General features: G+C 47.0%; 1 protein-coding gene and 1 long non-coding RNA gene across 4 annotated transcripts in view; one reads left to right on the top strand and one right to left on the bottom strand.

The window, feature by feature from the left end:
• The window catches only part of LOC128898047 (uncharacterized), a 54,696-nt gene extending 14,883 nt beyond the window's left edge, over positions 1-39,813 (bottom strand). The window contains exons 1-2 of the long non-coding RNA XR_008462676.1: positions 39,676-39,813; positions 14,862-14,916 (exon numbers count right to left, since the gene is read on the bottom strand). This is a non-coding gene — a long non-coding RNA (uncharacterized LOC128898047). The remainder of the gene's footprint in view (positions 1-14,861; positions 14,917-39,675) is intronic.
• Positions 39,814-66,023: 26,210 nt separating this feature from the next.
• On the top strand, positions 66,024-136,285 carry SV2B (synaptic vesicle glycoprotein 2B). 3 transcript variants are annotated; one of them, XM_054168993.1, is made up of 14 exons: positions 66,024-66,240; positions 72,219-72,391; positions 108,957-109,836; positions 118,692-118,872; positions 119,480-119,631; positions 121,549-121,682; positions 122,426-122,515; positions 125,020-125,130; positions 126,567-126,655; positions 127,420-127,584; positions 129,998-130,131; positions 131,753-131,953; positions 133,490-133,649; positions 134,191-136,285. In XM_054168993.1, the coding sequence occupies exons 3-14, from the start codon at positions 109,326-109,328 to the stop codon at positions 134,372-134,374; spliced, it is 2,112 nt and encodes a 703-aa protein (XP_054024968.1). In that variant the 5' UTR covers positions 66,024-66,240; positions 72,219-72,391; positions 108,957-109,325; the 3' UTR covers positions 134,375-136,285. The 3 variants fall into 3 exon arrangements, with proteins under 3 accessions (XP_054024968.1, XP_054024969.1, XP_054024967.1); XM_054168994.1 differs by lacking the exon at positions 66,024-66,240 and having other exon boundaries at positions 72,136-72,391; positions 108,960-109,836; XM_054168992.1 differs by lacking the exon at positions 66,024-66,240 and having other exon boundaries at positions 72,136-72,391.
• The last annotated feature ends 6,925 nt before the right edge of the window (positions 136,286-143,210 follow it).

Genomic DNA, 143,210 nt, shown 5'->3' with positions numbered 1-143,210 from the left:
GAAGTTATGAGAATGGAAAAATCCCTTTGGTCAGGTAATTTGGGCTCCTAAGGCCACTTTCCTTAGAATGGAAAGATTACCACTGATCACATTGCATCTGAGCTACAAAACATAACACGTGCTGAGACATGCCCTCTGAGCTACACTTTTGTAGAAGACTCAGGGTAATGTGGGGTTTTTTATTGGTTTGGTGGATTCCACTCTTTGTAGAATTTCTCACTGTAAGCCCAAGATAGCCTCATCCTAGATGCACAACACTGAGCTCTCCTGCAATGCTGTCTCACAGCAAAACATCCATCATCTGCCTGTTGCACTGAGAAATAAGTTTAGTGCCACAGCCTGGGACTCAGATGTGTCCACTTTCTGCTTAAGCAAGTGACATTTTGCCACATTTGATCAGTCCTGAAAGGTAAAAGTAAAAATCTTTCAACCTTCTTGGTTTTTAAATGATAATGATCCAAATCCACTCCCTTCCTAAACTGCTTGGAGAGGAGAAGATAAACACCAGAAGAGAGCGTGAGAGCAATCTGGACTGTGGTCTGCAGAAGAATGTCTCAGGACTCCTCTTTCTCACCATCTCAGGGACACTGTCAGCAAGAAGCTGTTCCCACACTACATCATCTTGTCTGACTGCAAGCAGCAGCCCAGCACCAAGTCAGCTCAGCAGATGATGATTTGTACTGCATGGACAGAGCAAGAGAGGAATGAACACTGGGGATGTGCAGAGGCAGCATCTCACAACACTCTTCGCCCAGCAAGAGTGCTTGCTCTGCTTGGTACAGCTGCTGCATTAATATCAAACCCACCCCATGAAAGAGATCCTTTATGTCCTTTTCTCCCCCAAAATATAAAGCTGGAAACCCAGTGGCTTTTTTTAATTCCCCTTTGAAAGGGTCCCACCACCAACTCCAGCTTAGTTCTCGTGCTTCATGTCAAAACCTAGCTTCAGTCGGTCCTGGCCACCTGAACTTACTCCACGTTGGCATCCACAATGTTTAACTTCCACAGCAAGCATCTGTCCTACCTCCCAGGCACACAGTGTTCTTGGGGAAGTGTTGCTGCTCCAAGGCAATGTGAGGCAGAGTCAAGGACACAAAGCAAAGTACCCTAAGGCAGACAAAAAACCCTTACCACTTCTTTGATGGGGAATTTTCCAGCCCTTTCTGGACTGTAGCCACTAAATATAAGCCTGTGCCTTCATGGGGCAAGAAGGGGAACAGGAGCAAGCAGAGGAAGCTTTCTCAAACAAATGGCACCAGATGTATCACGGCTTAAATGGAAAGGATGCACATCCTGCTTGTTGACATTCAGACAAGGATCACCTGGTAGGATTGAGAAAGGCACTCACCATGTTCAGAAGGCATCCAAACACAGTAAAGCAATACAGGGACATGCCAAGACAAACATGACCAGAGCAGCTTAAGGAGCATACCTTGCAAAAGCACAGCCTTCATTAACTTGCCATCTTTTTGCTCAGTTTGAGGACCCAATTCTGTTCAACATCCAGTGAGAGTCGCTTGCCTTTGCTTCATGTGAAGCCTTTCCCCACTTCTGACTTACCATCCTCCTAAAAGTACCACCAGGAAAAGGTGTGAAGGCTGACCTTGGATCCTTGAGTGTTACAGGTCCCGACAGCAGCTCTCTTTCAGCAGCACAAACTCCCAACTCCTCCACGAAAAAAGGCAGTTCCCAGAAAGCTCATTCCAATTCAATCACCCTCCTGCATTTGCATAAGAGGCCTTTGTCACTCCTAATTCACCTACCAAGTCAAGAACTGCTGGCAATGCTCAACCAGCTGTGCTTTGCTTGGTTAGATATTATAACACTGAGGCATCTAAAACTGGCCTCTTGGGCACTCTGTGCCAGCCAGCTCACAAACTATGCAGCCTGTGACCCAAGACTACTGGGTCCTGGAAGACATTACAACCTCTGCCAATGCTCTGCATTACTCCTCAGGAAATGCCAGGCTCGTTTGCCAGAATGATAAAGTCCAGAGAATTCCTCCAAATCTGGATGTGAATCTGAAAGCTTAACAGACATAATAAATGGTGCATTATCTGCATTACTGAGCAGCTCTTGCACAAACAAATACAGCTAAATTAGACTGCAATCTGCACAGCCCCCTTCATGTGAATGGCAGCTCTAACTTCAGCGGGGCTGCTGCTCCCAGAAGTCAAGGCAAGAGGGGGTCCTCTCTCCTATATTATGATGTAAACTATGGGTGAATTCAATTCCACCCACACAAAGCTCTCACATAATCCCTGCTGCAGCTTGCTTCTGGCTCATGGGTTGAATATTCATCTGCACACAGCTTCAAAAGATGTACTCTTTTCAACATCACTGTCAGGGACTTCTTTACTATGAGGAATGTACTGGGAATTGAAAGAAGGTGGGGTTTGGTTTGCATTTCCTTGTAATATAACAGCAAGATTTATGGCCCCTGCAATTAAAAAATAAGTATCTAGTCCAAGAGCATAGCTTAAACCTTAAAAGGACTAAGCAGAGAGAGAGACCTGGAAGATTACTCCTTACCATCATCTGCAACACCAGTATTTCTTTCAGGCCTAGGGCTCTAGGTAGCAACAGTGCATCAGGGCTGTGTTCTTGCCTGGACAAGTTTATTTGCTGTGTTTTTAGTAACATACAGACCACAAGTCATAGAAAGCCACAGCTGCACAGAAGCTAAGCATAAAGTCTACCAGCAGTCAGCAAAGAACATTGACTTTTCCAACACTACCCAAAAGTGTCAGCAAACATCATGCTGCGTTACTGTTTGTGTCTTAATCTGCACTCCATCTACCTGTCTGCAAGAGGACTTCTCACTTAGCATCAATTATCACATAAAAAAAAGAGTCAATGCACAAGGTTCCCATTTGTAGATGTTGTCCTCATACTCTCTACTGGATCTGATTTTAAAAGTTGTTCAAAAAGCCCCAATACTGTACATTAAAATGGTAAAGTCACTGAATTAAACCAGCAAGTTCCCAACAAACTCTTCAATCTCGAGATGTCAAATGCCTTGCTCACCACTTTCCCCAGGGCTCAGGAAGAAGCTGGGAGAGATGGTGAGCAGCAGAAGCTGCAGAGCACAGCAGCACTTCTGCAAAGGAGGAAGATCCTGCAATTGCTGGACTCCTCCTCCCTCTTCACAGAAGTCCAATTCAGCTCTGTAAATACATCAGCTGAACGCAAGGCCAAACACTTCTGTGATTTCACTGAGGAGGGGACAGGGTACAGCATAAATCAGCTTGTTCTTAGGAGGTCACAACGGTAAATGCCACTCCAGAGCCCCCAAGTGAATGGCACTTTAACTATCCCATGGTGCAATACAAACCTAAGTTTAGGAGAGGCTAGAGATGCAATTGAGTCACAGGGATATGAACAAGCAGCTCTGTAGTTCTTACATTAATCCTTTTTTCCTTTGCTTTATGCATCTCCACGTGAAACACCAACCTGTAGACTGGCAAAGATAACCAACATGTGCAGCACGTGGAGGAAGGGGCAGGCTTCAGAGATGCCTTTAAGTATATGATGTTTAATTAAAAATTACACACAAAGCAAAATTAGTTAGACCAAGGTCAGCTGATATAAAGGGATTGCAATCTCAACAGATTTTTCTTGTGCTGGTTTGCACACTTTGTTTCGTTGTGCAAATACGTGGAGGTCATGACTGAGCCAGCACTCAACTAAAAATTGTTCCAAGTCACTAAATGTATCCCAGGTTCTTGTAATTCCCCATGCAAATAAAGAACAGCAAATGTTTATCCCTCTTTCCCCCCCCCAGCATTACTGGTTCACAGTCCTGTAGCTGTGGCAACCACGCCATGCCAAGCAGCTCAGTGCCTTTCAGGAAGATTAACTTCTTAAACAGGCATAAACAGCAAAAGTTCAGCTCCAGCCAGCTGAGGTGAGCGGCAGACGCACAACTCGTGGACTGGAGCACAGCACAAGAGATCAGGGGATGACCTCTTGATAGAGATCATCTCCTCACCTAGAACTCCCCTCACAGCAGGGTCAGCTCTGCGTGTTTTTGGGTTACCTGAGGTTCGGTTTGTTCGCAGAACGCTAAACAAATTACTAGAAATCAAAAGAAACGAGGAAGAAAAATGGTGGTAGATCCTCCAAGAGACTGCAAAATCCACGACTCCCACACATGCTGGATACAACTAAAGACACAGAATAAACCCCATAAACTTAGCCTTATAACACACACCAGTTTAACAAGTGCTAACCTAGTTTAATTCAAATTGTACAACCAACTTCCTCCTTCCTTTCCTTCCTCTCCCACGACTGGGAGAAGAGATGAAATGCAAGTTAATGCTGCAGTAGGCAAACATTCATAGTGACTGAAACCACACAACCATCTATTCTCCTTTCCCTTCCCCTCATTTTTATTTTAAGAAAACCCACATCATCCCTCAAGAAGTGTTCCAGCACAACCCTTTTTCCTCCTCTGCTAGACTGTGCATAGACCCAATTCAGGATTAAAGGCAACTCAACACATACCTTATCTCAAGCCACAAATATCCACGATTAAGAGATGCTAAGGCAAGCAGCTGACAGCACCAGCCCCAAAACAAACCCCCATGAAATTCTTCTGTATCATCCAAAACTAAGAGATGCTGAGAGAATCAGCTAACAGTCAAGAAAAACAACCTGTGAAGTTCTTCCATGTCATCCATGGAGTGAGCAGCGAGCTCATGGCACAGGGGTAACAGCGAAGAGCTGAACCAGAGTGCACAGCAACTCGATGGAGACTTACTCGTGCATATTTTTCAGGGACCTGCCCAACACTTCAGATTTCACAAGCAAAACCTTGTGTTCTGTAACTCAGCTCTACTCCATTTCACTTCATTCAAAGTGTGACCCACGTTAGGAGCCTGATCAAATTCCTTGCTTTATCCATGCTTGAATTAAAGCCTTGGCTCGGCAAGGGAAAGCAGACCAAGTTACATGAGCTTTTCTTTTCACAGAGGATGCCAGCACTGCAGGTAACACCATCAAGGCCCAGAGAGCCTCAGTTTGGTTACAAACAAAAGGATTTCAGCTTTTGGTGAAGCAGCTGGTATTTCTGCATCTCTTGTTCAACACTTGTGCTTTAATCTACAGATAAGGTATCAAGCTTCTTGAACAATCCTGGCTACTCTGATCTGGGAAGTGGGAATTTCTTCTAATAACTAATCACATCATGCTCAAGTGGATGATTTTCAGCTGTTTAGTACTGATGAATGCCAATCAAGTTTTGAGACACTTACAGGTCAGAGGTAATTCACCTGCATCACAACAGCAGCAGTTGCCATTACAGGGTGACTTCTGGAAGGAGCACATCTGGCCACAAATAGACACACAAAAAACTTCCCACAAGCTCTCCTAGAAAAGCATCTTCTCACTCTTTCCCTGCCACAGGCAGGACCAAAACTTGTGCTTTGTAGTCTTCTCTCACACACATGTCCATCCCTAACCCCAGTCCATGTCCAGCTGCTGCCCTTGAACTCTTCTCCAGCTCCAAGGATCCTCATGTCTACCAGGAGAAGAGCAGCAGCTAAGGCTCACCCAACCCCTCTCTGGGGAAGCAAGTCAGAAGTCAAATGCTTTCCCTAAAGGGCAACTGCCAGACCTCTGTGCAGGGCCTGTGGGATGACAAGGGAGAAACTGGATAAAGTGCTTTGTTTGCTGCCAGGAGCCAATGCTGTACCTCACTGGTGTGGGTAAGAGAGTCAAGATGTCCATGGGCAGCCCTTGAAGAGGACAAGGGGATATAACAACCCCTATTAGCTTCAAAGAGGAGCTATGGAGGAGCTAATAGAAACATAATAGTTTGGGTTGAAAGTCATCTTTAAAGACCGCTTAGTCCAAAGTCCCTGTCATGAGCAGGGACATCTCTCACTGGGTCAGGTTGCTCCAAGTCCCATCCACCCTGACCTTGAACACTTGTGGAGGAAAAAGGCCCAGAACTGCTTGATCCTTGAATGACAAACCCACAGCAGTATGAGGAAAGAACTCATGGCTTAGGTCAAATGGGAGGAGTGAGCAAACAAGGAGATAACTAGGTCAGGGAGAACCTGTCTGACTCAGCCAAGTGTTTGCCCAGCAGGAACTGGAAGTCTCCAGATTGAGGAGCATGCACACACACATGCAGTATTTTTTGCAAACATACAGCACTTTTAAAGTGTTCCAATGCCTCATAAATACTAACTAAGCAACAGGCCCCACAAACCAGATGCATAAGAACAAGACATCGCTATCTCACTTAATATTTAACAGTTTGATAAGTCAGGGAGCAGAAACTACTTTAAAGAAGTCCCACACTCACACTTTTCCTGTGTCAAAGAACCCAGGCTGTGTCCTAGGGGCAGACTGCACAGTGCTTGCTAAAAGAGGCCAGTGTTCAGGGTTTGAATTCAGCCTCCTGTTTCAGTGCACGACCCAATGCCTCGCACACCGCAAGCGATCCCACGCCAGACGTCTCCCGTTCCTTGATCACCAGCCAAGCCCCACGCAGAGGTAACCTTACCAAAGTGACTCTGGTCTGGGGTTGCAAATTGTGATTTTGTGCTTGAATGGTCTTATCTGCCTTCTAGAGCATTAAATTTAGCCGTACAAAGCGTCTGCAGCAATTGTATCTGCCCATTTTAGCTCTGCAGATTATCTTCAGCAATTGCATCTTGAAGTCAATGTTTCACAACAAAAAAAACTCCTTTTTAATTGCTTTTATTAGGGCAACAACACTTGCCAAGTTTTAACAGACTGTTTCTCAGCTGCCTAATTTCAAATGCACCTTTACAGAGAGCTTAAAAAGAGGCAAACAGTCATCACAGCAAGTAAGTGGGATGTGATGCTTAACATCAAGGTTTACTGGAATACACTTTACAGCCCCAGATGAGGGTCAAGAATCACTAATTTATTCTGCAACACAGGGCACTTCAGGAAAGAAAATGAGGAAACATAGCCAGAACTTGGAAATATGTATACTCCTGGTTAATACAAGGCTACTAGGAAAAAGCAGATGGAAGTCACAACTTATTTTATTCAGAAGAAAAGCCAAAGTCTCCAAGAACCAAACTGAACTTGTTCTATGCAGTGGCAGATAAATACAGCAACATTACTCCTTCAACATGAATAAAACATGCTGTATACAGAGCATTTATATATATATATATATATATTTAAGCCCCTGAAACCCTGCCAAGTCATAAGCTTTTTATGGGAACATTGAAATGGATGTTGATCAGAGCCATACCCAGGAGTTTTAAATCTTACCACCATTTAGAGGCAAGGGCTTCCCCCCCGCAACCCAGTCCCTTATACCTCTGACCATTTGCAAAGCCTGATTAGCCACAAGCTCAGTCTATGAGGATACTGAATTCTCTCAGATTATGAGCTCAAACTGAAGACTTGAAAGCACCAAACACTTCTCCACCCCCTAAAATTTTTTACATTTTGCATATGAAAAACAGCAGCCTGGTAAACAAGCTTGGGGAGCCAGAGGTCTCCTCATTACCAAGAACACTGTATTCTCTTTGCCATCCCTCCTCATGTTCAGCAGCATCTGCTTTTTCCAAGTCCTAAGCTCTGTCTTTTGAAAAGTTAAGACTGATTCATAAAAACACAATTAATTTGGAAGTACAAGCCCCCTGGCAGCCAGACAAGTGCTTGATCGTTTTTTGTTGTTGCATCTAATGTGACAGAGTCTCAGCTGAGCTGGAAGGCTCCATAAAAAACCAAGGGGCTTCTTCCTTTCTAATTAACACAGCAATGAAATTTAAGAGCCTGGCAGGGAAACTTCTCTCTAGCACTAGGTTTTTGGAATTACTCATCTGCTCTCACACTCTACAAGGCTTTTCACAACATGCTACCCAGGACAGTCCCTTTTCCAGTTTAAAGGCTTTGTTTTTCAAGCTGGTATCTGTATCAGGCCAACTAGGGTGCCAAAGATACTGCATCAGAAAAACCTGTGTGGTATCTGCCATCCTTAACAGGGACTCACCCTACAGGCCTCCCATCTGTGTCCTGCAACTTTAATATCTGCACTCACTGCAGTATTCATAGATACACAGGATGGTTTAGCTTGGAAGGGACCTCAAGGATCATCTAGTTCCAATCCCCCTGCCATGGGCATGGACACCTTCCACTAGACCAGGTCACAGAAGTCTTCATCCAACCTGGCGTTGAACATGCCCAGGGAGGTCATGAATGTCCCCTCTCTGGGCAATGGTTCCACTGTCTCACTACCCTCACTCTAAAGAATTTCCTCCTAACCTCCAGTCTAAATCTCCCCTCCTCAAGTTTCAACCCATTCCCTATCACTACAAGCCCTTGTCAAAAGTCCCTTCCTTACTTTCTTGTAGGCTCCCTTCAGGTACTGGAAGACTGACATAAGGTCTCCCCAGAGCCTTCTCCAGGCTAAACAGCCCAAACTTTCTCAGCCTGTCCTCACAGAGGAGGTTCTCCAGCCCTCTGATGATCTTCATGGCCATCCTCTGGACCTGCTCCAGCAGTTCCCTGTCCCTCTTATGCCGGAGGCACCAGAACTGGACACAGTACTCCAGATGTAGTCTCACCAGAGCAGATTAGAGGGACAGAATCACCTCCCTCATCCTAATGGTCACACTGCTTCTGATACAGCCCAGCTTAAGGTTTCCTTCTGGACTGCAAGCGCTCATTGCCAGCTCATGTTGAGATCTGCATCAACTGACACCTCCAAGTCCTTCTCTTCAAGACCACTGCCAAGCCACTCCTCGCCCAGCTTATATTGGTGCTTGGGCCTGCCTGGACCCAGGTGTAGGACCTTGCACTTGGCCTTGTTGGACTCTGTGAGAACACACCCAGTCTATCAGTGACACAAATTTTAAAAGCTATTAAGTGCACAATGCCTTCAATTTCATAGGGAAATAGACAAAAAGTACATGGTCCACCTCTAAGTGGGTTTGCCTTTCAGGCCACTGGGCTGGGAACTGTTGTGCTCTGTGTAGCATCCTGATCTGTTTGTTTAAATAAAGACAAATATTAATTTTACATTTATAGGCATTGCTTTATAAGAGGTCTCCAATCCTACTGGGATAAAGAGCTTACACTAAACAAAACTGTTTGTTTACACTACCAGTACATCTAATAGGAGACACTTAGAATCCCACATGTTCAAAGCAGGACAAAATGACAGCCCAGATTTCTGCAAAGGGCTGTTGTCTCTTGTTACCAAGAGGCCAAATCACAAGGGCTGAAGAGTTCAAGATAAGAAGCTGGTCTGCAGAACCTCTGAGCCCACCAAGGCTATCACATGCCCACCAAACAAAAAGAAAACCAAGAATCACCTCATGCTTTGGCAGCAGTAAAAGGCCTAGAAGATGGGGGAGAAATAAGGAAGGGAAAAATCAGCCCAAACCCAGACATACATATGCTCCTGGTTAACGTGAAGCTACTAGGAAAAAGCAGATGTGAAGTAACACCTTGGTTCCTTCAGGGCAAAAGCAAAGGACTCTAACAGCTGCTCAAGCTCACTCTGGGCAAGGAGAAACGCTGAAATAAGAGTTTAAGGACAGCAAGACTATGACCTCAAGCCTTTCATATGTTATTTATGTTGGCTGTCCCACCACTCCCTCAAGGAAAGGCCAAACCAAAGAAATTCATTCTGTTACTCTTACTGCTCATTCGTATCTACAAACACACAGAAGTCAAAGGTTTAGTAACTGTCGAGAGCTCAGCGCTCAGATGAAAGTTGGTTTCTGTTAGACACACTTGACTGCCCTATACAGAAATTAGGAGGAAGCCTGGGGATTTCTATGTTTCAGAAAGCCTTGAAATTAATTTTAAGATTAAGGTAGGCTGGAAGAATTAACCATCTGGTCTACAAAGCCTTGTGTCTGTTTCTACTATTGATAGCTACTCAACAAAATCTCTCATGGCATGGCAGGCACTTGAATGGGAACAGGAAAAGAGGTCACCTCCAGCGTGGTCTCTCCAGAGAGACCCAAAGTAGTTGAACTTGCAAAGATACTACAGCTGTAACCCAACAGCCCTAACACAGAGATACTGCAACTTTCCATCTCAGAAAATCTTGTTCAGTAAAGCTGAAAATGGGGTTTAATGCTACCTTAAAATAGCCACTCACACATGCACATAGTGGGGCAGGTACCCAGGTGGGAAAGCAAAGAGCAGCAATCTGCGCTCTCAAAGATGTTTTAAAAGATAACATGCTTCTACAAAGATGTTTCTCTGTATCCAGGCCCTGCATTTTGCCTCCAACTGATTTTGCACCCTGAAACTCTGCTTGCAGAAGAGCTAGAAGGGCAAAGCTCTCCTCCACAGTCGAGGCACTTCTGCTCTAGGACCACAAATAAAAACTGCACAAGGAAGATACTCAAGATCGTGGCTCCTTCGTGAAATCCCCTCAGCACGCTTTGTGTGCCCTCTTGCCCGGCGGTTGCACCATCTGAAAAAGCATTTCCCCAGACCGTACATGAAAGCAGCAAGTCCATTTTGAAGGGGAAAGAAGGAGAAAAGGCAGCACTCAAAACTCCAAGGATTATTTACAAATAAACTGAAGCCCTATAAACTTGGCTATGGAAGAAAGATAATCTTCTGTAGCATATGCCAAGTGGGTCAGACAGAGGAAGAACCTCAGCAATCTTCAAAGCAGATGGGGAAGTGAGTAAGTGCCCATGTGAGCAAAGAGGAAACAAGCTTCTGTGCATTTTAGCTCATTTCAGAGCTTCAGTTTTCTAGACACCATCGAAAAATGGCAGATCTTTAACTGACACAAGCAGAAGAGCTCATTTCTCTAACAAGTATTAGGAGAGCTGCAGAGTAATTACTTAAGACTATTGATTGATAAAGACCTCAGCAGACTGAGGGCCTTGATTCACTCGGTAGTAGGGAGGCAGGTAACGTGGAAGAAAGGTGCTCAGAGGCAGAGACAGGGAGAAGTGTTCTTTGCTTTGTAGCTATGAAAAATATCTCTTAGGATTCTTTATCATTGGTGCTTCAATAGCACTGCTCTAAATATTTATGTAGCTGCAAAGGAGGCTCTACTCTAGAGATAATTGTACCTAATTAAAACATTCTTTAAAATAACACAAGCTGGCAACTAAGTTTTTTCACTCTTTTTGAAGTTAAAAAAACCCAAACCACAACACCACCACAAAATGCATCAGTCCACAGAATGAACATACACTGCATTTCCAGGGAGGTGAAGTCGACCTCTTGGTCCTTTCTCAGGCTTTGCATCGCTCGACAAGATCTGGGCCAAGACCATTTCCATACGCAGGGATGCATCTCCATCTCAGGCTAACCTCATCATCCAAGTGGTGAAACCTAAAACCAGCTAATCTCTCCCAGGGTTATGCTTGTGGAACTGGGAATCCCTCCATCTGCCTCAGCAAAATAAAAAGATCACTGGCTGCAAAATAAACAGCACATTAACCACAGAACAATAGCCTCTCCAGTCAGAGTGCTTCATGCCACCCACCAAGGGCTAACGATTGTCTGTCGGAGCCTTTCCCCCTAAAAAAATAAAAATAGAGGGGGAAAAAAACCTAAACACCCTCCTTTGAAGAAAGAGCTTGTGCAAACAGACAATATGCAACTTCTTTTGGACCCGTACCAAGGAAGGACTCCCTTCCTCTCCAAATTTCTGGGAGTTTTGCAAGCTTTCTGCAGTCAGAAGCAGCAGACCCTGAAGGAACAGAGAAGTAAGTTTATCCGTGTGGCTTTTAACACAGAACATTTACACTGAGCTGGGAGCAGTGGAAGGAGGAGTGCTTGGTGCTCTAGTTTGCTAGGGAGACAGAGCCAAGGACATGCTGAGGAGATGCTTGTCTTCCAAAGAAAATATTGCTAAGAGAAACAGGCATCCTTCCACCACTTATTTTGGGAGGCTGCTGATGAGCTGCATCAACTATTCCACTGGTGTCACCATGAGTGGTTTTTGCCCCAAGACTACTGCTGGAAGAGCCAGAGGTGCAAAACTTGTAAGAAAGCTCCACAGGAACAAGCATTGAGGGGGCTGCAAAACACCAACCCCTTCTAGATACACAAATCTTCACTTCATGCAAGCTCAAGCGATTCAGGGTGGGCTGTCTGCAGCATGGACATAACAGAAATAGGTGTATGAAGTCTTTGCTTGTCCTGTGTGTGTTTAACAATATATAAACAAATTTGCTAAGATGAGAAGTATGAAGGAGTGGGAAGAGGCTGTGTTACCAATAAAGGGAGAGCCTTTCAAAATGCAATCACTCGATCCTTTTTTCCCTGTTACCAGTTCCCATCAAAAACCCCCAAAGTTAGCTACTTTGTTTTAACTTTCAACCACGACAACTGTTCCTTTTAGCAAAGGCATCACCATTTTCACAGCAGCTTTAAGTGTTTTAAGATGAAAATTGAGGACTCCCCCCATAGTCCCCTCCCCATCAAAAAGTTAAACCTTGAAAACTTGCATTGGCTGTAGTCAGACCTTTTCTCTGCAAGTCAACATCAACTCATATCAGCTTCAATAGAATCTCCACAGAAAGGCTTTCACTTTTTTTTTCCCCTTTTATGTGGCACGTGCATTTGACCTGGGTCAACGCTGCAATGTGGAGAGCTGAAAAGGGATCACCTGATGATTCAAAAAACACCCTCCCTCCAAACTAGATTGCAGGAATTACAGCCAAGCACCCCAACTGCAAACACAGTAAGAGGCTTCTGGAACAGCACACGTTCTGTGTCAGCAGAGCAGTGTTAGTACAAAACTCCATTCAAATAAAGGAGTAATGACCCTTCAGAAAGGGTAGGGCTTTGTCAGGCTTCCACCACACCAAACAACAGCCATCTCAGAGAGTCACACTGCTGTAAAGAAAAAAATTATTAAATCAAAAGGAGGAAAACAGTGTCAGCCCTGTACACATTTCATTGTTGAATAATGACAGTGTTTACCTTCCCAGCACAACACATTACTGCTCTGGATCCAGCTTTAAAGCAGAGTACAGGACGGAATTAATTATGTCCTTTCCTCTTAACTACCCTTCCCTGGGTTATTTATTAGCTAGGTCTGCAGATATTCATAGATGTGTCTAATATACAAAGTTAAAAGGATTTGAAACTGCTGCCTAAACAGCTCCCTGCTTTGCAGAGTCCTCTCCACTCTCTGGACAGGCAGCAGCCTCAATAAGCACAACCTCAGGCTGCAAGTTAGTCAACTCCTTAAGCTACAGAGCAGCTGAGGAGACAGGGGGGAACCACAAGCACATTGTAACTGGCAAGCATGTCCCATGAGCACCACATTGCCGGATCCCAAGCCACAAGCTGTCCCTGATATGTATCATAGATGGCTCTGCCAAGGTTTTTTCCTCTGAGCTAGTGAAATAGAAAGTCAGCTTTGTCTTACAGTTCACTCCTGCTTGAGATTTACCAAACCTGAATTCCATCAAAACTAGGATGTTCATCTTCAGTTGAGCACCCAACAGCCTGAAGGCTGTCAGTCAGTCCTGTGCATTTGTGGCAAAGACAAAAGCCACACTAGAGGATACCTTGAGTTCAGCACCTTGGCAAAGGAATGGTAGATAAATTCAGACAGGCTTCTAAACAGAAAATTAAAGGGAACCCAAAACCCTCTCTGGGTTCCCTTTATTTTGCTAAAATGAGGTTTTAAGGCTGAAGACTTATTCACTCTTCTGGAATCCTCCTCAAAAGCACACTGGAAACAATTTCTGGTTTAAGAGTGGATAAATTTTATTTCACTAAGGTCCATCAACCCAAAGGGCAGAGGCCAGAAGCTTCCATGCTGACCATCCACTGGAAGGAGATTGAAAGGGAGAGTGTGGGTACTGCTATGGACCCAGCAGCAGAATAAGAGAGAAAAGAAAAGCCTTTTAGAGACACTACAAAAAACAGCAACACTTTTATCTTTGTCAGCATAGATGTCAAGACACTAACTCCTGTGTGAACACTGCAGTCGCTGGTTGGCCTCATCCAGGATTACAGCAACTCCAGTTAACGCATCAAATTAGCTGTGTATCTGGGGACGAACTTGTTGCCTTGCATGAGAGGTCAAATCTTCTCTCCATCACAGAGAAAGGAAATGACAAAACACTTTAGTACAGCAGCAGCACGTTTAGGTTTTCCACTCATCACCCAAGACACTGCTGGGCTGGACCTGGGCTCACAAGAACACCGCTGTGAGATGCAGCAGCACAGGAACGGAGTTTGCAAAGGTGTTTGTAAGTAGACAAGATCATGTGCTTGCAATCAATACCAAGAAACTGCATTTACCACTGATCAACTTCAATTTAGCATTTTAAGAGCTGCAGATGAGGTTCAGAAGATGTAAGGGTGAGGGTGGGTGTGTGTTAAAGTTGTTCAGGTTTTCTCATACAGGCTAAAAAATACATAAAACACTCAAGCTTAGGATTTGTCCTCCATATCAGAAACTCCTATCTAGAACCTCAGAGAGAGCAGAGAAAGGAAGGGAGAAAGGATCACTCTGCCTACAGAAGTGGATGTCCTAAGGCTTCATTTTCCTAACAAAATGACACTGTGACACCAACAAGTTGGTTCCCCCCCCAGAAAGCAAATACAGAGAGTACATTGGGGGAAAAGTTGTGTAAATGGGTGAGATTATGCAGCAACATGCAGATGAAAGCTGGATTTCATTGTTATGCACCACGTCCACTTCATTTGATTAATTAATGAGGTCCTTATGTCATACTTGAGGCACTGCCCCTGCTTCTTGTTTACTACGTCTTTCTAGCCCTAACCACAACACCCGCAGCACAGCTGGCTGGCAGCTCACAGTTACAACACAACATGCAGAAGAAGATAGGGGAAGTGATTTGAAGAAGAAACACACCCCCAAAAAATAAATATATATTATAACTTGCTTCACTTACCTAAGCAAAGTTGTCATTAGAAAGTATTCCAGTACTAAAATCCAAGGAAAAAGGCCTGAAAGACACAGAAAAAGGCAATAATGTTATTACGTAGCAAAATACTCTTTTTTTTCCTTGGGAACAGGAAATTCAGTGAGTAAAAGGAAAAATAAGTCCATTCACACCATCAGTTGGATCTCAGATAGTCATTTGTAACAAGAAGGTGCTCCTCAGGCAGCAAATGTATCAGAAACAAGAGGGCAGATTTTCCACTGCTGCTGCCAGTAGTACAGCAGTGCAATTCCTCAAATGTCAATCACGTTGCACTGCAATAAAACCAGTGTTATCCAGCAGACAAGTCAGGCCTAAAGCAATTAGCTAAGCTGCCCCATTTAGGTTTTCAGTCATTTGTCCCTCCCGTCAAGCTGGATTATCAGTAAATCCAGACCAAGTTGTGGGGTGGGGAGAGAGGAAGAGTCACTCACTCCAGCAAGGATGAAGATGGCAGAAACCAAAAGCATTCTGACTTCAAAAAAACCCAACCAGATAACCAAACCAGCCCAGGCTTAAGTGCAAGCCTGTGAGGCAGCAGAAGATGGATCAATATTAAGAAAGCCCTGACATACAAGACTTCACTATGGGCATAACAAAAACCCCAAGCACAGTGGAAGTAAGTCTCTGGCAGAAACATCATGTGGCAGTGACAGGTCTTACCTAAATCACCACTACCAAAACCCAACACTTGTAACAGGCCTCATGACTGCAGACTGAAAAGAACACCAACCAACAAATAACAATCAACAAAAAGCCACCCAAACTAACTGAATATGGATGATGGCAAGCCTCTAAATAAAAGAGGGAGCTGACTGCCGTTTAGGAGGAAGAAGCCATTGCTTGTTCCAAGATTAAAAACTTATAATTCTGGCTCCAGCTGAAGCACTATCATTCACTAATCTGGTACAATTTAGTCAGGCTGATCCCCTGCTCAGACAGACAGGCCATTATCAAAAGTTCCTCTATTCATTTTGCTTCCTGTTAGCCCAGTGAAAGCCCCTTTTATACGCTCCTCGAGAGGCTGTTAAAACCAGGGAAGACTTTCCGATAGAGAAGATAAGGCAGTTGGGATTTATTCATGAGAGGAGGAAGGGAAGTTGGACAGGCTGGTTACAACTGCTCCAAAGCTGAAAAGTAGAGGTTTGGAGAGGGAGGGAGAAGATGATGGATTTCTTCTTAATAAGCACTATTGTCAGAACCAGGCATTGCTGCTCCTGACACTCGGTTACGGAACGGAGATTCGTGCTCTGAAGTTGGCATCGCCAGATGCATGCAATTGGGCAACTCAGAAATACTGTTGTTAGAGCCAGGCATTACCACTCCTGAGACTCAGCTACAAAATCAAGACTTTACAGTTGGCATCACCAGATGCATGCAATACAAGCATTCAAACCTACATGGATAAAGCAGAATGGAACAGTTTAGGAGGCTGAGCCAATGAAAAAAACAGGAATACCCAAGACCTAAAGGACAAACTACCCAGAGTGAGAAGGAAGACACTGCCTAAAAATGCTCTCCAGATGAAGACAGTTCATGTGCAATCTTCAGGGTCAGATGCTGTTGCTGCTGACATGAGCAGACTTCAATGCAGTAGGATGGTGATTTCCACATTACTCAACATGTGTCAGCAATTCTGACCAGTTGCTTTGCAGATTCTCAGAGCTAACCAAGCAAAACCCCACCACTGAGAGGCCAGTATAGTATTTGGCAGATGCAGAGCTGCCTGGAAACTCCATCAGGACTCTGAAAAACATTCCCCCTATTAATGTTCAAACAATCTGGTACAGTTAAAATAGTTTGTAAAATGTAACAAGATGGAAATACAAACAAAAGCCACACCTCTCAAGCTTGCAAAGGTCGACCCAAAGCAAAGCTTTACCAGAATTTAGGGCTAACAATGACGGTGGCAGGGGTAAACCCTGCCTCTTCCTTCCCCTCTCTCAGACTATTCTTCTCTAAACAAAGCAGGAAAAAACAAACAAGAATCGAAGCACCCACAACAGCAAACAGCACACAGTTTTAAAAGAGGGAAACCAACTCAGCATCACTCCAAACGATTGTTACATGTTTGTCCTCCTCTGACAAAAGCTAAGTGAGATCAATAAAAGCAAAACCAACAAGTTCCCCAACACACTACTAGACAGGAAAATTTAAAACAGAAGGTGATGAGATTTTAAACAGGCTCCACTCTGAATCAGACAGGGATTGAGTGCAAATCTCAACCAGGTAATGGCCAAACCGAGAACGGTATCAAGATGCGAGAGAGAGGGTCCACAGGGTCAGCACATGGATGAAGTATCAAAGACAGAATAGAATTAACCAGGTTGGAAAAGTCCTTCGAGATCATCCAGTTCAACCTACCAGCCAACACCAGCTAATCAACTAAACCATGGCACCAGGTGCCTCATCCAGTTTCTTCTTAAACATCTCCAGGGATGGTGACTCCACCACCTCCCTGGGCAGCTCATCCCAATGGCCAATCTTTCCTTCTGTGAAGAATTTCTTCCTCACATCCAGCCTAAACCTCCCCTGGTGCAGCTTGAGACTGTGTCCTCTTGTTCTGGTGCTGGTTGCCTGGAAGAAGAGACCAACCCCCACCTGGCTACAACCTCCCTTCAGGGAGTTGTAGAGAGCAATTAGGTCTCCCCTGAGCCTCCTCTTCTCCAGGCTAAGCAACCCCAGCTCCCTCAGCCTCTCCTCATAGGGCTTGTACATAAGGCTCCCAAATTATCTCTTGCTTTGCACAATACCAGTATGCAATCAAAAAGAAGAGAGCTACAGCAAAATGCAGAGCTTCTTTTAATCCATTTTCTCCTTCAGTTTATTGCTAACTCTATACAAAACTTCAGCACAAGCTGTACAGACATGCTAGTTTGCTCAGTCATCACATAATTTCTTCTCAGTGATCAAGAGGAGAATTAGGGAAGCAGGAGACAGTTGCTTTCTATTCTGCCACCAGCCTGCATCTCTTCAGACACAGCACTTAAGGCAAAGCTCAGCTGGCACTCACTCTCCCTGCTTTGTGCAGCAGTGGAAATCTCGCCTGTCGCAATCTGACTTCAGTCATAAACTCCAGCAGCGCACTTGGCAATGGTTCAGGTTTAGTGGGCATTTCAGGAAAAGGTGCCAAGCTTCAGATAGTCACCCAGTAAACAAGGGTAATGCTGCTCACCAATCTCCATACATGCTTTGCAGCTCAAGATCTGAAGAGCCAACATCCTGTTATAAATCAATGTCCGATTGCTGCTGTGTGTTTAGCACTGTTAACACAGAGACGTTTATCCAAGTGCAAAGGGTGTTCCCTAGAGTGGGAATGTGGTCATGGGATGACAACATACAGCCTGCTTCTTCTGCACATTCTGGAAGATTGTTGGATCTCCTCTGTCTCCAAACACCTCTTGTCACACCAATATTGAAGTAAAAATGGGTGAAAGAAGGGCATCCAAACCTTTCCATTTGTTTTCAAGCCTGCGGAACCCACACTGGCAAGTTACAGCTGATGAACCCCTGATACTCGCTGCAAGGAAATGAGGAGACATGGACTGCATGTGCCTTGGTCAAGTCTTCTCAGCTTCATTATGACAACTGGACTGAGTCTGACCAGCTTTCCCTTCCAAGGTGACAAACTACAAGAAAACCACAACAGCAGGCAGTGCCTGCTGTTACAGAGCTGGATGCAACCAACTCTGTTCACTTCAAATAGGACTTTAGACACGTGACGGTTCCAGAAGAGTCAAAACCAGAAGAGGCTTACTGGGCCCTTACATTTTCACTGCCTGATTCTGCAAATTCAAAGTTGGTTGTTGTGATGATGCTGGAGTTTAAGGTTAGAATAGAACAGAATTAACCAGGTTGGAAAAGACCTTTGAGATCATCAAGTCCAACCTATCACCCAACACCATCTATTCAACTAAACCATGGCACCAAGCACCCCATCCAGGCTCTTCCTAAACACCTCCACTGATGGCGACTTCACCACATCCCTGGGCAGCACGTTCCAATGGCCAATCTCTCTTTCTGTGAAGAACTTCCTCCTCACCTCCAGCCTAAACTTCCCCTGGCACAGCTTTGAGACTGTGTCCTCTTCTCTTGTTCTGTTGGTGGTTGCCTGGGAGAAGAGACCAACCCCCACCTTGTGTGTTTGGGTGTTTTGGTTTTGTTTGGGGTTTTTTTCATCTGTTTTTATAAGCCCACAACCCAGAAGTTCCCACTGCTAAAGACCATGGTCTGGTTTTCCCCCACTTCTCCTTCACATGCATACACACATGCCTAGTTTCTACCCTGTTAGAAGTTAGACTTGGAATAGCTGGGACTGCCAGCAATGGAAGATTTCAATAGTAGTTTCTTTGTCACTTCAAGAATCTGTTTCACCACACAAGCCTGGATGTCCAGATTTCTGCATACATTGTGAGGGGCACATGACATGGATATCTACCAGTGGCTGGAGCTCAACAGGATCCTGAGCAGTTCTGTGGTAACCACCTTTAGACTGTTAAAGGAGGTTTCAGCAGAGCTCAGAGATGAAAGTTGGCAAAGAAAACCAAAATCCAGAAAGCAAACCCCCACCAATGCAACTCAGAACTTGCAGGCTCACGATGCATGGAAAGAGGATGGGATTTTCCATCTCATCCTCTGAGGAAAGCTGCAGCATATGCTTAGTGGTGCCAGAAAGGTTAGAGGGCTGCCAGAGCATGCACAGGAGAAGGCTTGTGTGCAAACAGAAGAAACAGCTTCCACTGAATTCTTGCAGCCAATTAAGCAACAATTCTCCACTGAAAATCCAGCATTGCCCAGCTGCTTGGCTAATCCTCAACCTCTGCTTCTTGAGCTGGCTTTCAATTTTTAAGACTTCCAGTTCTCTTCAGAAGCAAAAGACAAATGAAAGCCAATTCACTACACATCCTGGTAAAAGGCAAATAAAAGCCCTGCAAAACCCATCAGTACTCAGAACTGACTATACACTAATGAGCTTTCCCCAGGAAGTCTGCACACAGCAATACATGTGAGCAGCCGTGGTAAATTCACCCAAATCACCTATCTGCAGGTCTGGCCTCCAGCCTGAACTGGACTTCAAGCTGAAAGAGGACCGAACCTGGAAGACAACTATGAATTTTGTCTGGTCTGCACCCCTCTGTTAAGCTACCCAGTGATGTGAAGCAGATGCATTGTGAATGTGCTGCTTCCTCTCATGAGAAGGGGAGAGAAAAGGAAAAAGTCAGAAACAGCACTTATCTGGGAAAAAAAGCAAATATTTTAAAGTATACACTGCTACTGTTTGCAGAAAGGCTTGGAAGAGGGATACATATGGAATTCCTTCAAATGCATGTCTTCAGTTTTTAGAGTCAACCTGACAAATGAGCTTAGTTAGCACTGCTCAAACAAAGCTGAGGGTCCCATCCCCCCATTGTGTTCCTAAGTAAGCAAGCCCAAGTTTCTGGCATAGACCCTGGTGTGTGAGATTTTAGCATTCCCCTTTCCATAAACAGTCATACATCAAGCTCTAAAAATTTGCTTCACAGAAACATTTGCACTAGTAAAACTCCATTATTCTAATGTTTGTATGACACATGCAGGAGGGGGGGCATAAAAAGGTTATGGTGAGCTCATTTAAGACTTTAAACAAGGACTTGATAAAAAGGTTTTGAATTATTCACTCTCAGCTCCACTATTAAATCAGGCTTCCAAAGGAGCCTTTAAACAATAGCACAGAAGAGGCTTTATTTATAACAAAAGGCAGTGTTGCAGCTATCACTGTCTGGCTGCACAAAGTCATTCATAATTACAGTTGGAAAAGCACCCAAGCACAGCATCATGTGTGGGTTCACAACCCTGCCAGACCTTCTGGACACTCTGACTATTTACTCTAATGTTCCTTCCTAGAGAGGCAGCACCATTTATGTCTAAAGACCTTAAGTACTGCTTTTTACGCCTAGAAAGATCAAGTTCCTCAAGTACAGCAGAAGTTGAGAGAAGTCTAGGCACAAACCCAGGCTAGGTGCAGAGTGGGTTGAGAGCAGCTCTGAAGAAAGAGACTTGGGTGCACTGATTGATGAGAAACTCACCATGAGCTGGCAGTGCCCTCATGCAGCACAGAAGGCAGCTGAGTGCTGGGCTGCAGCCAGAGGAGTGTGGCCAGCAGGGCAAGAGAGGGGATTCTGCCCCTTGACTCTGCTCTGCTGAGACTCCACCTCCAATACTGCCTCCAGTTCTGGTGTCCCCAGCATAGAAAGGACACCCAGCTGTTAGAGTGAGTCCAGAGGAGGACCACAAAAGATGATCCAAGGGCTGGAACATCTCTGCTATGAGGATAGGCTGAGGGTGTTCAGCCTGGAGAAGAGAAGACTCCAGGGGCTTAGAGCTTTGAGCTGCCTGCCAGTACCTGAAGGTGCCTAGAGATAGGACAAGGGAGAATGGCTTGAAGCTGAGGGAGAGCAGGGTTAGACTGGATCTAAGGATGACGTTCTTCAGTACAAGAGTGGTGAGACAATGGAACAGGCTGCCCAGGTTGCTGTGGCTGCCTCCTCCCTGGAGGTGTTCAAGACCAGGTTGGATGAGGTCTTGAGCAGCTGAGTCTCGTTGAGAGGCATCCCTGCCCATGGTGGGGAGGTTGGAGTAGATGATCTCTGAGGTCCCTTCCAACCCAAGTCATTCTATGGTACTAAGCAGGCCTGGGACAATCTTATTTTCATACCATTCCACACAAGCACACAAATATTTTGGTATGTTCACCAAAGCTTCAGAGTCAAACTCAACTGAAAGACATCACCATGCATCTTTCAGACATACATTTTCACTTTTCATGCACAGCACAGCAATTTTTTTGCATCCCTGCTCCTGGTACACATTCCAATTTCCCCCACCCCCCCAAACATCAGAGCCCACTTGGAATGGAAGGTGAAAAGCAGGGAACTTCAAAGAGGTAACAGGAGTGGGGCTCCACTTCTCTGGTACATGCATCCTCTCACTACCTGCCTCCTTTCTCCCCATCACAGGCTGTTCTTGGTAGTTCAGCTCAATGAACATGAGCCAAACTTTCCTCTCAAAGTTAATACTCCAAGAGCATTTCAGCTATGAGCATCACCCACAGAAACATTCCCCTTTGCATATCATCCTTTCTCCTGCATCAGTTTGTTCCCAAATAAACTCAAACCTGAAACAGTGAAAACAAACAAACAGGAGATCCTTCTACTGCATCCAGCCATGGTCCCAGATCAAGAGCAGGATGAGTCAGTCCCCCCCAGCATAGCTGGTTTCAGGCATTTCTGACACTATTACTTTAATGACAGCATTTTGTTTCCTTCAGGCACACCAATGAGAGTGCTCAAGTTAAGTATTAATGTGGTGTTTTAACACTCTCCCTGTGTGGAGGGGACACCAGGTGTCACCTAACCAACTCATGGGTGAACACAAACCTACTCCCTTCACCACACAAACAAGAAAAGGGGTTTTGCATCACATGAACTAAGGAGAGGTTTGGGGGTGAGACACGAGAACCAAAACTACCACACTACCACATCAAGCTCCAGGACAACAGTGGGAGCCTCCCCTGACCAGAATCAGCAGCACACCAATGTAAGACCACCAAAATAAACACAAAAAACCCACCCCAAACAAACCCATCCACACCACACTGAAGGCAGGTATCTTGCCACCTCAGAAGAAATGGGGGTTCAGGTAGGTTTGTTTTGCTGTTAGGAAGCTAAACTGCAGCAGTAGTGCCACCAGCAACACCACCTGAAATCTTTCTTCTCTTTTATGCCTTTAATTTGGGGCATAGTGGCTGGAATGCAGCCTGCTAGAGAAGGATCTGGGGCACTGGTGGACAGCTGAACAGGAGCCAGCAATGTGCCAGCTGGCCAAGAAGGCCAAGGGCATCCTGACCTGGATCAAAACCAGTGTGGCCAGCAGGAGTAGGGCAGTGATGGTGCTTCTGCACTCAGCCCTGGGGAGGCCACAGCTTGAATACTGGGTTCAATTCTGGGCATCACAGGGACTGGACATGAGGAATATCCTTTTCACTGAGAGTGGTGAGAGGTTGGAACAGGCTGTCCTGGGAGGTGCTAGAGTCCCCATCCCTGGAGGCGTTCAAGAAGCTGTAGATGTGGTGCTTCAGGACATGGTTTAGTGGTCATGGTAGCTGGGTTACAGTTGGACTCAAAGGTTATTTTCCAGCCTTAGTGATTCTACAATTGTGAATTCAAGCTTGCTGCTGTACTTCCATTCAAACCAACAGCTTCATCTGCATGTTCTTACACATCTATTTGAAGGCCTGGTTCTCCCAACCATGGGTAAGACTAAACACCTGCATCACTGCAAATATAATCATGGCAAAATACCATGGCTATTTGTAGACTTCCTGTTCATCAAATAGTATTAGTGTACCTTTGCCTTGAGCAATTATTTGCAGTGCTGGAAATCCTGAAGAGACACTGGAAGACACAGCAGAAACAAGCCCTCCTCCATTAGGCAACATATTTGTATTAGCTTTTGGAATGACTCAAAGGGGAAGACAAAATCATTAGAATAATTCCCTTTTAAATCTGTCCAATGAAAAGGAGAGGGGGGGGGGAATTAATTCAGTGAAAAGTCTGCATTAGCTTACACCAATGGAGACAGGGAGGCATTTTACACTTCAACTGACTTAACAGCTCAAATTCAACTTCAGGCTCCAATGCAGGCTTTAAGTCAAATTCCTAAGCAGAGTAAAACCCTTATTAGCCTGTCTTCACTGTAATTTTAATCTCAGTTAATTGTATGTAATTTATGTTAAGAATAACCCACTTTCATATTTTCTTTTCAGAACTGGATATATTGCATGCAGAGTGATTCCCTGGCTAGCACAGTTAAGGTTTCCCCTGGAGAATTTTTTTTTCCCCCCCTGCAAAAGGATCCCTGAATGCTTTAGAAACATGCAAAAGTATTTTCATAAATGCATCATATGCAGTTGCATTAACTCACTTAATTTATCCCTAAGCCAGCAAAACCTGGCCATGCAGTCTCCCTGTAAACCAATGCTATGCACTAGAAAGATTTTTGATCCCTTTAAAAACACTTCTCTTTCACTCCATGCAAACAAAGAGTGGGGGAAGAGGGGAAAATGACCGATGTGTTTACCTTTAAACAGGAACAAAAGCATCCCAACCCCTCCCCTTTCCACTGTCCCCAACTGATGATTCACATCGCAAGCAGAAACGCAGAAAGAAAACACCCAGGTCAAGACAACATCTCCATTTCGAGTTCCACAAATGTGACAGAACTCCTGGCAATTTCTCCAGCTTACATGAAAAAGATTTTGAAGCACTGCCTGAAGTTTACAAAGTTTGCTTTAGAGCCAAGATTGTCAACGCTGCTGGCACACGACACTCACCCATGTCAGCACAAGCAGTATGTACATCCTGTAGCCAAAGTAAAGCTCTGAAGCCCAGGTTACTATCTCTGCCCATCATGAAACGTTCATGACGTATGTCCTGCATCTTTTGCATAATTTCTAAGGTATTGGGGTTTTGGTTGGGATTTTATTTCTTCTTGGGTTTTTTTTTAAACTGAAATGCCCACTCAGTAAATAGCTACTGCGATCTCAAGCTCAAAAAAACCCCAAATTAATTATCAGGGTGGTTTCCTAGCCTCGTTTCTACACTTGCTGTTGCAGTTTCATGATGTTTCCCTAGCTCCCACTGCTCTTTAAGAGGTGGTTTCACCTAAAAGCAGTTCAACTCTTACCATCCATCTCGAAGCCCAAAGAGAAATGCACCTTTTCAATTAGAGCTTACACCCTGCCAGAGCTTATTTGTATAACCTGACTAGGAGAGATGGGAAACAGTTACGCATTTGCTAAGCAAGGGGCTGTGATTTGAGAGTTAAATGCAAGCAAGATGCACAGACCAGGAGTAAAGCGTGGACCCTGCCAAGAGCCCAAGAACAGGTCCATCCTGTGTTGGGTCTCACAGCCTGGTACAAGAACACCAGATATTTTACTGACTTACACCAAAACCACAGAATTGTCAGGATTGGAAGGGACCTCAAGGATCATCCAGTTCCAACACCCCTGCCACAGGCAGGGACACTTTCCACTAGATCAGGTTGCCCAGAGCCACATCCAGCCTGGCCTTAACAACCTCCAGGGATGAGGCTTCTACCACTTCCCTGGGCAACCTGTGCCAGTGCCTCACCCCCCTCACGGGGATGAACTTCTTCCTTAACGTCTAATCTAAATCTCCCCTCCTCTAATTTGGATCCATTCCCCCTAGTCCTATCACTCCCTGACACCCTAAGAAGTCCCTCTCCAGCTTTCTTGCAGCCCCCTTCAGATACCGGAAGGCCACAATTAGGTCTCCTCAGAGCCTTCTCTTCTCCAGACTGAACAGCCCCAACTCTCTCAGCCTGTCTCCACAGGAGAGCAGCTCCAGCCCTCTGCTCGTCCTCGTGGCCCTTCTCTGGACACGTTCCAGCGCGTCCAGCTCTTTCTTGTAATAGGGGCTCCAGAACACACAGCAAAAAGAAGAATGCCACATTTTAACCTCTGGCTTCTCCTCCATTCTGCGTGGCGTCCGCGTGCCAAAGCTAAGGAGCTCCCAGGACTCAGCAGCACGTAAGGCCCCGCGCTGCGCCGCGCTTCCAGCGGGCAGCTGTGGGAGGCAAGTGGAGCGGAGAGGACCCGGACAGATGTTTCCATTCACAAACACTGCCAAGGAGCTGGGAATGCCGAGTTCACTACCTTGGTGTTATTTACATTTCACAACATCCAGCAATAACCACGCCACAAGCAGTTTAAAAAAGGAAAATACAGCACAGCAGGGGAACATTTCACCACCACCCTCATTAAAGGGGGGGCGGGGGGGGTGTCAAAAATGAAAAGCTTTTTTTATTCCAGTTCTGGAAACTCTTCCTTGTTTTGCCTGCTGCCATCCCAACAGGACAGCAGCATCCCGAGCCTCACAGAACGGCCTTGAGCTAAATCACAGAATGGTAGGGGTTGGGTGGGACCTCTGGAGACTGTGTCCAACCCCCCTGCCAAAGCAGGATCACCTAGGACAGGTCACACAGGAACACAACCAGGTGGGTTTGGAAAATCTCCAGAGAAGGAGACTCCACAACCTCTCTGGGCAGCCTGCTTCCAGTGCTCTGCCACCCTCACCATCTCATGCCAAGGTGGAACCTCCTGTGTTCCAGCTCGTACCTGATGCTCCTTCTCCTGTCGCTGGGCACCACTAGAAAGGGACTGGGGACCTTCACCTTGGCACCTGCCCATCAGATATTTATAGACTCCTGCCATTGCCACCTTGCAAGGAAAGTGCTTATCTGGGGTATCAAGGATGGTGAACCATGCAGTCCCTGAACCACCTGGACTTCCCTTCTCCTGAATAAACTGATTTTTATCAAGCACAGACTATGGTTTCTCCTTTAGCAACTGTACCACAAACCAAACACTCCGAAGACCAAATCTGGTGCTCTTGGCACACACAAAAAAAGTACCCTTATAAATGACTGGGAGGGTGTGTTTCAGAGGCATTCATCCAAAGCTCAGCCCTGAGACCCAACAGGTTTCAGAATTAGCTTCCAGATCCAGTCTGGCAACTCAAACCCCAAGAGCTGTCCCATCCACCTGAACACTGGAGCATTATATAGACAGACCACGTGTGACAATCCACTCTGCCTGTCCTGAGGTGCTCCCTGCAGCAAGATATGGCGAAGGGTGATGGGAAAAACTTTCACACCAGCTTTATGATCCACAGAGTCCTTTTTGAGCCCCCAGCAGAAGTAAAGAGCAGAGGGGGCTGGGGGGAGTCAGTATAACACATTTCAATTGAAGTCACTACTTGCTCAAGCTTTTGAAGAGGTTCTGTACTTCAAATGTTTAAGTTACACACTCTGTATCGAGTTTCTTTTCAAGAGTGGAGCTGGTGAACATTGCCCAGACAGGGAAACTTTACTGCTAGTGAGTGCAGGGCTCCCCTCCCACCACCACAGGACACCTTCCTTCCCGAAGTAAACCAGACACTAATGCTATTTATGGATCCCCTTGCAGAACCAGACAGGCCTCCTCGCCACTATTCATCAATGTGCAAAGAGCTTTTATTTCATGGCAGAGAGAACAGATTGAAAATAAAGATGGGGGGGGGAGAGGCCTGAAGTTCTGCCTTACTTTCTTCAAAGAAATACCTAGTTGGAAAAATCAATGAGGAACAGCAGTAGCTGCAAATGAAGGCTGATGCCAGGAGACTGGATTTTACTTTTCTTCTCAAAAGGCAATTTAAGATTAGCTTCTAAAAGGTTATTAGAGAAAGCCAAAGACCCGTGGAAAAGGCTAGCTGAGGTACCAAGGGACAAAGCTCCAGAGCATCAGCTCCATCACTCCCCCACACCCAGCAGAAAGCCAGGGAACATAACCATGAAGTCTTCCTTACTTCACAGAGGGGAAAAAAAAAAAAAAAGGCTAGATCAGGGTTTCCACAGACAAAATAGCTGGACAGCATTCACCAGCACTACTTTTAAACATTAACACTGCAGAGTCCACTGACTTGCCCTGGGTTCAGGGGGAAGCACGGCTTTGTTCTGACAAACATTTTCATAGAAGCACCTTTGCATTTAAAACACCCAACTGTAAGAGCATCTGCTATTCAGATACAGCACCCAGAAGCAGGTAATTTGATATGCAGCAAGTTTTACAAAGCTCTGAAAGAGCCCAAGGGCATTTGGAAGGGTACCTGCAAGTTGAGAATAAGTCTATTCTTAGATTATCTCCCTTTGGTGTTTCCTATAATCTTGTTGGTTTTTTTTTCCCTCCCCACCTCCCACTCCTTTGAAAAAGTTGTTTGGTTATTAGGTACAAAAAAAGCCCCAAAAAATAATGGGAGAACCTGTTCTGCAAGGTATGTGAACAAAGCAGTATCTCCCCAAAAAAGAAAAGTTCATTCAAAAGTATGTAAATAGTAAGGCTGGCAACACAAACAATAAAACCACAGGAAACACAAGAAATTAAGAATAGATCAAGACCTGCTCCATTTCCTGGCTGCTCAATATAGAAGCACCTCTCGGCGCTGGACATATCAGAAGATTCATTTTCTGAAGGACACATATGGGAGTTGACACAGATAACTTAGGCAAACAAAGCTGTGTGTCTGTTCTAAGCCTGCCTGTGCTTTGTACTGGGCAAAGACACTGACCACCAACCAAGGCGGTGACACCAAGACTGGCACACCGTGGCCGCAGCCCTCGCCCTCCTGCCCCTCGCCGGGCAGCAGCGCGGCCGCAGCCCTGGCCCTCCTGCCCCTCGCCGGGCAGCAGCAGCCCTCGCCCTCCTGCCCCTCGCCGGGCAGCAGCAGCCCTCGCCCTCCTGCCCCTCGCCGGGCAGCAGCAGCCCTCGCCCTCCTGCCCCTCGCCGGGCAGCAGCAGCCCTCGCCCTCCTGCCCCTCGCCGGGCAGCAGCGCGGCCGCAGCCCTCGCCCTCCTGCCCCTCGCCGGGCAGCAGCGCGGCCGCAGCCCTCGCCCTCCTGCCCCTCGCAGGGCAGCAGCGCAGCCGCGGCCCTCACCCTCCTGCCCCTCGCAGGGCAGCAGCGCGGCCGCAGCCCTCGCCCTCCTGCCCCTCGCCGGGCAGCAGCGCGGCCGCAGCCCTCGCCCTCCTGCCCCTCGCCGGGCAGCAGCGCGGCCGCGGCCCTCGCCCTCCTGCCCCTCGCAGGGCAGCAGCGCTGCCGCAGCCTGCACCAAGCAATTGCTAACTTCAAAGAGAAATTCACAGAGTTAACTCCAGTACCTCCCAGCACACTTACTGCCCAGGACACAACAATGCTCTTGAATGAGGAAGAGGTTGCTAATTCTGAAGCTGAGCAAGGAGCAGAGGTGACAACTAGTTCCCAGCATGCAGGGTGGTCCATGCCACAGACACTCCACAACTCTCCCTGGCTGGAAGGCACACATTCAGAGCTCATCAGTGCATTCCCCAGCTCGGGCGTATTCCCAAACATCCCATTGCTGCTGGGCTCTTGTCTAGCAGCATCCCAACAGTACTTTCCCTCTTCTCCATCATAGGAACTGTTGAGGTTTTTTTTATATCCCTGTGAACTGGTCAGAAGCAATATGGTCCCACCTAGATAAACTTTCACATCTCTTCTGCAGGAGGTCAAAATGCTGCTCTGCTTCAGCATCACAGCCACAGCTCTCGCTCCTCAACATGTACCAAACACTAAACCACGTCTCCTCCTTCATCCAGTGGCTCACATCCAGCATTATCTAAAGAGTCAAAACAAAAATCTCACAAAGAAAGTTTATTCCCTTCCAGGCAAGCACTAAGTGATGCAGCATTCCCCAATGACAAAATGTAACAAGACTTCTCTGAAGCATGCTTCCTCCGAGTGTCCCACGTTTCTTCTGGCACTGAAAGAGCACAAACCCAAGACAAATACACACAGGTGAGGGCTTTCTTTGCACAAAAAAAATACGCAAAAATATGTTACTCTCTTTTTAATTTCTACCAAGCAGCACTGATGAGACCAACTTCTTGCTAAAAATTGGCAAAGACTTGATAAATTTGATCCTGGAAAGGGGAAAAAAGAATAATGCTCTTCTATGCAAAGCATTAAAACACTTTAAAGGTTCAGAATCACCAAGGTTGGAAGAGACCTCAAAGATCACCAAGTCCAACCTGTCACCACAGACCTCATGACCAAACCATGGCACCAAGTGCCATGTTCAATCCCCTCTTGAACACCTCCAGGGATGGTGACTCCACCACCTCCCTGGGCAGCTCATTCCAATGGCTAACAACTCTCTCAGTGAAGAATTTTCTCCTCATCTCCAGCCTAAACTTCCCCTGGCGCAGCTTGAGACTGTGTCCTCTTGTTCTGGTGCTGATTGCCTGGGAGAAGAGACCAGCCCCCACCTGGCTACAACCTCCCTTCAGGCAGTTGTAGAGAGCAATAAGGTCTCCCCTGAGCCTCCTCTTCTCTGATGTTTAGGCATTGCAAATGCTCAATCTTTTCATACAGTGCAACTGGTCACTAACTACACACCATTTATCTGCCATCTCATAGTATTAGCTGGCATAGCAAAGGGGATGTGTCATGCCAGCAGCCCACTGAAGGCTGAAAAAGCACACTCATGTTTTCTGGCTTCAGGAAGATGTCTAAGTTTTCAAGGACTTTCTTGCCACAAGTCTTCCATCTTCCTCAAGCAGTTCTGAGTTTTCATTTCAAGACTTACTCTCCACTTACTGAAGTGCTTCCCTTTTAGACGCCTGCTGCAAGCTGTTGCTGGGATAGGATCTCTTATTAGTCTCAAGCAACCCTGTGACTTCTGAACTTTGAGATTATAAAGCAAGAAAGTTACTGAGCACTAACATGCAAGTCGATTGGCTAAGAAAAAAGCAGCACAAAGTCCTGCCAAAAATCCTGGCTAATCTGATAAAGGAAAAAGCAGGGAGGTCTAAGCACTAAACCCAGCAGGTTGGGGTGGCGTTGTTTTTAATTGACCCAATTCCAGCTGCAAAAGGAAGCATATCCCCTTCAGCAGGGCACCTCTTCTTTAGCTGCGGTATCTAAAGAAACCACATTTCACCACCTCAAAGGTACTGCCCCTAAGTAAACTGTAAGAGAAGAATGCCAAAGCTACAGAAAAGCCCAGGACTAACAGGTGAATTTCACAGCAACTGACAAACCTTTGTAATCTCCCTGGAAGGAGAGACCAAATTAACGAGAGGTATGTGACACACAGCCAGTTACCATCTAAGTACTACTTTGATTCTCCCACTTTCAATGCACTTAACAAACAATTAATCCTCTTAAGATCCATGCAAGCATATTTATTATCCACAGTCCAAGCTTGTAAGCTCTTCAAGCAACGAGCTAGCTCTTTTTCTAGCTTAGCACATGTCTCATGAAACATGGACTAAGGCCATTTTAACTGTGGAACAGCTGCCAAAAACTCAGCTCCCAGAGCCCCATTCCCCTGCAGCACCTTACAGGAGCAAGACATCCACCCAAGAGCATACCTTTAACCTAGTCAAAAGCACTCACAAGCTAGTTAAGTGCTCAAATCTCAGCCTTCACACCACATGCATCCTTCTTCAGGCCCTGGCCAGGATGAAAGAGTAGCTTCAGATTTTGGAGATTGCAGAAGTGGATTCACACTCCTGTGCCCAAGCCAGCAAGACACCCACCAGCACACACACACAATGGGGACTGATATAGCCCCCAGTGTACTCCTAGGACAGACCTGAAGATGATGTATACTTATTTTCTTGCTGGCAACCATACTACTTAGTGCCAGCCTGCAGTTAGAAATGTTTGCAGCAACGTTTCACCTTGCATCACACAGAAGTGTGAAGCATCACCTGGACCTTGTGAAATGAATATTTATTACACACAACGTTTTACAGCTGTACATATAAAGGGGTTTAGTCTTTATTCCTCAGCTGATAAAACCTACCTTCTTTTGCAGCTGCTAGGAAAGAAACTATAAACATTTAATGCCGCAAGAGGTTTGTTCACCACCTCTTGTGTTCCACTGTGCTCTCAGACGATGATGGCTCATCATAAAAATGGGTGGAGTGTCTAGAAACCACTCAAGCATGGAAAATATGAGTCCCATGCTCACGAGAAGCTCCTGCACAGGCTGGAAACCCCACTGCATCAGAGTGCTGTCATCACTCCCCACATGGGAAGCCTTTCAGCTACGCATGCAAACATCTGCTACATAGCACACGAAACGCTGCTTTTCTTTCAGTCTCCAGAATCACCCTCTGCACCAGCCCAAAGACCTTCAGAGCTCAAACTTATTCATCTTCAGTTTGGTTTTGAAACCATTACAAACCAGCACTCCTCAAATACCAAGTGCAGCCTTTGAAACGTCCAGTGCAGTCAGTGCTGGGAGCTGGTGGCCGCAGTGGAAGATTTATGGTAGCAGGGAACAGAAGAAAAGCAAAATTCATCACGTAACATTGGAGGTACATCCTGCAAGCCTCACTCCTCAGCTGGCTCACAAAGTGGTATTAACTCAAAAGGGCAAGTCCCAGTTTTGCTGCCATCTTACTTGTGGGTTCACCAATTAGGTGGTGTGCTGTGCACAAGCTCAAGTGACAGAAGAAATTGCTCTGTATAAGGGTCAAATCTGGGCATCCTGTCTCCCCTTCCCCCCCCAAGAAATAACTCACTTCTCCCCTTCCCTTAACATCTGCTTCCTCCATCTGAGCATTCATTGTCCCACTGCTATTATGGGACCAAAGGCTTCAGCATCCCAGAGGAAACTCAGAGGGAAGCCAGAGTATAAAGCAAGCAACACTCATTCCCTTCAGCAATCTCACAACTTGGCACCCCCCATTTTGCCCTCTTACTATTGACAGCAGCTTCCAAGACCTGGCCGAGTGTTGAGAACCAAATGTGCCTGGAAGCCAAAGGTGCCATTCATCCTGGTATCAAACCCCACTGTGCCCACAGACACCAGTATGGATGGCTTGCCTTACTCTTACATCTCCCCAGGGACTCACAAGCAATGCTATGGGGCAGGAACCAAGGCCAGACAGAGTGTGGCCTGACCCACTACAGCTTTTCATCGGGTTGCAACAAAGGGAGGGATCTGACACAAGCAGCAGCTCTTCACTGCCTGAAATTGTGGCAGGACAGAAAGCATCCCTCCCACAGCCTAACATCAGAGACTTAACATCAGAGATGCTAAGGATGGATTTGTCCAAAAGGAGTCTTTGGACAAATCCATCCTTAGCACCAACTTCCATTAGATAGTTTTTATCTCCTGCAGGAGGTAGCTGTACAGATTCACAGCCCTCTCTTTGGTCTTCCCTACACTGAACACAGGGATACCTGCAAGAACAGGATGAGTGGGCCAGCATCCATGTATGACACGCCAGGTGTGTTAATCCATGGAAAAAGAAAGGGTGAGTCAGTAGCCCAAGTCTGAAGACAGTCCAGTTTAGAACAGCTGCTCCGTGCCAAAATCCTTGTTTGTAATGGGTTTATTAACTGCAGCCTTCAAACTCAGAGCAGTTACACCAATGGAGGCAGGGCCACATTGGGAAAGAGATTTACTTTCCCAAGTAACTTTGCCAGAAACCTCAGATACAATTTAGATGAAGCTACAAACCACGTCACAGGTTTTAACATAACTTACTGCTCCAGTCTGCATTAGTCATGGGTGATAAACAGCACACAGGGGATTCAAACGTGACACATCAAGTAGTCTCAAGGAAAAAAACCTCTTGAACACATCAAATGACATCCACCCTTCTGCTTTAAGATGACCACCTTCAATCATGCTCAGGGAGAATAAGCCTCACCAACAGTCAGACTTGTGTTTAAGTAGTTCATCACATATTTTATGTCTCCACACACGCTCTGAAATAAGAACCTGAAGCAGCTGCCACAGAAGAAAATCCTTAAAGCCTTCCTTTCACACTGGATCAGGCTGTCACACCACAAATAGCATCTTGCATTAAACAATAATTTGGGGAAATCTCTCACTGTGTATTTTGCAGATGTAAAGTTCAGTTTAAAAAAACAACAAGTGGTTCAGCAAAAAGGCAAAGGGGTAATGACTTTTGTGAGAGGCACAGCAGCCACCTGAATGAAGTCACAAAGTACACCAAGAGTGGCAGCTAGAAGCTGCTCTGGCAAATGCTGAAGATTTTGCCTAGTCTGCAAGAAAATTTCACAAGTACTTGTGAAAAGTGAGATGCCAGGGATCAGTTGCAGCTACCTGCACTCATACATTTTAAACAGTACCTGAGAAGAGCAACCACACAGGATCCAACTCCAGGTACAAATCCTCAGTCACCATCCCAGGATTTTCAACCTCATGCAAGAATCAAACACACACCAGCTACTGATTTTAAAATGATCACTGCTTTATTCCAGGTGTGAAAGTAATTTATTACAAACTCCTGGAATCACAGAAAGGGAAAAAAGGGATAATGAGTGATCATTCTGAAGGTACATAAAAGTGAATTCCTGGTCCTTAGGAAGGTGAAAAAGAATCAAAGAAAATACAAGCGGTCAAGGAGGATCAAGATCACAAAGATGATCCAAGGGCTGGAACACCTCTGCTATGAGGACACGCTGAGGTTGCTGGGGGTGTTCAGCCTGGAGAAGAGAAGACTCCAGGGGGACCTCAGAGCTGCCTTCCAACAGCTGAAGGGATCCTATAGCAAGGCTGCAGAGGAGCTTGTCATGAGGGTGCCTAGCAGAAGGACAAGGGGGAGCAATTTGAAGCTGAAGGAGGGCAGGGTTAAACTGGAGATTAGGAAGAAGTTCTTCAATAGGAGGGTAGTAAGGCCCTGGAATAGGCTGCCCAGGGAGGCTGTGGCTGCCTTCTCCCTGGGGGGTGTTGAAGGCCAGGCTGGATGAGGCCTTGAGCAGCTGAGCCTAGTTGAGAGATGTCCCTGCCCATGGTGGGGAGGTTGGAGTAGATGATCTCTGAGGTCCATTCCAAACTAAGCCGTTCTAGGAAACTTTGTTAAATTGACCCCTTTACAGAAACACCAGTTAAAACATTCTGAATGCTGCACCTCAGGCCAAAAATCAAATTGCTCTATGAACTGTGGATGCCAACACGCTTTACACACCAGGAGACTGACCAGCAGCACCAAACTCAACATCGCACACAATCCATGCTTGGAACATGCTGCATTCTAAGCCCTCAGCACAAGTTCTATAGGAGGTGCTGACAGTAGTTTGAGGAGGTATTTCTTCCTTATACTTAATCCAATTGCATGTGCAATATTTGAGAAGTTCCCAGTGTGTCTCTGGGTTTGGACTGTGAGAACTACAGTGCTGTGCCAGCAGGGAATGTAGCTCTTTCTCCCCCCTAACAAAAATAAAATAATCACCCAATAAACCCCTCAGCATCTGATTTTCACTTCAGTTTGGGTTTCTTTTTTATTATTTAATATATATGAAGTAGTTTGGTTAGACTGCCTGACCATGTCACAACATATGAGCCATTACAGCTCCAAGAGAATTAAAGCAAAACATCACACTTTAAGGACTGTTGACTGCTTCAAAATATTTGTGATTCCACTTTCTTCCCCCCGTTTCTCCACAGTTTAGAAGAAGGCCCAAAATGGTTATAAAGAATTTAAAAAGAAAATAAAAATGTTATAAAAAATGGCAGGGTTCATCTTTGCTGAGAGATATCTTCACTCTAGATAAAAATAATTGCAGTCTGAGGGAACTCAAGGGAAACCCTTTGACTTCTAGCTCCCTGCCTTATCTTAGAAACACATCTATCTCCCATGTCGTCTTCACATGCTATAAAACAGGGACGGGCACTACAGTCAAATGCTTTCCTTGCAGTCAGAAAACCACTTCCAAGGGTGTAGCTCTCCAGAACCATTTCTCTTGGTGGGAGAATTTGTCACAGCAGCTGCTTATGAGACCATGCAGAGACATGAGCCAGGGAAGCAATCACAGAACTTCAGGGCTTGGAAGGGACCAAGCCCTGAGCCAAAGCAGGATCACCTAGGGCAGGCTTCACAGGAACACATCCAGGTGGGTTTTAAAAGCCTTCAGAGAAAGAGACTACACAACCTCTCTGTCTGATACAGGTAAAGAAGATATCTTCACCCTAGATAAAACTACTTGAAGATATCTTTACCTGACACAGGTAAAGAATGAACTTTTGCTGAACAGATCCAAGGTTTAAACTGTACAGAAAAAAACAAAACTGTCATCTTAGCTGGAATCCATTTCCCAGCCTAGCCCAATGAACAGACCCACAAATCCCTGCATGGCCCAGCCAGGGAACTGAAAGAGGCTGCTCATGCCTACACCAATGTACCAAAGAGTCTGTGAAACTATAGCTTGAGTTGAGGAGGATGAGACTGGCAAAGTTTCACCTATGGCACGCTTCAATCAGCAGTCCTTAGGAGGGCATTAAACTCTTTACGAGGTTTGTGGGGCAGTGTACTTGCCACACAGACATCGACAGAGGAGTCGCCCTGCTTCCGTGACAGGGAGCCATAAATACAGAGAGACAGAGCTTCTCAAGAACGATCTGTAGAGTCTGACTGTAGCAAAAAGTTCCCAGCATAGCTGCTTCCCCTGGAGTGCTGCCATCGTGTCTTCCTTATCACTAACCCAAGCAAGTAACCAGCTAACTCCCAGTGATGTCTTTTGCCTTCTAGATCTGAATAGAGGTCATTTGCAAGGGAGAAAGGCAGGTTTAACTAACTAACTAAAGAGACAACATTATGCCACATCCACAGCTTTATTTCCAAAAGCAACTAAGTACAATGCCAGGCTGCAACACCATGACCCACGCGTTTTGACTATTCACCAAGTACAGGCAGTGGCCAGTTCCCTCCCCACAGCAAGATTGCTGACAGCTGTTTTAGAGGAGAAAAGAGTGAAGCCTGGCTAAGCTATTCATAAAATTGTCATTGCATCTAAGACCCTAACAAGAAGTTCTGATTCAGAAGGCAGGGGAAAAAAGAAAAAGTGTGAAGTGCTCCCTGGAAGTGACTGCCCAGGTGGTACACACCAGCCCTGATTCAGGATCCCAGCTAGAGTATATCCCCCATGGCAAACCTCAGAGCTGCACTGCAGAACTTTATCAACACCCAAAGCTATCAGCTGCTTCGCAAAATCATTCATTAGCTTTATCTATCCTACAGGTGATCAATGCAAGCAAGCAAACACATGAGCACTTGGCATCACGCAGCACCCAGTAATCACAAGCTGCAGGCTGCAAGGTGCTTCCCACCCCAGCCTTCCGTGTGCCTGCAAACAGAGTGCTGCTGACGCTATCCTCCGGCTGGAAACCACACAAACTGCCGACTCCCTGTCCAGGAGGCTGGTAAAACACAGGAGCACAATCACTCAGGGAAGGTGTATCATGCCTTTATGGCCTCCTGGACTGTCCAGCCTTTTGCACAAGTTTAACTTCTTAACACTGCCTTCCACCAGCAGAGCAAACCCAAAGCCAAAAAGTTCTTCCATACACATAAGCTATGTGGTTTAGTTAATTTCAGGCTATTTATCACCAGTGTGGGAAGCCTCTATAGAAATAACATTTAATAGCACTCAAGTAGATGAGTTGCAGAGATAACCAGCTATAGTAGTAAGCAGAACGGCTTCCAAGCTGCTCCAAGGACTGTTTTAGAGGCCAGTGGATCACCACCAAATACCTGGCACAGAAAACTGATCCGTTGGTGTCCTGGAAGCAAAGGGGAAAATAAATAGGTACAGCAAGTTCTGTGAACAGTCTTTTTGTTAAGTAGCTATCTATTAAAACCATTATGCCAGAAGAAAATTACATGAAAGTATACCCTGCCTTTGTAAGACAGGAGGGTGTGCATACCACCAGTAAACCCAACCAATGGGTTTTTTCCGCTGGCGTAATTTATTGACCACTGCCTTAGTTCATGCTTTGGATAGAATAACCAGATTCCTTTAACAGTACTTAATCCTCCTCTTAGCAAAGGAACGTACCCTAGACCAGAACACAGCTTACTCAGGAGCATATCCTGACAAGAGATTAGTAGCAAGTTCTGCATAAGCCCAAGTCTCCAAGCTTTCCCTATATAGCCTGTGTTTAAAAGCATTCATCATCACACAGGACCTGGCAAAGCTCTGTATCTACAAGAAGCTTTGACTTCTTAACTGTGTTCTCCTTTGATGCTCTGAAGCTGTAAATCAGGAACACTGAGCTCCTTGACTGTCTCTCTGGCTGCAGTCCCTGGCTGGACTCGGTTACTTCTAACATGCCATGTTCTCACCTCTCAGGCTATGCCAGCCATCCTTTGGACACTGCAGCCAGGCAGGAGATGCAGGCTGGCATGCAGCATGGCACATCCACACTATCTTCAGAAGACTAGTCATTCAGGCTACCTACAAAACCTGTCTGCCTTGCAGAACTCAACATCTGTGCCCTTCCAGCAACAGCCCCAGGCTAGCCTGTCTGCCCAGCACCATGGTGGCAGCGCTGGAAGGACAGACAGGAGCCGTATTAGGCTCAACTCATGAACACAGAAGATTGGTACACTCTTGAACTCATGCCAAGGGACAACACAGGTCCAGATGATCCCCACCTGGCCTAACACACCCTTACCCTGCTCACCAGGCTTGGAGAGCCAAAAAAAATAATAATAAAAGGAAGAAAATATAAAAACACCCAACCCCAAACAATAAGCAAGATGTTGACACCATGGAAAGTGACAACCTAAACAACAGTGGTCCAAAGCAAAGGCCTTCCAAGTGAATGCTCCTCTAAGTACAGACAGCACCTTCTGTCCACAGGCACAGATGTGAGATTAATGCCAATCTACTCCCACTAAGACACCAATGTATAAAAACACACCTCTTCTAACACAGCAATAAATGAACCATTAGTACCTTACCTTTAAGGAACCATGTGGAACTCTCTTCACCTTTGCAGTTCCACAATAGCTCGGCCAGGGTGTGCAGAAGAAGAAACACACCCGGCAAGGGATTGATTTTAAGCTCGAAGGGAGTCACCATAAAGAGAAATAGTGTAGCTGGGCCCTTTAAAACTGATTAGATTACATTAGCCAAAACTCCCAGCACCCAAGACATTCATGGATCTCAGAGCAACTGTCTAAACTCAGCTCTGAAGCTACATGCTTTACATATTTCTACTGCATCGCATATCTCCATGAGTACCTAAAGTTTTACGGCTGACAAAGATTACAGAGAACACCACAGCGACCAACTGTCCTGCAGCAGAAGCACAGCATTTCTAATCCCTTTATCGAGTCCCTGTCTGGTCACTCACAGCAGAACCAGCACAGCACACTCTTCAAAAAATAATCCAATCAAACAAGCGAAACCCACCACAAACCACCACTTTTAAAATCACCTTTTCTCCCACTTAGCTGCAGCTCATGTGAAGCCCCACAAAGGACACTGGAGCACAACCAGTTACAGAGGTCAGCAAAACTGATCTCCACTAATCTCAACTCCTTTATGTGACTGTGGGGATGACACAGAAGGTGGATTAATAAACCCTAAGAATTCACAAGTTAAGATAGAACTACCCTCCAGAAAACTCTTACATTTGCTTCGGAAGAGAAGCGTCTCCGCTCCGGGAGAAGGCAAAAAAACCCCACGTTACATTTTCAAGCAATACGAGTGAATGCATAAAACACGCCCCGCGGTAATGACCCTCCGAGTAACTCCCCAGCCCCACTCAACCCCAAAGGTGAGAAAAACCCACACGGGGCTCGGATATAACGCCCAGATTACTTGATTTGCAATAACCTGAGATACAAAGTTGCGTCAGCGAGGCTAGAAGGGGAATTTTATTATCAATATCAGCAATATCTATCGGGAGGATGCGGAGGGGGACTGAGGGCCAGGCTAGGCAATTGTAGGAGTGTCTATATGCCCGGGCACACGCTCGGATCACGCTCCGGGGAGCGAAGCCGCCACCCCCACGCTTGCAGCGGGGGAACCGCGCCCGGCCCCAGCCCCGGCCAGCCGCGCACCGCCGGCCCGCAGACAATAGCGGCGGGGAGCAGCCGCGCGAGAAAGCGCATCCGATACATTCCCAACAAATAATAATGCAAGAAAGAGGGATAAAAGACACGCGAGGGAGACGGGCTGCCCGCAGCGGCTCCACGGAAAGTTACGCGGGGGAAAAAGCCCCCGAGGAAGAAGAGGAAGAAGAGGAAGGGCGTGGGAAGCGTGCGAGGACGCGGGAAGAGGAGGGGGGCTCCCGTACGCCCTCTCCCCCGCAAGGAGAGGCCACCCCTACGCCCCCCGCCACGGGCCTCCCCAAACTTTCCAACACCCCTTCGCCCAACTCCGGCGGGACAGACTCACCGCGGGGGCCCGGCGGGCGGCTTCGCCCCTGGCAGCGGGGCCGGGAGGGAAGGGAAGGGGCAGGGAAGGGGACGGGGAGGGGGGAAAGAGGCGGCCGGGCCGGGTGCTCTCCGCCCGGGGAGGCGGGCAGGAAGGAGGGCCGGGGGCTGCGAGCTTGCAACCTGAGCAGCTCCGCCGCCGCCGTGCCCGCCCCCGCCCCGCCGCCAGCCCGCATGCGCCGCCGCCGAGCGGGGCCGCCCCCGGGGAGCGGGCGGGGAGGGGGCGGTGGGGTCAGCAGTTGCTGTACGGCTGAGCGTGGCACAGCGGAAAACTTGCACTGCCGATGAGGTTCAGCTGCTCTTCCGCCGTCTCCCGGCGAAGGCAACGGCCGGCTGGGAAAAGACCGGGAGCCCCGGTGCGGCCCTTCACCTGCCGGTCTGTCACCTGCCGGCTCCCCGTCCCGTCTGCCCTTGCCCGGTTTGCACAGCTGCTGGGGGGGGAAATCCGTCTGCTTGTTTATAAGGTGGTGCTGCCGGTGTGAGAAGACGCAGGCAAGTTTCTATGCAGCGGGTTTATTTTCCTTTGAGGGGAACACTTCCTTCCCGTGCACTCAGTTTCAGCTGCAAGCGGCTGTTTGGCTTGGAGTTGTGTTTCCAGCGTTCCCACCTCCAGCAGCTGCCAAGCCTCTCCTGGTGCTGAGAGTTCAAGCCGTCCTGCCGGGACCTGCTGCCCTTCCATACCTGTCACAAAATCCAGCCCTACCCGTCCAGCATCTGGCCGCCTTCTGCTCCTCACCTTCTTCCCCAGTTTCCCTGTGGTTGTGTGAGGTGTGTACCTTTGATGAAGGTGCATCTCAGAAACCACAGAAACATTCCAGTTGGATAAGACCCTCGGGACAATCAAGTCTAACCGATAACCCTACTCTACCCTAAACCACATCCCCAAGCACCACATCTAAACAACCTTTAAACACATCCAGGGTTGGTGACTAAACCACCTCCCTGGGCAGCCCATTCCAATGCCTGACCATTCTTGCTGTGAAATTTTTTTTCCTGATGTTCCATACTGTTCCCACACCTTGCCCTGGAATAATGGTGGAAATGGCAACCCACTATTAGCAAATGAGTTCATGTGGCCTGTGGTGTGCATGTAGATAGCTTTGAGGAGGCCCCTGGGAATGAAGATGCATGAACTGTTGTGGTGACAACTTGCCTTCAGTTAGCCTTTTTGTTGGAAGCTCTTCGGAAGCGTCTGTGTGTGGTGCCCAAATATTTCTACTCAGCTTAACCCACCAGCCCTGGCAGGGGCCAGGTGATAATGTCCCACAAAGGCAGTAAGAACGCCGAGTTTAACATGCTGGTCCTATCCCACCAGGTCTAGGCAGCCTCACCTCACAACATCCAACCCCCAAAACACTTTACAGTATGTTCCAAACAGACCTTGCTGCTGACCAGAGCATTGGGCAGAGGCTGCAGGAAATTCACATTCATCTTGTTCTCTCTAGGTGGGACAGAAACAGCAATACTGTGCACAGTGTAGAAGATATTCTGCTTAAAACCCTGTGTGTGAACTTGGCATTGCCTTGTTGATTCAGTTTAGATCAACTGAAATCAGATAAATGGCTTCAACAAACTTGTGCAACGTGGTCATTTTGGAGGCTGGAACATTGCAGTGTCACGTACTCTTTTCAAGCAGGGTGTAAAGCAATAGTTTTTCTTATGTGGCTCCAGCAGGGTAAGGCAAATAAGAGTGAGGGCACTGGAGATACGTTTTCATTTGTCTTCTTCCCAGCCCTCTAGGAAGGGTTGATGAAGCAGATCACTTGGGAGTTCCCAGGTTGAAGAAGAGGGGTCAGGCACGGTGATGGCTCAGGAAAGAGCACCATCTAGTGAAAAGCCACTTCTTGCTCAAACTCTGTCCCCTGCGAGTCTCCAAACAATGACTAACCCAGCCCAGCCCAACCTACCTCGTCACATCTGAGGCAATCGTGAGCAAGGTAGCATGGTAACAGATAACAGATGCCTAACATTTTCCATAACACACGCACTGAGATCGTTAGCTCTACCCTCTTCGTTGACCATCTGCTCCGCTTGTCCATTTCAGCTCGGAAAGCCAACCCCTGTGTTTTGCTACCTTACCTGAAACTGACGCAGCCCATCCCCGAGTCATGCTGTGGGGCTCAGGAGCCCCAAAGAGAGGACTCAGCCTCCCGTCTGAGTCCTTGCCAGCTGCGTACATGCCTGTGCATATGGGCTAACATGTGCCACTATTGCAGGTAGTTTGGAAGTTTTTGGAGAGTCTTTTGAGCACAAGGGTGCAAAGGTAACCTGCCAGAAAAGCTGTCTAGAAGCATTTACCACAGTCATAATATTTTAAACCAGGATACAAGGAAATTACCACGGAAAATACTGGGGACAGTTGACACAGCAGCTTAGCACCAAAGCAGGAAGATCAGCTGATGGGCTGATCGTCAAAGGTATTATGGTCCTTTAAGTCAAGCAGGGTGACTCAAAACACAGAAAAGGTGCACAGTTTTCTATCAGAAATATTCTCTGCCAGAGTGGGTGTCTCCAGCTGCCCGCATACCCCCCAAGTGTCAGATGCTGGTGGTGACTTAGGAAGGGAATTAGCAAAGATAGGCAGGGCTGTGGGATGGGCTGTGGGATCTCCAAATTGCCAGGGGGTTGGACAGATGCTCAGTTTAGATCTGAGCTTAGGTGCCCCTTTACTGTGGGAGGGCTTAAGATGCCCCAGGACCAGAGATCAGTGAGCATCTGCCCCCAAAAGGCTGTATAAGCTACCTCAGATGCCCTGCTCTCAGCAGCACTTCATACATTTCTTTTACCTCTCCCTTCCCCAAGATGTAGTCTGCGCTCTGCTTTTGTCTTTAAATTGTTATCCACCTCCAAATTCTTTATCTCAAAATATCCTGTCTGCACCCACATATAACCACAAACCAAAACAGAAAGGCAGCAGTTGAAGGGAAATTTGTGCAGCAGCTTCATGGGTGCGAGTCTCCTGACAAATCATTCACCTTCAGTCTTCTCTGATACTGGTTCCCCTGGGCTTCACCACTTGCCGTATGTCCAGGTCTGCTTTTTGAATGCTTTCAAACAGCACTATATCAGAAATTCTTTCTTTGCCTCTTCCAGGTTTTGATTTGTCACCAAGCTTTGCTGCCAGGATCCCTGCTTCCTGCTGGGGAACTGGATTTGAGTGTAAGTTGCACTGGTGAATGAGAGACTGGAATTTGGATCTGTCCATCATCTGAACATAGTGGCATGAATTAGCAAGATGAGAGCATTGTTCTCATGTGCTGGAAATTAGCTGTCCTTGCAGCTGAATAGAAAACAGAGTGCAATGTAATGAGGGAAGCAGCAACTATTAAAGATTTGTTTTCATCATGTTGAAGCAGCTACAAAACCGAGGCACCGAGCACTAATGTGGCTGACAACAGCATGTGGTGTTTTCTTTGTGGTTCTGCTTGTTTGGAGTTGAGGCAACAGCAGCTGCACCTGAAGAGATTTTGATGTTTTCCTTCTTCAAACCCCTCAGCCTAATGTGATCTCTGAAGTCCTGTGCGCTGTACAGTTTTTACTGCAAAGCTCTGGGCTGTGCCTGAGAGCAGCCTTCAGAAGTTTCTCCATTCCTGTCAATGAAACATTCTCAGTCAATGTGTAGTCTCAGTGTGTCACAGTCATCAGACACTGGAGTTCATCCTCAGGATGGGAGAGAGCCTGGAACAGGTGAACTGCAGTAAAGCCCCTTGGACCAAAACACAAACATTTGTGATCTGCAGTATGAAATTAATGAAATCAAAGGAGGTTCTTTGAGTTCTTCTTCTGCTCCTCTGGAGGTTTGTGGGGCTTTGGTGGCAGCAGAAAGGGTGCAGTCTTGCACCTAGCTGTCACCCACCACGTACCTCACGTTGATTGCTGCTCTTTCTGATTATTTCTCAATTCTGGGAGGCAGTGCTTATCAGTTGCTCATGCAGATGACATTTTAGTTAGTTGCTCAATTGGTGGGGCACATCTAGCAGGTCCACCTCTGCAGCTCACAGGGACCCTTCATGTACTGATAAGATATGCTAACATCAGGCTTTCAAAACTCCTCTTTATAGATCTCATTGGCAGCCCTGATATAAAAACTGCCTTTTTCTTCTGGTCAAAAAATTTCCAGTTACAAATGTTGGAAGGATCTGAAAACAGGTAAGGGAGCATCTCTGCTGACAGCTCCAGTGGAGTCACACCCACATACATTTGTGACAGGCACAAATAATGAGATTGTGTGATTCAATTGTGTTTGCTTTAAATATTCTCAACACCAAAGAAATCATCTGGTGAGCTCCATGTTGTACTCTCTGTGTCTGCAACTTCCAAACAGCAAACACAGGAAAAGAAGAAGAAGCAGCAATAAAAGCAACCAAAGAACAAAAGAGCTTCACAATCAGCTTGGCCATGCCGCAGTTATGAGGTGTGTGCAGGTGTGTTGCAAAGAAAGTGACGTTTCATCCCCTTTGCCCTCCTCCTGCCTGGGCTCAGAAATAATAGTAACTATAACAATAATCACTCGCACAGCCTCTTACTGCCTCCACCAGACCTCTGGAGATCAGACAGTGATGCTTGTCCCAGCAGGGAGACTTACGCCATGCCTGCGGGCTCACCCTCCATTCAGCCCTGTGGGATAGGTGCTGGAGTGAGCACAAAGGGAGGGATGAAAGGAGACCTGCAGGCTGCAAACACTGTTGTCATTAGCTCCTGAGAGGGTTTTGTCTTGCACTGCAGCTTTACACTTCATGCTTTGTCAAAGGACACCGTTAAGAGGCATCTGCTCTGGCCATCCTGTTCTGTTCAATATACCTTTTAATTTAATACTATTCTATTTCTGTCTTCAGCAAGGGTTGTGGTCCACTTACGTGCAAAGCAAGGGATAGGCAAATCTATGCCAAAAGGCTTTGCTGAACTATCAGAAAACATCCATCAAATCAATACACAAAACTGAATTATGTGGGAGCCCAGGAGTAAAAAATGACAAACACAGGGAGTTAAATTGATAGCAGACCAGGATAAAAGCTTTTAGTCAATGCAGGCTGTAAAATTAATCACATGCAGTATACTCCCTAAAAAACTAGAGCTGTTTCCTCATCCCCTGCACTTTACTCAATTTCAGATCTAAATAACATGCAAAGTAGATTAAAATTAATCAATACAGCAGATCCCACAGTAAAGCAAACAATCAAGAAAGCAACACGTGCATTTGCAACCAATTATTTATCGCCATCACCACGTGTGGCCAGGATGTGAACACATATGGCATGTGAACTGCTGCCAGAGCTGATGGGTGTATTTATGTTCTGCATGAAGCAGTAAGAGAAACTGTTAATGGCTGGGTCACTTGGAAATATTTGCTTGAATTTGGCAAATATGACAAAGGGTGAAACAGGCCACGATTGCACCCATGGTGCAGATGTGCAATAGTATCTTTTTCTGTGTTTAGGACATGAATGCTCCACCTCTGACTTCCACTCTTCAGGTTTGCTCTGTAGGTGTATATGGACTGGATGAGACCTCCCAAGCCACAGAACATGAGAGAGGAAAGTCCTCCAGGTACTGGGAACCAAAAGCTCATAGGTGGTGGCCGATATACCCAAATGTGTAAACACCATCTCCCATTCATATCCTTGCATTAAATACCTGCCCAAAGTTTTCCTGTATATCTTCATGAAGCTGCCAAGCAAAACAATTACCAAAAGAGCTGCCTGCCTTAGGAAGGCAACCAGGGAGCATGTGTTCTTTATAGAGATCCAAACACAGCCTGGGAACTCACATCTTGGACCACTGACTTCAGGCTGAACATGAACTGCTTTAAAAGCTGCCCTGGATTGCCATCATCAGCCACCCACCAGCTGTTTTGCCAACACCTGTGTGTTACAACATGTACCTGTAGCAGACTTGAGGTCTTGAGAACAAAGTAGACTCCCTTTATTGAGATTTCCAGTGCTGGAAAGTCAGGGAGTTTCTCTCTTCATGTCACAAAGCCTCGTTTTTCTCACACACACATTCATTGCCAGTCAGCCCAGCTTTGCAAGATGGCATACACCTACCAGGTGGTCCTAGTACTTCTGCACCAGAACTGCTGATGTGTACAGGAGTCAGCAAAAATGCAGCATGCTTTTTCTTGGCTTAACACGTCTCCAAATCACAGACAAGTACAAAAGGCCATTGAACATCTCTGTTCAGCAGCATGAACAGCTGGTCTGCTAACAAGTGCAGATCTCTTGTGGCAGTGGGTTAAAATAACTTCAGTTCTCCGGAGGGAAAGAGAAGGCTGCTTCACCATGCACTATAAACCACTAGCACATGGGGCCCAGGAAGTCAAAGATATGTTGCTACAACTCCTAATGCCAGGAAGAACAAAGGGGACCTGGGCATTCCATGGGTGCTGTGTGTGCATTGGTTCAGTATGGCGAGCATTATGTTGTGACACATGAGGTGCCACTGGTCATCGTCTTTTATCATCACACTGCTTCCCTCTGCTCTTCCTTTGCAGAGTTGATTCTGAATCTTTATGGACTGCACATGGCTTTGCTAAGGTGATAGTCACCCCTGGCCAAACATAGTTCTTGAGGAAAAATCATAGAATCATAGAATCAATAAGGTTGGAAAAGACTTCAGAGATCATCAAGTCCAACCTAGCACCCAACACCTCATGACTACTAAACCATGGCACCAAGTGTCACCTCCAATCCCTTTTTGAACACCTCCAGGGACGATGACTCCACCACCTCCCTGGGCAGCACATTCCAATGGCTAACAACTCTCTCTGTGGAGAACTTTCTCCTCACCTTGAGCCTCATGAATTCTTTTGTCTCCACATTCCCCCATCCAGGAGAGCCACCATAACAGCATCATTTCTCCCTTCCCCTCTCTTCCTTTGGCTGCAACATCTCTGGCTGCTGGGGCCTATTTGCAGCAGCAGTCATCTGGGACATGTAGTGAGGTAGACACATTGCAGGGCTGGCATTCTGGCTTGTCAGAGTGTCCCCTCACTCCTGTAATGCTACACCACTTCTCAATAATTTCTGAGCAGCTTGGGCTAAGAAGCCCATTGCATTGGCTGTGTCAAGAATGGGACATGGCATCACTGGAATCCCAAGCTGGGCACGCTGTGTTTTGCACCACACACTGACATGCTTTTGTGTGGAGGGGATCCATTTCACATTAAGCAGCAGTCATACAGTATTTTTGATCACCACCTGTAAGCAAATCCAAGCAAAGCTCATTCCAAGGTCAGCTGGGTATTTCAGCAGACTTATCTCCAGCCTTGCAGGCTGCAGAGCAGGCTGCTACACTGGCCACTGGAACCTCCAATAGATCAAACAGAGACAGAACTGATCCAGCCTGGCAAAGCAAGAGATTAGGATCAAACAGACTGCTCCAGCCATGCAGCTTGATATTGACAGGTGTGCAGGATGTCATTACAGTCAGCAGACAACTTCAACTAATGAGGTCTTTGTTTTCACTACTTTTTTTCCTTCCTGTTTTTTTCCTCTTTCTTTTTTTCCCCCCCAACACAGAGCAGTTAAACCATCCTCTGACAGTTTTGAGCTTGCTCTTAGTGAAGCTGATTCAGTGTACTATTGTGCACCTGCCCTGGGCAGTGAGGCAGACAGGGGCCATGGCAGCAGCTATCTTGGGTGACCTGTGAGCCCAGAGCATTTATTTGTGACTAATTAAATAACTCTGTCACCTGAGAACTTCAGCAAAAGCCGTATTTCCCTTTTTATTTACTTGTTCTTCCTCCCACTGTACACCTGGGTTAGCCAAGAGCAGAAAGCAACAGATCAGAAAGTTGAGAGGCACCTCCTGAAGCAAGGTTGCTTGAGAGGAGAGGAGGTGAATAACCTCATGTCATAATGTCTCAAGTATTAGAAACTTCTTGATGCTACACAGAGAGACACAGGATTTGGTGGTGTTTCTTTTCCATAACTGTGCCCTTCAAAACCCTTTGCTATGAATTTGATTCTCCCTCCTTCACAGTATGTTTCCAGTTGTTGGCATCCATTTTCTCCTGTTTGTCACAAGCCAAGAGCATTGGTGCATGAATATAATCAACTCCAAACCACATCCAAGGGTTTAGTGTTACACAGGGAGAGAAATTGAAACAGGATCACAGGGTCACAGGATGTTAGGGGTGGGAAGAGACCTCTGGAGATCTTGGAGTCCAACCCCCCTGCCAGAGCAGGACCACAGAATATAAACCACTCCCTGTTCAGTCCACCAAGATGGAATAAAGGTGCTCATAGCAAACTTTGTCCTGCAAAGCTTTAAGCATCTTGGGGTGGTGTTAGCATCACTCTTTCCCACTGAGGATAGTGAAATTACACTGTTTACAAGTTGGGAAGAGTGTTTGTTTGATTGGCTTATGGATAGCTGTTGAAACCCTGTACATACGTAGACAAACAGGCCTCTCCCTCTGTCATTAGGCTGATTGCACATTAATCTGGAGATCAATAAAACTATTTGTAATTCCTTTACGTCTGTGTGATTATTAAAGCCACAGACACACCTGCCACACTGACTATCTGATTCTGAAAGTGAAATCAGGAGGCTCATTTCTCTCTGCCAACACATGGCCACGTCAGGTTACTCCTGCCATTGGGTTCTTCTTCCTTTTTTTTGAGCATCTTTTAAACTGAAAGCGGAACTGAGTTATTGTCTCAGCTGTTGTGGCACCCAGAAAAACAAAGCAGACATTGCAGCTTATGCTGAAACCCCTGAGTGAAAAAAAACAGTTTGGGCCCAGAAGTTCAGATCTGTGCATGTAAAGAACATGTGACAGAAGAAGACAGAATCACAGAATCACAGAATCACCAAGGTTGGAAGAGACATCAAAGATCATCGAGTCCAACCTGTCACCACAGACTTCGTGACTAGACCATGGCACCAAGTGCCACGTCCAATCCCCTCTTGAACACCTCCAGGGATGGTGACTCCACCACCTCTCCTGGCAGCCCATTCCAATGGCAAATTACTCTCTCAGTGAAGAACTTTCTCCTCACCTCGAGCTTAAACTTCCCCTGGCACAGCTTGAGACTTCGTCCTCTTGTTCTGGTTTTGCTGTACATAGGTAAGGTTATTTGGAAATAGTCTGTGCTTTGAAAACAGTTTTATAACGTGGAATTGGTGGGCAGAATTTGCCTGCTCACTTCCTGTGGCTCTGTATGCCACCTGATAATTGCTTCTGCAAATGATTGTTTGGGTACTGAGCTGTTTATTGTCTCGCAGAATTTAATTGTGCAAGGTATGACTACGAATGACAGCAGAGCAATCCCTTCTGAATAACTGATTCTCAGCTGATATCTACAGTCTCTCATTACCTTCAGGTGAATCGTGGCAGTCTCCTTTTCTCAGCTGGGGCATCCTTGCAATCTGCACCAACAGGATATCTGGAGAATAAGCTGTGGTGGTCCCTGCTCCTCAGACCCGAGCAAGCTGCTTTCAACACCTGTCTCTTCTAGCACAGGCAGCAAGAAGCAGGACATTCAAAGCCCTACATAACTCTGAGAGGTTTTCCTACAAGCACAGACATCTAACAACCTACCACAATGTCATTTATCCTATGTCTAAAAGAGAGGACAAGAGACAGCTCCAGAAACCTGTGGAGGGTTTAGATGTTTGTGCAGTGCTGCTCTGCTGTCCTTTGGAACAAAGCACTTTGATGATCACCATAAAAGTGAGAACAAAGATGTAAACAAATCACCTTACCTCATCTGTGAAGACTGTTGGTTGTTTCCAGTGCCTTAGTGTATGTGTAGCTTGTGCAACACAGCAGATTGGAGTATGTGCTGAGAGACTGGATGGAGAAGGGTTGTGTTTGGCAGGGAGGCTGCTCATGATGTGTCTCATTACTACAGCAGAAGTTAACGTCTATTAGATCATGTTTCAGGCTATTTCTGCTAGTTCAGTTAGTTCCCTAGAGTCTGTTTTTATCAGTTTTACCAGTTTAAATATCTCAAGCAATGAAGTAGCCATCCTATTTTTTTTCCCTCAGAGATTTCTGCAATCTAACAACTAGCAGAGCCATTTGCATATAGCCATTTGCATGTGATCCACAGTCAGTAGAGAGCAGCACTTTATTTTCTTTGCATTCATTCTCTGGCTCTAGCCTGGCTCTGAGTCCCCCAGGCTGGTCATGGTAAAGCCATTAGCTCTATGCACATGCACACCACATGCCTTCCCCCTGCAGTTTCCACCCTAACTCAGCATCAGTTGCTCAACAAGCACAATGAATTAAAAAGTAGGGTAGCAAGAAGCATTTTAAGTTCTCAGGGAATTTGCTGCCTCCTCAAACACTATTTCCTAAAGCTTTTGGAGCAGGTCTTACTGCTGTTGCTTTCTTCTGCTCCCTCTGTCATGAGGAGCCCAGTGTCTTTTGCACTTTCCCTACTAACTGCTTCTTGACCACTGGGCTCTCTTCCAACCAGCTACTGTCTCTCCTTGCCACCTGCTCCAAACAGCATGTTTAAACCAGGCTTACACTCTATGCTTGTGCTGTGCTTTTAGCTGTGCTGCTCAGGAGTGTCCTCAGGAAAAAACCTGTTATCAGAGGATGTACGTGCTGGCTGACTCCGCAGAGGCAGAAGGACTATCACCTCCGGTGCTCGATGCAAAAGGAACCCCAGCCAGGTCCATGCTGAGTTCAGTTTAGGGGTTGGAAGTGACATCTTTAAATTGTGTAAGTTACTCAGGTGCCAGCACTGATGGTGTAGCATCAGCTAATTAAAGTTGGTTCTTCACCCATGGCACTCCCTGACTCAAATTGGAAAAGGAGTGACTGTGAAAGTACAAATATCCAGAAGGAATAACTGGGGTAATTTTCTGTGGTAGAGGACTGTGAGTTTGGACTTTTTATTGGCAGCACAAGGTGCAGTGGATAAGCAGACTACTGGTCTCTTCCAGAGAGGAGCTGCTTATGCAAAACAACTGAGAAGATAAGACTTGTGCTGCTGCTCATGTCCTTCCTATTTAGGGATGGAAAGGGAAGTGATAGCTGAGGACAATTAGCTTCTGTACTTGGCACCACCTTGCCAGTGAGATGTGAAGTCACACTTTCAGTTGTTGAACTGGAAATGGCATTATGCAAGGACATAGATGGGAAATGAACAGTGACTCACCTATTTAATACTGGTGGTTAATAAGTAATATCTGTCAACAGAAATGTTGGGATACCTAATCAAATAAGCCAGAGTTACTGAACAGATGTGTAGACTGAGGCAGAAAGTAGTAAGTTTAGCCTCATTTAGGTTCTAGCCTTAAGGGTCCTACAACATTTATGGCATCACAGAGAGTCCCCCAGGCTGGACTGAACCTGCATCCACATCTAGCAGCTTCTTCATTAGGCAACACTGCTAATTCAGTGTCTGGATCCCAAAGGGCCCACCACACATACACACCCTCTGATGACTGCATTTCCACTTGGAGAGCAGAAAGAGGTGTAACATCAGCTGGAACAAGCTGAATGTGCTCAGCCACATTTCATTATGACCGAGACAGACTGGGGCACAACATCTCCAGCCGAGTACACTGTGAGAGCACTCTGTTCCCCTTGGTACAGGGAGTAATCAGATGATAAAACACAGGCACAAGGAGCAAATCTGTCTTCATAAATCTGAAAGGCAGACATTGAAAGAATGCCAGGTTTCTGAGAAATTAACACCCTCTTTCATCATCTAACAAGAAAGGGCCTCTGTCTGTTTAAAAAAGCAGCATTTTAAGCTGTCCTAAGACACATTGAAAGAAATTCAGTTATTTTAAAAAGAACTGTTGACTTTACTGAAGGTGCCCTACTTACTTCTCCACATTGGTGCCCTTTTTAAGAGCAGCAACTGGCGTTTACAGTCACCTCTCTGTGTATTTCTTTGCAAGGCACAGCTCAGCTTCATTTCCACAGGTCCAGGCCATTCCAAACATCAAAGGCACCTCACATGCGACTCCGTGGCTGGGTGCTTACAGAACTGAGCTGTGAAGCTGCACCAATCTTTTTATGGATCCACTTCTTTAGATCATCTTTGCAAACATGCAGAAAGTTAAAAGCTTTGACAAGGGTCAGCCCAAAGCAGCATCACCCCAGGTGAAGTGGCAGGTGCCACGAACTGCAGAAGCAGAATATGTTGGGCAGGAGAGCAGCTCATGCCCTGGTGAAAAGTAGCCACGGTTTTGAGGTTATCATCTCTGAGAGACTCCTGGCTTCATTTTGTTTGCTTTCTTGTAAAAAGTATTTATATCACACAGTCTGCCTAAGACATCTTAGAGATGTCTTAGAGTAGGTTTAGACTGGATCTGAGGAAGCAGGTCTTCAGTATGAGGGTGGTGAGGCTTTGAAACAGGCTGCCCAGGGAGGCTGTGGATGCCTCCTGCCTGGGGGTGTTCACGGCCAGGTTGGCTGAGGTCTTGAGCAGCTGAGTCTAGTTGAGAAGTGTCCCTGCCCATGGTGGGGAGGTTGGAGTAGACGATCTCTGAGGTCCCTTCCAGCCTAAGCCACTCTGTGATTCCATGATTCTGTGTCTGGGTTGGAGTGCAGTAGCCCCTTGGGGGCCTGCATTTCCTGGCACTGGCTACTGATGGTTCATCTGGTGACGATGGCGAGTTTGGAGGCGAGGAAGGGAGGGACACAGTGGCTTACATCAGCCTTTTGCAGAGATCAGAAAACATGGCTCTGATCCAACACTTTGCAACACGCCTGGGGATCTTGGAGCCAAGACATGACACCACAGCGGGAAAAACACAGGCTGGAGTGAGAAGCATGCTTAGCAGTGAAGACCACGCCAGAGACCTTAGCTCTGGAGTTATTTTTAAAGCATACAGCAGTGGCCTCTGCTGGCTCTGCTCAGGACATCAGTTTTGTTTCTTTGTGCAGGCTTTTCAGGGCACAGGCTTCCATTTCCCATGGGTCAGAGCATAAGCCAAAGAGGAAGAAGTGAGTCTGCAGGCCACACAGCAGCACTCATCAGGACCCCTAAACTAACAGAGCTGTTTTGGCACATCCAAAATATAACTGAGGGGAGATTTGACAAAGCTTGGTCCAAGTTCCTGAATAGTTACCTGAAGTGAACCTGTGCTGTGTTTTGGGGCTGGGCAGCCAGGACCTTTGCTGTGCAATTTTCCTGCTGTGTGTGCCCAAAATTAGCTCTCCTTCAAGCCTCACCGGTCAGCCTGGGATCAGCCACTGTGCTACAAGGCACGACCTCAGTTGCCAGCCCATCTTCTTCCCTGACACTCCCCCTGCACATTCTCAGTACTGTGCTAGACTCAAGTGGAGTGGAGTTCAAGGGCAGCTCTCCTTGCACCATCTCTGAGGGATGGAGCCTTCAGGAGCTACCTCTTCCCTGTTCCGGGTTTCGAGGAGAGGCAGGGGCAAGATGGGAGCAGGACCCAGAGCTTCCAGCTCCCCTTTTGAGCCTTGACTACTCTTCCCACCACCCACCATTGTTGCTGTGACCCTCTCAAGAGCACAATCCAGGCACCTTCCCTGCTCCTGCTGGCCACACTATTACAGTATCACAGTATCACAGTATAACCAAGGTTGGAAGAGACCCCAAGGATCATCAAGTCCAACCTGTCCCAACAGACCTCACAACTAGACCATGGCACCAAGTGCCACGTCCAATCTCCCCTTGAACACCTTCAGGGACGGTGACTCCACCACCTCCCTGGGCAGCACATTCCAGTGACGAACAACTTGCTCAGTGAAGAACTTTTTCCTCACCTCGAGTCTAAACCTCCCCTGGCACAGCTTGAGACTGTGTCCCCTCGTTCTGGTGCTGGTTGCCTGGGAGAAGAGATACAGGCCAGGATGCCATTGGCCTTCTTGGCCACCTGAGCACACTAGGCACACAGTGCAGAGCAGCTGATAAACCCTAATAATAAATAAAATAATAAACCCTAAATGCTGGGGCTATAGGCAGAGATACAATCACATGAGGCTTCCCTGCATCTGCTCCCCAGCTGCTCATTCCCCCAGGGCCATCCGAGAGGATATTGGGTAACAAGGCTAGAGGCTTGTGGGAGACCTGTGGCAAGCTTCCCCCCCATATTAAGCAGCCCTTAATTTGGCCCTGGCTGGGAGGAAGTGACAAGGACAATGCAGAGATCAGACACTCAAAATTTCTGTGCTCAGTGTGAATATTTTACATGCTTGTCAAGCTGTGCAGTAAACGATGAGGGGCTGTAGCCAGCTGTAATTTAACACAGTGGGATCAATCCAATATGAAGAGCAGCAGACTGTATCTTTCCTCCATATGGACATCTAAACAAATGTTTTATTGATTTAAACATTTCTCGTCACTGATGGCAATCATTTATTGCCCTGGTCTTCTAAAGCAGCCCATTTTGGACTTTAAAGCTGGAGATGTGTTCAAGGATCATGCAGGCTTTTTCAACTTAAAGTGATCAAAAGTGGCAGCAAAAGAGGGGATGGCCCCATGCTGAGGGCATCTGCATGATTACTGCTCTTAATGGCTTGCTTTGCACTGAAATTCCTTTCAGCGCTGTGTAGGACAAAAAAAAAAAATGGAAGCAGCTCCAGATCCAAAGAAACTGAAACAGGAGAGCCAGATGTGTACAGGTGTGGAGGCTGTGAGTGTTGGGAACATCTGTCCATCTTTTGGACTGCTTTGTAGGGTTCCAGCAGAAGGCTTCTTACAGCGAGCAATGCAAAACTGAAGGTGCTGCTTTACATGCAGGCCCCCTCTCCCTCCCCCTCTTCTTCTAGGGCACCGATATATTAATATTATCCACATGTCTAACCTTGGGACAGAGGCAGAGTTATCTACAAAGCTTCATTCTCTTTCCAGGGACTCTCACTCTTCACATTTTGAATTGTAATGTTTATTCTTGACACAAAAAGTGTTTTATGTTAGGTACTGGACCCAGATGTTCTCCCTCTGCTGATCTCTCTGCTAGGGTAAAGCAATGCAAATCCAGTCTGCTCAGAGGTCTAGGTTCCTCCTGCAGCATCTTCTCAGCAGGTCTTTGCAGCTCTTTAAGGGTCTCCTTCAGCTTCTAGCAAGTTCTGCTTTCCAAAATCTCCAAAACCCGTTCCCCAAATCAAATTGCATTGGAAATTACCAGATTTGATGGTTTATTTGCTTGGTAGGTTTGTACCTGGCCTGTTCACAAGCTTTCCTTCTTATCTGTGAAGGAGGGGAGCTGCTCTTAAAATCAAAAGCTGAGATTCCCACTTATTGCCACGACTCCAGGAGCTGGGCTTTTAAGAAAGGAAGGCGAATGCCATGAGGTTGATGCTAACATTGCCGGAGCTGGCAGCGGCGCTGGTGCTTTGCTGTGGGTGTTGCTGTGAATGCTGGCTGCCATTCGGCTTCACGGCTCAGCAGGGGATGGAAAATCCGGCAGAGCTCTCTCTGTTGTTTTTGCCTCTGTCTGTTGTTGCAGGAACAAAGGCGTAAATCACAAGTCCTTGGCACCGGGTGGGATTTTGCGCTCCGCTGGGTCCTGGTGCTAAATTACATTCCCTCAGATCGTTTGCTCCCTTGTTCACAAGCCAGCAAGGAATATGGGGCTGCAGAGGGTGCCTACACGCAGGGGTGTGTGTCTGTACGTGACTGTGTGTTTGTCTTTGGTCCCACACCCTTTGGTCAGGGCCAAAACCTCTTGGAGGAGCGTTCAAAAACGTTGTTTTAGCTTAGATCACTCTACCTCCACTACAATAACAATGATGTGAGGGGATGTGGTACTGGCCAGCCAGTTCAGCCAAGAGAAAACATGATGCTGTGCAGTGCTGCAAACTGGAAATAGGCTAATCTGACCAGTCCTGTGATCCTCAGTGCTTTGTTCCTGTGCTGAACTGCATCTGGCCACAACACAGATGTCCAAAGAGTGTTTGCAGTGTCTATTAGTCTCTGCTCCAGTCTTAGAAAATCACACAGTGTTAAAAATCCCATGCTGTGGTGGACTTCAGTTTTTCCCCTACTACAGCACTCTGGCCCCCAGCCAAGACCAGGTCCTCAGGATTGCCAATTCCTGGCAACATCCCTGTGACATTTCTATGGGTGAGCATCCTCTCTGCCAGGACGGGCAGATTCAGCTCTGCCTGCATGGTGACCAAGCTACTGCCACAGCCCCACTTTAATCCTCTTACTCACGGGGCCCATTTAGCCACACTCATGTTTGAGGTGTACTTTGGTACCCGTTAACATCTGACCATCAGCCAGAGAACTGAGAGATGCTCCAGATGCCCTGCAAGAGCTGGCCTCAATCTGGAAGTCACAGAGGGTCCCTGTGCTTGAGCTAGCCCTGTGAAATGTTTTGAAATAGCCACCTTTACAGAGGTTGAGGAAGGAGCTGAGTGCATCTTCCCACCACCAATCAGTCTCTCGAGCTGAGCTGTTTACCCTCTCAAGACTGACACAAGCAGAGCAGCGGTGGCAGGGTGAGTGGGTGCACAGCAATGATGCTGGCCGAGATGAGGCAGATACAGCTGTGGATAGCCAGCCATCCATGGCTGCTGGTATTATTTTGCTGTTTCTTCAGCACTGGGAGGCTTAGCTCACAGCCCAGCTGTGCCAGGCACAGCATGTACCACGGTGCAGGAGAAGAGGTGCTGCGGGCCCAGCAGCACACAGTCACAGCAGAGAGCACTGCAGGAGCTTTCTCCTGGGGAGGAGAGGGGCAGGCACAGGCATACCCATCTGAGCAGCAAACAGAGCCCTGCACCCACATCCCTTCTTCCCCAGAAGAGAGCAATTTTCAAACAGGAAAGACTCTCACAGTGCCATCTGAGCAGAGTGAGGGATGAATCCCACATTTGCCATCTCTAGTTGTCCCTGGGCTCTTTCAGACAGTGGTGGCAGCAAGTTTCAGCAGTTTTGGACTTCAGGCAGAGCAGACACAGCCTGAGAGGAGCTCATTCCAAAGTGACATCATTTAAGAACAATTCCTAAGAAATAGGTCCCAACTAGCAGAGAGGAGTTGTGCCTCCAGGCAAACAGATGCTGGTTCAAGGCTATTATCAGGTAAAGCATGTGGGTGAAAAACCTCCACAGCTTGTCTGTTGCCATGAGAAGCAGCAAACAAAGCAGGGGAAAGGCTGGACTCCAAATAAATGTAGCTGCTAACTAGCTGGCATAGCTCACCAGTGGTGAGATGCCTCCTGATGAAGGCTGGGTCTCTGCAGTATCAGTCTCAGCCCTTGGCACAGAGCTGTTCTAGCCAGAGCAAACCTCTCCAGATCCAGGGACCCAGAAATCCCGGGAAGGTGACCAGTGCTTAGATCCTTACAGAGAGAAAAAATAAAAGGTGAAAATAAGTTGACTTCACTTCTCTCTTCTCTCCTGCTTTACACATGCAGCAGCAATGGGACCCCTGGGCACTGCCCGTGGTGAGGAGCATCAGCCATCTATTTATGTGTCTCCTGATCTGCTCTGCATCGTGATTGCCAATTCTCTGAACTGAACTGCTGCTGGGGTGATCACCCCAAAGCCTGCAGCTCACCCTGGAGGCACCAAGTCTCCTGCTCAATGTTGCCATCTCACCTGCTCCAGCTTTGCTGTTGTGTCTTGGGTTGAGAGGCTGTTAAAAGGCACCAGAGCCCTGTTTGTAACCCGGTGTGCTGCTCCAACCAAAGTTCATGCTTCCACAAAGACATTTTGGAGTCAGAACTCTTTCTTTTTTGTTATTATTATTATTATTTTACTTAAATAAAAAAGAAAGCAATGGGAACACATTCAACATTTCCCCAGGGTTGGCTTTTCCAGCTGCTTTGCAGCACCTTCAGGCAGCCAAGACATGGAATGAAAAAGAATCCAGGAAAGTGTTGTACATGTGGGTATGATAAACTGGAAGGGCTGCCAGCAAACTGCAAGGCAGTGATTTCAAGCAGGAGGAGTGGAGCCTCCCTCCTTCACCTCCACTCTGCTCTGCAGAAGGAAGTGCTGTGCCTGCAGAGGAGCAGCCTTGCTGATTGTTTGCAGTGCTGGGAAATTGTGGTGCTGGAACAAAACTTCTAGACAGCAACCATGCATCTGAGTAGATGCACATACACGGTGGAGGAAGATGGTTAGGAGAGTAAGGGTAAAGTGGGTTTGGCCCATGATCTTCTTCCCAGTCTGGTAGAGAGATGGGGCAGAGATCGGGCTGAAAGCAAGAGCTGGAAAGAAGGCCAGAAATGAAATGTGCTGTGCCCTGGCAATCCCACAGACAGTGATTGTCTTCATTCAGATCTTGTGTCTTACCTACTGACAGAAAGTGTGAGTTGCTCTTGTTCTGCTGGTACTCAGGTGTCTGTCAGCTACTGCTTTGAGCTTTAGATTAGCAGTGCAAGCTCTGTGCTTTCCACCAAGCACGAATACTAGGTTGTTGTTTTACAGTGATGCTGCACAGCTATGTTTAGAGAAGCTACCTACACGACGTGAAGCATCTACCAGCAACCTGATCTCCCTGAGGGCTCTCCCAGCTGATGCTTGACAGTGGACTTGCACTTGCAGCCCAGAAAGCCAGTTACATCTTGGACTGCATCAAGAGAAGCAGAGCCAGCAGGCTGAGGGAGGTGATTCTCCCCCTCTACTCTGCTCTGGTGAGACTCCCCTGGAGTACTGTGTCCAGTTCTGGACCCTCTATTAGAGGAAGGATCTGGATCTGCTGGAAGGTGTCCAGAGAAGGGCCATGAGGATGGTTAGAGGTCTGGAGCTCCTGTCCTGTGGGGACAGACTGAGACAGTTGGGGTTGTTCAGTCTGGAGAAGAGAAGGCTTTGAGGAGACCTTATTGTGGCCTTCCAGTATCTGAAGTGGGCTACAAGAAAGCTGAGGAGGGACTTTCTAGGGTGTCAGGGAGTGATAGGACTTGTGGGGGATGGAGCAAAACTGGAAATAGGTAGATTCAGATTGGATATTAGGAAGAAGTTCTTCCCCATGAGGGTGGTGAGACACTGGCACAGGTTGCCCAGGGAGGTGGTGGAAGCCTTATCCCTGGAGGTTTTTAAGGCCAGGCTGGATGTGGCTCTGAGCAACCTGCTGTAGTGTGAGGTGTCCCTGCCCATGGCAGGGGGTTTGGAACTGGATGATCCTTGAGGTCCCTTCCAACCCTGACAATTCTATGATTCTATGACTGTCCTCAGAGCTTGAGCAAGGAGCAGCAAACCAGTGGATGTCCCAGGAGCTCAGAGCAGGACTGGGTCCTATCTCCTATCTTCAGGTTTCACATAGTCTGGAAATCACATGAGAGCCAGCCTTCTCATGGGGCATCTATCCAGCCCTTCTTCCAGCTGGACAAGACAAAAGCATCTTTATTACCACTGAGCAAGCCTGTGTGCCCATCCCTGCTGAGAAGATCAAACCAGTGTGTCTTGGCAGTGGTGTTTGTGGTCACATGCTGACCTGTCACACTGCCTAATGAGAGCTTCTGACACTGTGGTTTTACATGTAGCTAGAAAGGATATAAACATGAGTCATGTAACTCCCAAACTGTGTCTTTTCTTCATTAGGTTCAGTAAAGAGCCATCACACACTTTGCAAAACCAAAAGCTTGTGGGTTTCCTTTTTGTTTCCCCCTGGGGGCTGGGGGAAAGATGAAGTCTGTCTGATCCTTGCTAATGAAATTCCCATTACAAGGCACACGTGTGTGCAGCTGACATCCATCTGGATCCCAAGGGGAGGGGGAACATGGGTTGAGTAATGGTCAGTAAATCCTGGGGGGTTGGAGAGCAGTGATTGCAGTGCTGCATCTGAGGAGCTCCCTGAAGGCCACAGAGGGAGCAGAGCAGCACTCGTGGATACAGATGGCTCCTCACAATGTTTGTTTATATGAAACAGTAATATTATGTAACAATAATGGTGTACCAAAGTCAGGCTGAACGTGGGAAAGCAAATCCCCTCCCTTTTCTCCTTGAAAGCCTCTCTTGTGCTAGCCCAGGGACTGCACCTGACCATTTGTCTGCCCACCTGCACCCGTGAGTCTGGTCCAGGCAGAAATATTGTGTTCAAACCAGGAGCAAATCTGGCGCAGGAGCTGAGCTCATCACAGTGCCACCTGCACCTCCAGGAAGATGCAGCTCCTCAGTGGGGAGCCCCAGGGGGCTGTGACAGCTGGGTGCTAGGACAGAGCTACTGAAATAGCTATGAAGGAGCTGGCAGTGCCTAACTGCTGCCTCAGTAATGCAGTTAGAAGCTCCCGGCACAGCAGCTGGCTGCTGTCTCACTCCTTCATGCTGAGTGATCTGTGGGTTTTGTGGCTGCCTTTATGGGGGTTTTACTGTATTTTTTTCCCCTTTATACCTTTTGGCTGGTGGACAGAAGCTCGGGAGGCCTGGCTGTGCGGTGTCCTGGACGTCAGCACCAAGCAGCAGCATCTCCTCCACCCATTCCCTGGCTCCCCTGCTGCCACCTGCCGAAGGTGGGTCCCCACTGCAGCCACCCGAGGCATGCAGCCGGCTGCTGCTTCAGCTGCTTCCTGGTTTCCTAGAGATGCTTTTCTCTGCCTTCCTCCATCTCCGTTTCACTTCTTCTCAGGGAAATTTCCCCCTTTCTCTCCATTTTTATACCTAGTCTCTGCCCAAGCGCAAACAGTCAGTTCATGTCAAGCCTCGATGGTAGTAGATAATAAAATACCTGAATCAGTCCCAGGATCATCAGCAAGTCTTTCTTGATACAATTTCCAGTAGCATCCCATGAAAACATCTCCCCATCTCTTTTCCCCTCCAGCTGCATTACTGGAAAAGTAGCCTGGCTGTGATGCCCTCTGTCTCAGGATTCAGATGAAGCCCAGTGCACATTAAACTCATTAAAGTTCCTTCTGACATGGCTTGGAGCCATACTGGATGTGAGGCAAAGACAGCAGTAAAGAGCTAAAGTGATTTTAGTTTGAAAATCCCAAAGCTCCTTTTTTTTTTCCTTATCAAAGGAGGGGGAGGTTCCTCTGCTTCCCTCAAGGAAATTCCCCAGAAAGCAGAGCTTCAAGAAGAAAAGGCTCTTCCAGACAAGCAAGCAAGAAATGAAACCTGAACCCCACCTTCTTTCTCCTGTCTCCTTGCATCTTGACTGACAGATTGTATTGAATTCCTCTGTAATTGAATAGAGCACATTTTCTTACAGCCTTAGATATTCACACTGAACTGAGTCTGCCTGAAAATTACACAGATTAAGAAGGAGTGCTCTACCACCAGGCTTAGACCATTTGCTATAGCTACAAGGTAATCATGGGAATGTGGAAAGGCTTTGGAAGTGTAGCATTTATGGGCAATTTAACTTGAAAAACAGCCATAGCTCTGCTATCTGGAAAGCTCCTGACAGTGCTGATCTCTATTCCATACAGGGGAGCAGGATGGAACTGTCTATAACCAGCAGCTTCATCGTAATGGGCACAGAGGGACAGCAGATTTAAGGTTAATACTTATTTAATGTAACATCTAGAATAAGTGTTTATCTGTACATAAGCACACAAAGGAGAAGGAGGAAATCTAATGATGTAGCTTTCTTATTGTTAATGCAAGTGCTTGCCTGGCTCCTAGGAAGTCTGCCTCGAAGATGGGAGCTAGAAGTGGCCTGCTCTGAATTATCATAGAGCCATAGAATGGTCTGGGTTGGAAGGGACTTCTAAAGGACATCTAGTCCAAACCCCTCTGTAGTCATCAGGGACATCCTCAGTTAGATCAGGTTGCCCAGAGCCCTGTTGACCCCCACCTTGAATATTTCCAGGGCTGGGGCCTCAACCACCTCCCTGGACAACTTGTCCCAGTGTTCCATCACCCTCATGGTAAAGAACATGTTCCTCACATCCATCTTCTCTAATTTCAAACCATTACTCCTAGTCCTATCACTGCAGGCCTTTGGAAACAGTCTTCCTGCAGCCTTCTTGTAGCCCCCTTCAGGGAGGCTGCTATTAGGTCTCCCTAGAACCTTCTCCTCCCCAGGCTGAACAACCCCAGCTCCCTCAGCCCGTCCTCCTAGGAGAGGTGCTCCAAGCCCCTAAATTATACAATGCCTGCTCCTTAGAGTTTGCTCTTCTCTGAGATTTCTCTGTCAGGAATGTGCAGGGGATCTATGCTGGGTCTAAGCCTGTTAAATTGCTGCCTTTATTTCTGTTAGGTTTTCCCCTTCATGTCTCACAAAATTAATACCTGTGCATGGGTGCAGGGTGAGAACAAGCAGCCATTAACATGACAGAATTCATGAGGTGAAAAAAAGAGAAAGCCACAGAGGACCACTGCAGTAATTTCTTGCCTGTGTGATATATTGTACATAAATGCACAGTTTCTTGGCAATTGGGCTGCCACACACACACAAAGGCTTTTCTGCTCTCCACTCAGAGAAACCCACAAATAATGCTTATTCAGTTCCCAGCAGCTTCTGATCTCCTGACTCAGCCTTCTCTGCATAACAGGCAGGCATGTCCAGAACAAAGGATGTTAAATATTAATGCTGAGGACTTTGCTGCTGATTGTGCCATTGACATGTAGGGAACCATTCACCTCTTCCACATAAATAAACTCCTCCTGACGTGTCAGAGCTCTGCAAAGTCAGAGTTAACCTGACAGTGTGTTCCTCCATTTCCAAAGATGAAAACAGGGGAAGAAAGAGGTGTGAGAGCTGCTCTTCAATGGTTCACTGCACTTGTGCTCGGGACTTTAAACCTAGAAAAACAGAATCATTATGAGAGGGAAAAAGAAAAAAACAAACAAGGGAGAGAAAATGCAGGAAAAAAAAGAGATGATGTTTAAGGTGATGCTGGAGGATGCAGCTGCACTGCTTTTAGCAGAGCCTTGCATGAGACAGCGGCAGTGTTACACTTGAGTGGGTCCAGCACTGCCAGCACAGGTCCTAGTGCACTAATTAGCTTTGCCTTTCCACCCAGACCCACCAAAGTGCCCGAGTTTGTCTGCTGAAGCCTGTCTTATGGAATGGTTTCTGCTGGATTAGAGAACTTTAAGCACCCTCATCCCTTTACATTCAGCCATTTGTAAGCAGTGATGCTGCTGATGGGCATTGTCTGATGTTGCATCTCCCTGGTCATGCATCAGTGACACCTTTTAAGAGCAGTGGCTCTTTGGCAAACCAAAGCTTCTATGCCACAAATAGTTTTCAGCTAAGTGCTTACAATTGTGCTAATTTTCTGTTTTTCTGGCGGGGTACAGCCTCTCCAGCTCATGTTTCCAGCTCAGGTAAATTGATACTGCCTCAGTGCACTTTTGCCCTGAAATCTCAGTGTCAGTGCTGTTGTGTGGCTTTTAGATAGTTTGGGAGCCCCTCTGGTTCAGAGGGCACAAGTGCAGAGCGCGTTTTGCAGCCCATACTCTTGTTTGTGAATCATGTATCTGAGGAGGTGATGGGGCTGATGTTATATAGCCATGCAGCCAGATCAAGTCCTCTTTGCCCATTTAACCATGCACACACATGTACCTTCACAATCAAGCCTTACACTCACATCTCTTCGGCCCTTGATAGAAAAGTTTGCACCATTTTATCCATCTCCACACCAGGTCCTTTGTTTTCCATTTTCTTCCTGCAGCTCTGGGACAGCTGGATTGTTTGCAGGCTCCATCAATGTGCCCTTCTGAATAGAAAGATGTTAAGCTTCCCCATGTTGCTGCCTTCCATGTCAGGCAGCCCATGAGGCTCAGGTTCCCCCCCAGCACCATATGGCACTGAGGAAAATGGTTCTTCTCTGTCTGAGATACCTGGTTACAGCTAGCAGTGATTAACAGAGAGATTCACAGTTGTGCCTAGGGTGCAGAGGTAATTAGGAACACTGTTAATCACAGTGCAATGGTAAAGAAAGTCTCTCAAATTTATTACCTCCCTCCCTGTTGATCCTGCAATGGAATTTAACACAAATTTACCCAGTCTAGATCTATCCTGTGTGGGAAACAGTAAGGGACTTTGCTAGGAACTGAGAAGAGCCCAGCAGGGTCATTGGGGTGCTCATCTGGCCAGGCTGATGCGTATTTCCCTCACCTGCAATCCCACCTGCAAGTGGAGATGACATGGTGGCAGAGCAGCCTTCCTCTGAGGGCAGCTGTGATGGAGCTCAAAGAGCATCTCTGGGACTGCCCCAAAGCCCTCTCTGGGGAAATGCAGCTGGGAGCAGTGCTGCCCTTTGAGAGCGCGACCCATGCAAGGTGCAGTGAATCTGACACACACACACACACAAATAGAGTTCCTGTGATGTGAAGAATTTGAAGAATTAATGAGCTGGAGAACTCAGAAGAATGGTGACAGGGAAGCAAAGTGACACTCTGTGACACTGTGATAGACTGGCTTGCTTTTTAGCTTTGCCACTGTCTTGATACTTGGCCTGTAGCATACAGGAGTGGAGACAATAAATGGACTTCTGAGTTGCCCCCACATCAAAGCAATCAGTGCACTGTACCTAACACAAAGTGCAATTAAACCAAGGGGACAGTAAAGGTGAACTTTGGATTTGAGTCCCAGTTTTTAATGACCAGGCTTGAAAATTCCTAACTTAATCACCCACTGCATTTTCCACATGGAAGTGGTGCTGCCAGTGTGGTCACAGGAACTGTACCAGCAAGCAGACAGATGAAGAGAGGCTTTTTGTAGCCAGGTGGGGGTTGGTCTCTTCTCCCAGGCAACCAGCACCAGAACAAGAGGACACAGTCTCAAGATGTGCTAGGGGAGGTTTAGGCTGGATGTTAGGAAGAAGTTCTTTCCAGAAAGAGAGATTGGCCATTGGAATGTGCTGCCCAGGGAAGTGGTGGAGTCACCATCACTGGAGGTGTTCAAGAGGAGGCTGGATGAGGCACTTGGTGCCATGGTTTAGTTGTTTAGATGGTGTTGGGTGATAGGTTGGACTGGATGATCTCAAAGGTCTTTTCCAACCTGGTTAATTCTGTTCTGTTCATACCCAGCTTTTAATGGTGTCAACAATTACAAACACAGCTGAGCTGGAGATTTGGATCAGGTGAAGTGAGAGGAGAGCAGGCTGTAGAGTACAGCACAGTGAAGAAAAGTGGAGTGTGTCCCTGGAGAGGCCCTGGGAACAGTGGTATTTCCTAGTGCTTGTACAGCCTGGTTTATTCTATGTATGTATGTATGTATTCTATGTATGTATTCCATGTATGTAATGCCAGTAGCACCAGCACTGCCTTTTAGGAGGGGAAACTGAGGCACAGAGTGGGAAAGTAGCTTTCTAGCTGTCCCCTGATGGTAGAGCCAGAATGCTCAACTGGACTTGCACTTCCACTTCTTTTTCTCTATCCCTTTGGCAAGTACAAGGGATATGGGCTGCTGTGTAATTCCATCTCTGTTTCCTGTCTGAGAAGCTCATAGCTCCATGGTCCTCTCCAATGTTAGGTTACAAGAAACAGCAATTTACATCAGCCAGTGAAAATCTTTATTGCTCTTATTATCTGGACTGATTTGGACATCTCTTTGTGGAGGGGTACTGTAGGGTGTAGACATCCCTCCATGTGCATTAGCAATGCTTTCCTAGGAGCTAGGAACTGTGTGCTGTATTTCTCAGTAAGATACTTCCTTCTGTTACCTGGTTATCTCTTTTAATAATACAAAATGGTTGTGGAAGGATTTCCACAGCAGACTGTGTTCCCCACTGCTGTGTCTACATGGTCTCTTGCAGGCTCTGAACTGCACAGACAGAGGATTTTTCCTGCTGTTGCTTTTCCAGCAGTGGACTCCCAAATTATGAACACAAGGGGATTTTAAACAGAACAGGCTTATCCCACAGCAGGATTATCCCTGAAACAGAATTGTAGAATTGTTAAGGTTGGAAAAGACCTCTAAGATCATCAAATCCAACTGCTAACCTAACAGTGCCAAGCCCACCGCTCAACCACGTCCCTAAGCACCACGTCTAGACGGGTTTTGAGCCCTTCCAGGCACAATGATTCCACCACTTCCCTGGGCAACCTGTTCCAATGCTTAACCATTCTTTCAGTGAAGAAATTTTTCTTAATGTCCAACCAAAACCTCCCCTGGTGAAACTTGAGGCCATTTGCTCTGATCCTGTCTCTTGTCATCTGGGAGAAGAGACTGACCGTCACATCGCTGCATGGCACACTGCCCAGTCTCACCCTCTAGCATCCCAGGGACAGGGGGCTCAAGTGTAGCAATGTTCTAGTAGAGGAATGAAGCATAATTCCCACTCATGCTGGGATTCCCTTCTACTTCCAGCTAGAAACATTCCTGTGTGACAGCAATTTAGAACAATTAATAAATTGAATCCCCCACGTAATGAAGAATTCTGCTAGAGAGCTGCTGTTTAGGCACCGGGTTGGGTTTTATTACAGTGATGACATTACAGAAGCTTTGCTGCTCTCTCTCTCTCTCTGCCTGCCGTGCAGCTTCTCACCCTGCTGCCTCCACACCCTCCTTCCCCGCTCGCTTTGCAGTCGGGCTGGGAGAGGCAGGGACGCAGGTAGGACAACCAGCCCTGGGCTTCCTCCCAGCCCTGGGCCGCCTCGGCTGGGATCCCCTGGGCTGCATCATTGGCATGCAGCGCCCGGCAGGACTGCATCACTGCTAGAGCTGATGCCGGCACAGAGCCTGGTGCACCGCACACCGCGTTGCGCTGCACCGCCGGCAACTTGGGGCGCCCCAGGTAAGAGTGGGTCGCTCCCTCTGCTTCCCTGCGAAGGGGTGAGAGGCAGCTGCTGGAGGGCTGGCAGCCCACGGGGGTCTCTGAGCAGCCGGGGAGGCAGCTCTAGGGGCAGGGAAAAGCTCTCTGTAGAAAAACTAAAGCAAAAGATGCCACCGAAATGGGGGATGAGCGAAGGTGCAGAGTCGGTGTCTGAGCGGAAATGAATCAATAGGAACTGTCAGGGATTCCATTAGCTTAATGAGATTGGAAGGGTCAGAGAAGTCGTGAGCGAAGCAGCAATTGGCAGCAGCCCCGTTCCGCCGCCCTTGCTCTCTGCAGGGAGCACAGGAGCTGCTGTGCTTGGGAGTTTTAGCTTGGGTTTTATGGAGTGCTCCCGGCGTGTGTCCAGGTTGTGGCGGGCTGGAGTGGCTGAAGGAGACAGGGCTTGCCCGGGGGCTGGGGCGGTCGTGTCCGCATGGGAGCTGCGTGTGACTGCGGGCTGGTGGCAGCCCGGAGCTGTGTGTGGGTGTGCTGGGACCCGGGCACACCCCAGCCCCCTTTGCAGCCTGCCAGCACTCATTTTAATTGTCTTCCCCTCATTATCCTTCTCCACTCTGCAGGAAAGCTTAAATGCAGCTAAAGCCTGCAGTTAGTCACCTCTGGTAGGAAGGATTACACGAAGCCACAACGTGGTGACCTGGGGAGTCTGAGGGCTGGCTCTCCGAACGGCAGCCGTTACAGGACAGAGGTTCTCTGGCTGAAGTTCCCGAGTGTGTGCATGCCTGCAGCACACCCTGTAGCACAGCCAGAAGCACACCTCTGCAGGGACCATTTTTCTTTCAGAAGAGAAGTGATGTTCAAGGGAAATTTTCACTCCACGTGCCAAGCTGCAGGAGTATGCTCCATAACACCAAGACCCCCTTAAAAACAATGGCTAGGAACTGGCTTTGCTTGTCAGGGATGACCTCCTCTCAGGGAAAGAAAGAAAAAGAGTGAAAAGCTGCTGGTTATAACCTACAGGTGAGGAACAGAGCAGGCTCTGTGTGTTCTGAGGGGAAGCTTTGCTCTGTTTAGGTCAGGCACTTGTAAGCACATTAATTCGAGCTCAAAGGGGTCTCCTGCCATGGGGAGTCATGGCAGAAATTTCAGGTAGGATGAGAGTAAGTCATGAGTCTGGCATGGCAGGAATATTGCTGTTTCATGACTCATCTGGGTCCCTGGTGGTAACCATTTGGGGGGAAGAGAGAGGGAAAGGGTTAAGTCTCTTGCTTACTTAGCCAGATACTGAAATATATATCAATGCTGCACTGATCATTCCAGGGGGAAAGCTGCTCATTTGAACAAACACCTTAGTGCCTCTGTCCCTAACACTTCATGCACTGAGATGCCCTTGGTCAGACTGCTTTGTCCTACAGGACAACCTGGAGGAAAGAGTGGGAGCAGAAACAGCAGCCAAGGCTTCCTCTGATTCTTCTTCCCCATGGAAAAGCCCCCCTTCCAGCCAGCAGAAGGAGGAGGGGAACACCTCCATCCCCTGCAGGAGAGCTGCCACAGGCAGCAGTCACCTACATGGGGATCCTGGTCTCAAGAGGTCCATATAGGTCCTAGTTAGCTGTTGATGTCTCCCCTCTTCAGAGCCTTGCTGTGAGAGGCATGTCCACCAGTATTAGTTGAGCTCAGCTGGAGATCAGATCTGCACTGACACCTTTGGTTTCCCTGACACAATTTTACAAATGCCTGAGTGCTGGGGGAACCCTCCTGGAGCATCAAAGCCAGGCCCAGAGCGCAGCTGACAGCAGACAGCCTTCCTGTTCCTTTTGCCCATTTCTGAGAGGTCTGTCCCATGAGACAGCTATGCTGTGTGCACCCATTTATGTTCTGGAACACACTGAATGAAAGCCCCTGGTTCCTGACAACTATTGACTGAGGCAGCTGAGCTAAAGGTGGAAGCCCTGGGTTTGTGCCTCCTTGTTCCATGCATCTCTTAACCTGCAAATGTACAGCTGGATGCTCCCCAGAAGTCAGCCTTGCACATGCAGGTGACCTCTGCAAATCTGGCTGCTTGTCTGCAGGCAGGGCATGGGCACCAACTTCTGAAGTCACAGCCAGAGTCAACATGAAAAATCCCATGAGGAGAGTAAGAGCACATGGCCTGGTGTTTGCTGCAGGGGGGTGTCATAGAGTCACAGAATAGAATCATAGAATCAGTAAGGTTGGAAAAGACCTCAGAGATCATCAAGTCCACCCTATTACCTAACACCTCATGACAACTAAACCATGGCTTCAAGTGCCACATTCAAAGCCCTATTGAACACCTCCAGGGACGGTGAATCCACCACCTCCCTGGGCAGCACATGCCAATGGCCAATCTCTCTTCCTGTGAAGAACTTTCTCCTCACCTTCAGCCTAAACCTCCCTGGCACATCTTGAGACTGTGTCCTCTTGTTCTGGTGCTGGTTGCCTGGGAGAAGAGACCAAGTCCCACCTGGCTACAACCTCCTTTCATGTAGTTGTAGAGAGCAATAAGGCTCTCCCAGGCTAAACAACTGCAGCTCCCTCAGCCTCTCCTCACAGGGCTGTGCTCCAGACCTCTCCCCAGCCTCGTTGCCCCTCTCAGTTTAGTTCCAAACCAGGAACTGAACCAGCCTATACCTGCATGGAAAGGGCAAGGTGCTGAAGATGCATCTCTTGCTTGTAATAACATCTGAGCTGGGAGATTTTCTTTTGGTGAGAGGAATTAAGAGAGATGACAAAGGCAGGCAAGCCCCCTGTGGTGATGCTGTCCTGCTTGTGGAGCAAACTGCTGGACAGCATTTGGTGAGGGTTTTGAGGCACAGCCTGCACTTGGTGCAGCATCAGCCCAGCTCCCTTCCTTGTCTGCACTGAGTGCCAGCCCACAGGTCCTGCCCTGGCCACAAGGTCCCAGGATTGCTAACTGTCTTGCTGGGGAAGCCAAATCTGGCCTTGAAAATCCCCTTCCTGCATCACCAGTTCAGCCAATTGATTTTCCAGATCACGAGCTGGAGCTTGGGAATTGTTCCCTCCTGAAAAGATTATGGAATGATTCCTGTGCTAATGACTGCTTTAATGTTATGGTCCATAAGGACTTTAGAAGCCAAAAAAAGAGGAAAGATAAAAGATGTTCTAGGAAGGGGGAGCCTGTGGTGGCTCAGTCAGACCTTACTTCCCCATCTGGAGCAGAGGGAGGAAGGTGATTGCACTTGGAAAACAAGAGGAGGGTGAGGAAAGATGTGGTCTGCCAGCCAGCTGCTGAATCTATCAGAGAGATCTTCCCAGCTTTACCTCTCTTTCTGTGAGGGCGAGCAGGGAAGGTAGAACATTACTCATTGCTTTTTCTTTTCAGCAGCTCTCTGGCAAATGCTCCAGCCCGAGGGCAGGTGGCAGGGCCAAGTCACCATCCTCAGCTCCCAGGGCAGGCTACTACAACCTGCTGTGTGATTACCCATGTGTAGCACTTACCCTTCTAACCTCCCAACCTGGTGTTGTCAGGCTCTGTAGTTCAGGACCACGCCACCTGTTTCCAAGTGTACAGTAAGACAACATATCCCCTGACCCCACCAAGGAGTCTGGCATTTATAAGGGATAAAATCTGCTTCTGGAGATGAGTCTGCCGTGATCCTGCTGGCTTCCACGGAGCTGGTCTCGCCTCTGCTTTACTAACCCTGGGTTTCTTGCGCTGTTACTCCATGGGCTGAAACCAGTTTGCCCCAGATTTAGGCAGTGCCTAAGATGGGACAGAGAGGCAGCGCAGGGAAAATGTTTCCATGCTGCATGGGCTGCCACGCGAGGGGAAGGCTGCTGTTTATTAAGGTAAGGGCTCTGCACAGAAGGGGTAATCCTCTTTCCATGAATTATCCAGCCAGGGGATTAGACAGCTTTAAACTCCCCCAGGCCGCCTCTGCTGTAGCCAGTCTTGGTGGGAGCCAGGGGGGCAAGGGCTGGAGGGAGGGGGAGAGGTGCAGGCAGGTTGCTGATGACTCATTTGTCTGCTGCCAGCCTTGCCAAATGCTCCGAGAGGTCACTGGGGGCCCAGACGCAGAGCGACACGCGAGTGACGTGCAAGGCGAAAGGGAACATTGTGGCATCCTGATTAGGAAGGAACATGGAGCTTTATAAATAATTGCAGAGAGGAGGGAGTGTGGCAGCAGGTAGGAGGAGGGAGAGGAGACCCAAAGCAGCAGTTTTCCAAAGTGTGATATCCTTGCTAGAGTCTTTCAAGCTGTTTTTTCTAGCCAGAAAGAGGGATGCTTCTTGAACTGCAGCCGATGCCTCTGAGAGGGTGCTCCAGACCCACCTGCTCAAGCTGGCTCTGCAAATGCAGTTCTGGGCATGCAAGTTGGGTTCATCTATCTGGAGTGCAAATGGATCACTGTCAATACTCCATTAAAATGTTGAAAGGAGGCCAACACCACAGCTCGGGGACAGTAAGGATGAAGGGAGAAAGGAGATGTAAGAAGTGAGGCAGGCTGGATTGCACCAAAACCTGAATATTTCATCCACAGTCATGGGGTGAGTGCCCTGTTCATAGAGAAGACAGATTTCTGACCTTTACCTAGTTCATAGCTGCTAAGGAAAATGGAGTCCTGTCACTACTCTCACCCTGGGAGCTTGTACATGCCACAGAGGAAACATTTTTGTTCCTCCTCCGTGTGAGTTTGGAGGGAGGAAGAAGGAGAAAGGCTTGGCTATGCCATGCAGGGCTGACACCCGGCTCTGCAGGGATGCCAAAGAGCCCTTTCCACAGTGCTGAAGGCAGAGGGAAAAGGAGAGGATCTTCTTCTGAGGCAGGAAGAGAGTCCTTGTCAGGGAGACTGAGCTAGCTGTCACCACTGATCTTCTGGATCTTGGCTTGTGATGGGGCCACTCTTTTTCCTCCCCTCATCTCTAGAAGCTGGGATATATCTCAAAACTAGTATGGTTTCTCTTTCCTTCACCCCTTTTTTCAGGCTAGAACCAAGAAATCAGTGCAGGGTTTTGATTTCCCTGACTGTCTTCACATTTTACTGCTGTTTGGAGGTCTTGTCACCTTATCCTGGAGTTATATCCCCCTGGATGCTAACCATGTGAACCCCCACAGGACAGCTGCTATCCTTCAGACTTGCTCTGGCCTCCCTCGTCTGAACTGCAGAAAAGTCAGGTTTGTTCCTGGGGAAGTTAAATGCACCAAAGCACTTTTATTTTTCCTGCATTAAAAATCAATTTATTCCACTCTCTGCTGCTTTATCCTAATAACCTAAATCAGGATTTCAACCCTATTGTATTTTCCCCTGCCCAGAACCGGGACAAATTGAAAGCTTCATCCTGCTGTTCAGCATTCTAGAGGATGCTATTTAAATAACTTCAGGGGAGTTTGAGTTGAACAGGGAATAAGTGATCAGGCTCCCAACTCACTGCTAGGAAGGGAAACCCCTTGGCTATCCTGTAGCTCCTGCCTTGCCCACACACCAGACACAGCTGGAAGTTGGGAGCCTCTTCTCTAGAAGTTTTTAAGGCTAGGCTGGACATGGCTCTGGGCAACCTGATCTAGTAGAAGGTGTCCCTGCCCATGGCAGGGGGTTGGAACTAGATGATCCTTGAGGTCCCTTCCAACCCTGGCAATGCTGTGACACATGGGCAGGGTCGGTGCAAACCCTGGCTTGCTTCTGCAAGTGAAGATAGAGCTAGAAATCCCCGGAGAAAGCCTGGACGGAAGAGAGAGCGCAAAGAAGGGAAAGACCGGGGAAAGTCCTTGCCTTTAACATGAGCTACTGTGTCTCCTCCCTGCGTGGAACGTCCTCAATTTCCTGTTTAACTTCAAGTCAACACATCTGTCACGTTAGCATCCCCCGCTGCCCGGCTCCCCCCAAGCCAGCCCCCCTCCCATCTGCTCTCCCTCCTGCCTCCAGCCTGGCTCGGCTCCTCTCGCATTGTGGCTGGGGTGTGTGCATGCGCCTGTGGTCGCTGCTGCCTGATGGACTTTTCCACCGCTTGTGCTTCAGTACCTGGATGCAGTCGCAGCGGGATGATCGGCTTGGCTTGCAGAGCATTTACTTCTAATCTCCGGCTTGTGACATCCTAGCGGAAAGGGACAACGCTTCCAGGAGCTGCTCCACGGGCTAGAAAGAAGGGAAATGGCTGGTGAAGAGCTATGATGAAGTATTTCCTAGTTCTGGTAAGTGATGCTTTTCTCTGTGGTCCCTTTCTGGATAATCGGTCCGGATGCAAAAGTACTAAAGCTTAATGGGGTGAAAAGCACAGGGAGGGGAGCTGAAAAAGAGACAGAGAGAAAAAAAACAGCCAATGAAGCCCATTTGGTTTGTACTGAAGCTTTTGCAGGGGTCAGTGCTCATCAAAGCAATTTAATTGCTATTAGTGAGAGGCTGGGAGCTGAGCAGATTAGACAATGTGTGTGCCTAGGCAGCTGGAGCAGCTTTCACTCACATGCAGTTTCATCTCCTGCTCTGTATCTTTTTTTCCCTGTGTGATTCCCAGCTTGGTCTGGGTACCGTTCAGAGCTCTCTGACAAGCACCAGTGCTGCTCTCCATGGGGCAGTCCTAGGTGAGCTACTACATGAATGCTGCTTTTTCCCCCCTGCCTTACACTCTTTACTGCAGGAGTTTTGGAAGGTTATTCATGAATTCTTGCCCCTAAGGTGTTGCTTAAAGCTCCTCAACTGTTCCAGCTCATAGACTGTCTCCACTGCAAAGTCTAACTGCATTTCCCCCTGAAACCAGTGCCCTGGGTGCTGTGAATAGCTGGGATATAGTTACAGGTGCAGATGAAGATGTTTGGAAGGAAGAAGGTCTATCTGGACTAAACACTACTGGGACTGTGAGCTATCTGATGTCCTGGACATTGGCTAAGTCTAAATGAGAGGTTTGAGAGCTGATTTATCTCACAGCACTCTCAAAATGGGCGTCCTGCTTCCAAGTTGAGTGACAGCAGAGCTCTTACCCTAGCGATGAATTTAGGGCCCTTGTTTAAAGAGGATCAGGAAATAATAAACTTAAGAAGAGCCTTTTCAATCTGGCTCTATTGAATCTGCAAAGGTCTGTTCATAAAATACCTCTGCTGGCAAGAAACAGAGGAAAAATACAGCAGTGAAGCTCTGGCAATTGTGCTGACAGTTACAAAGCTATGGCCTTTTGGGCAGACCCATGTACCACCCAAAACCTGCTGCAAAATTTGCTCTGGGGATGCCACAACAGATCCTTTTCTGGATTTAGTTGTGGCAGGCAGAGCTAAAAACTGTTCCTGGAGAACACTGCAGAGATGATTTGTTGATAAAAATATTCTGCTCATGCTGTATTCACACAGAGAAACCTCCACTTGCTAACAAACTCACACGTTTTCCCTGCTCTTTGATGTTAGATACCATGAGTGGGGTGCTCTGGTAGATGTGCTTATTCCAGGGCAACCCTGAAGTTTCAAGCATCAGTTCTGTTAAATCTAAAGAAGATCCTCCTCTCCTGAGCTGCAAGTTTTGCCTTGGGTTTTTGTTTCATGCGTGTTTTAGGGTGGCAGTCATTGGTACAGGGTCTGTGTCTGGCAAGCAGTGAGTGAAGTGAACACAGGAAAGTGGAAGGGGCTTTGTGTGACTCTCAGTCCCAGCACTGTGCAAGAGAGAGTGCAGGAACTGCCAAATTTGTTGGTTCTGAGGGGGTTAGATGATTGTATCTGTGGGAAAATCTTCTCAGAGAGGACAACTTTTGCTTCCTCTGCCTGAAACACTGTGGTTTGTTTTAAAAGGCTGAAACTCCTTCATTCCCTGTTTGCTGCTGAAAACACTTCTGAGCGATAGAAATGTCTACAAATTTGTTTTTCTTGTTGAATTATCTCCTAAAACCTGCAGGAATGGTGATGTCAGAGTGTCTCTGTGCCAGTTTTGTGTCTGTGTGCTCGTGACTTTCCCCCCACCCCCATTCAGGCTCAGATGCTGGCCAGTGATGACTGTGCTATCCTGCTCCCTGCTGCAGTGCTGCCTGGAAGGGTTAACTTCCACTGATTAATTAATGGCTCTGTGACATTTATAAAGAGAAAATCCTCACACCCAGCTGTGACAACTTTGCTACATCTGCCAAAAGAAAATTCTGGGGCCAAATGATATCACTATTATTATTATTAATCACAATTATAATAATTATTAACTGTAGTATATTTATGATTACCATTGTTATAATAATAAGCATCATTATCATATTTATTATTACCACTGTTATTATCACCATAATAATCATTATTACTATCATAATCATAATTATTCTTGTCATCATTATTGTTATTTATGATATGCTAGATGCACAGATTTATATAGTACCCCAAAGGTATTGCCTGAGAGATGCTGATTTGATGCTGGAGAAGTGAAGGACAGGTCCTGAAATCTTTGTCCCTGGATGGAGACAGGATTGAATGTGCTACAGGATTAAAGAGTGTTATGATTTCCAGTTGAATTTTAGCCTTTTCTCATGCACATTTGGGCTATAAAGGGCAGATTTCCTTTGTGAAAGCATCTCATTTGGTATATGAGACCCATTTGGCCATATGAGATCCTAAGCAAAGAATACCTCAGATGATTCCTGTGAAGACACTTGGCATCGGTGTCATTATCTCTTTGAGACAAGGTAATCAAGGAGATGGAGGAAGAGACCTTTGGAATGTGTCCAGAGAAGGGCAACAAAGCTGGGGAGGGGTTTGGAGCACAGCCCTGTGAGGAGAGGCTGAGGGAGCTGGGGTTGCTTAGCCTGGAGAAGAGGAGGCTCAGGGGAGACCTTATTGCTGTCTACAACTCCCTGAAGGGAGGTTGTAGCCAGGTGGGGATTGATCTCTTCTCCCAGGCAACCAACACCAGAACAAGAGGACATAGTCTCAAGCTGTGCCAGGGAAGGTTTAGGCTGGAGGTGAGGAGAAAGTTCTTCCCAGACAGAGAGATTGGCCATTGGAATGTGCTGCCCAGGGAGGTGGTGGAGTCACCATCCCTGGAGGTGTTTAGGAAGACTCTGGGTGGAGCACTTGTTGCCATGGTTGAGTTGATTAGATGGTGTTGGGTGATGGGTTGGACTGAATGATCTCAAAGGTCTTTTCCAACCTGGTTAATTCAATTCTAGTCTAGTCTAGTCTAGTCTAGTCTATTCCTTGCCAGGGAAGCTTCCCCATTATTTGATTGCAACTGGAATCCAGTCACCTCGTGCTTGTCTCTCCAGATTTCTGTTACCACATCTGCTAAACTGCCACTGACTGTTTGCGTTTCAGATGAAGGCTTCCTCCCTCACAACCCATCTGCTCAGCCTGCTTGTTCTTCCCTGTGCAGTCACAGCTTTGTGAACATGTCCATGCCATGGAAACACAGTGGTGTCGAGAGGAGAAGGAAGAGGGAAGCAAGGTGGACATTCAGATTCCCATGGCCAAGTTGAGTTTCAAATAAGAGCTGGGTTAGAAGAGGAGGAGAACCTCTATGGGACAGAATTGAGCCAGGGCAAGGGAGCCAGGCAGGTCAGGCCACCTTGAGGACCAATCTTCTCTTTTTCTAGTACTATCCTAGCAAATCTTCACAATTAAGCATCACAGATTCTCCCACATCTAAGGTGACATAGCTCACCTGGGTGGGTTCTTGACTGCCTCAATGCCAGGGAGGAAGAAGAAAGTAAGGTTTTTCATGCTTGGAGGCGGCAGGGAGTGGAAATCCTTTATGGTGTTTTAGTCTGCCTCTTCAAAGTGAAGCAGCTACAGGTTGTCAGAGCTGTCTTCTGCTCACCTTGGTGTAAAAAGCCTGGGAATATGATTACATGATACAAAGGGATGTGACAGAGATCTACAAAGTTATGAGTGGCTCAGGCAGTGAGTAGGGCTGTTGACTGTCTCTTTGAGTCCAAGATCAAGGCAACATCACAACTAGTTAATAGAAGCCAGATATAGATCCAAGGTGCCTCTACCTGACTGTCTAAATGTGAGGCAGTCTTGGTCCATAACCTAAATTATAGTCTCCAGATAATAAGAACTGCTATGGCCAACATGACCATCAAATCATAGAATCATGGAATCATAGAACCAACCAGGTTGGAGAAGACCTCAGAGATCATCAAGTCCAACCTATTACCTGATACCTAACAGCTCCTGACAACAAAGCTATGGCTTCAAGTGCCACATCCAATCCTTTTTTGAACATCTCCAGGGATGGTGACTCCACCACCTCCCTGGGCAGCACATTCCCCTGGCCAATTACTCTTTCTGGGAAGAACTTTCTCCTCACCATGAGCCTAAACTTCCCCTGGTGCAGCTTGAGACTGTATCTTCCATGAACTGCCCTAGGTGCAACCAGGTTGTGCCCTCATAGACATAAGATACAGGCAGTGTAGAATGGATGTATTGAGATGTACTTAGCTGTGTTTTCTTCCCCCAGGTCTTAAGGTTAGCTGCCACAGCACACAGCTGTGAGGTCTTGCAGACTGTGCCAGAGATCTGGGGCATCGTGGCCCAGCTTAGCTCAGCTTATACGACAGCCACTCATCCCTGGTCTGCACTTTCTGGAATGAGAAGGATCTGTAATGAGGGGGATAGCCCACCCATGGCAGGAAACAGCCATCTCTTAGGTGGAGCAGAGCATGAAAAAGAGAATATGTTACATTTAACAGCAGAGATAGTGGGAGGGAATGGAAAGCATCACTTGAGCCCCAAAGCAGAACTTCAGACTGAGGAAATTGCTTGTGGTGGCCCATGTGTGGGCACAGCCACACGAGAGATGCCCTCTCTCTTCTTCTTTGTGGTTGCTGTTGTGCTGCTTAGGAGGCAGACTTGGTGCTTTTGCATGAGGGTTGTGGCAGGCCTGGTGCTGGGCAAGCTCCTACAGGAGATGCTGCAGGGCTGTGAGGCAGCTGGTTAGCAGTGATTCAGTGTTTTGCTGTAATTTGTGGCAGCTCTTGAGGGATATGGGTTTGCAAGAGGCTGGAATTCATCCACTCCTGACAGGTTGATGGGTGAATTTGTTCAAGCTCTGATTCCCATCAGTGGCTGCCTTCCTGACCCACCATTCTCCCAAGCTGACAGCAAGAGAGAGGAATGGTGTCCTCAGGACAAGGCAGCCCTGGTCTGTCTAGCCAGCAGCACTGCAACACAGAAAGCTTCCCAGTCCTGGCCTGAAGATGATCCCTGTGGGGTGTTTTGTGAAATGTGAGAGGGTTAGTCAAACCCCTGCAGGAGATTTTTTGCCACAGGGAAAGTGCTGTGGGAACCAGTCTGCTCCTGCACATGGTATGTATGTTCTACACCTCTCTTCCTCCTGAGGATTCACATCTGGTACTGGAGGCTGTCAAGACACGAGTGCTCACAGCCAGGTCTCAGGGTCTGCTCCCACCACATCCCTCCAGACAGCAGGAAAAACCGACCTCCTCTCTGGGACATTTCTGTTGCCCTTTATGGCAGGTGGTCAGGCTGCAGATTTGCCTGCCTTAACTGCTCTGATTATTGCAGCTTACAGGTTCCTGACCTCCTGAGCTCATACCTATGCCCTTCTTGGGCATGCAGGCTGCTCCTACTGTGTCCCTTCTGCCTAATCACTCTGAGAAAACCCCTGCAGAGGTGGTAGTGGCTTCTTTGAGAAACCTCTTGTATGCAGGCAGTGATGGTCCTCAGAGATGCTTACAGACATCTCGTTTTGCAGCTGCCATCCTCCTCTGAGGCACATTCCAGAGTGGACTAGCACAGCCAGACTGTGAGGCTAGAGGCAGATCAAACTGGATGCCTCCATGAGGATGAGTGGCAGACTGGTGAGGTTCAGGTAACAAGAATGGAAGCACACAAAAATGATTCTCCTGGCACAGAGGATCTATTACACTGGTCACTCTTGCCAAGGGATAGAAGCTCTTTTAGATTTACAAGCTACCATGGACAGGTGGATCCTGGGTTTAGACTCAGGGCTGTAAATCCAATAAAATAAGCAAAATCCCTCTGGACTTTCAGGGGAATAAGACATACATGGGCTGTTGGGAGGGATGTGGCATCTCATAATGCCATAAAAACAAACGGTGGTTATTGTCCATTCTGCTTGCTGTACACAGGGTCCAGAGTTCTCTCTGCCCTGATAGTTGGGAGGGAGGGGAAGATGAGGTGATTTGGTTGGACTTGTGGCTGCTTGGGGCTCCAGGAAGTGTGAGCCTTTTACAGAGCCCTTCCACAGCTGTGAACTGGCTCTCAAATGCTTTGAGCCCTCTGCAAGGGAGGAAAAGGGAACAAGTTCATTACCATGAGGGTAGTGGAATACTGAAACAGGTTGCCTGGGGAGGTGGTTGTGGCCTCATCCCTGGAGATATTCAAGGTGAGGCTGGACAGGGCTCTGAGCAACCTGATCTAGTTGAGGATGTCCCTGCTGCCTGCAGAGGGGGTCGGACTGGATGACCTTTGGAGGTCCCTTCCAACCCAGACCATTCTGTGATTCCCATCACCAACTTCACTGAAGCTCAGGGTGGGCACCAGCAAGATCAGCCACTTCTTGGAGGGCTACATTCACTCTGCATCCCCACGCCACAAGCACTCCCCGCCCGGATTCGCTGCTGCTTCAGCAGGGCTGTCTCCTCGCAGGGCTCCAATGTACATTAATTAGGAGCGTGTGCAGATGAGGTGTTAAATGATTTCTACACAGAGCTGGACTGAGAAATCCCAGTGCTTTCTCCTCCTGCTGTGTAGCTGCCGGTGGAAATGAGTCAAATTTTCCTGGCGTCCAGGAAGAGCTGAGGAGGCTCTTTGCTTGCCACGCAGACCCAAAGCTCCTGGGTTCGGTGGGGGCTGAGCCTCCCTAGTGAGCCAAGCCCAGCTGCGAGCAGCGCGAAAGGAGTGCGGAGCCCTTTGCCAGCGGGGCTGGCGCTGTCGTGACAGCTGGTGTCGTCATCACTGCCGTTTGTCAGCCCGCGGGGGGCTGTGGTGATGCTCTGCCGTTGAGTCAGCCTGGAGACCATGAGGAATGCATTTTTTGCATTCTCAGAGCCAGAGGATGGAAATTCAGAGCTGATGAATTTTAATTATTCTTGTGTTTGTTATTTAGCACTAACTGAATATGCTTTTGGTGCTCCCCCCCCCCACACCCCCCACACCCCTTCTTTTAGATAAGGGGGGCTTGGGGGGCTATTGGTATCTATTTCATAATGGTAGCAAGATAGAATCCTTCCTTTTAGGAACTCAGACACTGCAAAATGCCAGAGATGCTGTCTTTGCCATTGCTGGGACCGGTGTGGTGTCACCTCCAGCCCAGGGTGTCCAGCAGCGAGGGAAGGAGAAGCCAGAGCCTCACTGGACTGCTGAAGGGAGAGCTGCAAAGGGCTGGGGAGGGTGCAGGACTCGGGGGCTTTGGCAGGAAATGCTCAAGGACCAGAAGGTCTTATTTTTGAAAGGCCAAATGTGACCACCAGCTAAAGCAGGAGACTTCAGGGGCTCCTTCTTAAGGCTTCATTTTAAAGCAACATGTCTTTAGCATGAGGCTAAAACCAGAATCTGTATTGAAAGCTGCACAGCCAACCCACTGAAGGATGATGTCCTTTCAGCCCCTCTAATCCCACTCACACATACAGGACAGACACTAAAGGAAAGATTAGGGAAAGGCTAAATTTGCCCCCACACACTGCACGTCCTGCAAAGCCCTGTCTGCAGCCAAGATTTACACACTGCCTGCTTTAAAACCAGAAAGAAGTGGGAGAGAGCTCAAGCCCTGCTGGCTTTACAATGACAAGGCACTGAGCACAGCGATTTGCCAGCCATGAGTAGGACAGAAAGTAAAGACTTACACCTGGAAGGCAGCTGAGAAGCTGGAAGAGAAGAATGAAAAATAAGGTGCTTCAAAGCCACTCTGTTTGCAAGCTGCCAGAGCTAAGGCAGGAGGCTGAAACAGCGCTCCCATTTGGCTTTCTACCACGGCAAGTGTGCAAATGAGGAGAGTGCTAAGGGCTGAGAGAGGCTTGGGGAGGACTCACCCCCCCTCAGCCACTCCATGCCAGGCAGCTGCTGCCAGTCCTCCCTGTTCCAGGCCATGCAGCTGATTAAATATTGAGAGGGTTTGGTTGCTGTTGCTTGAAAGGTTCTGTCTGGATGAAAATGAAGTTATGTGAGGACAAGTTTATGCTGGTACAATTAGTCTGTGTTTAAATATGTCTGACCATAAATAGACCAAAAAATAGCTTGGTGGGTTTGAATGTTAAAGGCACCGTTAGGACGTGGGTTTGGGTTGCTTGGTTTTGGTGCCAAGGTGTGGGAGAGCTCAGGGAGGGGGAGTACTGCAGGTGGGGGTCAGGCTGAGTTATCAGGGAGACTCTGGGGCATCCAGAAGCTGCTGTAGGTGCTCAGAGGATGGTTGTGATGGGAGCTAATGCCTGAGGGTTGCGTGTTCACACAGCAGCCTTGTTCCAGGCTCAACTCCCACATATCCCTGGCACCCTGGGTGAGACAGTGATGGATGGAGATGGAGGCAGAGAGCAGGGAGGGAGAAGAGATTTGTGATGGGTTATAGGATTAGGCAGAGGCAGGAAGAGAGTGGAGATTACAGGTAGTGGGCAAAAGTGGATGGAGGGAGAGGTGAAAAGAGCTGATGTTTTTGAGAGGCTGCTTATAAACAACAGGAGAGCTCCATGAGGAATCAGGCATCAGATAACTAAGCAGAGAAGGAAAGAAGCCAATAGTGAAGGAAGAAGGTCCTGTACTGACTGCTGGCACAACCAAATCTCAAATACAGACCAGAGCATTTGCTTTCAGGTGGAAGTAGAAAACCTGACCACTTTCCTGCTTCCCAGCCAGTCCTAATGGGGACTGAGAGAACCTGGAGGCTATTTTCTAGCTTGCAAGGTATGCACAGCTAGGGACTCCCTAAACTTTATGGCTTGGTGGCTTTCTGATAGAGCACCAAAGAGGCAAGCCCTCATGGTTCCCATCGGTAGGTACGAGAGATTTCCAGTTGCCTTCCTGAGCTTGTGGATAATCTGAGTGCTGGATACCCACCCATGGAGGTCCCCAAATCACTGGTAAGATCCATTTGTGCTTTCATGGCTATGTACAAAATTGCTCCTTTCCTGTGTCCAGTCCCAGTGAGGACAGAGCAGTTCCAGTCTCTCAGTGGGCTGTGTGCAGCTAGGCAGAGCAGCAGGGCTTGGTCTGAGACATTGAGTCACTTTGAGCTGTCAGAGAAGATCTGCTTGAGCAGGAAGAGAAAATTCCCTTCATTGTCTGGGTGTCCAAAATAGATGTCCAGATCTTCTGCCCTGGGACTAAGGGAAAACTTTAGGAAAATCTCTCTGATGTGGTTTATCTCTCTGATCTGGCACAGGTTGCCCAGGGAGGTGGTGGAAGCCTCATCCCTGGAGGTTTTTAAGGCCAGGCTGGATGTGGCTCTGAGCAACCTGCTGTAGTGTGAGGCGTCCCTGCCCATGGCAGGGGGGTTGGAACTGGATGATGCTTGAGGTCCCTTCCAACCCTGACAATTCTATGATTCTAAGTGTAAATATATGCAGAGAATAGTTGTTCCCTTGATTTAAATGCTGCTCTGATGTGCACAGATCCTGGATAGTTTTGCCCTTAGGGAACCCACCTAGCAGAGAACCAGCCCCACCCATGGGGGAGAAAGACAAGCTGCTTGTCCTCTTGGGTCACATATGAGTTTGGGTAGAGAAGGGAGAAGCATCATCTCCAGTGCCTGAAGGGAGCCTACAAGAAGGATGGAGAGAGGTTGTTTCCAAAGGCCTGTAGTGACAAGTAGAGAAGAGCAGATTTAGATTGGATGTCAGGAACGAGTTCTGCACCATGAGGGCAGTGGAACACTAGAACAGGTTGCCTGGGGAGGTGGTTGGGGCCCCATCCCTGGAGATATTCAAGGTGAGGCTGGACAGGGCTCTGCACAACCTGATCTAGTTGAGGATGTCCCTGCTGACTGCAGAGGGAGTTGGACTGGACGCAGAGTGAATGTAGCCCTCCAAGAAGTGGCTGATCTTGCTGGTGCCCACTGTGAGCTTCAGTGAAGCTGGTGACAGGAATTGGGTTAGGTTTCATTTCATGTAGTCCTTGCACTGGACTGCATTTCTTTTAGTATATGATTATCACTACTTTGTGTTTGCTTTCCTCTATAAATCCAGTCAAATCTGCCATGATTTTACTAAATATCTCTAGGGTTTGCTGGCAGCACTGTGTGTTAGGGGAGTCCTGTAGGCAAACCTGTGAGTAAATGTACAAGCAAAGCTCTTCTAACTCACAAGCTGAGCTCACTGGGCAGCATTTTCTAAAGCCAACAAGGAATTTAGCAGCATTTTTCTTCCCTTTTTCTTTTTCTCCAGTGGTGAGGAAAAAAAGGATCACATTTATCTCTCTTGCTCAGACTGAGGTGGCATGTCTGCAGCAGAAGCTGCTGTTCACACTTTCATTATTCTTTAGAGCTAAATGAAACTTGATGGCAAAAATTCCATTAATCAGTTCGGCTTACAGCAGCTATTGATCAGATCCTAAGTGGTTTTTAATGGTGTTGCCTGACAATGGTTCATTGTGCTTGATTAGAAGAACATAATCACAAGGGGGCTGATGGATGAATCCTTAGGTGGGCAAATCAGGATTAATCTACAGCCTGGAGGTTCTGATCCATAAAATATTTGAAATCAAATTAAAAAAGCTTGCCTGGTGTCATTAGAATGGGATGCATGCTCGTGGTGGAAGCAATCTGGTATCATTTTGGCATCTTATCATTTAGTCTTTCAGAGCATCTAATGTAACTGTGCAGTTTATTCCCCCCCCCCCCCCCCCCAATTGCTATTAAAAAAGATGGTTGTCTTTCACTGGGAAGTCTTCCATCTGGAAGTCTTCCAAAACAAAATATTTCCTTTGACATTAAAAAAACCAACCCCAATCTAATCCTGAAACAGACTTTTATTCCTACCAGACTTAGCTGAATAATTTGGTTAAAAACCAGCCAGAATTTCCACCTCCAGGAAGCGTACTGTAAAATGCAGGACCCCAAAGTAATTACTTAATTAACCATTGTTGGGTGGTGTGGTTTTTGTTTTGTTTTCCCCTTATACCTGCTATAAAATAATGCTGTGGCTGTTGGCAGGCTTACAACATTTGAGGCTGTGTGTATCAGCACAGGTGTGTCACATGGAAGGAAGAAAATGTAGTCTATTCCATCTGAGCTCTGCAGGTGTGTCCTCAGGTGGGAAATAATGCAGGGTCTGCCCACTCCCATAAAGCTCCAGTGAAGCTCCCCAGACCAAGGGTTCAGATATCTCCCATGGGTCTTCATGTGCTGTGTCTGTCTTCCTTGCCCAAAGCTAGCTGAATGAGATTTCCCCCCTTTTTGATGCTCTGTGAAGGCAGCAGCCTGGGGGTGGGATGGGAGGTCAGGACAGAAGCTGATCCCTGCTGTGCACCAACCTCCTGCCTTCTCCAAAAGAAGCTCTTTAACTCCCATGGAGGCTGTGGCACCTGAGACAACCTTTGTCTTCTTCTGTTTGGTAAGTGTAGCTCTTGGTCAGCTCTTTCCTTGCCTTCATTCCTCTTTGCTTTCAGTTTAAAGGGTACAGGAGGGTCTCATCCTGGAGGACTCTCTCCTGAATGGAAAAGGCTATTGTGGAGGAAGGATTGCAGGAGCCATGATGCAGGGCTTGAGGCTACCCACCCACAGATATCCACCCCCTCATCAGGGGCCTTTCAGCAGCAAAAAGAGCATCTCCTCGGCCTGCCTTTACAGCAGGCTAGGTGGTGGCAGCTGGTGGATCCCTACCCCGTGGGGGTACAGGAATAATGAAGCTGCTTCTCTAATTAACTCTGGCAGTAGCTGCTGAGTTAATTAGTGGTCGTGTATTGGATGCTGGCAAAACTGCATTGCTAATTTGTCCACAAATGCAGCTTGGAGCTGAGTAGGTTTGGGCTGAATTTCACCCCCACCATTAGTGGAAATAATTGTCGAGATCTGTTTCAAAATGAGTGTTTGGGCAGGAGAAGCAATGACTGTTTCCACTGTGAGATTTCAGTGCAGGATTCTGCCTATGTGGCTTCATTTTGCATCCATCTGGCCCTGTTTGCTCCTGCCTGCACTGCCTTGCCCTTGCTGGGGGTAGTCATTCAAGGTCCACTAGGGAGAGGAATCTTGCTTGCTCCAAGCAAGGGAGATCAGGTTAAGCATGAGAGTCTCCAGAGAGGTGCCTTGGAAATTATTCATTTCCTGTGGTTGCAGAAGCAGAGGCTTGCTCTGACCAGCCATGCATGGTTAAAGCACATAAAGATAGATCTCTCTCAGGATCCAGCTCACATGTAAAGGGCAGATGGGATCCACAAAGCCTTTGGTAATTTCACAGGGGCAGCCACTGAAGTTTGCATGCACTCAGAGCACCATGGTGAGCATGGCTATCCTTGCAGCTGGTAAAATGCTGTTAGCAATGCTCATTACAGTAGTAACCATTTAACTCTTGGCTTGTCTCCATGCTGAGGTCTGTGCATCAGTGACTCCTGTTTCCTGCCAGTTCCAGGTAGACAGATGTTTTCTTTCAGGGTGTTATGGAGACTGTAAATGGTTTGCATCAGGATATTGTGTCCGTGCTGTGTTTGCTTTCATCAGATGCTCTTTCTAAAGGGCACTGGAGATAACATATTCTGAGTGGGTGATGGGAAAAAAAGGTGGAGGGAAAAGGGAGAAAGGGTGAAAATGGAGCTGCTTGATCAGGCACTGAGCATGAAGAAGGGATTTTCTTTCTTTTTTCCCCCAGTGATTGCTGAGTCAAGTGTGCACAGCAAAGTTTACTGAAAGAGCTTGTTCTACATTCTTATGCAAAACAGTTCTTGCTTGAAGACAGAGCCAATTTCTGTGTGTGTATTTACCCAGCTCTAGGAGCCTGCCTAGCTCCTATCTATATTTCATGAGTCTCGACACTCCCCGAGGCTTGCCGCACTCCGCTCTGCCTGCAGTGTAAGGCTCCTCCACTGCAAAGGCAGCAATGACTCAAGGAAAATGCACAAACAGGTGAAGCTCCCAGGATTTACCTCCCCTGGCAGCCTTGGCCTTCTCCCCTTAACTCTGGGTGGCATTGGGATGCCCTTTGAGAGCCTGCCAGCTCAATCTACCTGCCATTGGGCTGACATAGAAAATAAGCTGCTGCTCCCTGCATCCTGTGCAAGGTGGTAGCCAATAACAGCACCAGCCACCACGCTCTGGTGTCTTTTCCATCCTGAATCTGTGGAAGGGTTAAAGCAAGGGCTCCTCTACCTTCTGGCTCAGCTGTGCCATCAGTGCAGGATACTTCCTAGCTGTTTGTCTGATCTTCAGCAACCCTAGTGAGGAGGTTTCAGTCTTTCCCCTTGAGTTCCTGTCCTTCAGCCCCCGAAGTTTTACCATCAGGAAGCTTTGCCTAAACATCAGCATCAGTTTGAGACATTCACATCTGCTGTGAACACCCCAGCATCTGGCCAAGCTAGTCTCCAGCTTGGTGTGACTGGGAATAAATAGATCAGTGGGAATGCAGCACTCCAACTCACTCCCCCCTGCCTGAGAAGTAGACAGGGTGGAGTATTCTGACTCATTGATTGCTTAGGAACTTTATTTTCACTCCCCGTTGAGCTATCTTTCCAGCCAGATTGTACTCTCCTTGGTCATGCATTTGTGTTAGATTAGAAACACTTTCTTCATCCTTTTTTTTTTCCCCTTCCACTGCTCTCAGCACAGCTGGGTCCAGCTGGACAGTATGGATGGTCTTTGAGGACTCTTCCAACCTTGGTGATTGTGAAGGCTCATTTGCAGTCTTCAAAGGAGCCAGTGTGTTAATGTGGAAGAGGAGCTCCTCATGCTCCTTCTCTCTGGTAGAAGAATGCTTATAAAAAACCATTTTATTCTCAAAAGGAGAATAAAAAAGATGTGTTGTAGACAGACTAGAAATGTTTGAGAAGGAGGAGTTCATTTTCTCTGAGAGCAAGTGGTCCCACTGTAGAGCTCTGAATTCTTGGGGAGAGTTTTGTTGAATTTTGAAGGAAAAGCACAACTAATATGAAGAAAAAGTTTGTTGGCATCTCCTTTTTCATAAGATTTAGGCTATTTTTGACCCTTTCAAAGGGCAAGTGTAGAGCCTTGCACCTGGGAAGGAACAACTCCATGCACCAGTACAGGTTGGGGATGGACCTGCTGGAGAGGTGAAAGGGACCTGGGAGTCCTGGTGGATGGAAGGATGACCATGAGCCAGCTATGTGCTCTTGTGGCCAGGAAGTCCAATGCCATTCTGGGGTGGATTAGAAGCAGGGTGACCAGTAGGTTGAGAGAGATTCTCCTCCCCTTCTACTCTGCACTGGTGAGACTACATCTGGAATATTGTGTCCAGTTCTGGGCCCCTCTTTCAAGCAAGACAGTGAGCTGCTTGAGAGAGTCCAGCACAGAGCCAGGAGGATGATTAAGGGAGTGGAACACCTTCTGTATGAGGAGAGACTGAGGGAGCTGAGGGCTCTTTGGCTTAAAGGAGACTGAGAGGTGACCTCATCAATGTTTATAAATATGCAAAGGGTGAGTGCCCAGAGGCTGGAGCCAGGCTCTGCTGGGTGGTGCTCAATGACAGCACAAGGGGCAGTGGGTGGAAGCTGAGGCATAGGAAGTCTCATGTAAATATCAGGAAGAATCATTTCACTGTGAGGGTGTCAGAGCACTGGAACAGGCTGCCCAGGGGGCTTGTGGGGTATCCCTCTCTGGAGATATTCAAAACCCACCTGGAAGTGTTCCTGTGTGATCTGGTGTAGGTGATCCTGCTCTGGCAGCAGGGTTGTACTGGATGATCTTTTGAGGTCCCTTCCAGACCCTGAAATTGTGTGATTCTCTCTCCCTGTTTCATCTGCCTGAATGAAACACCCAGACAAGCAAGAGGCAGAAAACAGCCCAGACTTTTCTTTTCTTTTTGAATATTCAAGGTTATTCCACCAGTTTCTAGTTGACTGCCTGTCTGCTGGGCTCTCTTAGTCAGAATCATGTGGAAGAAACAATGTCTGTCCCCATCAGCAGAGCTGTATTTTTAGAAGGAATGCGGAAAATAGAGGTAAGGTTGTGCTTCAAGTAATGTGTGGGCTTCCAGATGGTGCCATCCTGTCTTCCTTCTTTTGAATTTACTTTAGGGATGAAGTACTTTGGGTCTGGAAAGGCATTTGAACCCAGCTCTGTGCCTGTGTGATTTCCTTCGATTGCTTTCATTGTGGAAACAACAAATGACACACCAGAGTTAAATCTTCAGTCGTGGATAGTGCAGCTTGCTATCCTTCCAGTTGGGATCGAGCCAGAGGAATAATTCTGTTTATCTATGCAATGCATATCTCTGGAATCTGCAGTTCTCTTTGTGCTGGGATCCAAATCCAGGTGAATTTAATGACAGCCAATCACCACTCTAATTAGGAACCTAATTAAATATCCTCTGATCTTACCCTTCTCAGACTCTCAGCTTGGGGGGCTGATATGGATTCTCCATCCTCTCTTCATACAGCAAGGAAAGTGTGGGTGATAGCATCCTTTGAAGAATTAGATAGACTAGAATACAATTAACCAGGTTGGGAAAGACCTTTGAGATCATTAAGTCCAACCTATCACCCAACACCATCTAATCAACTAAACCATGGCACCAAGCACCCCATCCAGTCTCTTCGTAAACACCTCCAGTGATGGTGACTCCACCACCTCCCTGGGCAGCACATCCCAATGGCCAATCTCTCTTTCTATGAATTTCTTCCTAACATCCAGCCTAAACCTCCCCTGGCACAGCTTGAGACTGTGTCCTCTTGTTCTGGTGCTGCTTGCCTGGGAGAAGAGACCAACCCCCACCTGGCTACAACCTCCCTTCAGGGAGTTGTTGTTGTTATTGATACTTCTTATCAATATCCCAGAGCTCAGGGGCAAACAGACCAGCAGCATGAGCTGATGTGGCTAATATGTTCCTAGAAACTTTGAGTGTGTTTGAAAAGGAAAAATGAATTGCAGTGTGAGCTAGAGAGGAGCCAGGAAGGGCAGGAAAGCTTCACCACCTTCCAGCAGAGAAAGTCAGCAGTGCCTCAACCATCTGTAGCAGTGCAGCAAGCAATTTGTCAGGTTAATGTTGAAATGACTCTGAAAAGGATCTAATCTGTGGCTGGGGGCAGGTGCTGAGGGTGAGGATCAGCAGTTTTGCCTTCACTTGGCAGCCAGGGTTACTCTACCAGAAGAAATCCATGCTGTCCGTGAGCCAAAGGAGCTCTCTGCATGATGTCATGCTGCAGGGGAACCCCTTGCTGCAGAGACCTGAGAGCAGCACTTCCATCCTGCACAGCACATGGGAGGGGAGAAGCAGAAAGAACAGTCAGGCAAAACTTCCCTGCCTGTACTGTGGCCTGTTTGACCTCGGGCACAGCCTCTTCTCAGGGAGAGGCAGGCACCCCAAAGCAGCTGGGCAGAAGTGGATGTTGAGTTGGCAAAAGAGCACTGAGGCATCCTTGGTGTTGCAGTGGGCAAATCTCTGGGATGGAATGGGATTCATGAGGCCATGAAGCTATGTTTTTGCAAGCCACTGTACAGAGTAGCATGTCCATGTTGGCCACTCATGTTTGACCCTGGGGAAGCTCCCCCAGACTTTTTAACAGTCAGACACACATCAGCAGGCTGGGGACCCTCGGGGAGAAACATTTTCTCACTTTACAAGAGGGGAGGAAACTAACTTCTAAGAGCAGGAGGAGTTATTTCCCAGAGGAAATCCTGATCATTTCACAGCCACATGTCTGCAATCTTCTCAATCCTGGGTCTGACTTTGCTACAGCAAATTCAGGCACTGTGCTGTTGAACAGAGACCTGGATCTCCACCAGCCTTGGAAAAGTCTTGATGAGAGTAGCTGGGCAGGTGATACTTAGGAAGCAGGTAAAACAGTCACCTGCACTTTGTGGAGGATAGACACTGCTTCTGTAAGAGGTATGACAGGCTGAGAGAGTTGGGGCTGTTCAGTCTGGAGAAGAGAAGGCTCCAAGGAAACCTTATTGTGGCCTTCCAGTATCTGAAGAGGGCTACAAGAAAGCTGGGGACGGACTTTTAGGGTGTCAGGGAGTGATAGGACTGGGGGGGGATGGGAAAAAATAAATAGAAATGGGTAGATTTAGATTGGATGTTAGGAAGAAGCTCTTCCCCATGAGGGTGGTGAGACACTGGCACAGGTTGCCCAGGGAGGTGGTGGAAGCCTCATGCCTGGAGGTTTTTGCTGCCAGGCTGGATGTGGCTGTGAGCAACCTGCTGTAGTGTGAGATGTCCCTGCCCATGGCAGGGGGGGTGGAACTGGCTGATCCTTGAGGTCCCTTCCAACCCTGACAATTCTGTGATTCTTCAGTAATTACAGACACACAAAATCCATGATGGGCCAAATGCTTCACCTGGAGGTTGTTGCACCTGGCTTGGGTTAGTTTGGATGTGTAGTGTGGGTTGCCTGTTTTTTGCTCTTTAGCCTTGTGTTAAAACAATAGTGGATCTGGATCCTCCATGGTGGTGAGCAGACCTGCACAGCTGCTTAGGCAGTGGGAAGCAGGGAGCTACGAATATCCATGTGCCATGGTGGGACACCTGTGACCTATGGCCCCTGAGTGCCCCTACCAAGGGCCATGGGCCAGCCTCAGAGGAAGGTCTGGACATCAGCAGTGCAAAGCATGGAGGTCTGGGCAGGATCCAGCCCTGGTCATGGTTTATTAGTAGCTATGGAAGCTTCTACAATCCAACCCTCTGCTTCTCCACAGGGAAGCGAGAAAAGTGTTTTATACAGAAACAAAAGCTCTTCCCCCAGCCCAGTATTAAAACCCATCTCATCCTGATCCCAGCAGCAAGCCCACTTACTGTTGAAGAGAGGCAGGCAGCCTTGGCCCTCTTCCAGCACTGAGCTTAAAACACAACAGGCACGTCAATGCCTTTTGCTCACAGCTCTCTGCCCATCTCTAGATCCATTTGTGGCTCTCATGCAAAGAGGAACTGCAGAGCCTCAGAGCTGTCCTTGTTCCATATTCATTACCTGAATTCCTCATATCTGTGCCTCACAGGAGAAAGCTGAGGGGTGAATTTAGTGAGCAGGCAAAGCACCAACATTACAGCCCTCAGCATCAGCCTCCTCTACAGTGCAAGCACACCACTGTCCCCAGGAAAACAGCCTGTTGGCTGCCCTTGTTCAGCTGAGATACAGCATCGCCTCCCTGTCTTCCCAAGCATCTTACAGCACCTTTGGGAGGTAGAGAGCCCTCCATCCCATTCCCAAAACGGGAAAGAGACAGCAGTCACTCAATTCTGTTACAGAGAAACAGCTTTGTGTATCACAAAATTATTAGGGTTGGAAGGGACCTCAAGGATCATCCAGTTCCAACCCTCCTGCCATGGGTAGGGACACTTTCCACTAGATCAATTTGCCCAGAGCCACATCCAGCCTGGTCTTAATCTCCAGGGATGAGGCTTCCAGCACCTCCCTGGACAACCTGTTCCAGTGTCTCACCACCCTTGTGGTGAAGAACTTCCTCCTGAAATATTGCAAGTCCAAAACTGGTATGCTAATCATGGCTCCATGTTCTTTTTGCTACCATCACTGACCTCCAAGAATCTTCTGTAAGCAAGAGATAACTGGTTAGCTCTTGCCCCTAAGGCTTAGTTTGCACTGATGGGATCTGTCTGTGGGCTTCCCTGCTCTGGCTGCTTATTCCTGGGTAACCACAAAGGTTTTGCACCCACCAGCAGACTTTGTATTAGTCACTAAAGTGCCATCAGAAAGCAGGCTTTTCTCCTAGCCAGCCTGGGTTAGATTAAAGGCTTGATATCCACCCACTGTCTGCTGGCTGTTCCCTGGCTCATTGTCAAGTTAAGGCTGATGTTACACTTTGATAAATCACTTTTGATCATCATCTCTCTTTCTTTCTTCACCTGGGATATTCCACCCTCTTTCCCCTGAAGAGGCACTAGCATCATCTGCCTTGAAGTATTCATTATCCCTTTGAAATTTGCCAGCTAATCCCTCCAGGCATGTCATCTGGAGGACACCTGCTCTCCCAGCCCTTTTCTTGCCTGACTTCTCCTGTATATCACCCAGGATTCCTGCTCCTAGCAAAAAACCTGCAGCTTATTTTATCTCAGGTTTACTCAGGGTGGGATAGATCATGCTTCTTTCTTCTCCTTTGGCAGCAGCAGCTGTGTGCTGTGATAGCACTATCTGCTGGTGTCACTTCTGTCTGAATAGTCCCCACGTAGCTGGTCAAGGGAAAGCCCTTTCATGGCCTTCCTGTTGCTGCCACACTGGTTCTACTGCCCAGGGAACTCTCTAGCCTAAGACCTCCTTTCTGATGAGCACAAGAAAGTACACCCAAGAAACTCCTCAGTGGACAGCCTGCACCAGGGTTAAGTTTTCTTGATGTTTGCCTGATGCCTTGATGAAGAACAACTTATTTCTCTCAGTAGAAACAAAAGGTTTATGGGAACTCAAATGAAGCTCATGTTCTTTCTCTTGAATACACTCAGGTCCCACTTTCAATGCAGCCAAGCCCTTGCCTTTTATTCCCAGGAACTCCACAGGTTAGGAATTACCTTCTGCAGTGTTTCAAGCTCTCACCTTTCAAATTTCCTGACTGTGCCTTTGTTTACCACCTTGAGCCCACAGATAAGTCCATCTCAGGTACTGGTCTGGGAAGAAGAGACTAAGTTTCCTTTCCTTCCACCCTCAAACTGATTGGCACCAGAGCCCACACAGGAGGAGAGGAAGGCAGACACTGCATGGAGACCCCTTACCAAACCTGCTGCCTTGTCTTGCCTTCCCTTCCACCCAACATAGCTTGGGTGTGTGCTGCTCTGGCAGCTGCCTGGCCACCGGTGCCATCTGCCAGTGGGTGAATTCACCCCGTCCTGAGAAGGCATCTTGCAGAAGTGTTGCCAACTGACAGGGGGTTGAAGGGAAGAGTGAAAACAGAGCTCTGCAGAGGGGTGCAGGCCATGATCTCTAAAGCTAGTTGGGGATGGATAGTATCAGCAGTAGGAGTAAGTGTGATCAACAGCTCTCAGGCTGCACTCTGCCAAATTCAGGAGGTCCCCAAGGAGTCCTGGGGGAAGCAGGAGATAGACAAAAGCCCAAGCTCTCTGATCCCATTTATCTGCCCTTTAGAAGCCAGATGGAGGGACACTGCTGTGGGGAAGGTTGGAAATAGGCATACCCAAAGCCCAAACCCTGGCATGCTTGTCAAGAACAGCTTTCCATGCTCTTCAAGGCCCATTGTGCCTGGCTCTGCAGCACACAGAGCATGGCCAGCTCTCCCAAATCTCAAGGCTATCAAAATGACAGTCAAAGTATGGGCAGTCAAAACAGCCCTGAGGAGCCTGGCAAGGTTTGGGCTCTGCAAGTCTGGATGTGGACTAGAAGTTGGAAAATACCATGCTGAGAGATGAAAGCCTCTGAAAGGGCCAAGTGCTGCTGCCCACCACAGCACTCCTGCTGACAAGAAGAGCTGGGGTTTAGAGAGGCAGGAAGGGTTGAGGGTGTCTCAGAACCAAAGAAGGTTTTTACAAGCAGGCTGAGGAGAGCTGGAGGCCAGCTGACTCTGTGGGTACTGATGGCCTTCAGGCCTGTTGGTGGCACGCACCAGGGCACATAGTGACAACAGCAGTGGGATACACTGTGCCAAGGTCCTCAGTGCTTAAATCTTGCTAAAAAACATACTTCTCCATTTAAGTCACATAGAGGTTGCAGTTGGAATTTCTGCTGTACAACCCAGTGGTGGATTTTCCATGCCTGAAGGGATTTAAAAGCCTAGCTGTGCTGGGGGGGTTTAGGCTGGATGTTAGGAAGAAGTTCTTCACAGAAGGAGAGATTGGCCATTGGAATGTGCTGCCCAGGGAGGTGCTGGAGTCACTCTCACTGGAAGTGTTTAGGAAGAGATTGGATGAGGCACTTGGTGCCATGGTTTAGTTGATTAGATGGTGTTGGGTGATAGGTTGGACTTGATGATCTCAAAGGTCTTTTCCAACCTGGTTAATTCTCTGTTCTGTGTATTACACAAGGTACTGAAGGACATGGTTTAGTGGTGCTGGGTTGATAGAGGGACTTGATCATCTTAAAGGTCTCTTGCAAGCAAAGTGATTCTGTGAGAAAGGCTGGGCTTTGGGAAGGGGTGGAGGGATTCCCCTAATTCAAGTATCTGCAGAAAGGTCCACTCTTAGCACAGGGATGATGAGGACTGGTCCCCAGGTCATAAGTTCTCTGCTCGCACCAGGGCAGCTCCTTTGCATAGGAAGTCCAGAGTTTCAAGATCTCCCTCCCATTGCCTTTCAATGCTTAGGCAGTTGGATGAATACTAAGTGTCTTTAGCACATTAGAGCTGAAATAAGAATGGAAGGACAGCTATGAAACAGGCTGGAAGTATTATAGATTCTGGTTAGAAAGAGTATGTTGGAAGTCATTCCCAGGAGACTGTGCTTGTGAGGATAATTTCAACATGGCAGGGGTGTTGGCAAGCATAGCCTGAAGTCCAGAAAGCTGAGGTGTTGAGCTCTCCATTGGTGGTTGCAGTTATGCATGCATTTTCCCTAAACATTCTCTGACAGGTAGTGAAATTAAGTTATTGCAGCTATTCTGCAGACAAGGAACTAAGCCTAAGAGTCACTAAAAACCACCTCTGAGGCTAATGGAGCCATTTGTGGCATTATAGAAAACCTCATGGAGCTCTTGATGCCTCCTGAAACTGAAAAGCCGTCTTTCCTCTAACCAAATCCGAGTCCTGACAAATGGCTGCACTGGCATGCGTTTTTCAAACTGTTTTCTTACCCTTTTCATGTTTTACAGAGGGGTTTGAGGGAAAATATAAGCAGAAGTAGCCTGAATTCAACTCTCTTGGCATAAATTACCCTGGTGGCAATTCGACTTTAACTCCCATCTGCACTGTCGCGCCCCTACCCACGAGCATGACTCACGCTAAGCAATAAATAATCGCTAAATCCTCCTTCTGCCTCGACAGGTGATTTGAGGATTTTTCTCTCTGCATACACATGAGCTGCAGTGCTATAGCCTGATGATGTATTGCAGCTAGTAATTTGGGGAGATGAAGCTTTTTCATCATTAACGTCCAACCTGAGCGCAGGAATTTATGAGGCTGCTTGGGAGGCAAACGCACAACCTTCTCACTGCCATGCAGTGGTCCTGCCTAATTGCTTTTGGCTTTCTTTTCCTGCCCTAAAGTCTCCTGCAGGAACAAGAAAGGATTGTGGGATGCTTAGGAAAACCAAGTGCCAAGCACCTTTCCATAATGTTAGGGGGCCCACTACATGTGCTTGAATTAGCTGCACTTCCCTTCTGCTCTGTAGGGCAACAAACCTGCCAGGGGCTCTTTCAAGTTGAAAGTCTCCATATGGGTATGAAGCACAAGTGCAAAAGCAGTGTTGCTATGTGTGAGTTCTTGTGTCACTGTTAAGTTGGTGCCAACATATTTCAGGTCCTGTGGCAATTTTGTTTGTGCATCCAGTCAATGGGGAAATAAAAAAAAGGAAGGAAGGAAATCTATTTTGGTGATGTTTCTGCAAGGTGCTTGTTTCATAAGCAGGTTCTTCAAAGATGTGGGAATCTGAGGTATTTGAGGTGCAGTCCCCCAGCTAAGGCAGGTTTTGTGAAATCATAGGATCATAGGCTCAGGTTGGAAGGGACCTCAGAGGTCATCTGCTCCAACTTCCCCACCATGGGCAGGGACACCTCTCTACTAGACTAAGCTGCTCAAGGCTTCATCCAGCCTGGCCTTCAAAACCTCCAGGGAGGAGGCATCCACAGCCTCCCTGGGCAGCCTGTTCCAGAGTCTCACCACCTTCCTACTGAAGAACTTCTTGCCCTCTTACAGAAGAAAACATCACTTTGTGGAGATGTTTTGGTTTAGCTGCTGTGATACACGTGATTCACACAATGAATCTGTTAACCAGAACATGGAATCTGATGAATGGCCATGGATGCTGCACCAGGGGTGGTTTAGGCTGGAGGTTAGGAAGAAGTTCTTCATAGAAAGAGAGACTGGCTATTGGAATGGGCTGCCCAGGGAGGTGGTGGAGTCACCATCACTGGAGGTGTTCAAAAACAGACTGGATGAGGCACTTGGTGCCATGGTTTAGTTGATTAGATGGTGTTGGATGATAGGTTGGACTCTATGATCTCAAAGGTCTCTTCCAACCTGCTTTATTCTAAAGTTCAGGTCTCATTCATAGTGTTTCACATCCAAAAAAATGGCCAAACTAATCAAACTGCTGTGGAAAGAGATGGACCAAACCCAATTGCCCCAGTATTTTTCCTTCTGCATAACCTCGAATGAAGTCTCAGAGTGAACATCTCTTCAAACCTGCTGCTTGCATTTGTAGTTTTCTGCAGCCAGGGTGCATAATGAACAGTGCTTTTGCAATTTTGAAAGCTGTTTTGGCCACCAACCAGTTGTATTGGAGGGCTTACACCAGAAAAGAAAGAGGCTGAATTTGCTTTGAGCCCTACCCTTCAATCTTAGCATCGTAACAGCTGTGCTCCTCAGACTTGATGGCTGAGCAGCCCCGAAGGGAAACAGAAGTATCAAACTTATTAAAGAGCAGGATGGAAACATAAGGTTGGCTGTGACTGCAGCAGGCTGCAGCATGAGACATTTCTTGGAATGAGCCTGAATTCTGGCATGGTCACTGCCTTGGTACACTTCACTGGAACTGGCAAGCAACTGTCTCTGGAGACTGATGCCTGAGCATCCCAGGCTGAGAAAGAGCTGTCCCTCATGGCAAAAATGGTTCCCTGCAGGGAGACCTCTCAGCCTGTGGAAATGTCTCTATTAGAGCCCTTTCTTAACACACTTTGAAACCATGGTGGAAAACAGGAGACACTCACCCTGCAAGGGATGCCTTGAGGGGCATTGAGTGATTTGTCCTTCTGTCTCCAGTTTGTGGGGAGTTTTGCTGATCCCTCAGCAATGGGATGGTGATGATGGACAATAACTGAGGATGGCTTTTAGTACCTGAAGCACTGTAGTCTGTTTGCATTTGAGATAGGAGATGTTGAGACACTGCATGCTGGCCACAGCAGTGTGGCAGCTCTGGGCAGAGTAGTTTTGTGGCACCAGGACCTGAAGACACCTTGGCTGCAGGGAGCCAAATGAGAGGGAGAACTTCAGGCATCAGCAAGGCAGAAAGGAGGAAAGTGACAGGACAAGAGGAAATGGCCTCAACTTGTGCCAGGGGTATTAGGAAAAATTCCTTTCAAGAAAGAGTTCTCAGGCACTGGAACAGGCTGCCCAGGGAGGTGGTGGAGTCACCATCCCTGGAGGTGTTTAAAAGACTCATGGAGGTGGTGCTTACGGATATGGTTTAGGGGAGGTGGCTCAGCAATAGCGCTGGGATTGTGTGCTTGAAGTGAGCAGCTGGACAGGCTGGTCTCAAAGGTCTCTTCCAACCTTGACAGTTCTAGGATTCTATGATGACAAGAGCTGGGAGGGACCTCAACACTGAGGCAGGAGAAAGAATGAGGTCTTTATTAAATAAAGATGCTTGCTCACATAAAATCCCTTCTGGAAGCAAAAGCAGTGTTTAGAAATCACTCAGGGTTGTGTTTGCTTTCCTGACTCTGCCACTGGAGTAAATCTATTCATCATGGCCATGTATTAGTGAATTAGTTAATTAAGTGGCTCGTTATTTAATAACACAGATTGCAAGTGTGATGAAATAGAAGTCCCCTTTGTAGCTGGAGGCACATCTTTGCCAATAAGCTAAGCGGCTCGCGGTTAATCAGGCATGTTTGCCGGCTGACACAGGCAGAATTTGCTGACTTGCAGGCGGTTTGTTTCCAAGGTTATTGCTTACACTCCTCCCTGGGAGCCTCCAAGCCTGGTAAGGTTAGACCTAATAAGCTGTCCAAACACACAGAGCAATGTTCAGACTCATTAAAGGGTGCTGGGGCATCGCTGTTTCTGAATCAACACCAAATCACCTATGGCTTTATGCTGCCAGGTGCAATGCTGATGGAGAGGTTGGTTTATTAATAACCAGCAAAGCCTCAAAGCCTAACTCTCTGTGAGATTTAAAAAGAAAAGGACATAACAGAAACACATTCTGAATGTTTGGCACTGATGTGGTTTCCCCAAGTGATCTTGGGAGAGCTGCTGAACTTACCTCTACCTTGGGACACATCTGAATATTCCTTGGTATCCAGATCAGGGTTGGTGACTCAGCCTCATGTTAGGAAAAGATTTTTGGGGTGGCAATGCTCACCTTGGTCATCATGTCAAAGGCAGCTGGGTGTGAAGATTGGAAGGAGGCCTTAGCTTGTGCAGGAGTCCTGGCAGTATAAGACACAGCATTTCTGTTTCAATGCTCAGATGAAGTTTTAGTCTCTCTCTGCTTTGGGTCACGATGTGCAAAACAAACCTCAAAACTTTTCCCAGCCTGTCGTGGGAGCAGTGAGCATTGTAGGCTGCTTAGGTACCATGATAATGGAGAAGAGGGAATAGGTATCCAGGAAAAGTTTAGGCACCATGAATATTTTCTCAGCTAGAAGATTGTTAATCTCAGTAAGATGGCCAAATTCCAGTTCAGGCATATGTATATCTAAGCTTTCTTTGGGTAAATTCTCATCTCCACAGAACTTTGGCACTTGGAACTAGACACTCTTCTTCTCCTGCTGTGATTCTCTCCCATCCACCACGGTTTTGTTCTTTTCCCCTTCATCACCTCCCTTCTGACTAAGCTCTGGGCTGTGATTTCTCCCTGCTTTTGCTCCTTGAAGTGAGCCTGTTCATTATTTATTAGCTCCCATACTCTTAGACCATCTGTCTCAACTCATTATCCACATTCAGCTTGTCAAATTGACCTTTTAGGGCCTTTCTCTGGGATTACAATATGTAGTCTGTCCCTCCTTATATAGCTTTGTGCTGTTAAGCCACTGCTTTCCAACTCCTACTGTTAAAGATTCCTCTCTATCTCACTAACACCCCACTTGCTAGTCTGCATCCCAGACTCCAGAAAAGCTGTTTATTCTGCTTGGCTGATGCTTGTTCCTTGTTTCATCTGCTACACACTCACTGTGCCAGCTTGCTGCAGCACATACTGTCTTCGAGATGACCTTTAAAGCATCTGCACCGACAGAATATCAGGCTCCAAGATGTAATCTCTCCTTAACAGTCTGAGGGACTTTCTGTCCCTTAGTTCATCACATTACATATGGATCATCACCAGTTAAACTCTGCCCACAGCCTCTTTGCTGTGAAAGTCACCACCACATAACTGATGGCAATGTGGTGCCCCCAGAGGAAACTCCTAAAAAGTGTGTCCCCCCAGTGTGTGCCTGGGATGGGTTAGCATGAGAAAGCATCATGGTATTAGCCAGATTCTTAAGGACTCAGTAAATCAGAATACTTTAATGGAACACAGCTGAAGTACTCAGGTCTGGAGAAGAAGGCTTATGAGGAACAGTTGAGGAAACTGAGATGCTCAGTCTGGATAGGAGGAGGCTGAAGGGAGACCTCATTGCTTTCTACAACTCCCTGAAAGGAAGTTGGAATAAGGTGGGTGTTAGCCTCTTCTCCCTCATGTCAGGTGACAGAAGAAATGGCCTCAGATTGCATCAGGGGAGGTTTAGGTTGGATATTACAAAGAACTCCTTTACTGAAAGAGTAGCCTGATATTGAGACAGCCTGCCCAGGGAGAGGGTGGAGTCACCATTCCTGGAGGTCCTCAAAAACTGTGCACACATGGCACTTTGGGACATCCTTTAATGACCATGATGCAGTTAGATCAATGGTTGGACTTGATCTTAGAGGTCTTTTCCAACCAAACAGAGGAGGCTCAGGGGAGACCACCTTGTTCTCTACAACTACCTGAAGGGAGGTTGTAGCCAGCAGGGGGTTGGTCTCTTCTCCCAGGCAATCAGCACCAGAACCAGAGGACACAGTCTCAAGCTGTGCTGGGGAGGTTTAGGCTCGAGGTGAGGAGAAAATTCTTCATGGAGAGTTGTCAGCCATTGGAATGTGCTGCCCAGGGAGGTGGTGGAGTCACCATCCCTGGAGGTGTTCAAGAGGGGATTGGACGTGGCACTTGGTGCCATGGCTCACTAGTCATGAGGTCTTGGGTGACAGGTTGGACTTGATGGTCTTTGAGGTCTTTTCCAACCTTATTGATTCTATGATAAGATTCTATTTGTGTCCACACCACATCCAGCTCTGCCCATAAATTAATGAGCTATTGTAAACGCCTCATCTTCACAGAAAAAACATGCTGAACTCTAGGACCAACTTACACAGCAGGTATTTTGTTGTGGTGGAACAAAACATACACAGTATGCACCTACACAGAAATGCATGAAAAGCACCACAGATCAATAGAGATTATCCAGGAACTGTTAAGGTGACTGAAGTTCAGTAGAGTCTGTAGCAGGGAATTTTGCACTGAAATGCTTTCTCTGTTGAATAATTCATCTGATCTGCTGGTAACACACTAAATTGCTTTAGCTCTGTTTTTTTGTACATCCCTCAATATACCAGGGCTGCATCAGCACCAATCCTCTTCCAATCTACAGCATGGGCAAAAGTGAATTGACGAGTCCTGTCCCAGAGATCACAGCAGCAGCTTAGAGCAAATCAATGATTTTTAAACTAGACAAAGGGATTTTACCCTACCTGTCCTACCTGTGCTGCAGGGGAGCAGTCATTAAATGTCACCTGAAAGCTGGTTCTTTCAACCAGATGATTTCAAGGTGCTGACTTTCAAAGACCTTGCTCTTCTTTTCCACTCACAGCCACTAATGCAGAGCAGGGAAGCTTGCTTAATAAGCTCCACAGAGAGCTTTTCAGTCTGTATTGTACATCTATCAAATAATTTCTTAATAACCACCAAAAAAAAAAGTCTCAAGGTAGACTTGTTTTTATTCTTAGTTCTCACTTAATGCAGTGTTCTCCTCTGAAGCCACAACAAAAGACATCTCTTCATCCAGAGTTCAAAGCAAACTCTTTTCAAGGTAGGATCTGCTACAGAATCTGATTTCCAAATCTCTTGTTGTCCAAGACCCAGTTAGCCTCCTGTAAGTCTTTGCAGCCACAGCTGACTGTTTCAGCTTTTAACACATACATTTACACCTGAAAACCATCCCCTGGCATGCCCACGCACATGATCATGGTGTCTTGGGTGGCAGAGCAGCTCTTTTTAGCTCCCAGCTACCATGTTGGTGATTAAGAAAACAAAAAACCCCTCACATGCTCACTTTGATTTCTTTTTTTCTGAGCAGGAACAAAAAAAAGGGAGGCAATGTCTGGAGGTGAACTTTCCTCCAAAGGCAAGGTGGGGTTCCCAGCCTGGGACTGGGATGTAGGCCTCCCTCGAGAATGCTTGATGCCCATGGTTTGGTTTGGATGCAAATTGCAAGGCTAAATTTTGCTTCTGATCTTGTGAGAGTAGAGAGGGAAGGAATCAGAAGTGGCTGTTTTCCTAGTGTTGCAGATGGTGCTCCCTCTCTGCCTACAGTCAGACTACAGCCCAAGGTTCTGACCTGTGTTTCCAGACAAAAAGAACAGACAGAAAGAATCAGCTGATTAAATCACCCTGGCCAGTGTTCACATCTGAAAACATCCTCCTGGAAATTCCCCAGAGACTCATTTCTCATCACCAGCAGGTTATTTAATGGAAAGGCAGAGCAAGGAAAGTGACTGCTAAAGACCTGCAAGAGGTGTGACCTGTTTTCATACTCTGAGAGGAAATTTTCCTCTCTGAAAGGAGAAAGGCAACGGTGCGGAGAAGGGTTTGTGAAGCTCAAATCTCAATCCCTTAAATAGCAGTCACTGATTTTATTTCTCCTTCTTTTCACCGAGTGGTGCTCCCTACAGCCAGCTTCTTCCAAAATTGTTTTGGAGTCCTATGCTATGAGACTTCTGTCTCTGTTTATCTATTATTTTGGCACTGAAACAGAGCTGCCAGAAATCAAGCAAGAATTAGGCAGGATTAGGGCTGAGCTCTGACAGAGGTGGCCTGAGATGGGTTTATAAGCCTTAGATATGAAGGTGAGAGCTGCTGGTATTACTAAGCAGTAGGTGTCATTACTTTTCCACAGGTTTTTGATCAATAATGCCAGGCAATTCATCATCCTTCTCTGGCCATTTTCTTCTTTATTCTGAGCACAGTTTGGCCCATGGATACCTGCCCCTGCTCCTTGACTGCTGATTTCACTTGATTTCTACCTCTCTGCATTAGAAGCCTCCTCATTTCCTTTTCCTGTCTGCACTCACATACATATTCTCTCCAGATCTTGCTGCTTTTCCTTCTGCAGGATCCTTGCCAAGAACCCAGCCTTGCCATCTGTCCAGGAAAATGATAATACTGCTCAGCTCTCTTTCTAGATGTTGGCTGCAATAGCAGTGTTAATGTTAGGGGGTGGGGAGGGAAAGAATAATCAGAGCTCTGTGTAAGAATAGTCAGAGCCTTGTGGAAGAAAAAACCACCATTTTCTAACTCACAGCATTGGAGGTCAGATAATTTTAGTCCTCTAACTAGCAAGATTACTTTTTCTATATTATATATAGGACAAGGGCAATGGCTTCAGACCAGAGAAGAACAGATTTAGGTGGGATGTTAGGAGCAAGCTCTGCACCATGAGGGTAGTGGAACACTGGAACAGGTTGCCCAGGGATGTAGTTGAGGCCCATTCCTTGGAGGTTTTCAAGGTGAGGCTCAACAGGGATCTGGGTAACCTGTTCTGGTGGAGGATGTCCCTGATGACTGCAGAGTGGGTTGGACTGGATGACCTTTGGAGGTCCCTTCCAACCCAGCCCATTCTATGATATTTCTGAATCATATAATCAATAAGCTTGGAAAAGACCTCAGAGATCATCAAGTCCAACCTATCACCCAACACCTCATGACAACTAAACTATGCCTTCAAGTGCCATGTCCAATCCTCTCTTGAACATGTCCAGGGACAGTGACTCCACCACCTCCCTGGGCAGCACATTCCAATGGCAAATAACTCTCTCTGGGAAGAACTTTCTCCTCACCTCCAGCCTAAACTTCCCCTGGCACAGTTTGAGACTGTGTCCTCTTGTTCTGGTGCTGCTGGCCTGGGAGAAGAGACCAACCCCCACCTGGCTACAGGCTCCTTTCATGTATTTGGAGAGAGAAAGAAGGTCTCCCCTGAGCCTCCTCTTCTCCAGGCTAAGCAACCCCAGCTCCCTCAGCCTCTCCTCACAGGGCTGTGCTCCAGACCCCTCCCCAGCTTTGTTGCCCTTCTCTGGACACCTTCCAGCATCTCAACATCTTTCCTAAACTGAGGAGCCCAGAATTGGACACAGGACTCAAGGTGTGGCCTGACCAGTGCTGAGTACAGGGCAGAATGACTTCCCTGCTCCTGCTGGCCACACTATTCCTGCTGCAGGCCAGGATGCCATTGGCCTTCTTGGCCACCCGGGCACACTGCTGGCTCATGTTCAGCCAGCTGTCAACCAGTACCCCCAGGTCCCTTTCTGCCTGGCTGCTCTCCAACCACTCTGTCCCTATACTACCTTATTAAAGGTGCACCTGACATAGTATTATATACATGAGATTGAAATAGGAGAGTAAAATAGGTTGGATGTCTCTTTTTTACTGAAAAGAAAGTGCCAGTTTTTCAAAACCTGAGGTTTGTTTTTTTTTTGGGGGGGGGGGTGGAATTGTTTCTAATGAAAACTGGATCAAGCAGCTGACATGCTGGCATTTCTGGAATGTTTGGGTTTCAGTTTGAAATGACTCTCCATACACCTTCTTTTTTTTTCTTGAGTGCCAGTGGAAAGGGCAACCTGTGACAGTGTAAGCTGAGACCTTTTTCATGGACCTGACCTGAGAGTTCTGTTTTTATGAATTATGAGGTTGCAGACCAATTATTTTTGATTTTTAAAGTTATTTTTACTGCTTGGAGAGAGAGGTTTGAAAGCTCTCCTGAGAGAAAAACAGCAGTTTGCTTGAGTAAAACAAAGACTGGATTGCAACAGTTCTGTGGAAAGCTGACAAGGGCTCTGGACAAGGCACTTACTTTTCCTGGACCTCAGCTGTGAAGCAGGGAGCACAGGGACCTCTTTTTCTCCACTTTCTGGTTTATTTAGGCTTCTAGGGGCACAAGTTGCTATCTGTTCAAAGCCCCAGTTGCAAGTGGTTTGAACAACTGATCTGCAATTCACATCAGAGGTAGGCTGTGCTGTTCCACTATAGAATCATAGAATTGTCAGGGTTGGAAGGGGCTTCAAGCATCATCCAGTTTCAACCTCCCTACCATGAGCAGGGACATCTCACACTAGATCTGGTTGCTCAGAGCCACATCCAGCCTGGCCTTCAAAACCTCCAGGGATGAGGCTTCCACCACCTCCCTGGGCAACCTGTGCCAGTCTCTCACCACCCTCATGGGGAAGAACTTCTTCCTAACATCCAATCTGAATCTACCCAGTTCTAGTCCATTCCCTACCATTCCCTGACACCCTAGAAAGTCCTTCCCCAGCTTTCTTGTAGCCCTCTTCAGATACTGGAAGGCCACAATAAGTTCTCCTTGGAGCCTTCTCTTCTCCAGACTGAACAGCCCCAACTCCCTCAGTCTGTCCTCATAGGAGAGCAGCTCCAGCCCTCTAATAATCCTTGTGGCCCTTCTCTGGACACCTTCCAGTCTGAAAGGACACAAAAATGCCAAGAAGCCAAGGGACAGCCCCAGCAGCACTAAGCTGCATCCCACACTCCTTTCAGCACCACAGTGATCAGAACTCAGTCTGTCTAACAGGATTTGTGTAATTGCTGGCTGCCTGAAATCCAGGATAGTGCTCCCCTGGGAGCTGTGAGTTGTTAAGCAAGTTGAAAATCTGGTCCTTCATGTGTACAGATGGATCCATTAATTGCATGCTCATTAAGAGACTGCGATTGGAACTTCACAAAAACCTATCTGTACTGTTTCCTTTCACCCTTTCAGCAAGGGAAAATCTCCTCTCAGGATATTTTTGGGTTTGGGGTTTTTTTTTATAGTCAGCTTTCTGAGTGCAGAGTGTCCTTATGGTCACTGTAGGATCTGGGCATCTTCCCATTGCTGACAGAGAAAGCATCTCTGGAAGCGAGGGAGTTACGCTAGAGGAACTGTCCTTCAGGCAAAATATTAAACTGCTCTGCCATCTGTTTTACAGGGTTTATTCTGGTGAATGATAAAGATCCCTTGAAAGCATTTTTATAGTGTACTGTACTGCTCCTTATCCTTAGCAGTCATATCACCTCTCCCTTCAGCTGCTGACTTTGAGAGCTTTCCATTTCTGAGCATGCAAAGGCAAAGAGAAGGAGCTGGATGCCAGCTCCCAACCTTGGCTCTCCTCCTGCTGCACAGAAGCGTGCACCCACAGTTCCCTTCAGCTTTGGCTTCTGCAAAGCAGCAACCTCATTCTTCTAGGTTCACACTTTTCCAGGTTCAATATATTGCATAAGAACTCTCCTCTCCCTCACTGCCCTGCTCACCAATGTGCTATAGGGTCTGTTGTCTGCCAGAGCTGAGCTCTGGACTCCCTTCACTTAGTGCCAGGTACCACAAACTCTACATTCCCTCTGACTCTGCTGCCCTTCAGCCCACAGTTCATCCCCTGAGCACGGCAGGCACCTCCCTTATATGCTCTTCCACAGGGATAAATGCAGGTGGCAAGCTGCTCTTCGTAAAGGTCTCCCTAGAGTAGATCCTCTTTCTCTTGTGACTATATCCAAGACTTTAGGTTACTATTTTAAACTGCTGAGCTCAAATGACTGAATTCCTGGCTAAGTATGCAACATCTGAGCTGACTAAAGAGTGCAAGAAAACTACAAGGTGAATAATCCATGTTAAAGAGCTGCTGTTAAATGAGTTACTGTGGAAAATACAGGACTAAGTGAAGGATAACTGGTGAGACAGGCTGTTAGGTGAAGAAGAAAGTTTAAAGTAAACATGAAGCAGAATACAGAGGAAGAGCCCTAGTGCAAAAATTACTTAGAGGGGAATTAAAAACAAGGTGATGTGCTGAGAAATCAGGACTGGTGTATGGAGAACTACAAGTGAGGATAGGAGCTGCATTCCAAGGTGCTTCATGTTTTGGTGTCCAAGGCTCAGTTTAATGAGCTACTTTGTGGGGATGCAGAATGAGGCTTTCCTGCCTCTGCCCCCTCATCCCCCTGCAGCAGGCTTTGCCTTATGGAGCCTGACATTTGTTGTATGTTTAAACCTCACTTGCATGTCTCGGAAGGGTAGCTGTCACTTTCAAAGGGCCTGAGGTCATAATAGGCTCAATGTGTTGTGTTTATCTGTCCCAAGCTCTCATGCATCACTTGTGGTGGGTAATTATAGCAACCCAAGCCTGCAATCTTTAGGAGAAGTCATGATTTCACATCTAAATGCTAAATGGAACTGCTAATATGAGTGAGTGGTGCTCAGCTTGAGTGAAAGGGTGTTAAAGTATCAGGTCCAGAGTGAATCAGCCTGTGCTGCATACATGACAAGGAGAGGAAACTACTATGGGGTACCAACATAAAGCATTTCAGAGCCCTAAGTTGCAGCCTAACCCTGGGCACTGCACTTTTCTCTAGGGTGATCCCAGAAAACATTCATAGCATCAATAAGGTAGGAAAAGACCTCAGAGATCAAGTCCAACCTGTCACCCAACACCTCATGACTAAACCGTGCCACATCCAATCCTTTTTTGAACACCTCCAGGGATGGTGACTCCACCACCTCCCTGGGCAGCACATTCCAATCTTTCTGGGAAGAACTTTCTCCTCACCTTGTGCCTAAACCTCCCCAGCACAGCTTGAGACTGTGTCCTCTTGTTCTGGTGCTGGTTGCCTGGGAGAAGAGACCAAGTCCCACCTGGCTACAACCTCCCTTCAGGTTGTAGTAGATGGCAATAAGGTCTCCCCTGAGCCGCCTCTTCTCCAGGCTAAACAACCCCAGCTCCCTCAGCCTCTCCTCATAGGGCTTGTACTCAAGGATTCTCCCCAGCCTTGTTGCCCTTCTCTGGACACATTCAAGTCTCTCAATGTCCTTCTTAAACTGAGGAGCCCAGAATTGGACACAGGACTCAAGGTGTGGCCTAACCAGTGCTGAGTACAGGGGCAGAATGACCTCCCTGCTCCTGCTGGCCACACTATTCCTGTTGCAGGACAGGATGCCATTGGCCTTCTTGGCTACCTGGGCACACTGCTGGCTCATGTTCAGCTGCTGTCAACCAGCACCCCCATGTCCCTTTCTGCCTGGCTGCTCTGCAGCCACTCTGACCCCAGCCTGTAGTGATGCATGGGGTTGTTGTGGCTGAAGTGCAGCACCTGGAACTTGGACTAAGTAGCTATTGCTTGCCACTACTTATTACTTGCCACCACCTTTTTTTTCCTGAACTACACATCCTTCCCAACACAGGTGGCTATCACTGGCCTGTAAGACTTGTCAGCTCCTGCCATTATTTCCTAGACTGCCCAAGATGTAAGAGATCCTATTGAATAAACAATGTTGTGTACCAGTGAAAGAGCATGGATGCTTCAATAGGGCTTTTCTATTTTTCTGATCATCTTTGGCCCTTTTATTGTGGGAAGCAAAGAGCCTAGCTCCCAGCCTTGGCAGCTCTTCAACAGAGAATGAAAAGACTTCCACCACTTGGTCTTTTTCCTTTTGAAAGAGTAAGTGCAAGGCTAGAAGTAGGGGCTGTGGAGACCCAGACTCTGTGAAGTTCTGTTCTTGATCATTAGTGTTGCCATTATATCATTTCCTAAGGTGAATCCCGTTCTGTAGCAAGCAGAAAAGGACAAATGTGAGGTCTCTGTGCTTCCTGCTCTGACGTTTGAGGTCTCTTTGAGACATAACCTGCCAACACACGGTATTTAAGAGACTTCCAAACCAAGGCCTAATGTTCCTCAGCACATATTGTTCTATTTTCTTTGCTGTTCCTTTTTTTTTTTTTAAAGAAAAAGCTCTTTCCTCAACTTTTCAAAAGAAAATATGTCTCTGTGGAGCTACATTTTTCACTGCCTTTGAGAACATCATGTTCAGTCATGACACAAATCTTTGTGTAATGAAGACCGTTACTTCAAGTCTGGGAGGTTCTGAGACTCAGAAGTCCTCTTGGATATACTTTTTTAACCACTAGTGGTGATGCTCCAGCCTTGAAACAAGAGCTGTGGAACCTGCTTAAGTGCTCCTGGTGGTTGCCAGGTGTATTAACTCCCCTGCACATTAACACCTCCACTGCAGATACAGATGCTTCTCATTATTGCTCCCTGTTTTGTTGTCCCCTGATCTTTCTAACCTGATCAGAGTGCCTTTGGGATTGTCTTTTAGTTGTATTTCTTTTACTTTAATGAGTGCTCTTCCTCAGCCCTTGAAACTGCCCAGCTGTCTTTTTAATATCATGCAAAAGGTGTGATTCAGCACAAAGAAAGGGAAGGGGAAACAGGACAGCAGTGACAAATGGCAGAGAGGGCAGAGAAAAAGAAGACGCTCTGGCAGGAGCTGCAGAGGCTGTGCTGTAATTACGTGCCATAAATATATCAGCAGCTAAATGGAAATGCAGGGGAAGCCTTCCTGAAGCTCTTGAAGCTGCTCCCATGAACAGCACAGGCAAGGCATGGCCATGACTCTTTCCTTTTCCTGAACATTTGTGCTGCCAAAGAATCACAGCATTTGCAGCAGGAGTGATGCCCTTCTCAGCATCTTGTGAGAGTGCTTCTATTGAATTTCTGCTCTGAGGTCATTGTAGCTGCATGTTTAGCCCATGCTGCGTGCCAAATAAGGTCCCCAAGTGCAGAGGCAGCACTGTCAGTTAGTGTGTGCCTTTGTGTACTCTTCCCTAGGTCAGCAACTGACTCTGTAGGTAACAATGCCCACATAAAACCAGACATGAGCCTGCCCATGACATTTCATAGCTCATTCACACTTTGTTTAGGCAAGTAGCTCAAAGCTGGAAGTCCACATTTTCTGCATGCCTACACTGCATGGGGTCCTCTAGCATGACTTGACTCAGTTACCCATGTGAGTCTCCTTTCCAACTCCTTGTCTACAGCTGTGTGCAGTAACAAATGCCTGTCAGCACTGGAGAGCCAACTGGCTGAAAACCACTTGAAAAAGGAATGGGAATTGGGTGTCCAAAATAAGAATGTGCTCAGATGTGCTTTGGCTTCTCTTGGTTTTCCCTGCAGAGAGCAGTGATTCTAGCTTAGCTTCTCTTTCATTTGCTATTTGTGAAAACCATCCTCCATTGATGGCTAGATATGGCAAGAAGAAAGCTTGGGGTGACTTTATCTTGGCAGGCACTGCATGCTCGTAGTACATCTGTCATACAGATGGAGAGACACTAGGGGAGAGAAGAAGCTGTTAAATAAAACGAGGTTTGGGATCTCGATGAAAAAGCAAAGCAGGCTTGTATTTTGTGTTGTGATGATGTTAGCCAGCTGTGGGTACCAGGGATGAGTGTGCTCTGGGGAGGTGGACAGAAACACATTTAGCAGCCTGGGAGCTCTGTTCCAGCAGTTCAACCCACTACTGCCCTGGGATCACATGTAGGAGGCAGGACCCCTCTGGGAATGACAGAAGCTGGGACCTCACATTGCTTTCCATTCTGCTTTAGGTGCCCCCTTGGTACTTCTGAACACTCTTTTTTGTTGTTCAGAGGCTTTGCAATGCAGAAACATTCCTCAAACACTCACTTTTTTCTTCCAGTGGAAAAATGTGTATCCAAATGGTCGGCCACTAAACTCAATGCATGTGTGCTTGCAGACTTACTGCTGTCTCATTGTTATTATTTCCTCCTCCTCAGGAGATGACCTTCAGCACCACAATGAATCAGGATAAACCTGTCAAATCCCTCTAGCTCCCTGGCTGTGCAATTTGCTGCTCCCTTGCTGTTCACCAGACAGCAGCTCTTCCCACCCAAAGCACAGAAGAAGCCAGCAAGTCACAAATGACAGCTGAAAAGTGAAGCATTATCAAAAGCTGTGTGAGACTGTCAAAGGGAATCTTTATATAGTAATTCTTCCTCTGAGCCTGGAAAGCTGTATCCCAGCAGTTCCAGAGAAGCAGAGAGAAGAGATGTTCAAGTAACCAACAGTAGAAACTGCACGGATCAATACATATATTAGAGCAGCCACAGGAAGAGATCTACAGCATTTAGAACTCTCCATTCAGGATGGATGATGGATATAGAAACACAAACCTCTATCAAGGGGGCAGAGGGGGAAACCAAGATGACTACAGGTACCAGGATGGTAACTACGAAGGGTACACACCCAACGATGGCTACTACCGAGGCGGGGATGAACCCCCTCAGGAAGAGGATGCCCAGAGTGATGTCACAGAAGGCCACGATGAAGATGATGAGGTCTATGAGGGGGAGTACCAAGGGATCCCACACCCAGATGACATTAAAGAAAAGCAGAAGAAGCGAGCTCCTGCTGTGGATGATGACTACAGAGACCGTGCTGACCTCATGGCAGAGAGGATGGAGGACGAGGAGCAGCTTGCCCACCAGTACGAGAACATCATTGAGGAGTGTGGCCACGGACGCTTCCAGTGGACTCTCTTCTTCGTTTTAGGCTTGGCACTGATGGCAGACGGGGTGGAGGTGTTTGTTGTTGGATTTGTTCTTCCCAGTGCCGAGAAGGATATGTGCTTGTCCAGCTCGAACAAGGGGATGCTAGGTAAGTGTCACTTGTGAACAGCTCTGCTGATGCAGTGGGCAGTAGCTGTAGCTAGTCTTTTTTTCTAGTGAAAAGCTGGCTTCAGAATCTTGGCTGGGGTCAGAGTGGTTGGAGAGCAGCCAGGCAGAAAGGGACCTGGGGGTACTGGTTGCCAGGAGGCTGAACATGAGCCAGCAGTGTGCCCAGGTGGCTAAGAAGGCCAATGGCCAGCAGGAGCAGGGAAGTAATTTTGCCCCTGTACTCAGCACTGGTTAGGCCACACTTGGTAGTACTGTGTCCAGTTCTGGGCCCCTCAATTTCAGGAAGGTGTTGAAATGCTGGAAGGTGTCCAGAGAAGGGCAACAAAGCTGGGGAGGGGTCTAGAGCACAGCCCTGTGAGGAGAGGCTGAGGGAGCTGGGGTTGCTTAGCCTGCAGAAGAGGAGGCTCAGAGGAAACCTTGCTCTCTGCAGCTACCTTAAGTGAGCTTGTAGCCAGGTGGGGGTTGGTCTCTTCTCCCAGGCAACCACCAACAGAACAAGAGGACACCGTCTCAAGCTGTGCCAAGGGAGGTTTAGGCTGGATGTTAGGAAGAAGTTCTTCCCAGAAAGAGAGATTGGCCATTGGAATGTGCTGCCCAGGGAAGTGGTGGAGTCACCATCACTGGAGATGTTTAAAATAAGACTGGATGAGGCACTTGGTGCCATGGTGTAGTTGATTAGATGGTGTTGGGTGATAGGTTGGACTTGATGATCTCAAAGGTCTTTTCCAGCCTGGTTAATTCTATCCTATTCTATCCTGATGGTTCACAAATTGTGACCTAGAACCCTGCCTGATGCAAGGTATATGCAGGCTTTGGATTAGACTCCAGCCCTTGATTCCATTCTCTTTGCATTATTTTCATGTGACTAAGGACACTTATCCTTCTACAGGCCTCTTGCCTTGATGTACTGAAGTCCTAGACACATCTCTATTCTTTTTTGTTTTTTCATTGAACCTGATAATCAGGACACTTATTTCTATAGTTAGCTAGGTTTTTACTTATTTTATGCCTTACAGGAAAATATCTCAGCTCAGATATCTGAAAGCAAATTGCTCACAACTGAATTGTGATTTCATAGGGACTTCTGAATTCACCATCTCCCTGTGGGGCACCAGGCTGGCTACCTTCTCAGTGGTGAGACCTTTGTTGAAAAGCAGGTCATTTATTTTGGTGGCAATATGAAAATGGGGGTAGAGTTTCAGAAGACCTCTAGAAATATCTGTCTCTGTAGAGCTCAAGCTCTGGCAGGCACCTGAGTCAGAAAACTTCAAATGTCACAAGAAAATCTCTCTTTGATGTATTTCTGGCCCAACCACAGGTAGAAATGAATAAGAAATCTCCCCAGAGAGCTTTTTCTGCTTTTTCTAGCTTAGTATTTGCATGGCTGAAAGTTCAGGGTGTTCTGATAAGCTCTGAATAAGCAAGGAGACATTTGGGTCTGTATCCAATCCTAGTTCCAGCCTCTTGCACATTAACCAAGCTCATCTGAAACTTCTAATCAGGGGAAGAGCACCCTTTTTGCTACCTTTCCTGCTCACTTCTTAGGACAACTTCTGGGAACCTGTTTTGGCTGAATAATTTCTTCAATCGTTAGCTGCTTGGTTTTCAGTTGTGTTGTTGGGAGGGAGGTGGGGTTGGTTGGTTGGTTGGGGGTTTTTTAGGGTTATTTGTTAAGCATACTTTCTTCCTTGGTGCATATTTATCTGCTGTAGGTTGCCTCCTCCTGAATCTGAGATTTGTGAGATGATCCTCTGTGAAAATTAATTAAGGGAGGCTTCAATGATATGTCCAGTGACTCGGTGGCAAAGACTTCTTCACCTCAGTTTCTTCCTAATGTGGAGTGAGGCAATGTTGGTAAAATGAATGGAGGGTTGGTTAGAGAAGGCACAGCTTTCCCTCAAGTTATCATGAGGTTTAAACCTAGAGAAGAGAAGACTGGGCAGGGGCAGAACTTAGTGCTGCTTTCCAATACCTGAAAGGACCCTACAGGAAGACTAGGGAGGGACTTTTCCTGTGAGTGTCAAGCAATAGGACAAGGGGGAATGGTTTGAAGCTGAGAGAGAGTAGGGTTAGACTGGATCTTAGGAAGAAGTTCTTCAGCATAAGGGTGGTGAGGGTCTGGAATAGGCTGCCCAGGGAGGTTGTGGCTGCCTTCTCCCTGGGGATGTTCAAAGCCAGATTGGAAGAGGCCTTGAGCAGCTGAGTCTAGTTGAGAGGTGTCCCTGCCCATGGTGGGGAGTTTGGGTTAGATGATCTGTGAGGTCCCCTCCCACCTAAGCCATTCTGTGATGGTTATCCACAAAAGTTACTGCCCCTTACCTTTTCCCTATGTACCAATACAGCTGAGCTCATGTTTATTCCCAAGCAACTTCTTGTCTCAATGCACTTCTGCTAAGGAAGCAAAATCACGTTATCCCAAGTGGGGTTGTAGTGACTTCCAGGTAGCTGCTGATGTTTAAGCACACAAGGAGGTCTCAGACATAACAAGAGAGACCAGGAGGGGGAAAAAAGGGGGAAATAAGTCAGGGAAGTAATCCAACTCACACAGAAATAGGATGGGGCAAATATGAGAGCTAAAATAGAAGCCCCCTAAAGATGCCTTAGTGGAGTTCAGGCATTTAGCATTAAATGCTCTCCATATTGTATATTCTTCCACCCTCAGAAAGCAGGCATGGAAAAACATCGAGCAAATTACAGCCTAAATTGTGCAAGATTTACAAATAAACAGATGCCCACAGTGTCTCATGAAATGTGTGAAGTGGATCTGGCACATCGAGAAAATGTTTACATTTTGTTCTGAAAATAAACATCTCACCATCAGGTGCAAATCAACAGCTATTTTAGGCCTAAAAATCCCTCCTGGGGACAAAAATTCTTGACAGTGAGGGTGGTGAGACCCTGGAACAGGTTGCCCAGGGTGCTTGTGGATGTCCCCTCCCTGGAGGTGCTGAAGGCAGTCAGTCTCAAGCTGTGCCAGGGGAAGTTTAGGCTTGAGGTGAGGAGAATGTTCATCACAAAGAGATTGGCCATTGGAATGTGCTACCCAGGGAGGTGGTGGAGTCACCATCACTGGAGGTGTTTAGGAAGAGACTGGATGAGGCACTTGGTGCCATGGTGATTAGATGGTGTTGGGTGATGGGTTGGACTTGATGATCTTGAAAGTCTTTTCCAGCCTGGTTAATTCTGTATTCTAATGCCTGAAAGAAACCTACAAGGTCAGGTTGGATGAGGCTTTGAGCAACCTGGGCTGGTGGAAGCTGTCCCTGCCCACGGCAGAGGTGTTGGAAGTGAATGATATTTAAGGCCCTTTCCAACCAAACCCATTCTATGAACCTATCTAAAAATGTGTACCTTCAAGTGCTTTTAATCACCTCTCAGAGAGCTAAATATGGTATTTGCAAGCACAGAGCAGTAAGAACACACCAAAAAGGTGGTGCTGTAGTAATGGTTTAAACTTTTTTCACATCCAGTGTATAAAACCCTCCCCAGAGCTGCAGTGGTGTTATCACCATTTCACAGCTCAGTAAACTGAGACAAGAACATTTTGAAGGCCTTTGCCCATAACTGGAAAAGAGCCACACCAATGCTGAGAATAAAATATTGTGGGGTGTTTTTTTTAGCCACACAGCTCCTTTTCTTTTTTTTTTTATGATTAAATAATAATATTTTCAGAGGAATATAATCTTATAGACTCTTAGCTTCACAATGGTAGATGAGGGAGGGAAAAAAAAAGAGGGGAAAAAAGATCCTATTAGCAATTTTGCAGTTATGTAGCAATTCAAGCTTGGCTGTGTGAGGCAGGTTGAACAGGATGTGTAACAATACCCCTGCTTTTAGTAGTGTGAGGAGGATGTTTTATTATCAGCTGAGAGAAAATCTGGCCTCAGCTTCTCATCGACCTGAATTCACCTGATATGACAGGAAATCCTAATCCCCTCTGCAGAGCTCAGTGGCTCTTTCACTTCCTGGATAATCACCAATGAGCCCAGCCGTGGTTCCCTTGCTCAGCTGTGGCTGGTGGCTGCCTGTGTTGCACCTCCACAGCTGTGGACCCCCAACAGGGCAGCCAGCTCAACCCTGATGACACCTGCCCCTGTCCACATCCCAATACCCAGGCATGAAGTCCTGGCTGCAAATTTGCTCTTGGGCAGAAACACTCCTACAGCCCAAGGAGCATCAGGACCCTGAGTGGTAGGGATGTGTTAGAGGGTGGTAGGGGGGGAAAAAGGTGGTTTTGTGATTTGGGAACATCCCACTCGTTGTGCACTCAATCTGGAGATGGTTGCAACCCCACTTATAAACACTGGAGGAATTTCATCTGACCAGAGCCAGCATGAGCAGGTTTTCGTTTAACAGCAAAGGATTTGTTTGGCTTCCTCTGCTGAAAACTTTGCTTTAGCAGAGGGGCTGGGTGGGGAGAACCAGATGGTCCCATGAATATTGTAGTGATGGACAAGTCCTGTGGGGGGCCTGTGAAGCCGGCTGAGTGTAAACAGCCACCCACGCCACGCCGGCAGCTCTTGCGGGAGGGCTGGGTGCGTGCTGCCTTGGCAGAGCTGCGTCACAGCGCTCCCCGATTCGCACATCCACCTTTGGCTTTAAGCTGCAGAATCCCTCCGTCTCAGCAGCCACATTTGCCCAGTATCCACCCCCACATCTCTGAAAAGGGAAAGCTGCCTTTCACGTGGGCCATCCATTCCACAGTGCTACAGCCATCAGCTGCAGATGAAGGCTCTCTGCTTGTAGTCGCTCAACCAGGCGAGCACAAGGAGGATGCCCTTTGTCTGGTTTCCATTTGCAAGGTCAAGGAGATGCGTGGGGAAAGCAGGAATCTGCCTACAGGGAAAAGCAGATTAGAAATTTCAGGAAGAAAGAGAAAAATGACCACTCAGCCCTCAGCTCATCCTCTGCTGAGCCCATCTCCTGTGCTGGGACACACCAGCCATGGCTAGAGCACAGGAGAGTCAGGACTCCCACTGCTTTATTCCTCTCTTTGAATCACTTCTGCACAATCAGATCCTGTGCCTCGCCTCATCCATCTCCCAAACAGTCCAGAGCTGACTCACAAAATGTTGATTACATCCATGAAGTGCATCCACACATAACAGATGCTACACTGGCAAGAGTGTTTGGATTTCATTTTTATTACAGTTGGAATTGAAAGCTATATAAGGTCCTAATCCTTTTCTGTTGTACAAATGCTTTCCCTCTTCAAAAAGCCTTTTCTGTTTTATTTTTTTACCCTAAAGCTGCACTGGTAGTGGCCTGGGCTTTGAAGGCAGGTAGGAGCTCTGGCTTCTTGCTCCATGCAGAACAATTAGTAGAGGTGAGACAGCCCTGCACCTCTTCCCAACAGCCCCCAGGATTCTGGGACTGATTATTCCCATTGAGCTGGGGGATTTTATGCTCAGATTTCCTGTTTGTTCCACAAGTCCTTGTCCTGACTCAAAAGAGATTAGTTTCAAATGTGCCATGTTTTTAAAGAACTTTAATCCCATTAACTGTCAAAGGGAAAAAAATAATGCTGCTGATGATGGAGATTTAGGCAAATCTTGGATTTATTTATTTTTTTCCTGAACATGTCCAGAGAAGGGCAGCAAAGCTGGGGAGGGGTTTGGAGCACAAGACCTATGAGGAGAGGCTGAGGGAGCTGGGGTTGCTTAGCCTGGAGAAGAGGAGGCTCAGGGGGAGACCTTCTTGCTGTCTACAACTACGTGAAGGGAGGCTGTAGCCAGGTGGGGGTTGGTCTCTTCTCCCAGGCAACCACCAACAGAACAAGAGGACACAGTCTCAGACTGTGCCAGGGGAGGTTTAGGCTGGATGTTGGGAAGAAGCTCTTCCCAGCAAGAGAGATTGGCCATTGGAATGTGCTGCCCAGAGAACTGGTGGAGTCACCATCATTGGAAGTGTTTAGGAAGAGCCTGGATGAGGCACTTGGTGCCATGGTGTAGTTGATTAGATGGTGTTGGGTGATGGGTTGGACTCGATGGTCTTGAAGGTCTTTTCCAGCCTGGTTAATTCTGTTCTATTTTGAGTCTACTTGTAGTGGTACTGAAATATTAAAACTAGTTTAGCACACACAGTGCAGTGTACTGCAGATGCCTTTTCTGATTCCCAGAATTTCAGCTTTTAAGTCCACCATTCCTCTCTAACATGGAACTCCCTTCAGAATCTGATTAAGCAGAAAGCCTCTGCCCATTCCTGAGGTTTCCTTTACAACAGACATTTGTTGGTTTAGCCTTCTGGAGGACAATGTATCCATTGGTTTATCACACATGATAACCAGTTGAAGCCACCTCCTCTAAGTGAGTCCATGATATTAACAGCACCACTGTTTTTTGTTGCTCACTGACTGCTGGATGCTGTGTTACAGAGATGTAATCTTCCCTTCTATCACAGGTTTGGGCTCCTCAGTCAGAATCTGCAGGGGTTTGCACATAAAAACAGCTCCATTGCACTTCTTGATGGCTGGCTTCAAACACTGCCATAACCTGTACTAGGCCCACTCTTCAAAAGGGCTGGCTGCCCTGCCACAAGCCAAGGTGCTGAGCTGCAGTAAGTCACCAGACAGGAGACTGTGACAACCACCTGCACCTCCTCCTGACCTGGGACATTTTCTGTAGCTAAGAGGATTTGGATGAACATCTGCCACCCAGGGATGTTCTCTGCAAAAAACTTGGCAGATAATTTGTTCTTCCCCATCAGGGTCTGGTGCTGTGGGCTGAGCTGTGCTGTGAGCCTCTGGCAGGGTGCTGGCAGGACTCGCTGTCAGATGGGTGGCTGCCAGGCACCAGTGAGTAGACACAGGGTGCAGCATCTCTTCTGTTTGCTGGCTGCAATCAGAGCTGTTCCATTAAATAAGGCTCAGGAGCCAGGGTAAAAGCATTAAGTCCTACAGCATTGCATTAAGAGTCTTCCTTCAGAAAGATTTTGGACTGAAACAGGTTTGGCTTCAGCTGTCCCTTGTAATTTGAACTTCAGCAAACAAGCAGGAGGCCAAAGTCAAAAGAGAAAGTGATCCCAGGTTCTCAGATGTGTACTTCTCTGATGGCTGCAGATCGGTATCTGAAACCTTTACACGCCTTCAGATCACCTAATCACCAGGACAGCATGGGTCAGGGTGGCAGGGCAAAAGAGTATGGCACAGAGCCATGTGCCTATGGCAGAGGGACAACTGAGCTGGCAAAATCCTGTGCCCCAGCTGTGGTACAAAGGTGGTTATGGAGCAAGAACAGGCTTTTTTTGCCTTTGACACACAAAATCCTCATTGCCTGTTAGACATCCCATCAATAGAAAAGAAAGCAGAACTGTTCACAGAGAGGTGACCCCCACACCCTGCTGTGGGACAGGGGAGACTGCAGAAGTCTAAAATGTTCCATTTCTGGTCAGTGTGAGGCAAGCATCCCTCCAGTGCTGCCACGGATCTCTGCTGCATAGCTTTTCATTTAGTAATGCATTTCAGAACCAGTGAGGCATTTGCAATCAAAGGAAGGCAGAATCTGCTGCCAAGTGTAACTCTCTGCATCAGTCCTCAGCTAGCTTTGTGGGATGGCACAGAACAGCCTTCAGCCACCAGACTTACTGTCTTGTTTAAACATTAATGAACTGCACAAAAACTACTCATCAGCACCTTGTATCTCAAGGGATGTGTTTGACAGAAGAGGTCCTGCCAGCAAAGGGACCACAGCTTGTGGCTCTTTCTGAGGCTATTGCTCTCTGAAGTATCTATGTTGGGAAAGTAAATGGAACAAATAAATAAAATATTCCTTATTCCTGGACCTTTGAGCACTAGTAATTAGGGCTATTTATTCTGGTACCTGTATAAAGGAAAAGGCAGTGTAATAGGTGGCCCTTCTGGTGGCAGTGTCAGGAGAAGAGCCAAGGGCAACTCTCACCTTTTTCTAGGCGTAAGTTGCAAGCATATAGTGAGCTGGGTAGCAGGAGCCTGTTTGGAGAAGAAAGCCATTCCCTCTAATTCAACCTGGCTCTAAATGCAGTCACTGAAACTGCCTTTTGAGAAACTGAGGGTAGAAGGTAAAATGAAGTCAAGTTAACAAGAGGAAGCTTTTTCTCTGAAGAATGAGAATGTTAACTCCATAGAGCAAACTGTCAAGACAGGCAGTAGGTTCTCCCTTCTCCTGAAATATTCAGATCAAAGCTGTGCTCTTTTCTGTAAGTTGTCCTCTGGTTAGATGCCAGATCTTGGCTCAGTAGCAAAGGAAGTAGCTGTGCTACACAAGGCAAGTCTTAGGAACAGGCTGAACCTTTCAAATAAAGCTAGGGAAAGCAGAGAGGGAGAGATGAGTGCAAAGGAAGCAGGGGTAGGATACTAACCTGCAAAGACATTTGGCCGTGCCTTAACAGCCTCTCTGCTCTCACAGCTTTCTGAGCACAAACAGCAACCAGACACAGCCTCCTCCCTACACATTCTCAGTCCCACTGCTCTCAGGGAGGGGTCAGTGGAGTTAAGACATCAGACTTCTGGTGTATCATTGGTAGCACACAGCTGGGACACGTGCGTCCTAAGCTGCTTATGTCTGGCCATTGCTTACGTGCAGGGGATGTGCGAGCAGCGAGGCTGGGGAAGAAAGATGTGGGGCTGGTCAAATGAGGGTATGCCTGCACTGCAGGGAATGATGCAAGCCTATGGGCACAACATGGAAAAATCAGGTTCCACCAGCAGATAGAGTTTCTGGCACCTGACACAGCTGATCTGGGGAGGATGGAAGTCTCTCTAGTTCCTTGCATAGCTGCCACATGAACGCTTTAAGATCTGCTTCTGCACTGCATGCCATTTCCACTCACCAAACTTACTGTCTCCTTTCTCCCTTCTAGGCTTGATAGTCTACCTAGGGATGATGGTGGGAGCTGTTCTGCTGGGTGGCCTCGCTGATAAACTGGGAAGAAAGAAATGCCTCATGATATCACTTGCAATCAATGCTGCCTTTGCACTCCTCTCCTCCTTTGTCCAGGGATACGGATTCTTCCTCTTCTGCCGCCTTATCTCAGGCCTCGGGTGGGTAACTGGTGAATCCACCTCATGTCCTGGAGAAGGCCCATCACAGCTCAGCAGTTTAGGGGTATGGGGTGAGAGAAGGAAGGCTGCTCAGGAGTTTCATCTCTGGTACCAAGCTGGGGTGACAGTGCTGTTTAGCATGTGTGGTTGCTTTGCATCTCTTGAACATTGAAGTCTTAGTGGGAGGAAAGTTTGGGCATTGACATTCTCCTGGTACATCCCAAATCGTGCAGAAAGGTGAGAGAGACTGACAAATGCCCATCTGACTTTCAGGGCTTCCTGTAAGACCCTCATCAGTTCCCACCACCTGTCTGTATTTCCCCTCCCTGAGGGGAGTGATCACAAAATCACAACAAAGATGTCTAGGGGAAGAGCAGGGCATTACTGGCTTTCTGTGAACCACAGGAAATTCAGCTCTCAGAGCAGGAGAAAGACCTTTCTTTATCTTTGATGTCTGAGACCAGTACAGCCAAAGATAGATTTGCATTTTTCCTACCAGTCTCACTTCTCTGAGCATGACCTTCCCTCTTTATGTGTGCAATCCTAGCTACAGGGACATTGAAGACGACTCTTACTCTTCCTATGTGCTGTTTTTTTCTCTCCTCAGTATTGGGGGATCCCTCCCCATTGTGTTTGCCTATTTCTCTGAATTCCTGTCTCGTGAGAAGAGAGGAGAACACTTGAGTTGGCTCTGCATGTTCTGGATGATGGGTGGCATTTTTGCCTCAGCGATGGCTTGGAGCATCATCCCACATTATGGTAACTGGTTTGTGCTCTTCACTTTCAACACCACCACATTCCTCTATCACTATGCTACCCCAGCCCCACACACAGAGGTGGCATTAGTCAGTCCTTGCATATCCCAGAATAAACAGTGCTAAAAAATAACAGATACCTGAAGTGCACCCAAAAGGGCTGATAAATTGACTGCATGATTGATTGATACTGAGGTTGCAAATAGGGCTGAGGAGGGCTGCTTTGCAGCAAATGCTTTAAATACAACCCTTGAATGAGGCTGCCAGAGCCTGAGCTCTGATTTGAAATGTCAGTGCATGCAGGGAGGATTGGGCTGAGATTGTGCTGCAAAAATGGATCCAGTTGCCTAAAATAAGTAATGAGGGAATTGCTGGGTGCTAGGAATGATGGCAGTGAGGACAGCACATGCTCTTAGCCAAGTGTCCACACTCTTGGGGCTGTGTATCTGGTGACCAATTTCCCCCAGCATGTGATGGGCTGGAGTCACAACTGACTTAATCTAAATAGGTTCAGGAGTGGAATGGGTTCCCTGCCCAGGGCTGGAAGTGGAAGAGAAAAACTAGATGGGTGTGCTCTGAAACATACTCCTGTTCTGGCAAGCAAAACTCTGCATGTCATATGGTATTCCCTGACACTCATCTACCCATCCTAGGCAAGCATCAGAAGCAAATATCTACTGGAAAAGATGAATCTGGAAAAGATGAATTCCTTCAGTAGCAGCAGCTGTTTGCAAAATCCTGCTCAAAGAAATGAGGACAGGCCACAGTGACCATGGGGAAAAGCTAACTAACACTGCCCTAACTATTCACCCATTTTTACCACGTTTAAAGTCCACTCAGAATAGTTCATGCTTTTGAATGATTAGACAGAGACTGCTGGGATGAACAGGCAATCTTCTGTGCTGTGGTGTTGGGTTGAAACAAATCTATTATCTGCAACTCACAATTGCCTTAAAAATCCCTTAAGCATAGCATAGAATGGAATGGAATAGAATGGAATTAACCAGGTTGGAAGAGGCCTTTGAGATCCTTGAGTCCAATTACATTCATATTTTAGGTGACCTTTTGATGTTGTACTTCTGCAGCTTCCCCTTTTTGATTTCCCACAGTTTTGGAACTTTCTGAAATGAGTAGAATACCAAGACTGACTCAGATGAAGACTCTGAAAAAAGCCCCAAAGCAACAACGACAAAAAACCCACCCAAAACATTGCTTGATGATTTCCTTATTCTGTGAATAAAAATGGTGGTAGAAAAAGAGATAAATACATAAATGTAAAAATTCCTTCTGAGGTCTGAGCCTAGGAAAGGTGAACAGGGCAATGTAAGAAGCATGCTGTTGCTTTCTAGTCTTCAGCAGTGGAATACCAGAAAAAAAAGCAGGAAAAAGGGGAATCTCAAATGGAGGATTAGGGTCTTGATTCTTCTGAGTTTGATTCACAGCTCAGTAGTTGTGGAAAAGACCAACTTGCTTTCCTAGGTCACTTCCATACAATGTGAACCACGTTGTCTGCTGTATGAGATGGAAAGGAGACACCTCTAATGTGCCTTTCAGATCAGAGAAGACTTAGCCTTTGTAAACGTTTTGTAACCTCACTCAGCAGCAATAAATTATGGCCCTGATTCCTCTACCCTTCCCCAGCCTTACTTGCCTACAGCTGCATGGTGCTGTGCTTATCACTAGACCTAACCTCAGAGATAAAAGGAGGCTTTTTAAAAGGCAGAGCCTGGGCAAGTATGCTCCATTTTCTGTAATGAACATGATCTCACTTGCTCTGGAGCCTCGAAGAGCTGTCAGTACTAAGAACAGCAAACTTTCAACCTGTCCCAGTGTCCTTACAGAGCTGTCAAGTTCAGAGCCACTTTAGGAGAGAAAAAACTCCTGGTCAGTGTTTTTATTGTATGGCTCTTGCTGTTTCCAGGCTGGGGGTTCAGTATGGGAACCAAGTACCACTTCCACAGCTGGAGAGTCTTTGTACTTGTCTGTGCTCTGCCCTGTATCGCCTCCCTGGTGGCACTGAAGTTCATGCCTGAAAGCCCAAGGTTTTTGCTGGAGGTAAGATGATTCATCTGAACCTTGCAGTCTGATGTTAGCAGAAGCTAGCTGGTCCCTCATGCGTCACTGTCTGTCTTTCTCTGTTCTGTCAAACACACATAGCACCAGCTCAGAAGAAGAACCACTCCTACATGTCTGCACCAACTCCACAGATGGCTTAAACCCCAAAGACTACAGACTGTGGGGTCAGTCAATGATGGTTAAGTGTTTCACTGGCAAATGTGCCACAGAAAGAGGGTGGTGAGAGCTGGGAATTCCAACTGGAAGTCCAACAAAGCCATTTTGAAAACATCCCACAGACTTTGAGCATGTAACTGCTGAGTCCTGGTGGAAGACAAAGGGCAGAGTACATTTCACTGGGTAAAATACATAAACCTCAGACATCTTGAGCAAATATTCTTCATTCCTGTTTCACAGATGTGAAATGTGACAATAGCTAGCTCCTGTTAAACCTGCAAATCATTGGAGGTGTGGGATTAGAGCCCAGGTCTCCTCATCTTCTATCTGGTTTTAAAGCTTTGCTGCTGCCTCAGGTAGTTTCAGGGTAACTCCTTCCACCAGAGACAGAAGAGATGCTGCACCCTGTGAGCCTTCAGCTCTTTGCATTTGACACAGCCACTGCCATATGTGTGAATCTCCACTATCATGATCCTCTAGAACTGGTTTCTCTCTGTGGTTCAATAAATTACAGAGCTAGAAACTCCAGCATTTCTTTTCCTCTCTTTTTTTGGGGGTGTTTTCAGATAGGTAAACATGATGAAGCCTGGATGATCCTCAAGCAAGTTCATGACACCAACATGCGGGCTAAGGGCGAGCCAGAGAAGGTGTTTACGGTGAGTTTAACAAAGCCATCAGCATGGGAAAAGAAGAGCTGGACATCACACCTGCCTTGGGGCTGGGCACACCTGCCTTGGTGCAGCACAACTCTAGTTTGTTCCTCCTTGGGACATTGTCAGCATAGCCTCCCCCAACAGTCATTCAAAGGACTCAGATACATGTTGTGCATTTCAAGCTGGATGTCAGCCTGTGTTTCCAAGGAGCAGAATTGCAGTGAGTGTTCTTCATTCCTGGTGTTACTCTACAGAGCACACACCAGCAATTTTTCAATTATACATGAGCTTACTTGGGCTGTTCTGAAAGACTACAGCCAAAGAGAGGTATTAGTCATGTGGGAGACGTGAGTCACTCCTTTCTCCAGCCTGGCTTCTAATCAAACTCTGATTAATCTTCAAGTACCCTCTAATGAGCTTCTCAAACTCCACCTGCCTCATACCCAATCTTTAATCTCTCCAAGGGAAAGTGGGATGAGTGGCTATTACTCATTGGTCTGCTGTTTGTTGTGAACAAAAGGTCACACCAGCACTCTTCCTGAAGAGTGAAACCAGGTAAAAGGTGGATGCTTGGGTTCATTGCAAATGGTTATAACTCACTTGCAAACTACTGATGAGCCAGCCAATTAATAGCTCTTGATTTATGCTTTTAAACATGAGGGGACACGTGCTCTTAAAGGATGGAGATATGGTTGTGTGCAAAATGGCTTTCTGAACAAGAAGGAGAGCAAGGCTACGTGTTCAGAAAGGTTGTTACCAAACAGGGTCCCTCAGGATGTGGTCCTTCAAGGAAATTAAAGTTTGTGTGTATGACAATTGAGTGTTCAGGTTGAGGTAGGAGCTTAATGAGCCTCTGCTATTTTTAGTTTACCAACCACTCAACTAATGTGAACTTTGACAGCAAAAGTGAGAAAAACTGTCTCTTTAAATCTCTACCTGGCTGTGCTGTAATGCCAAGCTGAGCTGGGGCAGTCCTGATGTGTGGTGGGAGGAAAAGAGGACTGAAACTCAAGTATCTATGTGTCCAGAGAAGAGCAAAGACGCTGGTGAAGGGTCTGGAGAATGAGTATTATGAGAAGCAGCTGAGGGGACTGGGCTTGTTTTGCCTGGAGAAGAGGAGGCTTAGGGAAGGCCTCCTTGCTTTCTAGAGCTCCTTGAAAGGAGGTTGTAGAGAGGTGGGGATCAGAGGAAATGGCCTCAAATTGTACCTGGAAATGGCCTCAAATTGTACATTGGATTATTAGGTAAAAATTCCTTTACTGAAAGAGTGGCCAGGCATTGGAGCAGGATGCCCAGGGAGGTGGTGGAGTCTCCTGCTCTGGAGACAATCCAAACCCACCTGGCTGCGTTCCTCTGTGACATACTTTAGATGGTCCTGCTCTGGCAGGGGGGGTTGGACTTGATGATCTTTTGAGGTCCCTTCCAAGCCCTAGGGTTCTGTGATCCTGTGTGTGTGTGATGACTCCATCCAGCCGCGTCACGACTGCTCGAGGTAGGCTGCGCCGCTGAAGCAAGGTTTACTGACATCCGTTGGCAGGGGCAGATGCTGAGTGCTGCTGCTGTGGCACAGACTGTCAGAACATGGGTTTTATTATTTTTCTTCCTGATAGGCCAAAAGTTGCCTGTTTGTGGTGAGTCAGCTGGTACTGGTTCAGTTCCCAGATCTGACATTTAAGTGATGCCAGCAGTAGGAACACAGAGACTTCACAGCAGAGCCAAGGCACTCACTCACACCCAGAAATTTACCCAGTAAATTTTCACCTCCTTCTCCTATTTGCAAACAGCTCTGGTTTCCTTGAACATGTCCTTTGTTTAAAGGCACTGGGCAAGTACTGAGATCCACTTTTTAAGGTTTCTTGAGTGGGCCAGTTCAGGTGTTCAGCACTGAAGTTTGGGCTGTTTGGGTGAAGCAAACTGTGTGCTGTGAGCTCACTTGATGACAGGATGCATTCTCAGATGCAAAAGTTCCCATCTACACATTCATTTCTCACATGGGTTCTGCCAGTGCTGCTTAAGAGGTGCTGAGTGAGAAACATCCTCCCACTTATTTTTGAAGAAAGAGAGCCTGAGGGCACAGTTTGAGGTGGCTGCAAGTGGCTGATCTTGGAGATAATATTTTGCTGTAGTCACCTCATCCTAATTTCTAGTGGGAACCCAAGGGATAGAGAAATAAGGTAGTACACAGGCACAGTAACCAATCAGTGGAAGGCTGAGGTGGATGTGCTGCATTTAAAATATTTCATGGGAGGGGAGAGAGAGAAAGGATGGAGACAGGGAGGAAAGGAAGACTCTATTAAAATCTCTGGCTGTAATTTGCTCAGTTGTTAGTGATAAAATGTAAGGCAAAAATAGGAAGGGCTATCAGCTGGAAACATTGCCCAGCAGGCAGTGGAATTTAAAAGTCACCCTAGACCAACTCTAAAAACTTAAGGCCAATATTTTTCTTTTGTTTTTATCCCCCCTCCACCCCCCCAATTTTTATTTATATATTTTTTTCTCTTTCTCAGGTTTCCTATATCAAAACTCCAAAGCAAGTAGATGAATTTATTGAAATCCAGAGCTCCACAGGGACCTGGTACCAGCGCTGGCTGGTCAGAATCACGACTACTCTCAAACAGGTAAAGAGAAAGGAAAACACTCCCCCAGGGGCTTTGAGCTTCCAGCTGCAGTGCTTCTGTTGCTTCAGGTCATTTTCTGTTGAAACTCTGACTCTTGCCCTGCTGGTGTTTGCAGAGGCTTGTCATCTGATTGCACTTTCTATGCAGATGTGTGCATCTGCACGCTGCCAGCCATGTGCTAAAATACCCCTGTGGGGATCACAGCAGGTCCAGCTGTGCAGAGCTCCCAGGCAACCAGCACCACAACAAGAGGACACAGACTCAAGCTGGGAGGTTTAGGCTGGATGTTAGAAAGAATTCTTCCCTGAAAGAGAGATTGGCCATTGGAATGTGCTGCCCAAGGAGGTGGTGGAGTCACCATCACTGGAGGTGTTTGAGAAGAGACTGGCTGAGGCACTTGGTGCCATGGTTTAGTTGATTAGATGGTGTTGGGTGAGAGGTTGGACTCAATGATCTCGAAGGTCTTTTCCAACCTGGTCTGGTCTGGTCTATCCTATCCCTATCCCTATCCCATGAGCCACTGCCCCAAGAGCTTGACTCTCTTCTGAGCAGAGAAATATTGATTCCCTCTCCCACAAGCCTGAGTTAATTTACCACATGCAGTGGATTCAGAAGGTTGTTCCTTGTTTCTGCTGACAATATCATAGTGTCTCTTCAGCTAATTTAACCTTTCACACATGTTATGCTGCTTACCTATACCCATGCAGAACTTCCTGGAAAATCTTGATAGGTCTTCTAGTTTAGGAGAAGAGATCTTCTAGTCTGGGAGAATAGATCTAATCTAAGAGAATAATCTTAAAGAGGACTCTGTCTTAATTAATAACAGTGCAGGTGCTATACTATTTACTATATATCTGTGGCAAGAGCATGAGGGCTTAAACCCCATCATGTTCCTGGCAATATTTTCTTCAAGATGTCAAGAGCAGATATTGGCCAGGAGCAGACACTGACCTGCCTCCAGCTCTGCTTGGCTGCATCCCTACCTCAGTTTGCATTATCCCTCCCAAAGTGCCAGCTATATTTGGGCTTCTTACTCTTCACTGAACCTTGGAGCTCAATTTGAAAGCACTCCTGAGACCATACATATATTTGAAAAGACAAAGTTGTCTGAAGGCCTGAAAACAGGCTCATACCCACATTTAATGATATAATGTGGGAGAGATACTGCATCATCCCAGCCTTAATTCATGCCCTCCAACTCTTTACAGAGAATTCATATCAAGTACCCTGGCACAGAGCTGAATAAGTGACCTCTTTGCAAGCCATTTATCTCAATAAATATGATATTGAACAAACACTGAATAGAAGCCACACATCTGACCTTCCCCACTGAGCTCTTTTTTCACTGACATTAGATTTATGATGCACACAGAAATGAATCTGTCAAGTGTCTACCAGGCTTTCCTTGCAGCTAATTCCTTCTTGTGGGTTTGCAGGTCTGGGACAACGTGCTATATTGTTTAACAGCCCAGTACAGGATGAACACACTGATGCTGGCTGTGGTTTGGTTTACAATGGCCTTAAGGTATGGTAATTCTTTGTCTTTTCCAAGAAATTAGAGAACACTCAGGGTTTGAGGAGTTATTTGTACATTTAAAGAAATGAATACAAAATTAATCCTGGCCTTACCTTAAGAGGTGTTTGTGTGCTAAGCCTTGCTTCCCTATAAGCTATTGATTAATATGATTGCTTGTAGGAGAGTGCAAGGTGCTTTGGGCAAATCAAGACTTGAAAACTGGGCAGCAGGGCAATAGTGCATCAACTTTCTCATCTCTAGGCCTTTCATTTGACCTTGTCCACACAAAAAACACCCCACCCCTACAACCCTACCTGATTCTCAACTGTTCCTTAGTCTAAAAACAACTCAGGTGAGCCTAAATCTAAACTACAGGTAACTTTTGTCTCTCCTAAACCTCCCACTTGCAGAGTTAGGGAAACTTCCTGAGAGTGTTTCCCAATTTCTTGCTACTCTGCCGGTCCCTTGGGCAGAAAGGAGAGCACATTGCTGTGTTCTCCAGCCAAGGACCAAATGGCACTAAAACTTAAATACTTTGTGCTGCTTTGAGCGAACAAAATTGCCTCCACATGCTTCTGACAGCAGATGTGTGTTTCAGGCAGGGAGACAGCTCAGGCCTGTGCCTGAGCTGAGCGAGAGTTTGTACTAGAAATGCATGTGCATCAGGAAGGGAACACACCTCCAAGTTATGTAGTAGCTCGTTGGGAAAGAACTGTGGTATCTGCAGTGCCAGGATCTTGCACCCCTAATGCATTTCTCCTGTCCTGCTGTAGTTACTATGGCCTTATTGTCTGGTTCCCTGACATGATCCGCTATTTCCAAGACGAGGCATATGAGTCCCGAGTGAAGATCTTCGACGAGGAAGAAGTGTCCCACTTCACCTTTAATTTCACCCTGGAAAACCAGATCCACAGAAATGGGGAGTACAGAAATGATAAGTAAGTGAACAGAGCATGGTTCAATGCCTGGGAACTGAAATAGATTTCAGAAAGCTTTTTTCCTCTTTTTATTTTCTCTTTCTCAACACTTCCATCAACTGTTGTTCCATCTGTGTTGCCCTTTTGGACACTCTCTCTGCATCTCTGAAACCCCAAAGGCGTTTTTCCACAGAGCAGATATCCTCCTTATCCTGTTTTTCACACACTGCCTCAGCCACTGTCATCTCCATACCCCGCAAGAAGAGATGCCCTGCTTCCAGCAGCCCCTCCTTGTTGGGAGCAGGGCCCCGGGCAGCCACCTGGCTGGGTGCAGAGGTGACTGTTTCCTTAGCTCACACTGACATCTACTGGTTTTGGGCAGTAGAGACCAGCACTTATGAAACCCTTCCGCTGCTGCGTTTCCACTACAAAAACCTATTTTCCCTCGACATGCCTCAACCCAGTCTCCATTCTGCAGCCCATTAGTGTGAGCTGTGTCACAGCCATTTGTACTGGTGTGCTTCTCCCACACTGCCCAGCATCTCCCCACAGGATGAGTGTGGCATCTTTCTTGTGCTTTGAAGTCAGTGAAGTTACTCTAGGTTTCCTTTCTTCTCTTTGAGCTGAGCCTGGCCTTTTTTCTTCTGCATCCAGCCTGGATCCCAGCCACTCTATGATTCATAGCAACATAGATCCTAGTGATTTGGAGCAGGCTATCATTATTGTTATTATTATTCTAAAGCTCAGTAAAATGGGTGACAAAATCCCCCTATGTAAATTCATGGGGATCTCATTTCCCCAGGCAGACTAGGAGGGGTGCTGCTCCAGCTGCCTTACACTAAGTGAGGATAAGTGGTACAGAAAGCACACACTGTTTTACTTTTCACAGGTGAAACCATGCCTCATTGCCCAGCCAGGTTGTTCCTCTCCCCTCAGAAACGATTTGTCTCCATTTCCTTGGTGTGTATCTGGTAGATGTTGGTGGGAGACCCTAGCACGTGTCCCTGTGTCCTTCCAGAGACCTCCTCTGGAGCAAGAAGCTGTTTGATGGTGCAAACACAGCCTTATGCTTCCTATTCCCCTAACTATTGAGCAGCCAAAGCCTGGTCATAAGTGGATGTTGGTCAAATTTAAGGATTGAGGACTCCTATGTTATGCCAGGAGCAGATGCTCAGTTTTCATTGGGCAGGCCCACAGAATATCTCAAGATAACGTTTGTCGCTGTGTTTCCCCTCCAGCCCTCGGCTGCGAGTTAAAAGTCCACTGAACACAAGTCCATTGCTCTATGACTCTTTTAAAGATGGATATTAAGGAAGCAAACTGCAGGAAAAGGACTTCTAACAGCCTTGGGGACTAAATACATCACAGGCTAATGCTGAGGAAATGCAGAACAGCTTAAGTTTTACTGTCACCTATGAGACCTCCTGGGTGGAACAAAAGACTTGAATAGTCTTCTCATGGTGTTTGTGCATTAATAATATCTGTTAGTAGCTTCAGTTAGGAAGCCCTGCAGTGCTCATTTAATGGTGTAAACAGCCATCATGCTAGACTGTTGTAAGTGCTCAATTCAATTAAGTTCCTGGGTGTATGTCAGAAGGCTTTTTGTTTGGTGACAGTCATGGCCTGCTTAACTAGAGCAATAATGCTTGCTCTTAATCGCTCCTTACATCTTCCAAACATGCCTGTGCATTAACCAATGCATCTTCTCAGTGTCCCTGCAGAATTTCACAGGTAAATCAATACTGTGTCATCCTGCAGGCAGGCAGGTCAGACATGTCAAGCTTCCCATCAGAGGAGAAATCAATCACCTGCCACAGTTGATTATTTTTCGTGTAGTCTGCTTTGGTTCCACGATAAGCAATAGTCCTGGAACAGAGATGCTTACAAGCAGAGCCCAGATAATCTCCCCACTCTCTCTAGAAACCCAACTGCATTTTCACTTAGAAATCACTCTGAGTTTAAACAGCTGTCAGAAACCTTTCACTGAATGGCTCAGTGGGCTCCTGATAAAGCCTGGGTTTATTTATGCCAGAGAAAGGGGCAGAATAAGGCAGGCAGCAAGGTCAGCTCACAAAGGAAATGCAATGCACTGAGTGAAATTATGGACCAGCCCTGAATGTGAGAGGTTTTGTGTCCACTCAGTCTTCTTAGGTGTGGCTGTTTTGAGGAATAGAAAAAAAAGACTGCCAGAAAGCCTACAAGGTCCATCTCTCTTGGGGGGGGGGGGGGGTGTGTGTGAAGATTCTTCAGCCCCTTTTTTGTCTACTAAACTAAGTAAGCATGGAGTTGGCAGGACAGCTACACATTCAGGCAACACCTGCTCTGTAAATGACCTTAGAAATTGCTCTGAGGTCTCTTGAAACACCCATTCCATGCTCTGTAGTGTAGGAAATGCCTCCAGCCAGAGAGTGAAGTTCTCTTTCCTGCCCCACAGATTCATTGGCATGAAATTCAAGGAAGTGAGGTTTGAGGATTCGTTGTTTGAGGAATGCTACTTTGAGGATGTGACATCCACTGAGACCTTCTTTGAAAACTGCACCATCATCTCCACTGTCTTCTATAACACTGGTAAGGGCATCCCTGCTACAGTCTCATCTCTCTAGTTAGGAACCATTTGGTCAGATTATGGGAGAAAAAAATAAAATAGAGCGTGCTGTAAGTTTGATTGTGTGCTGGGTAGTGTGGCCAAGAAGGCCAATGGCATCCTGGCCTGCATGAGCAGGGAAGTCATTGTGCCCTTTACTCAGCACTGGTCAGGGCACACCTTGAGTCCTGTGTCCAGTTCTGGGCTCCACAATTTAACAAAGTTGCTGGAACATGTCCATGAGAAGGGCAACAAAGCTGGGGAGGGGTCTGGAGCACAGCCCTGTGAGGAGAGGCTGAGGGAGCTGGGGTTGCTTAGCCTGGAGAAGAGGAGGCTCAGGGCAGACCTTCTTGCTCTCTACAACCACTTGAAGGGAGGTTGTAGCCAGGAGGGGGTTGGTTTCTTCTTCCAGGCAATCAGCACCAGAACAAGAGGACACAGTCTCAGACTGTGCCAGGGGAGGTTCAGACTGGATGTTAGGAAGAAATTCTTCCCAGAAAGAGTGATTAGCCATTGGAATGTGCTGCCCAGGGAGGTGGTGGAGTCACCATCACTGGAGGTGTTTAGGAAGAGACTGGATGAGGTACTGGGTGCCATGGTTTAGTTGATCAGATGGTGTTGGGTGATGGGTTGGACTTGATGATCTCAAAGTTCTTTTCCAACCTGGTTAATTCTCTATTCTGTATTCTGTGTTCTGAGATTGATGATGATGGAAAGGAAAAAAAGAGGATGATGCATTTAGAAGGAGGCTTCTGGTTGCTCCATCAGTGTTTTTAATCCCATAGCTTCTGTTGTCATCAGTTGCTGCATGGGAAATGCAAAGGTCTGTGCTCAGACCGTGGCAGGCTAAAGGCATGGCAGAATGCCCAGCAGGTTAAGGGCTTGACTTGACAAATTTGGCTTAAAACATCATTTTAAGCAAGCTGTGATTGGTGATCAATCATAAGCAGTAAAACAGACATTCATTTATCCTGAAAAAAACACCTTTTTTACTTCTGTTCCAATAGAGAACAAACCATACTGCCATGAAAGCAGAGACCTGCATGGCCTGCCCTTGTGGCAGGGGGATGCTGGGGTCCTGGTGACTTCACAAATAGAAGGGGTGCACAGGCTTACCCCCAGTCTTGCAGCTGGAGTTTGGCAATAAAGCAAAAGCGCCCTGGCTGTTTCCATGGGGTGAGGAACTCCTCTCAGACCTTTGGTTTGGTTTGGCTCCTAACTCCTATTGCTGCTCTATGAAAAAAGATCAGCCAAGCAAGATCAAGACTTTGCTGCATATAAATACCTGAAGGATGGAGGTCAAGAGGATGGGGCTGGGTTCTTCTCTGTGGTGCCCAGTGATAGGACAAGGGGCCATGGGTACAAACTAGAACACAGGAGGTTTCACCTGAACTTAAGGAGAAAATTCTTTACTTTGAGGAACAGGCTTTACTGGAACAGGCTGCCCAGAGAGGGTGCTGGAGTCTAACTCTGGAGACTTTTAAAACATGCATGGACATTGAGTTCCTGTGCAACCTGATGTGGGTTTACCTGATTTGGCAGGGAGTTGGACTAGATTTGGGGTCCCTTCCAAATTCTACCTTTCTGTGACTCTTTCCCTTGCAGATCTCTACGAACACAAATTCATCAACTGCAGGCTCATCAACAGTACATTTATGAAGGAGAAAGAAGGCTGTCACTTGGACTTTGAGGAGGACAATGATTTCCTGATCTACCTGGTCAGCTTCCTAGGCAGCCTGTCTGTGCTGCCAGGCAACATCATCTCAGCATTACTCATGGACAAGATAGGGAGAATAAAGATGATTGGTGAGTGGGGCTGATGGGTGCATGGGGCAGGCCATGGCTGGGAGCATGACTGTGCAAGAAGCCAAGGTCAGTGTGAAGGTCTCACTGCATCTGCACACACCAATACAAGCAGGGCTGGCTCAGGTGGGGATGAGTCATTCTCATGCCAAATGGAGCAGAAGGGTAAAAAGACTCAAGGGTGAGGCAAATTATCTACTTTGCAGCAGTGGGCAAGTTACCTGCTCCCTGCCTCCCCACCCTGCTTTTCTGTGCATCTGTGACACCTTCCTTTTTCATCTTGACTTTTATGCCAAAGCTTCTGTGTTCATCCAGTGCTCAGCAAGGCAGTGGCAGAGCTGAAGCAGGGCCTCTTGGTGCTGTTGAGTTGATGGCAATGTCCATGGCCCTCTGTGTAAGCTGCTTCTTTGAAGCAGCTACTTTGACAGTCCAGGAGTTCCCTCTTTTTTTTGGTGTTCTGACTTGCAAATGGTTTTACAGACAGCTTCAGAGAGCATATGGTAGAATAAGTGACTATACCACAGCCAGGCAAGGTGCCACACATGAGTATCATTTTATCAGCTTTGTGCTTATTTTGTGACTTTCTGCTGTCATTTCCCCCCAGGGTTCAGACCTTGCTCTCCAGGTACTGGGGGAATGTTGTCTCAAGTGAGTGGACTGGATGACCTTTGGAGGTCCCTTCCAATCCAAACCATTCTATGCTTGTAAATTGTAACATTATGTCCAAAAGGAAGCATTTGACTTCCAGTTCAGCATCCACATTATTTCAAGTGGTGTCAAAGTGATTTAACAAAATCAACCCCCAAACAACAACAACAACAAATCCTTTGGGTTCCTGGTGCTAGATCAAGATATTTCAGCAGCAACAGAATTTTTCCAGGGAAACATACTCTGATTTTGCAAAAAAAGCTGTTTTTCAGGTGAAAATTCCCAGTGGGATAGAAGGCAGTGATGTAGCCATTAGGATTTCTGACTATGTGCTGTGCCTAACTGAGCATAAACGTTCTCACTTTCTCCCTCGATGGTGTTCATAAAATTATGGCTCCTGTGCAAATGTGCCATGAAATCTAATGATGTTCTTATAATTAAAAGAGACCTCAAGTGCTCCATACAATTGGCTGTAAATTATCCTAATTGAGACTATAAATGTCTGAAGTAATTTCAGTATAATATGGAATGCAGCAGCTCCTCACTCAAAACTCAGGCTGGAAAACCTTCACCATGATTCTTCCTCCTCATTGACTTTCCTGTTGACGTGCCTCTGCTCTTCCTGAGTCCATCTGGAAGTCTGAGATATTGGAAACCTGCCTGGAAAAGCAGGACTATCAGCAGGATCAGATGGTCATGGAGGACATTTTCAGGCTGTTTTCCAGCATCAGATAGGCAGCATCAAGGTGGTTTCTTCGTATTCTCACAGGTGTAATTTGTTTAGGGGTGAAACATTGGCTCTTCAAAGCCATCTTTATCAACAGCTGTGTTTACTCAACTGTGGACAGGGGCAACCGGTGCCAACAGTCTTCTCTTGGTTTCCTCCCACAGGTGGCTCCATGTTGATCTCAGCAGTGTGTTGCTTCTTCCTCTTCTTTGGCAACAGCGAGTCGGCAATGATCGGCTGGCAGTGCCTCTTCTGCGGGGCCAGCATCGCCGCCTGGAACGCCCTGGACGTGATCACCGTGGAGCTCTACCCCACTGACAAAAGGTGCTCAGAATGTGTCTCCTTTTCATCTCCACCCTCTGACTTAGGCCTCCCAGATCCTGATGGGAGAACCTTTCCCTCTGACATCACTCTAAGCCTTTTTGGCCTTTTTTTCAGGCTGTAGGGAGAAGCCAGAAGGAAAGGAGAAGGTTTGAGCTTTGGAGGCATTATGCCTTTAGCTGCAAGGTGAAGCAGAATTCACAGCAGAGCCCAGGTTGTTTCTCTACTGGAAACCCACTCCAGCTAAGGCTCAGAAGGGCTTTGACTTTCCTTGGGGAGGGCAAAGGCTGTCATAGTGGGGCACTATAGGGAGAAGCTGAGACAGAAAAAGGAGAAATGAAAACATGAAGACATTCTCCTTCTTGAGGCAGACATGCAACACTTTGATGTCTATTTCTCTGCTTATTTATTCTGTCTGGCTTTGCTTGCTAGCAGCATAGCCTGAGCAACACAAAAGCATTCACAAAATCACCCATCCAGATCTTCTGCAGTCATTCTGAGAACCTTCCTCCTAACCACTGCTTTCTGCTCTTCTTCCCCACAGGGCAACAGCCTTTGGCATCCTCAATGGGCTTTGCAAGTTTGGTGCCATCCTGGGGAACTCAATCTTTGCCTCCTTCGTAGGGATAACCAAGGTGGTTCCCATCCTTCTGGCTTCCTCTGCTCTGGTCGGCGGTGGCCTGCTCGCTTTGCGCCTGCCAGAGACTCGAGAACAGGTCCTGATGTGAGCAGCTGAGGCCAGGGGCATCAGGGGGTGCAGACAGAAGAACAAATAAGAGCCATTTTTGGAGAAATCAAAATGTCCATTTCTACACTGTTGTGTCAATACCTCAAGGGAAGAGGACAGAGGGAAAGAAGACCCCAAAGGGATAAAACTTCAACCACTAGTTTCTGATCCTTTTACAGCCACAACTGGTGCATGCAGCTACCACACACCCCTTGCAGAGCTTGGGTTTAACCTTGCCTACACTGGGAGTCTACCTTTTCCCTCTCCATCCTGGTGCAGCAACACAGGACGTGGACAGCAGCTTGTGCATGTGTGTGCCTGTGTGGGTGTGAGCGTGTCCAGCAGGACAGCAGATCCTGACCCCCTTATGCCTTTGCTGAGCTGTGAGATACCTCCTGCCTTGCCCAGCGCTCCTTGGCAGTTCCTACCAGCTGTGCTCAGACACGAGGGGCAGCCGAAGGGGAGGCAGGTAACAAAACTACTGTAGCTGAGCTCCAGCAAAAGGGACAAGAGCTACAAATGACCCTGGCTGGCTTGATTTTTGAGGTGAACCAACTGAAAGAGTGACAGAGCTCTGATTCCTGAAGGATATGAGGGTGGCTGCTTGGCACTCTCAGAAGAATTGGCGTCTCAAAGCCCTTTACTGTCTTTACATGGGCATAGAGAATGAATAGGCACCTTCTTGGTCTGGGAGAGAAATAAATAGATATAAATATACATATATATATATATGTATTTACACATAAATTTACAGATATTGAAGTGATCAGCTACTGAAATGTATGATTTCTAGTATCTGCACCCTCAAGAAGATCTTAAGAGGGACACTTAAATCTTGTTCCACTAACTCAAGATTAACTGGAGTCACGACCAGTTCAGCAACACTTCCTCCTTTATGTCCAGACACGAAATATTGCAATGCATTGATGGTGGGGAATATAGATTTCTATGATGGTGATGAAGACTATTTTTTTTCCTGCAGCTTTCACAGAGGAGAGATTCCAATGATATTGCAGCACTCCACAAACCAAATGTGTACATATTATCCAGTGTAAATAGGAGACTTCTTTTTTTCCCCCACTACCCCCTTGGTCTGATACCTAGAGTATGGTAACTGTGATTTTACCAGCATTTTAGCCATATGATTTAAGGACTATGATGCTTCTTATCTACTTGGGTCTCACTGAAGCACTGTAAGCACAGTTACTCAAAGCCATTTAACTTGGGGCGCAGGGAATGCCCACAGCAAGCTTTCAGCTCTACAGAACACAACGTTCTCCAGGAGGGGGCACAGTTCAGTTTGATCTCCTGTCAAAACCATCCTTGACATTCACGTGCCCTTTGGGGTTTTTTCAGCATATGACTTAAAAGTCTTGGTGCACCTAGGAAATGAGGGAGTTGTGTATTTTTCTGATATATCTTCTCAGGAAGCATGGAATGAAACACACACAGGCAAATAACACCCTGATGCTCTCAAGTGGCTAGGTAGCGATAACTGGGACCCTTCCCACAAGCTCAGCCATAGACAAGAACTGATCAGGAACCATCACATCATGCAGCAGATCTGTCCCAGTAGGATATCTTGTGACATAAACAATGATTTTGTATGTGCTCTTTGGGGTTTTTTTTGCTGGCTTTGCTTTGGTTTTCCTCTCTTTTTTGGTTGTTTCTTGGTTTGGGTTTGTTTGTTTCTTGGGTTTGTTTGGTTTGTTTCTTGGTTTGGGTTGGTTTGTTTCTTGGGTTTGTTTGGTTTGTTTCTTGGTTTCGGTTGGTTTGTTTCTTGGGTTTGTTTTGTTTGTCTGTTTCTTGGGTTGGTTTGTTTCTTGGGTTGGTTTTGTTTGTCTGTTTCTTGGTTTGGTTTGATTTGTTTCTTGGGTTTGTTTTGTTTGTCTGTTTCTTGGTTTGGTTTTGTTTGATTTGTTTCTTGGTTTGGTTTGATTTGTTTCTTGGTTTGGTTTGATTTGTTTCTTGGGTTTGTTTTGTTTGTCTGTTTCTTGGTTTGGTTTGATTTGTTTCTTGGGTTGGTTTTGTTTGTCTGTTTCTTGGGTTGGTTTTGTTTGTCTGTTTCTTGGTTTGGTTTGATTTGTTTCTTGGGTTTGTTTTGTTTGTCTGTTTCTTGGTTTGGTTTGTTTCTTGGTTTGGTTTGATTTGTTTCTTGGGTTTGTTTTGTTTGTCTGTTTCTTGGGTTGGTTTGTTTCTTGGTTTGGTTTGTTTCTTGGGTTGATTTTGTTTGGTTTGTTTCTTGGTATGGTTTTGTTTGTTTCCTGGTTTGGGTTGGTTTGTTGGCTTGTTCTTCCAAAGAAAAACCTGCAAGACAAACTTAGAATCCAGCAGGACTGAAGTCTGACTCCTCTGCCTTCAGCTTCACACCAAAAGTCACAGAATCACAGAGTGAGAGGGATTGGAAGGGCCAGCTAGAGATCATCCAGCCCAACCCCACTGCCAGAGCACCTAGAGCAGGTTGCACCGGAACATATTCAGGCAGGTTTTGGAAGTCTGCAGAGATGGAGACTCCACCATCTCTCTGGGCAGCCTGTTCTAGTGCTCTACCACCCTCAAAATAAAGAAGTTCCTCCTCATGTGTAGATGGAACTGTCTGTGTTCAAGTTCATGCTCATTGCCTCTTGTCCTGTCACTGGGCACCACTGAAAAAACACTGTCCCCATCCTCCTGCCCCCCAGATACACAAAGAGCTGGCACCAGGGCCAGACCCACATAACTGTGGGAATGTGTCTCCAGTCAGCACAGCAGAAGACAGCTGAAGGACACAGAGCAGGGTGAAATCACAAGAAGTGAGTCCTTGCTGATGAGGCTAACCCCTTTAATGAGCATCATTTCTACCATTATGTCAATGAGGGATAAACACTTCAGGAGCAGCTAGCCTCCAATGGGCTATTTGGGATTTTGGAGACCTGTTCTGAGGGTTATGAAATGGATGAAATCACAGGCTGCTGTAATCACCTGTCTCATTATGACTAATTTCTTCATTTTGTGAGTAGCTTAGAGCCTTTCTTTTCTGATTTGTCTTCAAAACAGCAAGGTTTCTTTTCTAAGGTGGGAGTGAATGTAATTATGTCCTTTGGCAGCAGTTCACAGCTTCTGTGGAGGATCACAGCCCGGAATGTGGGTTTGGTTTTTGTTTTGTTGTGCTTTTTTTTCCTCTGTCTGGTCCTTTTGCATAGTGAGAAGCAGCTAAATCCTTTTTTCAACACCAAAGGTCACCCTGATCTGTAGGTTTCATTCATTTTACTGGGCTGGGCATGGCAATTACCACATTACAGTTGGGGGTGGGGGAAAATGTTTCATTTTCTGGCCTATTCTCTTGTGCTGCTCTGTGGAGCCAGAACTTCTCTCTATTATCCTTACCTATCATCCACAGCTCTGACAGCAGACTTGCCTAGTCCTGTTCTCCTTTGGCATTGCACAGTGACACTAATGACATCATTTATGTTGCAAAACTTCCCTGTTAATTTTCAGAGACAGCAGAAATGGAGGTCTTGAGGAGATAGAATTGGCAAAGCAATGATAGGAAATATTATCCAATCTTAGAAACCTTTCTTCCTTACAGAATGACCCTTTCACAGGCTGCTAAACCTCACCTTCGACAGATGAGCTGGGACAAGGCACAGAGCAATAGGATTTTGTTGTCAATGTCACCAGGGCTACCCACAGGACTGCAGGAACCTTTTGCACCCCTAAAACGCGTAGGTCACTCACCTGAGGACTAGAGGATGATGCATGTGTGCCATGACAAGGTTCCTACCCCTGACTTTACCAAAGAGTTTGTGGCCTAATAGGAAAGGGCAAAGACACACTGCAGCTGGTACACAAGGGCCTGGGAAAGGACAGCAATGATCAGAGAAGGGAGAAAGGAAAAACTAAGGGAAGCCATACTGCCCAGCCTTAGACACCTCTGAGTTAGATGTCAGCACCCTGGGTTCCCATTATTCTCCACTGAAAGGAATAGGCAATATAAGCTACCATGTTCAGGTACTATGCCAAGAAGAAGATGGCTTGCCCTGGGCAGCCCTGCTCCTCTCCTTCCCTAAGAAAGAAAGCCAGGGCACCAGCTCCAGCTCAGGCATTTGCCTTTGTGACACCCAGGCTGATAGCTCCCACCCAGCTTCAGTGTGAACAAGTCTTAGTCACTACTCCTCTTGTGTTTGTTTATTGTCCTTGTCCTGGTGTAAATCAGTGTAGGCTTCACACTACTGCTGTCCAAAGCGAAATGGTTGATGGGTGCAGTCCCCTCAGTGTTAGCTGAGTTTCAATTTGGGTCTCAGTTTCAAGCTGTGGGCTGCCTGCTAGGCTGAGCCCAAGCCACAGAGAACCTGGAGCACTGTGCAGGGGGAGGTTTCTCTCTAGGCACCTCCTCCAATGGCTTAGCTTTATTTCTGCTGTCAAATCAGCACTACAGCTGCAGAGCAGGGGCCAGCATGCCTCCTCCAGTGGTCCCCCTTGCCTACATTTGCTGCAGTGAACCGTCTCCTCGTCTTGGAATTTTGGTACACTTGACCCTCCACAGAGAAGAGGAAAACTGCTGATGGCAGGTCCACTGATGATCCCTGCAGAGCACTATTTCCTTGGATTCACGAACTTTACTGCAACAGGGGCACAGAGGACCAAGAAAGGGGACTTGCCTTAAATCCCAAAGACCTCATCTAGAGGACAGCTGGACCTTTTCATGCACGTGTGGCACATGAGTCCAGCTGCTCAGCCAGGGACTTCATGGCATGGGAAAGGAGCTTCTAGGGCCTGCTGGGACTTGGTGTCTTCATCTATACAGCTGTGCAATGCAGGTCACAGGAGGACTTTGTTATGGAACTTCTGAGCATGCAGAAACATGTAGAACATTGTTGATACTGCTGCAAAAAAAACCCAAACCAAACCAGTGGCATTGTGATAAGGGTTCTGCCTCCATATGTTCCTTGTTGATTTAACTAGTTGTATTTCAGCTGTGCAGGACTGGTCTTGCCACTGCCTTTGGCTCTGCTATGTCCTACTGGTGGTGGCTGCATCTTGGGGCTGGATGGAGTGATTCCCTTCTTGCCCATTTGTTCCTCAGCCCCTTGGAATGTTGTGTGACTAACAAATAGCAGTGTATGGATCTTTTGGATTAAGAAAAAACCTGTTCATGCCTGGAAAACTCAGATCCAGAGCCAGATGGCCTTCTCTCTGAGGACAGGTTGGGCAGCCCAGTACTCTTTGGTGATGCTGCAGAGGCACACTAAGGGGTGTTCTAAGGCTGGGTTCACAGAGAGGCACAGAGTGAGGCTCCATAGAGCTGAGCTTTCTGCAGACATACAGGTCTCTTCCAGGTCCTACTCTGAAACCTCCAACAGCAGAGTGTACTCTGTTCCTGTTAAGGAGGCCCTAGGTCCATTGATGTTCTCTGCTCACGTCCTTTGACTTTCCAAAGGACACAAAACTGGAGAGTGTATTTTTAGGTTTCTGTAGATTTGAGCCCTGTACATCGTATTCCCATCACCTCTCGCCCTCAGTTTCTCACCCTTGTAGTAGCAAATGCTGCTTTTAGGAAGAACCAAGGCTGGGAACTGTGAAGGAAAGCAAATGACAGAAATTTCTTTGCTGTATGTGATGGTAGTGCTGTATAAATGTGCACACACTGCAAGTTCCACTGTAAATAACACCCAGTGTCATGCATTTAATGAAATGGTTCATTTAGATGTTCTCTCGATTCTGTGTGTGAAATAGCCAATTCCAGTCCCTTGGTTCCTTTTCTTCATTTGAAACCTTTTTTTCTTTCTTCTTTCTTTTTCTTATTTGATCTGTGTCTGGCTGTCACTGGAAATTGCAGCTGTTCCGATGGACTTTGTTTTTGTTCTCTCCATCACATTAAAAAGCTGGAAGAAAAAGAGTGACTCTTGTAGTGCTTGTGTTTAATGTGCCCTTTGAGCCCTTTCACAATGGCTGCTGAGGGTGACTTTGGGCCCTAACAATGTGGGGACTTCCTCTGATATTTGCTACTTGTCTGTCCTTGTTCTCCCAAACAATCCCACCTCGATTAAGTCTCCCTGCTGTGGCGGTTTGTTTTCACACTGTGTACTGCTTACACTCTCCATGAGAAAATCTTTATCCTGCAAGATTTTCTGGTGGAGGAAACAGGACATATTTTTAAGTACCATGGTAAAACCAGAAAGCTAAACTCTACTTTGTAACTAGAATATAGAATCACAGAGTTGCCAGGGTTGGAAGGGACCTCAGGGATCATCCAGTTCCAACCCCCCTGCCATGGGCAGGGACTCCTCACACTAGATCAGGTTGCTCACAGCCACATCCAGCCTGGCCTTGAAAACCTCCAGGGATGAGGCTTCCAGCACCTCCCTGGGTAACCTGTGCCAGTTTCTCACCACCTTCATGGTGAAGAATTTTGAGGAGAAAGTTTTTCCCAGAAAGAGTAATTGGCCATTGGAATGTGCTGCCCAGGGAGGTGGTGGAGTCACCATCCCTGGAGATGTTAAAAAAAAGGCTTGGATGTGGCACTTGGAGCCATGGTTTAGTTGTCAGGAGGTGTTAGGTATTAGGCAATAGGTTGGACTTGATGATCTCTGAGGTCTTTTCCAACCTTGTTGATTCTATGATTCTTCCTAACATCCAGTCTGAATCTACCCATTTCTGGTTTTGCTCCAAACCAAGGTGCTGCTCCTTGCAGCTTGGTACACTGTCGTCCACAGCATCCACTCTTTGTATTCATTTATTTGCAGCTCTTCATCTAACTCTAACTGTCCAGCCCATGCTTTCAGAGCAGCATAATGGAGACTTGCACAGCATCTGCTGCATGGGAGAAGAGTTCATGGCACGAGCAAGAGAGTCTGGTTGGCAGATTATGGGGTTTATGCATGAGTTTCAACTTTGTGTATTCCATAAATGCAGCAATGTCCCTTTCTTCAGAACCACTGAAGGTCAGCAGTGTTTTGATTCTGAGTCAGCTGTGCCTTGTTGCTGAAATCACCCAGGTGGTGAAATCTTGTAAGCTCAATCAGCATTTAGTCCTCTCTTCACGTACACTGCATATGCAACATGCTAAAGCTAATATTAAAGTGAGAGATAAAGAGCCAGGAGACACTGGAAATGGAATAAAAGAACCATGAAGCTATGTCCATTATCAGGAGACTATATCAGGTGTTTTTCCTCCCACAGGACCCATCTGAGCTGTGGTGCGACTGAAACAAAGCCAGCAGCAGTCTGGGGGAGCTGGTAAGGACTGGTCTCAGGTGGGAGCTAGTAAGGACTAATCTCAGGTGGGTGCTGCCAGCTCTGAGTTTTGCACTACTTATATCCAACTGCTGAGCACAGAGCTGTGGAGTCAACAGTCTGTAAGCCTCTTCTGTGTGTTCTGCATTTCCATAAGGGCAGGGAACCATGTGGAAGCAAACACAGCCAAAATGCATTTTCTAAGAAGTGGGCTTTAAGTAAAGGTCAGAGATTTGCACCGAAAGCCTTGGAGGTGCTTTGGAGTTGTTCTTTCTCCAGGCCAGTTCACATTCTGTGTAAGGCTGAAACCCCAGTAAGCAGGAAAATGCCACATCTGAATGTTCAGACGAGGTTGCTGATAAAACCTGTGCATAACCCATCCTTGACTAATTTTCAAGTAGGGTGCAGGGCATTTAAGAGCAGTCACAGTTGCCTGTGACAGCATAGGATGGACTGGATGCTAAGAAAACCTTTGCAAATCTGTCTTCCTGTTTTTCCACATTGCTGATTCTGGCCTGATTATTTCATGCTTCTCACTGTGTGGAGTTTCTGGCACAGATTCTTGTAGCTACCAATAAATGACCCAGATTCCCTGGATGTGCAGATTCACCCAAGCTGTCACAGAAGGTTACCTGGGGGATGAAGAAATGATGGCATTCCAGCAGCCACTAAGTTCAGCAGTAGGTCTGAGTGATGCCTCTGAATTGTGAAGTGACTTGGTATTGGGAATATGATTTGGGTTAGATTATGGTCTGCTGGCCCATCATTTGATCAGTGCTCCTGTTTCTCAGCCCCTGGTTTTGTGACTCTTAAAGCAGACAGCAAACTTTGCAGTTTGAGTTCCCCTTCATTGAGAAGTCAGGGGAAGGGCAACAGCTTGGCCAGGCACTTGGGGCTGGGGAAATGGATCCTTGTTTTTCCATCTTGTGGCAGAAGACTGAGCGCCCTGCCAGTGCACAAACACTGCTGTGACTTTGTGCCTGAGGCTGAGTCTGTGTTTCTCAGATCAGTGTCTTGTATGCAGAGGTGGATAAACCAGAAAGAACTACCCAAAGAAGTTCCAACAGGTTTCTATCTTTTTAGATATAAATCATAGAATCAATAAGGTTGGAAAAGACCTCAGAGCTCATCAAGTCCAACCTATCACCCAACACCTCATGACAGCTAAACCATGGCTTCAAGTGCCACATCCAGTGGGACGGTGACTCCACCACCTCCCTGGGCAGCACATTCCAATGGCCAGTTACTCTTTCTGGGAAGAACTTTCTCCTCACCTCCAGCCTAAACTTCCCCTGGCACATCTTGAGACTGTTTCCTCTTGTTCTGGTGTTGGTTGCCTGGGAGGAGAATTAATTCTAGAACCTGCAGCCTCCTTGGCCCACAGTAATGCAAACAGTGAGGGCTCAGACACAATTGTTAGCATTTTTAAGTCTCTAGAGCTATGGTTGCACTAACCAATAAGCAATATCTGGAAAAAAATATTAATTACAAGTAAGATATAAATTCCTTATTCAACATTTCTTCCACCTATAAAAATGTGTATCTATACCTATATAGATATAAGTGTGTATATATATATATATATATGCACATATATGCATTTATATGTAAAGCTAACTGAT

Source organism: Dryobates pubescens, chromosome 17 (genome assembly GCF_014839835.1).
Source record: "Dryobates pubescens isolate bDryPub1 chromosome 17, bDryPub1.pri, whole genome shotgun sequence".
Classification (NCBI taxonomy): domain Eukaryota; kingdom Metazoa; phylum Chordata; class Aves; order Piciformes; family Picidae; genus Dryobates; species Dryobates pubescens.
Note: the sequence above shows the minus strand (reverse complement) of the source record. Positions and strands in the feature narration are given on the sequence as shown.

Bases quoted from the DNA above. Each gene is read 5' to 3' on its own strand.
- SV2B (XM_054168993.1), top strand. From the start codon at position 109,326: ATGGATGATGGATATAGAAACACAAACCTCTATCAAGGGGGCAGAGGG. The intron at 119,632-121,548 runs GTAACTGGTTTG...TGCTGTTTCCAG, and splicing joins GAGCATCATCCCACATTATG to GCTGGGGGTTCAGTATGGGA. The intron at 133,650-134,190 runs GTGCTCAGAATG...TCTTCCCCACAG, and splicing joins CTCTACCCCACTGACAAAAG to GGCAACAGCCTTTGGCATCC.